Here is a 121896-nt window from a genome sequence, read left to right on the forward strand (position 1 = left end):
ATACATTACCCGCAACCCACTGTATAGAAATGGACGTGCTAGCTGATAAAGACCTCCTTTGTAATGAAGTGCATGTTTAAGCGATTGCTTCCACAGTCGTAAACTCTGCCTGGAGGACAAAGTTGAGCAAACCAATAGACTTTCCCCTTCTTATATGGACTGTCCAGCGATTATAAATTACTGCGCACTCCTGTGCTTCTGTTCATTTTCAAATCATCAATAAAAATGCCATCCAAGTCTGATTCCAAAGATATCAATGAGACATAGTTGACTGTGTTGAAATGAGCAAAATGACAGGACTGTAATGTGAATCTATGTTCATAGTCAGTATAAACATGTAATTGATGCCATAGGGTAACTGTTTCTGATTATGATGTCACTCTCGCAATAGTAGTCTCTCTCGGTATTAATGTACCTAATGGTGGAAAGCCCGACGGCACTTATAAGGCGGAAATTAATGTTGAACGATTTGAGCGATATCTCTCGAGCAAAAAGGGCCTCTGGCATTGTGAGCAGAGCAACTGCCATATGAGCTTCTGAGTTTGATTTCAAGCAGATATTCAGTATATTATGATTTTTCCTGCCATACTGCGATACCATATGTACAAAATTCTTCAAGGAACTACCTCAAGTTGGAAATGTTGTCAGCTGCATGGTGTGCGATACAACAGTGAGTTGTTCTTTGACTTGTTTGAAACGAAACTGCCAAGAAGGATTGTCGATTAATTACTCCTAAATTTCTTACGTGTGAGGCTATACTGACTAGAAAATCGAAACTCCTCAATGCTGGTATGTATCGCAGATGAAGCTCTTTATAAATTTCACTATAACTGCGGGTATAACCGGTTTTGATAGTTATAATTTGTGTCTATTTGTTCAGTTGATGAAAATATCTAAACGCATTGTGGCTTCCTTTATTATACCTTACAGTGTAATATCTCCGACAACAGTAATAAAATCACATGCATATGTTACCACTTTTGTGTTAGGAAATTTCGTTTCGTTCTGCAAATATAAATATATTATTCAGTCACTAGATTTCATGAGTCTGGATAGATAAATGGGCCTGGGGGCGAGCTCTGATGATTTTACGCTTTACTGTTGTCTGATCTACTATAGTAACTTGTATGCTGAGATAGAGAAGCTGAGATAGCTTAAGACACAATAACACGCCGAACAAATACGAATTCCGAAGTCAAACAACAAAAATCAGCGTTATATTTCAAATTTTCACAGGACTAGTTTCGATGGTTTTACCGAACCACCATCGTCAGCTGCAAAAGCGCAAATGAACGATATAGGATATAATGATCAGGTAAGATAAGAAAGCCTGGACAGAAAATAAGCTAGTGGCTCCATTTGTTGGTGAAACCAGAACTAAAAAACATTTCTTTAAAGGCCGAAGGCAAAGATGGATTGGAATTAGGATCGTCAACTAGAACAGAAAGATTTTTTTGAATGTGAAATGCCTCTAGAAAATCCAGTTCTCCAATGGAAGATGTTTTTTGAATAATTTTGGAAGCAAAAAAAAAATTGAACGTGTGATTTTCGGACCAACAATGTTGGGCAACAGAAGACTTCTGTGTTTCCTTTTTTCTAACATGTGCCTCATGTTCCTTGACTCGAAATTTTAAGGCTTTCTTAGTTTGGCCAATGTAAATTCTCCCAAAATGTTTATTCTCCCATCAATAAAATTCCGAGTTCCATACTCTAGGACCCCATTTCGGATATGAATTCCTGGGGTATTTATAGGATTCCTTGTCAGTGTGGTTTAATTTACATTGGCCAAACTAAGAGAGCCTTAAAATTTCGCGTCAAGGAACATGAGGTATATGTTAGAAAAAAGAAACACAGAAGTCTTCTGTTGCCTAACATTGTTGGTCCGAAAATCACACTTGCAATGTTTTTGCTGCCAAAATTATTCAAAAAACATCTTCCATTGGAGAACTGGATTTTGTAGAGGCATTTCACATTCAAAAAAATCTTTCTGTTCTAGTTAACGATCCTAATTCCAATCCATCTTTGCCTTCGGCCTTTAAAGAAATTATGTTTTAGTTCTGGTTTCACAAACAAATGGCTCCACGAACTTATTTTCTGTTCAGGCCTTCTTATCTTATCTGATCATTATATCCTATCTCGTTCATTTGCGCTTTTGCAGCTGACGATGGTGGTTCGGTAAAACCATCGAAACTAGACCTGTGAAAATTTAAAATATAACGCTGATTTTTGTTATTTGACTTCGGAATTAGCTGAGATAGCTTGTTACGATGTTGTATAGCGTTTTCAAGCAGAAGGTTTGTATTAGGTATCTAATGTCAAAAAGGAATAGTCTCAGAACGTTGAAACTTTGTATGTGGGATTTCTATAACATATAGATGTCTACCATCCGTTTTGGTTAAAATCGGCCCCACGAAAGTATATAAGTACATGTATATATATATATATATATATATGTGTGTGTGTGTGTGTGTGTGTGTGCATGTATTCGCAACAACAAAATAACATCTTCTTTTATTATTTCAAATTAAATTATGCTTAGTTTACTTTGGAATTATCATTTAAGTTATTAAATTATTCCATACATTGACTAAGTATAGGGTCCACAACAAATTAAATCAGTTTCTATGACTTCAGTGTCTTTTTGCCGAGTGAGACCAAAAGTAAATTTTCAGTTTTGCGCACCGAAAAATCTGTCTTCTTGCCCGCTGGCCGAATTGCTTGTTTTTGAAGAAACTGTAAGTTTAATTGCAAAAATTGTATTTTAAATTTTTTAACTATAGTTGGTTTTTTATGTTTTTCTATATCTTTAAATGTTTAATAAAGATATTTAAGTTTTTATTATATTTGCCTTGCCGTGAAGTGAGAACTGAATTAATTGAGTGAGAAATATATCTCTAACGAAATTCGATGAAATAAGTGTTTTATATTAACAGAAAATACTGTGGCCGATCTGTTTCGGACAGAGGAGAATGTTTGCGATTTAGACCGTGCGCATTACGTAAGCAGCGATGAATGGTCTGTGAAAAAGTATTTTTTATTTGTTTAATTTCTTTTATACATCTTTTTAGATTTAATATAGTATTTGAATAGAACATGTGAAAACGATAAAATAATTCTTCAGATGATATAACTTTTGTGTAATCTGAGTTATGAAATGAATGAGATGTAACGCTGTTAAGTGAACCTAGCGCCAGAGTATCGCTATGATTAAAATAAATGGGGAATTTTTAAAATCGCATTTATACTATTGAGTTTTTGCGCTATTAGCGAAGTAGATTTAATTAAATTCAGTAAGTTTAAATGAAATGCAGGAAAAAATGCGCATATTAAATATTCCGTACAAGAAAGCCATGTGCTGTACACATGAGATTTTTATTCTTATATGTTGGTAAATTATGCATTTTTTCTTTAAAAATGATTGTATTATGTTATTCTTATCTTGCGGTTAAGGTTTTTATGCCTTTAGTTAACTTCCACGCAATATTTGTAGAATTATCAACAATTTAAAAGTTGTTTAAAGGCGGCTAAGAACTTTTTTTACTATAGCAGCCATATTGGTTTACGTTTGAAACTTAACAGAAAAGTAGATTTGTTGGCAATTTAGAGAAACTAAATTCGCATCAACAAAGATAATGTCTTCTTTTAATATTGGGAATTTAATCAGGCTTAATCCATTGTGGAATTATCATTTAAGTTATTAAATTATCCCATATATTGACTCAGCATAGCGTTCATAACGAATTAAATCAGTTTCTATGCCTTTAGTGTCTTTTTGCCGAATGAGATCAAAAGTAAACTTTCAGCTTTTGTGCGCAAAAACATCTGCCTTAAATTGTTTTAACTGTATTTGTGTTTTATATTTTTCTGTATTTTTCAATATTTAACGAAGTTATTTTGAGATTTCATGCATTTTTGCCTTGTCGCGAAGTGAGAACTAAATTATTTGAATGAGAAATATATCGCTAATGAAATTCGAAGAAATAAGTTTAAACGAAATGCAGGAAAAAATGCGTATAATTTAATATTCCGTACAAAGAAGTCATGTGGTGTATACGTCAAATTTTTTATTGCCATAGTTCAGCTTTGAAATTGCGTAATGCATTTGCGTACATGCCAGTTTATGATTAATATTCAAGCAATTTCGATTTTTGAGTTCTTGTTTTATAGGAATTGTTTCTCGGAATTAGCGTTCAATAATAAAGCAACATGTTTTTCATTTATTTAAGGGGATGACGTTTTCCCGCGTGAATGTAACATACGCTGCTAAAAAGGAACTTAAAAAGAACAATTAGGGTTCTTCTTGCTGTTAACATTTTTGCCCCTTTTTGTCTCGACGTACAACAACAATACTTTGCTTAAGTTGATGTCAAAATTTTTAAGCATTACACGTACTTGCATAAAAGTGCTTTCGTTAGTTAAGCAATTTATTCCGGAAACACTAAATTTAGTTACACGTCCAATTGCGAGCTCCACTGATTAATATTTAAACTGTTCTGAAATTTGAGCACAATGAATCAACAGTGTTTAGCTAGAAATGATTATTTTCGCACATGAACAAGAATTCATTTAGTTAAAAGAATCTAAAAAGAATCTTTACTTTTTAATATTTTCTAATAACGCGAGGAAATATTTCCGCTACAAAGGGCATAATTAAATTCTATTTCTTCTCGTGAATATTTTTACTATGCCTTCAATAGACTTCTTTGCTGTCACTTCTTATAAATATTATGTTTCATTCGTTATTTACTTGGCCTATTTTTTTACATACTTACAGAAAAGGTAAATTCCCATTTGGAAAAGAAAAATTTATTTTAGTGGTTTTTGTATGTAACTATACAGTCAAAACTTTTATGTTATATTAGTTATTATTTCGCTATATAAATTGTCTCAGATTTATATCTTTTGCCACGTGGTTCTGGGAATAATTTGCTTATTAGTAACCAAAAAAAAATAAAGTACGCTCAAGATCTTCGAAGCATTCTCGCCTGTTTAAAATGCATTATATAGTCGTGATTAATCTGTTCTCTTTTCATTTTTCGAATTAAATTCACCTTTTTGTACTCATAGCTGTAAAGTGGAAGCAGTGATATCAGAATCAAATTAACCATTGCATATCTGGTAGTTGGTAATACCATACAAAATTCTTATCGTTAAAACAGTGCCGAGATCTTTTTTAAAAACATGCATATTATGTACTACAGACAGCAATTTTAAGAAAACATATTTCGCATTAGTAACTGTTTGTTGATCATTTTAACCATTCGATTTACAGAAAATCTTAGTTTTAAAGCAAAATTAAATATATGGAAATTGTTCATTGTTTCAAGTTATGCTTCATTTTTGATTAGAAAAACTAGAATTAGGATGATTACTAAATTATTTAGAGTCCGATACTGAAATCTGAAAGTCTCTTGAATTTTTTAATCTCGATTCTCCCGAATATTTCATATAAGAGGAAAAAGAAAGAAACTTAAAAGTTTTTATTTAAAATAAAATTTGATATTAGTGCTCAATGAATAACAAACATAAGAATAGAGTTTATGTGGGGATTTATATGCTAATGCATAAACACAATAGCTGTTATTGAGGCTAATTATATATTTCTCTTATCGTTGGCGCATGCAGCCACAAATAATTTGGCGCATGAATTTCCCCATTTCCTGAAGAGCTGCATCTTGACTTTTAGATTTTTTAATGTATTTGAAGAAAGAAGGAGTAATAGGCGACAAATGAGTTGACATCAAAGAAACCAGAAAGAGAATGCGACGGATTCCAGATCTAATCTCTGTTACTTATGATTTAGTCCGCTTTATTTTGATAGATTTTTTTTAAGTTTCAATTTCAAAATTTTAAATTATTATTAACTAAATCATAGTGTAAGTACCTTCATCATTAACTTAATGCGAGAATCATATAAATAACATCGGTTAGTTTTGAAATGGCGCAGTTTAGAGAGAAGTATTATAGGCAGTTTCTGTTTTTAGAATAGAAAAGATAAAAATCAAATTAGAATGAAAGTCAAGGGACTATTGTAAATTAAAGGTAGAATTTTGATGCACGTGCCATTTTTATCTTACATGTATATCAAATGTATACAGTTGATATTCATTAAACGAGGTTTATAATAAAAAATCTTGATTCCCGAGGTTCATCTCCTCAATACAAATTAACAAAAATATTTCTGTAGCAACTCAGAAATTTTGGCATCTTTTCAGAAGCATTTTAAATCAAAGCAAATGTAAGGAGGGTGATTCTTTCAAGCGTTAAGACAGGCAAATGCTAAAACAGAATGGTAATGTTATCCGAAATATTCACAACTTAATAGCGGGGCATTTAGAGCCTTACAATATATCAGTGATACATGTTTGAACAAATTTGTAACAATAACCTTTTCAATAAATGCTTGTTTTGGACTTTATGTAACGGTCTTCTTTCAAAAATTTTGAGTTATATTGTTTACCGGTTTTTTATAATATGACTCTTGAGATTCGTATGCTACAAAAGTGTGGAAAGATTCGAGTTTTCGAACCTTGTAACTTTTTCAAAATTCGAAGATTTTAAATGTTCAGTCCCTAAGAAAGATAGAAAATAATCCTTTACTTAAATGAAAATTAGTTTTGTATTTCGGTTCATGGGAATGAAATATTTCGTAGAAGTCTTTTATGTAATTAAAAATATTAAATGCTCTGAAACAAAGGAAATTTTACTTTAATTTGTCTTCCTAATTTTAATGCAATGAAGAAACAGATACTTTTTAAGCTGGATTGCTGCAAAAATTATATAAATAATATTCATCATTAATCAAAAACCCCTAAAGGATTAACTCAAAAATAATTGGTTTATTTCTTTTCATTACATATCTTTTTAATAAAAAAAAAGTACCTTTACTGTTTTATATTCTCCGAAAGCAAGTTTGGAATCTATTTTACTAACCCAAGAATCTTCTGTTCCATTCAGTTCACAGCACGAAATTCCCATTTCTCCTCTAGAAAGATGGAAGTCCCTGTCCTGCAAGTAAAGCAATAACATAGCAATTGCCACCAACTATTTAGATCCCAATATCGATTCATCCTACTAAGTCCTCTTCGACGAATCCTCGTTAATGGAACTTCCGAGAGATTTCACACCACTTGCTGCTCAACTGCGTGGCTCTTCCTACTGGGATTAAGAAACTTCGAATCCACCCAAATGATCCAACTTGGAGACGGTGCCTCACATGAGAACTAACGAAGATCCAAAAGGACTTATACATAGCAAAAGTGTGATGATATTATATACAAGGCTTACGAATAATGCATAATTTTTTTATGATTTTTCTTCTTTGTACAGTCTGGCTTTATCGCTTCTTTTAGTTGCTTTTACAGAATTTATTTGCCAAGCAAATCTTAGTAGTGATAACTTGGTACTTGACTTGCTAATGCATAACTTCTCTGAGCTATATGTATAAAATTTCATGAGATATTAACATCTGGCAAACATTTCCCAAAATTACTTTATTTTTACGGCAATTCATAAAATTTTAATCCACTTCCTACGTTTAAAAATTCATTTTGGAATTCAATTCTTATGATAATTCTACTATGAAATGAACACTACAAAGCTGTGTAGTGGGTTCAATTAGAACGGTACTCCCTCTTGAATATACAATAATTCAATAAAATGTTTAACAAGTGCCAATCACTTTACATTCCATTCTTACACATGAGCTTAATGGCAATAAATTTATGAAAGTGTATCAAAGCTAGTAGAGATAAGGCACTTTATCCTGCTCCCATCAAATAAGATTTAATAATACTTTGTTAACATAGGCGAAAATGCTTTGTATTTTGTAAAATTCATTACTTGACATATTTGATTCTTAACTAAGATATTTAATAATACCCAACATAGTCAAAACGCTTGCACGGAATGTACTTCATTAATATACTTTATTGTACCATAACTTACAAACTGTTTATAAATATATATGTTACCGTGAAAGACCGAAATTGGAGAATGTTAATATTCATCAAATATTGACGGTGAAAGATCGAATATTGCATCATATTCTTGTACATTCTGACACTCACCGGTGTATGTCGACAATCACAGATGTCCTCTGGTGTAAGGTCGAAAAAAGAAGGGGCGACGCTTAAGTTGTTGCAATAAATAAGATTTGAACACATAATTTAGTAAGTTTTTATTAGTATTATTTCACCTCCTCATTTAAAACATACTGTATAATTAAGTAAGTTTTTAACTTCTATTATTTTCCTTTCTCATTTTGACTGTACTGTGCGTTTTAAGTTCTTAAGTTCTTATTTTAAGTCTCAAGTGCGTTTTTTCGCGACTGAATTACGGAGAAGGAAATATAATATTCTTATATGTTTAACATCCACCATTATTACATGGTGAATGTCGACATTTACCGGTGTAAATCAGAAATAAGAGTATTTGGAAAATACTTCGGACATACGCCAAGCGACTATGTGAATGTTGACATTCACCGGCGAAAGTCGACATTCTCCAGATTTCGGTGTTTCACCTTAATATACACTCAAGAGGCAAAACATTATGGCCACCTGTCAATTACGAGTTTAGCCACCTTTGGCGCGCATCACAGCTTCAAACCGCCTTGACATGGATGCCACAAGTCCTTGATAGATGGCCGGAGACAGATTGTACCAGATGTTGTAGCAACGGTCACGCAAATCCAAGATATTGCGAATTGGTGGTCTTTGACCTCTGAGCTGCCGTCCCATGATATCCCAAATGTGTTCTATCGTATTGAAATCCGGTGAGTTAGGCGGCCAGGACATTAACTGGAAATCAGCATCATGTTCCTGAAACCACTCCAACACAAGTGTAGCCTTGTGACACGGGCCGTTGTCCTGTTAGAACATTCCATTTCCAGCTGGAAAATCAGAGTCCATGTAAGAGTGCAACTGGTCCGCAATGATGTTCAGATACCCTGTAGCATTCATGGTCTGCTCTACCCCAACCATGGATCCCAGAGACGCCCAAAAGAACGTCCCCCAGAGAATAATACCGCCACCACCGGCCTGCATATGACCTACTGTGCAGTGAGGGAGCAACTGTTCGCCTGAAAGCCGGCGTATCCTGACACGACCATCGGCGTTATGAATGACAAATCGTGATTCATCTGACCAGACAACTCTCTTCCACTGATCCATGGACCAGTCGCGATGTTCCCGGGCCCAGCGCAGGCGCTGTTGGCGATGATGCTTGGTCAGCAAAGGCACACGAGTGGGACGTTTGCTGCGTAGCCCCATATCCAACAATGTGCTCTGATACTTTTCTACTTGGCCCTGCGTTGTATTCGACTGTCAGCTGAGCCACTGCCGGCTCCGGTTTTGCTTTCCCATGCGAGACAGTCTCCGACGACCTTTTTCTTTGATAGCGTGTGGACGTCCAACACCATGTCGTCTACTGCTGGTTTCACCGTCATTCATCCACTTTTCATATGTACTAACAACTGCAAATCGCGAACAACCCACGAGTCGTGCAGTTTCGGAAATACTTGTTCTGAGCTTTCGAGCCATTACAATCTGCCTTCTCTCAAAGTCGCTTAGATCCGCAACATTTCCCATCACACACAGAAGTAAGTAAAAGCATGATTCTTCAAACTCTCCAGCCAGCAGTTAAATACCACTTCCACCTGATCCCGTGCCTTCCACGTCATCCAGGCGCGTTCATCGCAAAATGTAGGGCTGGTCATAATGTTTTGGCTCTTGAGTGTATATTGTTACCGTGAAAGATCGAGATTGGAGAATGTCAATGTTCACCAAATATGCCGGTGAAAGATCGAATCTTGCATTACATCCTTGTACATTCGTACCCTCACCGGTATATGTCGACAATCACAGATATCCTCTGGTGTAGGTCGAAAAGAGAAGAGTCGACAAAGAGGCAACGTTTAAGTTGTTGCAATAAATAAGATTTGAACCAAATAATTTAGTAAGTTTTTTTTATTACTATTATTTTATCTTCTATTTAGAACATACTGTATAATTAAGCCAATTTTTAACTTCTATTATTTTCCTTTCTCATTTTGAATGTACTGTGTGTTTTAAGTTCTTATATTCTTAAGTTTTTATTTTAAATCTCAAGTGCGTTTTTTCGCGACTGAATTACGGAGAAGAAAATATAATATTCTTATATATTCAACATTCACCTTAGTATATGGTGAATGTCGACATTTATCGGTCAGAATAAGTCAGAAATAAGAGTATTTTGAAAATATTTCGAACATACACCAACCGACTATATGTGAATGTTGACATTCACCGGCGAAAGTCGACATTCTCCAGATTTAGGTGTTTCACCGTAAAATATATATATAAACAGCATATTTATATATATATATATATATATATTGGTTCTAAATTTCTCTCTTTAAATATTTGCTATTCAATTTTCAGCGGCATAATGCGCGAAAATTCTTAAAAAGATTTTATATTTTTCCTTATAAAAAATTTTATGTGTGTGTATTGCGTGTGTATATATATATAATTATTATATTATATACATATATATTGTGTGTATGTATATATATATATGTGTACATATATTTTCGAAATTAAACTTCCTACGTATGGGTTCCCTCTTTTTGATACTTCTACTAAATTTATATTAGGAGATAATATAATCAATATTTCTTTAGTAAATAAATTATATATATGTATATATATATATATATATATATCCTTGTGATGTATCAGCTTTAGTCATCCAGAAGCTTTAGTCATCCAGAATAAATAGATCGTTGAAGAAATATAGATGTAGTCGTAGCTTAAATTATCAGACGATAAGTTTAAAAAACAGGTTCCATTTATTATTATTCAGGAGAAATAGTAGTTACCAAAGCAAATATCTGGAGTAAATAAAAAGAATTACTAATAACTTTTTGTATGAAGTTTACTGCATCGTTGCATTAAAGAAAAGCCCCACGATATTCCTTTGCGAGTCCTTTTATAGCCTCTGGAAAGGCAGAGCTTCCAAGAAATGACGTCAGCCTCGTCAGCCAATCCAGTTCGCTTTAAATATTTCTAGAACATTCTGTAACTGTACGTGTAGAAAAGGCGAGAAAAACAACTTAACTACGGGGCTGTGGATTTAATTCCACGTATATTCAAATAAGAGAACGTCGCCATTAAATAAAAAGAACGTACATTTAGAATTTTAAGTGTATTCTTGACTATGGAATTTTATTATTACAAATATATATATATATATATATTACAAATATATATATATACTGTCAATTATCGTAACTTACAAAACAAAAAGTTGCCAACAGCAGTTAGTTACGAGGGCTATCCAGAAAGTAGATTACGTTTTGGAATAAAAAAATAAACAAAGTATAGGAAACAAATTTTATTATATACAGATGAAAGCCACACTCAAATACTACTGTTCTACATAGTCACCATACAAATTAAGGCATTTATCGTAGCGATGTACGAGCTTGGAAATTCCTTCGTCGAAAAATTCGGCCGCCTGCGCCTTCAACCACTTCGTTACCTCTTCTTGCAGCTGTGCGTCGTCATCAAAACGCTGCATAGCCAGCCACTTCTTCATTGCTGGGAATAGGTGGAAGTCGCTCGGTGCCAGGTCGGGACTGTACGGCGGATGAGGAAACAACTCCCACTTAAAAGATTCAAGAACTTTACGAGTGACATTTGCCGTGTGGGGCCGGGCGTTGTCGTGAATCAACAAGATCTTAGAGCTCAACATTCCTCTGCGCTTGTTTTGAATTGCTCTTCTGAGTTTTTGGAGAGTTTGGCAATACCTTTGAGAGTTTATTGTAGTGCCTCTTTCCAGGAAGTCCACCAAAATTACACCTTTTCTGTCCCAAAAAACAGTCGCCATCATCTTCCTTGCCGACATTGTTTGCATGCATTTCTTGGGTTTTTGGGGAGAACTTGTGTGCCCCCACTGCATTGATTGCAATTTCGTTTCACAGTTCACATGTTTCACCCATGTTTCGTCACCAGTAACGATGCGATCGAGTAAAGAGTCACCATCCTTATGGTAAGCGTCCAAAAAGTTCAACGCTGCAGCCATTCGCTGATTTTTGTGGTCCTCTGTCAAGATTTTTGGAATCCATCTTGCACAAAACTTGTGGTAACCAAGCTTTTCGCTGATGATTTCGTGCAACAAACTTCGCGAAATTTGTGGAAAACTCAAAGAAAGTTCCGTTATTGTGAAATTTCGATTTTCACGGACTTTAGCATCGACTTTTTCGAGAAGTTCGGCGGTCACTATGCTGGGTCTCCCACTTCGATCTTCGTCGTGAACATTGGTTCGGCCATTTTGAAATCTTATGACCCACTGACGCACTCCACCTTCAGTGATAATGTTGTCCCCATACACTTCACGAAGCTGCCGATAGATTTCTATCGGTTTACAGTTTTTTGCAGTCAGAAACCTTATTACTGAGCGCACCTCGCAGCTCGCGGGATTTTCAATTAACGCAGACATTTCAAACCGTCACAGTATCTGAACGGAGCACAGCACGAACCTCTCACTAGCACGGCTAGATGCAGACTGAGCTGCGCAACGCTCTGACCCCAAGATGGCCGCGCTAGCCCCGCCCCTAGCGGACACAGACGGAAACGTAATCTACTTCCTGGATGGCCCTCGTATTTAAAATGCTGACATTAACGGAAAAAAATCAACGTACAATGACGTCACATGCAACCGCATGCTTTCTTCAACGTTAGAACATGACTTTATAATAATATATTTAATAATATATTTAATGTTTATAAATGCTATGTAAAACATAATTTTTTTAATTAACAAACTCTACAATTTGAAAGCGATCAACGGCAACACTTCGAAATAAAGCAGATTTTTATCTCCAGCATGAGTGATTCTTGTCACTCGGAAAACATGAGTGCGAAACTTGGCGTTTTCGGAGTTTTCAGTTAATATCTCGGCTGATTAAAGTCATACGAAGATGACGACGGTTGAACTGGCTTCCCACGAATTCTTGGAATCCGGGAGTACCTCTCTCGAAACTCAACTCGCCGCTGTTCCGGAGGAGATAATGCAACAGACAGATGTGCACAGATTTTACAGTGATGGCGAACCTATGGCACGCATTTTTAAATTATAAATTTAAAAACAGTTCATCTCGTACATGCATTGCAAATACATTAGAATATAAGCATATCGCATATTAATGTTATCTGCAATAAAAAAACTGTCTGGATGAAATGATGATAAAAACGTTTCTGATGGAAAAAGTTAATAAAATTTCTGAACTGAAAAAAAAAAAAAAATAGTTAAAAAAATTAAGTCTGATCTCTTACGAAATTTTTTCTTCCTTTTTGAAGCAAAACCTGTAGTTTGCAAAAAAAACGTCTGACTAGAAATTATACAAAAACTTAGCATAAACATGAAAAAGAAAACATTTCGAATTTTTGACAGCATTGAGTTAATCATTGCACTGTATTTGGCGTTCATATCTCTAAGCATTCCTATCACTTCTCGAAGGCTAAAACAAAATTAAATTTTTGGAATGCAGACATTTCTAAATCGGAGCATTTAAAATGACAAATCCAGAAATATCGCTTCAACAGAGATTGATTCTAATTTTGTTAAGTTTCTTCATTTGTACGTTATTCAACACACAATTTTTTTTCATTTTGAATATTTTGTGATAATTATTAGTGAAAAAATTCATCCATTGAGTTAATTAGAAGTAACAATTAGTATAACAATTTAGAAGAATTTAGAAGTCCTTTGGAAATAATAATTAATATTTTAAAGTGTGATTCATCATGAGTACTTAATTATTACAGATTTCAACTATAAAACGAACTACCAACAAACTAAGGCAAAATTTCTCAGTTAAAAAAAAAAAAGTAGGTAAAAGCTATACAGAGAAAATTAAACAATTATAGGTAAAAGTATGCCTAGCTCGTTATTGCAAAGATTTATTTGAAATGCACTACTTTTCTAGTTTTTTTAATTGAAGCCTGAGAGATATGAACTGTTTGCAATGCGATGATATTTTGTTACCAATTTTGCGGTATTCCATAATATCGAAATTCTATTATCTCTCATGCATGTCATCATTTTTCCATTGCCTCTTTTTATGATTATAATTACTAGAATACACTCTGAAATAAGCATTTATGTATTTTATATACAAATGATATTTTCTCACACGACTTCAGAAATTCATTAACCAATGCTACTTTCACAGTTTGATTCATATACTAGTGCATGCCGTCTAGACAGGTGAAGAAAATAACAACATAACTGAGTCACATTCGTTACGATTAGTTTCATGTATCAATGAAATCAGTTTATTATTAAGTTTTGCGCTTTTCAAGCTGTGTACTATTTTTATTTTAAAGATAATATATACGTAAATACTTAATATATAATTAAACCACGTAAAATATTTCCAAAAATACTTTAATATCAGCATAAAACATATTCCGTAGAATTAGATATTATTAATTTCCTAAATTAAAAGTCAAGATAAGTTTCACCGAAATATTAGTATTTATGTACTAATAATTTATACTAATAATCTATACTAATAATTTGTATAATATATTCAGAAAATGGGAAGTAATATAAAGGAAACATAATTGGATGATCAAAACTCGAATATGCCAACCGAATTCCATAAATTTATCTGCATGAAATCAATACTGCATCGCGTTCAAAATATCTTCATACTCTGTAATTATGTTATGAGTCTAGCTCTTATGTCATGATCTGAATGCTCCTACACAATATTTTAATTGAAATGTACTCATCGGTCTTATGCATTTGGCCTAAATACCAGGTAAGATTATTATAGGACGAAGGTTTGATTCATATCCAAAACCATCGATCGAAAAAAATCAAAGCAGCAAAGCTTATAGTGAGTAAAAACCCTGCAATAAGCTAGTTTTCACAAAAGGGGAATTGTGAATTTAAAGTTCGTTCCCTTGAGTCAGATAGATCTGTGTTTTGTTGCTTTTCTGCAGTTTTCTCGTTGCTTGGAAGGCTGATGAGTGCAAGAATCCATTGAAATATAATGTCATAAATTTCGTTAAAATCTATCCAGAGACTGACAGTATTTATCATTCAAGAGTTGGATCATAAATACTGAAGCATGACGGTACATATTGTTGCCGGAGAATTTACATAAAATTCTATTTTTGAGGTATTGTTTCGAGACTTTCGTCAAAAACCTCATACAGACAGCCTTGTAAATGAAGGGATGTAAATGATGTTCCATCTTAATTTCTGCATAGCCAAACGCATATTCTGAAGTGACAGTCTTCCTAAAAATTTCCACCTATAAAAATCTTGGTTGAATCTAGTTCCTCATCATTTTTGTTTCTACATCTAGAGACTTAAGGGCGTTCTCGTATATTATCATTTTTGGAACATGCAGTATTTGTGTTTTAGTAAATCGATGCTTATGTCAAGAACATGAGTACAAGAATAGAATTTTCTCAATATATTGTTACTTTTTTTTTTTCCTTCGCGTTCGTACGGGGTTCGTAGATTCGAAGTGAATAACGACGACACTTTATGAAGTATATCGAAACACACTTTATTTAGTCAATATTAATCAAGACAGCTCCAAAGTTACTTTTTACAGTCGTGGAAGATCTACTATAAACACGCTGGAACAATCAGCGACACAGCCTTCAGGCTATCACGGTGAAGACAGCTTCACTGCACAGCACTAGAGTACAGCTCCTGACTCACCTCCGTCCTTCTCGGAACTCTATGTGCTCTCGAGACTCTCCACGCTACTATTCGCGGTGCACTCGACGATACACGAGAGTACAGCTGTCGATTCGGTTCAGTCGTTCCCGGAGCTCAGCACAATCTAAGACAAAACTCGACAATGTACTAACTCGCGATACACTAAAGACTCTCTCGATGCACTCGACGACCAACTCGGCCCTAGACTTCGATACACTCGCTCAATAGCTGACTATCAGCTCGCTAGACGAGACACTTATTGACTCTTCTCGTACCAGCAGGGTTTATATAGCTTTTGGCTTGTGTTCGAGAGCATTCCGGGCTAAACGCGTAAGAATTCGTTCCAGGAGGTTCTTCATCCGTCCATGGCGTATCGCCAAACGTCGCCAAATTTGCGATTTCTCGTCAAATGTGGCAACTTGCCTTAGCTTGCCTTTTTATGGCAACCCTAAACCTGCTTTGCGGGGAAGCTATCTCACCGCGCCTAGACATTTCGTAACAATATTATAAGGTGTTTCTCCCGCCTTCTTAGCATGCCTTCGTGGTGTAATGGTAAGCACGCTCAGCGCGTACTCGAGAGGTCCGAGATTCGAGTCCCGGTCAAGGCAATGCTCATTTTTCATGTCTCCTGTTTCAAAATAATCCTAATGATTCTACAGTGGCACCTGAACTAAACAAAGGTGGTGGATGATGATTCTCCACCACCAAGATTTGGCGATTGGGTCCCCTAATCTCCAGGTGCCTTTTAAAAGGGAAAGTATATAAGGTATTTCTCATGCCTTCTTAGCATGCCTTCGTGGTGCAATGGTCAGCCCCTCGGAGCGTATTCGTGAGGTCCGATGTTTGAATCCCAGCGAGGGCATTGCTTATTTCTCGTGTCTCTTGCTTCGGAATAAATCGAATGTCTCTACAATATTAGAACGCTGCTTAGCAGTAGCGATGTAGAAAGATGGCAATATTAGTAGGAATTTTTTAATATCCTCAAATGTTCTATGCAGTTCGAGAGTATTAACTTCTTTTTTAATTACTTTTCTTTCTTAAGGTAGAGGTTAACTTTAGTTCGCATTGCGAGTTATTGCTGGATAGAAAATGATGACAGCACAATGAATTCGGAATGCAATTCATTTTTCAAGTTTTTTCTTCCAGGTTACTACCGCACAGATAGTGGAGATACAAATCTGTTTTCCAATCGATGCCAGAAAGGTTCTTTAATCATTTTGTTCCAAGCACAAGGAAAATGAAGTCCTGACATGTGCTTAAGGCTTAAGTGCGCTGAAAGCTTTTGTTGTGGTTACCCGGGTTTTTTTTTTTTTTTTTTTTTTTCCTATTAAGCTTAATATGAGAAAAAAAAATCCTATAAACACAGCTTTCTTGAAGTATCTAGATTCCGATAAAGTTTCAATACTTTATATACGAACAGAAAGTCGTTATTTCTGCATTTAAAAGAAAATTTAAATATAAGATAAAGAAACAAATTACCAATAACACATATATTCAACTATTAAAACTATTTGCATGCATTAAAGAAGTAGGAATCTTTAATGATACACAATCCAGTGCATAATATTAATACTAGCTGCGGGTTCGTGATGTATAAATAATCACTCAGCAGGAGGAAAATGCAGAAAGAAATTGACACTTTATGTTGTTGTTGTGACTTATCTCACTTGTCTGACACTAATATCAGAACAAATTTTGCATGTAGTTCATTTGAGTTATTCTCTTGGTTAAGAAATTCTAGATTCAGTCTGATAGTTTTCCAAAGGTTCGCAAGTAATTCAGCACACGAAGCTTTCGAAACAAACATGAAAACTGTAAATATTTATAAATATAAATATTTTTAATTTTAACTTTTTCGATATATCACGCTTTAGAGATTTTGGAGGCATCAATTCATCGGTTAGCGTTAAATTTTCGTATGATTTATGCTTCCCCTTTTTCTTTAAAGCAATATAGCTGGCATTTTTCAAGTATATTGCACACCTTTAGCGCAGTCCTTGATGGCAGGAAAAGTGCAATTATTTACAAATAAATTTAAAAAAAAAAAAACCTGATACCATATGACTTCTTCGTACGGCCAGTTAAGTTGAACTCAATTTTTGCTGCGACCAAGGTAAAATACATAAAGACTCAAAACATCTTCATAAAAAATTGCAAAATATAGAAAAACATAAAACCCCCAAATAATGTTAAAAGGGTTTAAATGTTTTTCTAAATTTAAATTAGAGTTTCTATACAAAAACAAGCAATTTGACCAGCAGGTAAGAAAGCAGATTTTGGAGTGCATAAAACTGAAAGTTTACTTTTTGTTTCACTCGGCAAAAAGGCACAGAAAGTGCAAAAACTGTTCAAATGTAAACAAATGGCTGCTTAGTAGCACTTAGCCAACTTTTAAGTTGTTGATAATTTTGCAACTATTGGATGCACGCTAACTAAAGGCATAAAAATCTTAACCGGAACATAAGAAGAACGTAATTCAATCACTTTTAAAGCAAAAAATGCATAATTTATTAACACTTAAGAATAAAATATACTTAGCTCACCGAGACCGGTAAAAATGTGTGTATATCTATATATACTTTTTGTGCTGCCGAATGCACCCAAAAACGGAAGTGCACAACTACATATTACAGCAATTCCATACACAAAATTTCATCGTTCTGAGGCTTCTCGTTTGAGTTGTGTGAGATACATACATACGTACGTACGTACAGACGTCACGTAAAAATGTCTTCTGAATCATTTTAAATGCATTTTTCAATCCATTTTGGGAAAAGAGTCCTTTATTCTGTCCGTACATACAGATGTCAGGTAAAAAAATCCTTTAGATCGATTAGAGGGAGGTCAAAATTGATATTTTCGTTGAACTATGATACCCGAAATTTTTCACTATTTCACTACTTCCTTTACTTCGTACAAGGAAGTAAAAATCATTTTGCGAAAGAAAATTAATTTTCAAATAAAATAATTTAAAATGAATAGCATTTAAATCATAACATTGTGATAATACATTTACATTTTTGTTGCTACTGTAGTGAAAATGCGAGGTAGCATGAAAAGTTCTTAATAACATTATTGATCCCATAATATACATATTAATTACATTTAAAATATAGTCTTTTTTTGTTGTTTTCTTGAATTTCGTTTTATATATTAGTTCTTTACATATTTACCGGTTTCATTCAAATCGTAACCACCTAACGTCGATTTGACTAGTAGGTGATTTGAGGCCACTGATTTAAACACCCAAATAAGTTTAACTTCAAGAAAATACGGAGAATCGGTTGTACACATTTCGCTCATTTTTACATTTATGAAATTTTCCGGGAAATACTATTTTATAGTGGAAATACTATTTTATAGTTTATAATTTCTCCAAACTGAAAACTGCATGAAATTATCTACGTGTGAGCGTTACGTATAACATACAGACTGTAAATAATGCTGCCATCTGCTGATCCGAAAATGAATTATTGTGTTTCATTATTTTCTAGACTGCAGATTTCAAATTCACCCAGTGATATTTGACTTACTTCATAAAGAATAAAGATGCTTTTATACAGGATAGCTTTACATGCGTGAAATTAATACGTTAAAATTGCTTTACAAAAAACAAGGCCTTTAACTTCCAAAGAAGTTCAACAAAGAAAAAAACTTCTTTACAATGAAGAAAAACTGTACGAATTTGCTCACCATGTAACAATGATAAACAAGGTGCTGATAGATTTAAGATGCCATAAATTAGAATAGCATCTAAAACAGACAATAAAAAAGCTAAATTACATTGACGACATTACTGAAACTACATTTTCATTATTTCGAAATATATTTTTCGCAATGTACAGTTTAAATTTTAGGGCAGCGCTTTCTGTATTCCCTATCTTTGTCGTCGTCTTGAAATTATGTGATGATACTTGCATAAACGATTTCAACAAGGACGAGAACAAAACCCTACGGGTCCAATCCTTTCATCTTTGACATGACAGAACTTTAAAAAAAAACCTCTGCATGGTCTTGCATTTGTGGGAACCCTTACAAGGGATAAACCCTTGCATCTAAAACATACAGGGACCGCATCCCTTGTGTGATAAGGTCGCATAAAGGAAGAAGAAACTGAAGATTAATATGGACAAGGACAAGATGAATATTATTATTATTTAACTTTTATACTTTTTCAATAGTTGTTAAGTTGAATGAATTGTTTCAAAAATAAAATTAATGTTGGCATTGTTTCAAACACAGGCTCCAGAGCCACGTATTGCTCTCGCACGTAATTTGTAGAAATATTGGAATGTTTTTGAAAGAAAAAAAATAGATTTTTCTCTTATTGATTGTATAGCCATTTTGGGGGGGGGGGGAGAGGTGTTCAATAAAATTTTTCTGCGGTGTTCCATCATTAGATTTCTCATTGGAGTTCAACACCACACCGTTGAAGCATTAACACTACACCACACTTGTAGCGGTTCTCAATTGGCCGATCCACGGCTTGGTGAAAATTGTTACCGGTTAAAATTATCTTTATCTTGAACACATCATCCTCTTAGGAGCACACAACTCCCACTTCCTTTTTTTCATAACAGAAAAGCAACCTTACGATAAATTGCAGGAAAATTTGGGGAATCCTAAAACATACGCTTAGGCCTTGTGTCCTAGGCAGTAATCAAGCTCTGGCTGTTGTGAAATTGCTTTGCATTTCTTACAATTTAAATAAAACAGTATTCAGTGAAGGGTATTCCTGATAATACCCTTCAAATTTATTCTTTTAATTTTATAGCTAGGAAATTCCAACTTTTTCCATTTTCCAAAGTCCATTAAATGAAGGCAATATAATGTTTCAAATATTATTTGTTCATCGTGTGCTATTTGTTTATAAAGCCATAAGGGATCAATTCATTTCTTATCACAAATTAGATCTTCAGCGAAATTAACCTAATTTTTGTTGTGAATTTTTCTTTTTATTAATTTAGTGACTTTAGAAAAGCTGAAGGTAAAATTTAATACGAAATCTCTCATAATATTTTGAACACAGTATGCTTAATTAAATTTAGCAATATTTTTAAGCTGAAAACACCAATAGGAGCTATTAAAATTGTCGAGAACCTCATAATCGTCAAAATTAAAGTGGTAAATTTACATCAAAATATGTTATTTCAATAAAAAAGATCATGTAAATACTAAATACCAAAACAGATAGATAAAAAAGATACATAAAATTATTTATATAAGTTCATATACTGTCTGAGAAAATTATGAGGTATATAATTATTATTTTAATATTCATAAATATTTATAGAAAACTATAAATTTAAAAATATAGGCAACTTCAATTTTCCATTGCTAAAATTACATGTTGTTGTTACAAATTCATTCGCACAATTTTAAGAAAGCCGTTGTGCATCCGTTGTGTCTTGCTTTGCTGCAGCATGACGTAAAAGACGTAATCAGAAGAATCGTTTCAAGACATAATTCAGAAGAATTTGTTCATCAAAATTCTTCACATAAAAATATATTAGTATGATAAATTCCATACAGTAACACAGTCTTCACAGGCCGGTCAGAGAAAAATATAATAAAAATTTACTTTAACTCTTTTCGGAACAGTCAAAAGCATACTTGAACTGGAAACTCATTATTAAAATAACAACACGTTGGCCAAAATGCAAAGCTGTTGGAACTAATTCATGGTATTTTAAAGCACTAGGTTTCTAAAAGTATTACACGTACAATAATTATTGGCACCCGAAAGATAACCAGAAACTCTCCAACTTTTCCTTAAGCCTTACGAATATTTTAAGTGCACCGTTGTATTATTGCGACTTGCATGTTTAACAGTAATATCAGAACAAGTTCACGAACTTTGGTGTACCTAGGAAGGCAAAATCGAATCTGTTTTTGGAATGGGCATTGAGCACTATATATGTAACAGTATGATTGTGTCTAGTTCTGCCCAGTTTTGAAGAAGAATCTCTGAGAAAGATTAGGAGAAGGTGAGTAAGAACCCTTTGTACCCGTTCCCTTGGGATTCTCCATTAAAATTTCATGACTGGTCATATAAGTACAGTCCAAATGCACTAACTGTGCAGCTCCACACCAGTTTTAATGGACAGCATTCCGGTGGACGGTCCGAGAATTCTTTAGAATCAACGGAATTAAAGCTTACTTCGACCATTTGGCTTGGTATCACATTTTTAATAAAGTTGATTTGAGCAAAGAAACTTGAGTAATTTTAGTCAGAAACAGACCCCTCTTATATTCCAATCATCTTATTCACATTTTGAACAAAGTTGATTTGAGTAAAGAAACTCGAGTAAATTTAGTCAGGAACAGACCTCTGTCATATTCCAACCATCTTATTTGCCATTATAATGTTTATTTCTCCCTTTCTTTGTTTCATCTTATGAAGAAGATTCTACGGGATCGAAGTTTTTGGTCAATTCAAGCTATCCAAGCCAATGCGATGGCCAGTCTATGAGACATATCAAAGAGGCATTTTCTTAGTTCTTCTAGGAATGAAAGTAGCAAGTGTATGATCTCCGATGGATGTTACTTCGAAGGGTAATAAATTTTACGCTTTGAGTAGAGTTGCCGTGCAATACTTTTCCATGAGTAATTTCAAGTTAGGAGTAAGAATAAAAAATTTATGAACGAAAAATTTTACAACAGGAAAAATGGGAAAAACCACAGTACAAAAAGTTTTTTGTTAATTTCCTCTGTTTAAAGCTTCAAAGCTTCAAACAGAATTTGTCAAGGGAAAAGTGTTTTGAAACCTCACTTTGTTTTTTCCTGTTGTAAAATTTTTCGTTTTAAAATTGTCTTATTCTTAAGTATTTCATTTTTACAACCTGTTTCTGGAAACAAGATAGGTTACCTTCAAATATTTGAGCGGCTTTTGTTAGTTTTAAATTCCTTACCTATTTGAATTAATTTTATGAAAATTTAGCAGCTCAAGGCGCTAATTTCAGTGTAATTTGTTTTTTCGGTTTTTTTTTTTTTTTTTTTTTTTTTTTTAAAGCACTTTTGACTACTTTATTATATATATATTAAATAAAACACTTAAGTCCATCTTACATTCAACTTGGAACAAACTATTAGAAATAAAATCAAGAAGTACAGTGACTAATTGCATAAAAAGATTTAAAAAAAAACAGTGTATACCAAAAAATATCAAAAATGAAAAGCACTAAATGAAAAGAGGCTATTTACATCCTTCGCTGCATCGTCGTCAGAGGGCGTTGGTGCAACGGAAGAAGCAAATGAATCAGTCTGTTTCTGAACAGATAATGATACAAATTATAAATTAGAATTTAATGCTTCAAAACAATAATCATAAAAATTTGTATCTTTAACATTCCAAAACCTACAGGCTTAAGTGGGCAGAGTAAAAATGCGAAAAGAACTAATATTGTAAAGAAACTGCGAAACAGCTTTAGTATAGCCCACCCAGAATTTTAACCAAAAAATATCGCCAAGAATGGCGATAAATGATATGTCGTGGCAACCCACATCAGATAGAAGCATGTGGTAACCCATACTATTCGGCTAACACAGTGAAAACAACCATAGATTTATGATTTCTGAAGAGGGTGGAATTACGGTTACGGCTAACGTGGTGGTCAATTACATTTATTCAATTTCAATACAAATTACCGAGATATCCATTTACTCAAAGTTAAATACACGTGTCGCTGTATTCTTACTTTTCCGGCATAACTTTCTCTTAAAATTTGTCTCGCGCGGCATTGCATGAGGAAATATAACACTTTTAATTAGAATTCTACTAAAATTAACTATTTAAACACAAAATTCGTAATACTATTTTCAGCGATTTTTTAACGCTCAGATATTGTGGAGATACTGTTTTGGAAATAAGATTTTTGCGTTATGGATTCCTCTAAACCTGTTGTTAGTGATGTTGTAATTAAGTATCAGATGATTTTAAAGGAAAATTTCAGGTGGGAGTTTGCAAACAAGCTCAAAAGTTTGGGAAAGCCATGTATTCCAAACAGGTATTTTATGTACGAATTAACAAGAGAGTTTGGTGAATCTTTACATTATAGTAACTTGGTGATTTTTGGCGAAAATTTGGCGACCAACGCTGCTACAGCAACTTGCTAGTTTTGTTTTGGACGCCATTTTGTTTTCACGAAGTAAAGGCATTTTTTTTTTTTTTTTATTCAACATTTTTTTCCAACAATCTGCTAGCCGAATTACGCTTATGCTAGAACTTTTATGGAACAAAAATGCTTAATCATGACGAAGATTAGGTGCGAAATTGGGAGAAAGTGCAGAATCGCAAACTGCTTGCCGTGTTTTTAAGAATTGCACATACACGGTATCCATGTACACGTCGACAAATTTTCACTTACAAAAACATCCCAAAATTGCACAAAAATGGCATTGCGCACACTCTTGATTTTATCTATGTACACATCGACCTATTTTCACTTAAAAAGTCAAAGAAAATTGACAAAAATCCAATTCTTCTTACTCTTGTAAAAAGCGCCAAACAAATAAGTGGGCAATTCTGCACTTTAGCAGCGAAATTGTTTCTAAGTGCTTATTAGCTAAAATCACGATCGGAATTTTCCGGAAAATGTCACATTACATGTCTCATGATCTCTCATTTCTCTGAGACAAAATAATCTGTGATTCAAACTGTGTACTCCTCAGATTATTGATAAAGTCCTAGCTAGTAACCTTTATCGCCTTACCAAAATGTCGCCAAACTACCTGTTACCATATTCTAAAGATTAGCCGAGAGTTTGAACATTTTAGACGATTTTTGATGGATTGTGGATTATCGAAGAATATTGTTTGTTGTGAGAAATGTAAGATACCATCCAAAGGTATCTTACATTTGGCAAAGCCAAGCAAAGGTGAGATTTTCCGGCATTGTTTATAAAATTACATTCTTTTAACCTTAATCATTTTCATTAATCATTCCTTAATATTTTTTTCTTTTAAAATCGTGTATAATAGTCGTAAATTTATTTCTATTATCCACAGTTTCTGGTGAAATCAAGATTGCCGCCATTTTTGAAAGACTGGGTTTCGTCGAATATCTCGATAGTAACCATTTTTGAAAACAACGTATTTCACGTACTTTGACGCCAAAAAGAGTTCGCCAAACTTTGAAGATGGGCCATACTGAAGCTGTTCCGAAACTGCCTCAAAAGCATAAATTTGCAAAAAAAATTAAGCAAACAAAATTAGATTTTTTTTTCTTTTTGTCAAGGAGACTAAGTATAAATAACAAATACATTTGCACGCAAATAAAATAACACATGAAATATATGGCGCAATAACATAAGGCACAATAAACATAGAAAAAGGGAATACTTAATACTGGAAACCATAACAATAGAGCAGCAGTTGTTTTGAAAACGAAAATTCTGAATACTACATAAATATAATTTTAAACAATATAAATTAATTTGATAAAACTAATAGGAAGTTCAGCAAAAAGTAAAATAGAATAAATCTGGTTTGCCGAAGCACGGGGAGGATTTGACCCTTAACATATGATTTGTTATAAAATCAGAATCAAATTGAACTGTTTAACAAAATAAAAGATTAAGAAAAAATTTAAAGCAATATTAAACGCTGTCTAGTATAAAAATGAAAAAACTGTCAAAGGAAAAATGAATTGTAAAAGAAAAAACTGCGAATTGCTTGCATTATATACTCCTCAAAAGTGAAATTGCAACACCGAGAAAGAATGCTAGTATTGTAATGCAAATTGCAGGATCTAGAGTTGTGATATGGATTTTCAAATGATTAAAAAAACATAAAATTATTATAAACCAATTTACTCAGTATCTAATGTGCCCACCTCAGGCAGCGATACAGGCCGCAATCCAGGGAGGCATGCTATCAATGAGTTCATTGATGGTTGCCTGAGGCAGCCTTTGCCAAGCCACATCCACTGATGCACGCTGATCATCCAGGGTTTGCGGCCGTGGTGCTCGGTTAATGTCAAGTCCAATGACATCCCACAGGTGTTCGATGGTATTCAGATCTGGAGAGGCTGCCGGCCAGAGTAGGATGTCATATCCGATCAGGCTGTTAAGAATACGCCGTGCGACATGCGGCTTGGCATTGTCTTGCTGGAATACCATGTTGGGTGCGCCCTGCAACTAGGCCAGAACAACAGGCTCCACAACTTGCGTGACGTAGCGGTCCGCTATCAAACTGCCGTTAATGTGTACCACGGGTACCTTGTGATCAAACATTATACCACCCCAAATCATAATGCCCGGTGCAGAACCGGTGTGACGCTCGGCGAAATGGGCTGTTTCGTAGCGTTCTCCGGGTCACCGCCGTATCCGTCGAAGGCCGTCATTCCTCCACAGGCAGAAACGAGATTCATTCGTGAACAAAACCCGATGCCATTCGATGGTCCACGCTCTATGACGCTGACACCACACCAGGCGTCTAGTCTTTTGTTCAGCAGTCAATGGGACCCCTGTGGCTGGTACCCGTAAACGTAAGTGTACTTCATGCAAACTATTGCGTATAGTTTGGGTGGACACAGATCCATTTGCTCCTGAAGGCAACCGACCTCGGATGTCCCGTAACGTGGAGAAAGGGTCTCCAATAGTTGACCACCCAGTACGCCGGTCTGTGCTCTCTAACGTACACCTGTGAGCACCACTTTTTCTTCGATGGGCACGTACACTTTTCTAGAATCTATCGTGTAGCACAATAGTGGATGGTATTCACGTTTTGCCCAACACGAGTAGCTATTGTGCGCAGCGACAAACTAAGTTCATGGAGTTCGATAATACGGTCACGTTCCCCGGTCGTTAACTGATGGTGTTGAGCCATTTGAGCTCGCCCCGACGTCTCTGAGGCATTTTCTATGCTTCTTCTAACGTCTCCAATGCTTCGTAAACCCTCGGATACTGTTTAGGAAAGTGACTGACCTTTATAGCCCGCAATCACGTGATCCAATGCGTGCGCAACTTTTACCATTTGCATATCCACTTCCCAACTCTCGCTCCTGCAATTTGCATGACGCTACGCGCATTCTTTCTTTGTGTTGCGATTTCACTTTTGAAGAGTGTATATAACCGTAAAAGTGTAACGATGCTTACAACGTGCATCCTGCCAAAAGATTAAACTGAAGTGGCACAACCGTTCGCTGAATTGCAGCGAACTTGTTACTTTTCAACTTTGTTTCCCTTCGTTCAACTTGTTACTTTCCAAAAATACATACACCAAATCTGGGACAAGCGTGAGGGAATTGAAGCACTTGCCTCACTCTTAATGGCTGGGAGAGACGTCAAATTAGTTGCGTAACCATAGATATTTATATACATTTAAAAAACAAATTATGATAGCTAACTTTCAATTCTGAAGCTTATTGCGAAGCACAGTTTTAAAATAAATAATCTAAATCAATAAAAAAAAGCGCTATACTTTTACACACTTGTGCAACTCGTGTGATTTTTCATTAATCAATTAACCAAATGAAATCCAATATTTAATTAATTATTAATTATTTATTATTTAAAATGGAACAAAAAGTAATTATCACTTATTTTGTATCATGTTCGACTAATTTTTTTACATTCATACAAAGTTAAAACTTATTTAAAGTATCGAACGATAAACCATCGCAATAGATTGAACTTAATAGCCTGTGTAAGTAAATCAGTTTAAAATTTTGCATATAGTTTTGTGGAATTTTACACTGCAGAGAAATAAAAGGTAGGTAAAGTCTGCAGTTAAAATCTTTAAATATGCATGCAGTTGCATGCCGCATCGAAGGATTAATGTCATATCGAATACCGGCGAATAGTTTGACTACCACGTGTGTCTTCGTTATTTTTTCCTGTTTCCCATAAAAAGTCGTCTACAGGCATCACTTTCATACTAATGTACGAGGGATCATTTTTGTACGTACACTTATAAGGTAATTCTCCCGCCTTCCTAACGTGCCTTCGTGGTGTAGTGGTTCTGCACGCTGGGCCGGTATTCCAGACGTCCGTGGTTCGATTTCCGGCGAAGGCGTTTGCTATTTATCATGTTTCCTGCTTTCAAAAAAATCTTAATGTCTCTACAGTGGCACCCGAACTAAAAGGGTTGTGGATGATGACCACACCCAGGATTGGCGATTGGGTTCCCTAAAAACCCCAGTCGCCCTTTAAAAGGGGGAGTATATAAGGTGTTTCTCCCGCTTTCCTAGCGCGCCTTCGTGGTGTAATGGTTCTGCACGCTGGGCCGGTATTCCAGGGTCCATGTGGTTCGATTTCCGGCGAAGGCGTTTGCTATTTTTCATGCTTATAGCTTTCAAAAAAAAAAAAAAAAAATACTAATGTCTACACACTTTCCTACTAACGTAGAGGTATCACTTTCCTACTAACGTACGAGAGCAAATAGTAATCATACGTTTTCCAAGTTGAATTAAACAAGCAAGCATAACAGAAAGATTATCTCTTTACGGAAAATATTATTGAGAAATGTGAAAGTTTAGCTTTAAAGATGAATATAATATATCAACAAAATATAACGAGAAATTAAAAATTTAAATCAGACTGTCAAGCATCAATTGATAAAAGAACAGTCCTTTAGAAAAATGTTTTTTTTTTTTTTTTTTTCATTATAGAAATGAAAAAATTATACATATTTTAATCTCGCAACTAAAATACTAAAATAAGGGTGTAGGGTTTATATTTATTTTAACTAACATTTATTTTAAGCTATCTTTCCTGTCAAGCCTTACTTTCCCCTGGAATTGCCAATGCCAGAATATGTAAATTTTAGTAGAACGCGCAAAGTATTCAAATTTTTAGCAGAAGGTAATTTTGAGTTAAATAGAAGGGAAACGAGTTTGTAGGTGTGCTTTCTTGATTCACGAGCGTGAAGGTTGCTAGGGAAAAATTTAAGAACCGCGCGTTTCGGCCTGTGTGCTTGCTTCGGCAGTTAGTTGAATCTTTCAACTTTTTATTCAGAAAGTTTGCTGAAATCTCAGCTGTATCTTAGAACGCGGTTAAGTTAGTTACGTTTAGAGAGCCTCGTAGGTAGTGACTTGTTATTATTCATTTTTAGTTGTACTTCCTTATTTTTATTTAACCGCGGGGTCGGCGTAGTTTGTGAGCGTCAAGTGAACGCATCTGTAACTTCTAAAGTGGAATAAAAAGGGAGTTAAACCCTTCTTAAGAGTTTGTGTACTTTCCAGTTCATAGCAGTCACTACTATTGTTGCGGGCAAGTTGGGGCCACGCAACACCACAAGGGTATCAAAAATGATACAAGTTAGCCTCCGATTTCCACTTTCTATAATAGGGAAAAATTAATTATTAATTACTCTCATTTTTTAGTATTTAATGATTATTGTTGCATTTTAATACTAATTAACTTTTATTTCTCTTTTGTTTTTGCTTCAATTGCTTTTAATTTTTTACTTCTTAATAGATAGTTTGTCCAATTGTTTGATATTCTATATATTGTTACAAATTTGGTATTTAAATAGCTAATGTTATTTGAATTGTAAATTCAATGGTTTTATTTCCCGCGCAGTGCAGCGCGTGACGAATATTAAAAGAAAGCTAAGCCAGAAAATTGAAAATGCGAGTACAAGAGCTCGTGCGTGTAACATTTAATAAATATCTCTTTTTGATTTCGAGAAAGTACTAGAAAATTCTCGCGCGCGATTTTAAAATCTTATAAAAGGAGGAAAACCTCTCAGTTCGTTGTAATTACTTAGTTTGTTGTTCTTTTAAGAGTTTGTTTAGAAACTGCTCTTGTTGACTGTAGCGAATTCGCGGATTAGCTTTCTCTAGCTGTTTTGAGTTAAGTTCTCTTGAACGTTTGAGTAGTTAAAAGATAATTACTGTGAGATATTGTAATACTGCACGAATATTTGAGGAAATTTAAGCATATTTGTTATGATAATAATAAATTTTTGTTCATTTTTCATAGGACTTGTGCATTCATTTCGTAACGAACCCGTACGCACGCAACAATTTTTGGTGTCAGAAGTGGGATTTAAATGCCAATTACAAGAGCAATGGAAGAACAGATGAGGCAGTTGATGACTGCATTTGCTGCATTCTAAGCAGAGATGAAATTGGGCCAAGAATCCGTTAAGGAAGATATAAAATCGAGATGAAAGCAATTCAAGACAAGATTGAAGCAGGTCAAGAGGAAATGAAAAGAGATATTACTTGCATAATAGAAAACAAATTTGAGGCTACTGAAGGCAGAATTGACACTGTTGAAACTAAAGTTGGACAAATAGAAGAAAGAGTTTCTTTTGTCAAAGATCAAATAAAAGATAGAGTTTCTGTTGTAAAACAACGAATCGAAGGAAGGGTTTTTGCCGTCCAACACCAAATCGAACAACAAATTGATGACAGGGTTTCAGCAATTGCGAAAGAAGTCGATACTTTAAAGAAGTTCGTAGCGACGGCAGGGAGCAATTCTGATAGTTTCAAATTTTTACCTATGCCTCCTCGTCCCTCTCTGAAGCTATCCACTTATGATGGGAACACCTCCTGGCAAGTGTATAAAACACAATTTTCTATAGTGGCGGATGCGAATGGATGGGATTCCCAAACTAAGGCCTGTCATCTCGCCGCTTCTCTGAGAGCAGACGCAGCGGATATCCTGCAGACGCTTTCCGAAAACCAAAGACTTGACTTCGAAGCTCTATCCGGCGCACTGGAGCTGCGCTTTGGCGAGAAATGTTTTAAAGACTACAGCAGGCTTCAATTAAAATCCCGTCAACAGAAGCCCACCGAATCACTCCAGGAACTCGCCACGGATGTTGAAAGGCTGTCCCACCTCGCCTTTACGGAGTGCCCAAGAGAAACAAGGGAAATTCTGTCCCTGCAATACTTCATCGATGGCATCCGGGACCCTGAAATACAGAAAGCTCTACGAATAGCGGATGTTAAAGATATAAAAAGCGCTCTCTTGTACGCCGTAAAATTCGAGGCAGCTCAACAAGCAACTCGTAGAGATCGCTACCCAGTCAGAGCTGCGCGAGGCCACGAGCCAGTAGATCAACTGATGGCTCGTTTAGATTATTTAGCCAGAGAAGTAAATGCTTTGATACGGAGTAGGAGTGAGAACAAAGTGGCTCTAAGGTGTTGGAAATGTGGTATTGGAGGGCACATAAGACGGCATTGCAGAACACCCCAGAGCACGGATAGTAAAATGGTTGATTTGACGAGACCAGTGAATGCCTTGAGACGGAATACTGGTGAGAAGAAACCAACCCTAAAGTGTTGGAACTGCGGTGTTGAGGACACATACGAAGGAACTGCAGAACACCCCAGAGCACGGAAAATAAGAGAGGCGGGTTAAACAGACAATTAAATGCCATGGGACGGAAAAGGATTAACAAGAAACTAAAGTGCTGGAACTGTGGAGCTGAAGGCCACGTACAAAGGAATACCAGAACACCCCAGGGTACGAAAATTGAGACCATTTCCCAGCAACGACGCAGAAAACAAATTAATGGCCATATCGAGGAACGGATGTTGCCAGATAATGAAAAACTCTGTTTTAAAGCGCTTAAGATTTCCACAGTGAGTGGCAACAGTAACGGACTGTCCATCAATGGGAATATCGATGAAGTTCCTTGCAATTTGATCATTGACACAGGAGCTAATGTTACCATCATTAGGAAAGATTTAGCCGAATAGTTTAAAGATGAGCTTATTTGGACGCCATCCTGTGTTACCCTTCAGACTGCATCTGGTGATAAGATCTACATATCTGGGAAGATAAACGTGAGCATCACGTTTGGAAGTGCCGCCTACCATCACACGGCTTATGTTGCGGATATTACAGATCCATGCATACTCGGATTGGACTTTTTAAGGAAATACAATTTTTCCTTAGACTTCAAAAACAACAAACTGCTTTCAGCATCTGATGACATGACTATCCATCCTCAGAAGGGATCCTCACCTGGAAATGCCGACGCCTTGTCCGAAAGACCCAGCTCGGGAAGCTGCCGAAATCACACTAGGGTCGAGAAGAAACGTAAGACTACCAGCTATTCTCCATCCCAGATGCTCTTCGGTCTTGACCTTCGTATGTCTTGTGATCAATTGTTTGGTCGCCCTCCGGATGCTCCTTCATCGTCTGAGGAATATATTCAAGATCTCCAGGCCCGGTTTTAAGTGATGCACAACTTTGCACGAGAGCGAGTCAACTTGGCGACGGAGAAGATGAAGACCCGCTACGACACAAGAGCTACTGAACATCAATTCCACGAAGGAGACAAGGTGTGGTTGTGGAATCCGACTCGACGGAAAGGACTTTGTCCGAAATTACAGTCACCTTGTGATGGCCCGTACACAGTCCTAAACAGGCTGAATGACGTCATAGTTCGGATTCGTAAGTCTTCGAACTCTAAACCTAAAGTCGTTCATTACGACAGGTTAGCTCATTACTATGGCCATAGTACGTAATGTAAATAATTGCAAATAGTGTAAGACCATGGTTCTTTTTGTTTCTTCTTCTATTTATGTGTATTTAGTATTTGATTTGTATTTGATAGCATTTGATTTGTTTTATTCGTTGCATTTATTGTTCATGCTGTTTATTATCGTAATGTAATGCTTATTATTGTATTTATGCCACTGTTGCAAGTTTGGCTTCCTGTCCAGAGATTGTACTGCCCGGGACGTGCAGTCCTTGGGAAGGGGCCAGTGTTACGAATTTGGTATTTAAATAGCTAATGTTATTTGAATTGTAAATTAAATGGTTTTATTTCCCGCGCAGTGCAGCGCGTGACGAATATTAAAAGAAAGCTAAGCCGGAAAATTGAAAATATAAGAGCGCGTGCATGTAACATTTAATAAATATCTCTTTTTGATTTCGAGAAAGTACTAGAAAATTCTCGCGCGCGATTTTAAAATCTTATAAAAGGAGGAAAACCTCTCAGTTCGTTGTAGTTACTTAAAACTGCTCTTGTTGACTGTAGCGAATTCGCGGATTAGCATTATCTAGCTGTTTTGAGTTAAGTTCTCTTGACCGTTTGAGTAGTTAAAAGATAACTACTGTGAGATATTGTAATACTGCACGAATATTTTATTAAATTTAAACATATTTGTTGTGATAATAATAAAATTTTGTTTATTTTCTTCGGACTTGTGCATTCATTTCGTAACAAACCCGTAGGCACGCAACAATATTTTTTCTCTTCCTTATTGTTACGTTAATACCCAGTTGCGTTAGCATAGCTTCCTTGAAACGGGATTAGGGCTGCCAGAAAGTGGTAAAGAAAGGCAGGTTGCCAGAATTGGCGGAGATCGCCCATTTGGCAACAAAATTCGCGGTATGCCATAGGCAGAGCAAGAACATTCTAGAACGAATTCTTACCGATTTTCCCAAGAATGTTCCAAAAGATGTATATACATTGCCTATACGCGGAGAAGCAGAATATCTTGAGTACGTTGAATTCAGTAATAGTGTCTTGAGTTCAGAGATTAGCTAGAGAGCGATCGACCAAGTCGGGAGCTGTACTTTAGTATTTTGCCGTGAAGTTATCCTCACCGTTATAGCCTGACGGCCTGAAGGCTGTGTTGCTGATTGTTTCAGCTTGTTTGTCGTAGTTTTTCGACAACTGTATCGTGTCTTTGTGACTGTAAACTGTCCTGTGTAATACTGACGAATAAATTGTGTTTTGAGTCTTCATCAACTGTCGTAAAGAGATTTAATTTTTTTTTCCTCGTCAGATAAAAACCATTTTGCCTATTTTCTCTCCTTATGTATATAATATAATGTTTAGGCAGTTAAATATCTTCTGTAAAGAAACGCATGTCTCATATTTCTAGTTTTAAAAATAAGAAAATGTCAGTAAATGTTTGAGCATTATTTTTTTTAAATTTCTTTTTTTCCCAAAGTTCACCAAAATTTCTTTTTAAAGTTTCGTTTTTCTTTTAAAATGCTAATGTTTATTTTCACCATCCTTCTCTCCTTTTGAATCATTTAGTTTACTTTTAAAAAACTTATATAGTCCCCTCTAAACGACGTACGTCGTTTAAAATTTACGTATAACTTTATATAAAAATAAAATTAGATAACAGCGAGGTGAAAAGCAAATTAATATTCAGCCTCCTCGATATTTTAACCTTAATGTCAGTTTAAAAAGGTTTGTTTTGTCACGTTCATTAGTTATTAAATTTTTTGACAATAAAACCTGAGGTACTACATAATTTCGATTTTATTCTGCTTATAGTTGAACATTCACAGGTTATTACATCTTCTGTTTTACTTTTACACATTCTTTCGAAATAAAACAAGAAAAAAAATTATCTTCGCTTTCTTTTGACTGATATCCTGAACTTTCGTAATTACAAATTTTTGTCTGGAAAATATTGGACGTCATGAAATGTCGAGGGCCTAATACCCGCAATATGTTAAGGGATAGCGAAGGAAAATTGCAACAGGTGTTGCCTCAAAGCACAATTATGAGGAAGTTAGGAGTTTTGAAAATAGTTTGCCGAAGTTAGATAATCGGAAAATGAACTATGTGACTACACTTTTTGAAAATACCACATTCAGTGAAAAGGTAACGAAGTAACAAAAATGCAACAGTTTGCGTGTATTAAGTACGCTTCACATGGATTGATATCTTAAATAAAAATTGTAACTTTTGAATAAAGCAGAAAATTCAGTTTTGTGGCTTTATGGCCTTGATTAACCAAACGTGATCATAAAACGTAACAAAAATTAAAACACAATCCGTAAAATTAAAAATGCAGTTCAGAAGAAAATTCATAACCCGCACTTTCTGTAAAGATAAATTCGAATTTTGAATACTTGAAAACTCTTGTTACTTCACAAAAAATGTTATCAAATAGTCAAAGTTCTCTAAAAAATCATAGCTTTGGTTACTGAAATGAAATAGCAACGAAACTTTAAAATGCTAATGAAAAAGCAAATGTAAATAAACTAAAAAATAAATTATGCTGATTCATTGAAATTATTTTAAAAGTGTTGAAAGCGAATAATGGTATTTTATGCGTTAACTGCTGCAGTTATGCATTTGGATGGTGACATATAAATATATCGAGCAGCCTTTGATAAAAGGGCTTTCCTCTTTGAGCGGATCATATAATATGAATATGTTAAATAAGGCTTGCATATAACGCTATAAACGCTGCGTGTTTGGACTTCACTGATTCTATGTTAAAGTTTAAATGTCATAGTGGTTTCAGTGAGCAAAACACGGGAAAAGAAAATATTTATTATTTAAGGTTCACCTCGTAATATTCAAGTTTCAGATACCCCTAGGTAGATTCTGCACACACACACACAAAAGGACATTTCCATATCTCCCATTCTACTAGACCGATTGACGAAATTTAATTTGCATCTGTCATGTCTCAAAAGTGCAATTTAGGATATATATTAGATTTATATACAGCATTGTTCTAACTTAAATATTTTAACACAAAATCATATACTTTTCTTGATATGACATACTGATTTTTTCCATATTTCGTTATCATGACCGGATTAACAGATGTATGCATGCATGCATGTACGTACTTACATATGTGTATGTCACACACACACACACACATATATATATATATATATAACAAAAGCACAATCTTGGAAGCACCGAGATGTAGACATGTAGAAATACTGATTGCAAAGATACTTATTGCTTAGAGCATCCATTCATTTTCAAGAAGAGGCAGTTGACCCAGATTAAATTCCATATTTATTTAAATTCACATTTGTGGGCACAATTCACTTTGCACACCAATCGTACCTATTTCCAGAACAATTCTGATACTATTGCAATAAAAGCGAACATAGATGATTGCAGCAACGTCTTAACAGGATGAAAGCTTAAGCGAGAAGAGAGAGAGTGTCGCAGTAGTAATGCAGAGGAAGAAAGAAGAAAGTCAAAAGGTTTTGGTTTACAATTACTTTGACTGGGCAAGAGATATATGCCTTAAGGATTAAGTAAGATCGCATGATTAATTTGAATGATGTAGTTTATTTATGTAGTTATAATTTGAATGATGTAGTTTATTTAGCTATTTCTAAGACAGGGAGAGAAAGTCCCCAAATTAAATAAAAAATGAAAGAGGTTATATAGTCAATTAAAATTAGAAGTTTGCCTTCATATTTTTTATCCTACACACATACATATATGTATACACAATGGTGTGCAAAACTTAAACAACAGGGTTCTTTTTGCCATAACTCCATAAAAAATCCTCTGAGAGACATGAAATCCAGAAAGGAGAGACAGCATTTTGTATTTAAACGATGACGAAAGCATAGTTGCCAAAAATGAATACAATGCATACAGTATGGAATCAAACAAAAAAAAAGGCTTTAATGAACTCCTAGCATCGTTACACATGATTGTCCGTACAAAATTTGTGTACGGGCAATCACGGGTACAGGCAATCAATTGTATGGGCAATCACAATAAAGAACAACAAGCAGATGCTCCTTAGTACGGGATACGCCCTCCCTTTACAGCAATGGTGCAAAGCAACCATTGCTGTAAAGGGAGCAATGGTGTATTGTACCAGTACTCCATACTCAGTACCAGATTGTCCAACAGATCATGAGGTAAGAGTGCCCATTCCTCAATCAGCATCTGTTTCAGCTGTCGGATGTTCCCCGAAGGATGTAATCATGCCGCAAGGCGTCTCCCCAAAGCATCCTACGCATGTTCTATGGGATTTAAATCAGGGGAGTACGCTGGCTAATCCATTCGAGTGATATCTTCACTTTCCAACAGTTTCTGAACAGCAGGAGTTCGGCGTGGCGGTGCATTGTCCTCCATAAAAAACGAAGTCTGCTCTAATGGCACCTCGGAACAGACGCACATGGGGAAGGATCACGTCCTGACAACAGCAATCTCTAGTTACAGAAACTCTGTCAAAAATGGGGAGCTCTGTCCACCCGTGCAACATAATACCTCTCCAGAAGAGAACTGGAGTTAACTGTAACGGTTTCTTTCCGTGATGTTACTGGGATGAAACCGTGTCCCAAACTCTCTCCAAATCAACTGGTGTTGAGAATCTCTTGTGGCATTAAAACGACCTTCATCCGTAAAGAGGACACTACCGCATTGATGAGATGTCCAGGTTTATGCTCCTTGCACCAGTCTAAATGGTGGCGCCGATGGCCAACTTTCAAATGGATGCAGCGTTCAAGACAGCAGGCAAACAGGCCACCTTTGTGAAGGTGTCTGGACACAATAAACCATGACATTTGTCACCCTGTTGCTGTACACAGTTGTTGAGCTATGGTGCTTGCTGACTGGTTTCGGGCTCTTTTCGCCTGAAGGACGATATATCGGTCATCCACTCCAGTTGTTTTCCAGGGGCGGCCACAACCAGCCTTTCTAACAGCTGTACCTATTGGTTTGTAAGGCTTTCCAAGCGTGCAAAACAACACTTTTGTTGATTCCGAACTCTTCAGCTACACTGGTCACAGTACACCCTTCCGATCATTCTTCCAGGTGATTTCTTCCAGCCATATTTCACGAAAGAACTCACTTGTACTTGCATCGAATGTCTTTAATTACGTCTCCGTCCTTCCTTTTATTGTAGTCTTGAGTTGAGGGCGCCGACTGCACGCGTTTTGCTTACTCTCACGTCGCCTGTGACGTTTTGTTCTTGACATTTGCATATGCATGACCTTCTACTGAATTGTATGCTGTACTAATCGCAAGAACCCCTTTTGTGCAATTTCATGGCTATTTGATTAAAATTAACATTGTTCCTTAAGTTTTGCACACCAGTGTATATATATATATATATATATACACATTTCTGAATCCGCTCTCGATAACAGAAAAGTACCGTAAAATTCCCAAAGATTTAAAAGTACCGTAAAATTCCCAAAGATTTAATGTATACCTTAATCGGAAAAAAAAAGTATTTCCAGTTGTATTTAGCTGTTTGAATTTGGTTAAGTTGTATTTAGCAGTCTGAATTTGATTTAGCTGTTGAATCCAGTTGTATTTAGCTGTTCGAATTTGGTTCCAGTTGTACTTGGCTGTTTGAATTTGGCCTCAGATATTTAAACGTGCATCAAAGTTCAGAACAATATTGCAAAATATAGAGCAACGGTTCTTAACTTTTTTAGTCTCTGCACTTCTTTCACCATTGCAAGATCATTTCCCCTCCTTTTCCCAAACTGGAAAAATAAATTTATAGTTATTTCAATTTAGACTATTTTTTAACGTTTTCATAAACTAAACAACAAAAAGGTATAGAAAATGTACCAAAATTTGAATAAAAATAGGTTTTTACCTTTATTTTTATTTACTTATTTATTTATTAATTATTATTATTATTATTTTATGTTCATAAACTAAATACTTAACAGCTAAATAAAAGACTGACTGCATTCCAACCCCAGTTGAGAGCCTTAATATCCACTTGAGATGAAATAAAGAGACTGAAATAAATTATTCTTAAATGTCAGGCCCATTCGTAATATCTTTAATTCCTTGTATATGATGAAAATAATTTTATTTGAGTTAGACATATGATTATTTATTTTAATTAAATTTCTTAGCTTCAGCACATCATTTAATTCCCCCTTTTATATTTCACTATAAAGTCTGATTATGCAGAAGTTCTGAATAAAGGTAAAAATAAATATATTCAAATGATTCAAGATCATAAATGTAATTTTAGTATATCATTAATCAATTAATAATTTTTTCATTCATTAAAATAATATTAATATAAAAATTATATCCTTAAAATAATATATATATATATATATATTTTAATGTTCATAAACTAAATACTTAACAGCTAAATAAAAGACTGACTGCATTCCAACCCTGGTTGAGAACCTTAATATCCACTCAAGGTGAAATAAGGAGACTGAAATAAATTATTCTTAAATGTCAGGCCCATTCGTAATATTTTTAATTCCTTGTATATGATGAAAATATTTTTATTTGAGTTAGACATATGATTATTTATTTTAATTAACTTTCTTAGCTTCAGCACATCATTTAATTCCCCCCCTTTTATATTTCACTATAAAGTCTGATTAGGTAGAAGTTCTGAATAAAGGTAAAAATAAATATAAGCAAATGATTCAAGATCATAAATGTAATTTTAATATATCATTAATCAATTAATAATTTTTCATTCATTAAAATAATATCCAAATTTTACAAAAATAAGCAAAAATTTTGAAATTGAATTTGAATGACAATAACATTAAAACTGGCATGAAACAAAAGAAATTATATAATTGTTGAAGTTGTAAAAGCATTACTTACAATAACAGCCTAGATATTTTTTTCACCTTAGGCAAACAGGTAAATGCGACCCTTAAATGCTATCAAATTAACTTATCTGTGTACGTCTGTATTCAACAAAGGTAACAAACATAAAATCATAACTCTTACAATTCAAAGGCTGTTCACACATTTTTTAAAATGATTTTGCTTTGCTATAAAAAAATCGTCTGAATGAAAAAGCATTCTAAATGCAATTATATTTTTGAAAATATAAATTGTAGTTTTCTAATTGACAGTTTTGTTTACATGCAAAATGGCACATTTCAAGAAAAGCTTTTTTTAAAAAAAAATTCCTACTATTAGCTTACACTTTCCCTATATCTTGTTCAAATTTTCAGTCCTTAATAAAATACTTTTTTATTCATTCATTAAGTCCAGATACTTTTTTTTTAACTTGTAGTGGAATTCTCACATGCTGTAAAAATTAATTTTGTAACAACTTATAAATAATAGTACATGACTGTGATAAATTTGATTGTAATATTTAACAAAAATAAGTTGCAACAGTAAGACATAGTTCTAAAGATTTTTAAAGTGTATGGAATTAAAGAATTGTAATTTTATAAAGTTGGATGAGGCGGATGTACAATGTCCCATTATGTAGCGAAAACTCTCCCCATATTTCTATGTTGAGGTGATAACAATATATGTTTAAAATATAACCCTTTAAAAGGTCTCTTGCTTCACAAATGAAGAATGCAAAAAGAAACTACAACACAACGAAAGCGATAATTAAAAAAAGAAAACCTTCCTCCGAAAACTCTTCGCAGCAGGTAAAGCATATGTCGCGTTGAGTCGTGTGAAATCATTAGATGGAATATTAATTGAAGAACTGGACTGTTCAAAACTTACTGGAAAGGTTCTTTGCAATAATAAAGCATTACAAGAGATAGATTGTTCAATGTGATGGAAATAAAACTTGATTCCCACCCCTCTTTTTAACGTATATATATGTACATATTAAAATATGTCAAAGAAATTACGGCAATATATCAAAAGAAAACAAATCTAGGTATGAAATACCAGGAGAGTTTTTACATCAAAATAAAAAATTTTAAAAAAATAGTTTGTCCTCATAGTAGTTTTGGAAAATCTGTGCTTTCTTAACAAAAACCCAGGCCGCTCAGAGGGTTAAGAGTACTAAAACTTGGAAATTATTCAAAAAGCATTTGAAAAATTGAGAGAAGATACAGAAGTATTACCACTTGTTTGTTTAATAAATGAAACCAAACACAATTTAAATACTTTTATTTCTGACAGAGTAAATGTTCAGTTTTTAATCAGATCACGGCACATTTCCAATACAAGACATTGTTATCTTTGCACATTACATATAAAAACTGGTATTATATCAAAGACAGGTAAAGATTGTCACATTTTTAAACAATTATCATTTTCAAAGTTGTTATAAATAGTACTGTAAATGAAATTATGTACATATTTACAGATATTTACAAAAATACAGGAAATACAACCTTTATATTTCCCACTGGAAATTATGCAACTTTAGGGCAGTTAAATGCATATTTTGTTACTATTTTTTAAAGAAACATATGAATGCATTTAAGAAAGAAAATATCTAAAAAACTGACAATATTATGGAGCCTAGAAACTGAATTTTTGATTCTGAACAATCAGTTACAATGTGTGTTTATTTTCAAGTACATTATCAAGCTTTTATTGGGGGGGGGGTCTTTTTAACAATATTTCATTCTCAATTACTATAAATATAAGTCAAAAACAAAACTAAGAAGCAGATTCTTAGAATCTAAATATTCTGCAACAAGCAGATTATCAAACATCTATACACAATTTTGTATATAATCTTCTTAGTTTCAAGATAATTTATCAGTAAAATTTTTAAATATTTTGATATTTTTAACTACCCAGTTTCTTAGAAATATTAGAAAAACACAAAAGTCAATTAATTAATTCAGCAACTAATGCATGTCAAGAAAACTAGCATTAAGTTAATAAAAGTAAACAATAAAAGTAATTATAATTCCTCAACCAGTTCATCCACATTTTAAGGGAAAATATAAACTATAATTAAAGTCATAAAATATAATAAAAAATCAACTGCTTGAATTTTTATTTAATGTCTAAATATTTACTCGAATTCCATTAAAAACAATAAGAATGCATAACAATCCCATGTTTTTTAATGTCATTGAAATTACTGGGGAGGGGGAGTGCGAGAAATTCTACCATTTATCAAAAGCTTATGCAATGAGTAAATCTTACTAACAAAACAAATGAATACGCAAAATTAAATTACTGCTTAAAATGATGAATACTTTAAAATTTTATTGTAAAAGTTTTAGTTACATATCATGAATGTTGATGCCTGCATGATGTTGGTTAAATTAAATAGCTTTCTCTTTTCTTACTTAAATTTTAGTAATGCTGGTAGATTTAAAACATATTTACCACTTCAAATTGGAAATAAAATGTATACTAAAAAATTAATTTGATTTTAATGTACTGCATAAAGCAGGAATTTCATTGAATCACACATTCTGACTGCAGACATACTGAACTCATATTAAATGGAGTTTGCCATTACAAAATAAAGTTTCAAATACTGAAATATTTTTTTTCAGACAGCATTTTGTGTTTCTTATTTCCTTAACTATAGAGGTACTGACTCAACAGTTACTAAGCAAAACAGTTTACAAAAGCTGGAAACTCATTTAAAATTTATAATAAAAAAAGTAAAATATCAAATCCATTCAGTACAGCAAATACCAAAGACCAAGAATGTGCTCATTTTGAGTCATTAAATTTTAGCCCTCAAAAATTAGCAAGAGGCATATTCAAAAAAAATTTTTAACGAATGGCAAATTTCAACTTTTTTAGAAATAATTTCAACAACTAACAGTTCACTGTTCTTCAAAGAGAGCATGAAAGTTCTCATCAGCTGAAGTAAAAATTTTTCTGAGCACTATGCAGTTTGCATAAAATGACACAAGTAGCAACTCTGAACCAGAAAAAAGGCCTAAGATACAAATATTTTTAAAAAAGGATAAGAAAGTTTGGAAACAGAGTATGGAATTTCCAAGAAAATAAACTCAATTGAGGAACATTTTTGAAAGATTTTTAAAAAGAGTGGGGAAAATTGAAGAACTACTAAAAAAATCAACAATATTATTAAATTAGTTTTATGATATCTACTCCTATTCTCATTTAAACTTTGTTTTCTTAAATATGAAATTTTATAGCTTGATGTTTACATAATAAGCCACAATATCATAATTTATTTCAATTTCCCCAATGATTTAAATCAGATCAAGGTGCTTCAAGGAACAATGTGATTTATTTCTGGTGAAAGGAAAATTTTTTAAAAACTTGATCAATAATAATAGCAATGAAATTTCTGTCAAAAACAACACTAATTAAAATACTACATTGTTCCAAATATATACTGATGTCCAAATTAGAGAATAAACTTTTTTTTATAAAAAATACAAAATTGAAATAGGAACATACATGGGAAAATAGTAATGCAACAGCAATGTGTCAAATATGTAATTAGTGATGGTCTTATCCGAAGATTACCTGAAAGCCATTTTTCAAATACTAAATTACCGTTTTTTAAGTACAGTCAAATATCGAAAATCCGCCGAATGCTCCAAATGCTTAAAAAAAAAATGGGAGAGAGACAAACGGAAAAAGATTTCCGATATTATGTATAACTGAAACTACATTATACGAGGGTTGGAACTTTAACAGTGGCAACACAGCTGAAAAAACGCTACGCAACAAAACCAAAGAATATCGCGTATACCACACGTAAACTACATACCTACCTTACCTCTCAGCAAAAAGACTCGTCCTGCCTACGTCACACGCATGCGGAGTGGCGCGAAGAACGGATCCTTGTATTAGCTCGCGGTCTAAAGTAAGTGTTGTCAGGGTGTTTTCAAAACAAGAACAACGATGTTGGATAAAAATTGAATGTGCCAGAGGTCGTACAGCACGACAGTGTCATCAAGGGCTTCAAGAGGCTTGCGGGAAATCTGCATTGCCTTACAGAACCGTAGCAAGATGGGTGAAAGCATTCAATGAAGGACGCCAAAACGTGGCAGACATGCTGCGGCCAGGTCGTCCGAGTGTCAGCGATGCAGACGTGCAAGCTGTTGCAGCTCTAATGGACAGTGATCGCCGCCAAACGATTCCTCAGCTGGCCGGACAAACAGGATTAGCACATACGACTTTGCTGCACATTCTGAAGGAACGCCTGTCCATGAGAAAAATTGCTTCACGATGGGTTCCACATCAATTGACGGAAATGCAGAAATGGCTACGATACGATGCTGCCCAAACCCACCTGAAGCGCTATGAGCGCGAAGAAGATTCTTTTTTACGCCATATCATTACGCTGGATGAGACTTGGGCCCGATCGTACCAGCCAGAACTGAAACGCCAATCAAACTAATGGCGTCATCACGGGTCACCACGACGTTCGAAATTTCGTCAGAACCCCAGCAATGTGAAAGTTATGGTGATTCTCGTGTACGACTGTGATGGTGTCATCCTAACGCATACCGTTTCCCCACAGCAGACCGTCACTGTGCAGTATTACTGCTCATTTTTGGAGCACAATCTCCGACCAGCTTTGAGAAAAAAACTTCAACACTTTCTGCAGAACGCTCCTCTTATTTTGCATGACAATGCTCGGCCGCATGCAGCGCAAGCTGTGACTGATTTGTTCAAGCGATGGGGCTGGGAAGTGCTTTACCATCCACCATACTCCCCAGATCTAAGCCCTTGTGACTATGACTTAATTCCTAAGATGAAGGGACCACTTCGTGGCACTCGCTTCCAAACTGTTCCTGAGATTCTTGCGGCAGTAGACTGGTCCATTCAAACTATCAACAAAACAGGAGCTGCTACAGGTATTCTGCGACTTCCACATCCTTGGAAACGGGTTGTACACAATGCTGGCAACTATATTGAAGGACTGTAAAACATGGTGGCATGAATCACTTTTGTATTCCTTGTAAATAAATAGTTGCCACTATTAAAGTTCCAACCCTCGTATGTAAAGGATCTACAAAGCAAAAGTATGTTTCGAAGTCCATTAAACAAAAAGTGGAATGGCTGCAAAAAATGGATAAAGGCATATCCTTTGTTTGTATTAGTCTTAAAGTTAAAATTTCTTTCTAATTCTCAATTCAATTATAAAATAAGTTTTGTTAGACAGATCAGAATCCTGGAAGTTAATAAAGATAATAGAAAATTTCTCCATTCTAAACAAAATGTTTCTACACATTTCTGCAAATTTTCTGGCTGCACATTACTTCAAATGCTACATTGTATGCAAAAACCAAACCAAAATCTACAGTAGAAGAAATTAAATATAGTAAATAAAATTGGATAAGACTTATACTCAGAAAGTCAGCCACAGAATATTCAAAAAAATGGCTTTGACTTGGGTCTGCAATGGGAGTAAATCAAAAAGCTGATTGAGAAGAACAGAACAGTAAAAAAGCTGAAATGAATAACATGCATAGAGGAATGACAGTAACAAGAAAATGACAATGGACTGCATGAACAGGAAGAAACAAAGAGAAAGACTAAAATTATCAGGAAAACAGAAGAAAGAACAACCTGGATGACTTGGATGGAGATAAGCAATAGAAGTAGCATTGGATCACAAAGGATGAACAGCAAGACTAAAAATCTTTGCACCGGCTTGAGATTTATTATAGAAACAAATATCTTCATCTCACTATATACAAAATGGAAGTTTAAAATGAATCAAATATTAACATTAATAAAGGGTTAAAATTTGCCATTTAATAAGTATTACTTTGCTGTGAAATAAGAGTTATTGTAATGGAGGAAGAAAATATTTTTTAAATATATCACAAAACTATAGCCAAATCTGCCAAAAAGAAAGGTTTTATCTGTAACAGATAACAGTTCTTTACTTTTCTGGAAAACATTTCACAGAAGAAAATATTTATTTGAAAACTGAAAAGAAACCAATTTCAGTCTTTCATATCACTGGTATCAAGTCTTTTCTTTAAAGGGGGTTCACAGCTATCTTCACTCAGTTCATCTTGTTTCACCATTATTGAGCCATCTATAAAATTAAAATTTAACTGAAACTCATAAGATAACGCAGAACTAAACAATAATTTAAGATTAAAGTTAAATACTGTAAAAGCAAAATACAATATGGAACATAAATGAATATCTAAGAGTTTTAAATTCTTTATGATTTCCAAATATTAAAGGAATTTATTATCAAAAACTCATTTTCCCCCTCTTCTTTTACCAACGTAAGAATTTTAAAAGCATAAAATAATTCTAAAACACCATTTAATTATATTAATGTCATTAGTCAAACAGTCAAACCCACATAAAATTTTATTTCGGAATGAGCTATAGCCAAGCAGAAACTAAGTGCTGGCTAGTGAATGCATAAAAAGCCCCATTTCAATCAGAAATTCTTATTTTTCTTTGTATATCACAAGCACTGACCAGAGGACAAAAAACCACTATACTCTGGTAGTTCAATCCGGGTTTAAATCCTAGTAAATGGGTTGGTTGCATAGATGTTTTAATTATCCTTACCATGTGTAATAAGGATATGACCCAATTTTCCACTACCCTTAAGCACAAGGCCACAGTATGCTTTTCATAATCAATTTAATAGTGATTGGACATAAAATGACAAAATATTAAGTTCTAATGCATTGCATTCACAACAAATGTCATTCAGTTAACTGCAAATCATTTTCAGAAAAAGCACAATCATCAGCACAACAGTAAGAAAAATTTTCTTTTCTGAAAGGTTTTCAGATTTTAAATTACGTTCAAAGGGGCTTTTTTTAACATTTTATGTGTTACATTTATTTATTAAATATCACGATCTTCGGACTTAAACCATAAAATTCAGTTCAACAGCAATATCGCAAAATAGTTTTAAAATGAGCATATCTTTAGAATTTCCAATACAGAGACTCGCGCACTGAAGATAATTTTTTTTTCCTGTACAATGTTGCCATTGCTTGTTTTGAAATCTTTGAGTTTGTTAATCAAAAATTCATTAAAGTTTTACAAAATATGAAATCAAGAATAAAACAAATTCCAAATTTCAAATTTGGGCTTCCACATGCCTAAATAGAAAATCAACACATCAAAAATTCCAGTAAATACAAAGTATGTATCAGTATATCAAAGTATGCATCAAAAATTTCAGTATGTATTCAAAAAAGGGGGGAGGTAAATGGCCAAAAAAGAAACTTTTAACACAGCCAAATGCTAAGTAAAAACATCATAATTTGCACAATCTGGAATTAATTAAACTATCATCAATGTTTAATTATTATTTGTAGCTACTTACGAAAAAGATGTATACATATAAGGCAGGGAAAATATTACTTACTCTAAGCATGTTATCTATAAAATGTCCATCGAAAAATGAGGACAGAAAATGGTTCTCAGAAGAAATATTAAGCAGAGTTACTATTGGCTACTTTTAATCTCGTCAAGTAATACAGACAAAAGAAGTTTCTAACACTAAAAAAAACTGTAAAATATCAAATTGTTAACTAAATAAATAAATTCTGGCAAAAAGCTAGGAAAACTGAAATAAGAAAACTAAAACAAAGTAACAAACACTTTTTTAGCTGCAAAATCGACTTTTAAAAATAAAATGACCAATTAGTCAAAGTAAGAGCCAGAATGAGAGAAAATTGATACATTACATTACATTAATACAGTACATTGCAAAATTTTCAAATTTTTACATGCTATAAATCGTACCCTCCTGCCTCATCTCTCCTGTTAAGTTTAAAAATGGGCTTCATTATGTAATAAAACATTCATAGTTCATTGAAGACTCCACTTTTTTTTTAAGCTGTTTTTTAAAACTGACTTAGGAACTTGATCAGTAGTCAAAGTCTGTGAAAGAAATCAATGGTTTGTTGCAGTTGCTCAACTTCTGAGCAAATATTTTTTATACAAACTAATTGATTATAAAATTATAAAATAGTATTTCTCATCACATTTTTGCAAATGCTAGTGAGCCAATTAATAAGCTTAACAGAAGGAAAGCTGAAACTTCTTCTCTTGTCAAAGTCTTACTTCATGGAGATTGAAAATGTTAAAATCAAAATAATCAACAGTCATTTGATCTGAGTTGGTTTTATTATGCCTACAACATGAAAGGTAGATATTGTCAAATTCAATGAGACTAAAATTGTTGAAAGTGATACCATCTATACATCTGTAGCTGAAAGAAAATTTCTGCAGGTCATCATAAAAAACGAAAAAAGAAACTTGTAATTTTTTGCAAATACGTAGATTTGTAAAGAATAATTAATTCCCATAAGGGATACCATTTATTTGAAGATAAATAGTACTCTGAAACTTGATGTAATTATGAACAAAGAGCATTTAAGATATTCTTTTCAACTAAAAGTATCTAAATCAATAAGCATCTATGGAAATAATTTAGGTAGTTCTAACAGACTGCTATAGATTTCTTTAAATAGCAGTGATGTGTAAAAAGATTCTCATGATTTCAGTGATACGTATAGTCACAGCAACTGATATCAAGCACACTGATTTCTTTAACTGCTTTAAAAACAGAAAGTTACTATTACTGATCCAATTAAGTGGTAGTGTTTATCTGCTTTTTCAAAAATTAGTTTACAAATTTTTTTTTTTTTTTTTTTTTTTTTTTTTTTTTTTTTTTATAGTTTAGTTTAAGAGAGAAATTGTAGTCAAAACCTTTTTTGTGGTTTTTAGTGTCATTAGCTATAAATCTGAACTTGATCAGGTTCATTGTTATAATTTAACTAATGTAATTAATTATTTTATGTCAGTCTTAGCAGCAACTGCACAGGATTCTAGATTGGAAAGTCTTCTTTTCAATTATTTTTTTTTTCCAATACACACAGTCGAACATCAATAAAAACATGTTATAGACCCACCAGGCTGGCTGTCTGGAAATTGAGCATCACTGCTGTTCTCCATGCTCAAATTGGTAGCATCATCACTAGCTGCTCTTGAATCTTGACTCAAATCAGCAAAACCTGAATAATAATGAGCTGCTTGTAAATGAGAGCTCAAAGCATTGATTAAATCAGCAAGACACAATACAGAAAAGAAAAAGAAAATACAAAATACACGGAAGAAAATAAAAATTAAAAATAAACAAAAAGCATTAAGAAGACTTCATTATTCCACAGGTAAACTACTTCAAAACTAATATTTTATTAAAATGACATTAAACTCGATATAATAACACTCAAATTCAATTAAAAAGGGATATATAATTTAATTTAATCCCGTTTTTATAAAACACAAAGTTTAAGATCCAGTCTCGTCAGGACTCCAGCAATTCCAGATTTGGGATTTCTCCCAATATAAAATCATAAAATTAAAAATATGAAACAGTGATTCATGAAACATTGAAGCATTTGAATTTTTAAGAAAATTGAAATTTGCAAGAAAAGCTTAATATTTGTTTGGTTTTTTAAATATTTCTTTTAATATAAGTTGTTCCCCCCCCCTAATACATTCTCTTTAATTTTAGAGATAATCATAATTTCTTATTCTGCTACAAAGTTCCATTACTCAATTTCTATAATTGTCATGCCAAGAATTTACACTAAATTGTCAATCAAAATTTTTTTTATTCCCAACAACCTCTCTTCACTTTGTTCACTACTGGTTATGATATTTTTTGGATTTAGAACCTTACTATAGATTCTGCTATCCATTAACTGATTGATGATTGGGCATTTTCATTGCAATGAAAAACCTCTCCTGTATCATCTTCATTTATTGCCATTTCTCCACAGACTCTATTAATGGAGAAATTTCTCTTTTGTTTGTGGTATCTGAAAATTTTCAAATTTTTGGCTACATCATAAAGCTTAACTAACGTCTGTTGTACACCATTAGCAATGTATCATGAGCTTGGCTACTAAAAACATATTGTTCCGATTGGAAAAAGGCAGCTATGGATGAAAATTGTTCAACAGATTTATGCTAATAAATGATTGTTTCTTCGATATGGAGATATTTTATTACGTGCCACAAAGTGAAATTGAGAATCAACATTCTTCACATGTTTTTTGTGAAAAAATTATCAAATGCACAAGTGTAAAGCGTACAAGAAAATTTCTAAAAAAAAAGTTGCTAGTAATTTGGAAGTTCATTTCAACTCACTCTGGATACTAGACACCCAGATTTCAGACTCTGTACTGTAATAAAGAAAATTACACTAAAAAATACAAAAGTTAAACATTGCAAGGTTTAAGAAAAAAAAAAATTCCACAACAAATTTTTAAAAAAGAGGGGAGGAAGAAAGCTTTCAGATTTTATATTACCCCCAAAAGGGCTTCTTCTAACGTTTTGTGTGTTACATTTATTTATTAAATTAGCGTCAGGGATATATTATTCGATAGGTTAAAATTAATCTTGGTTTAATGTAGAATGTTTTGTTTTCAGACATGTGTCAAGGAAAAAGGCAGCTATGGATGAAAATTGTTCAACAGATTTATGCTAATAAATGATTGTTTCTTCGATATGGAGATATTTTATTACGTGCCACAAAGTGAAATTGAGAATCAACATTCTCCACATGTTTTTTGTGAAAAAATTATCAAATGCACAAGTGTAAAGCGTACAAGAAAATTTCTAAAAAAAAAGTTGCTAGTAATTTGGAAGTTCATTTCAACTCACTCTGGATACTAGACACCCAGATTTCAGACTCTGTACTGTAATAAAGAAAATTACACTAAAAAATACAAAAGTTAAACATTGCAAGGTTTAAGAAAAAAAAAAAATTCCACAACAAATTTTTAAAAAAGAGGGGAGGAAGAAAGCTTTCAGATTTTATATTACCCCCAAAAGGGCTTCTTCTAACGTTTTGTGTGTTACATTTATTTATTAAATATAAAGTTCTTCCCACTTAAGCCACATAACATTCAATTCAACAGCAATATTACAAAATATTTAAAAACAGCATATCTTTAGAATTTCCGATACACAGTCTCGTGAGCTGGAAATACAAATGTTTTTTTCATACAGTGTCACCATTGTCAAGTTTGTTAACCAAAAATTCGTTAGTTTTATCAAATTTGAAACAGATAATAAAACAAATTCGAAATTCGGGCTTTCAAGTGTTGATGTTCATTCGGAGAGTACGTTATTCAAAATTTGATGGCTCTAGCTACCACTGCTTTTTCACAACTCAAGAAACATTCATGCAGATTCTTCATTATTTAGTTTCTTTAACATGGCGATAATCTTTGGTGGCAACAGTTTGTAAAGTGAACCAATACAGAGAGCGAAATTATGCAAAATGCCATTTTGAGACTAATAGCCCAACGTCCCTTTGGGCTAAAAAAAGCATGCTGAAATGTGGCATTTTTATTTAACTAATCTTTCAATCTAAAAGGTAAAAAAATGTGAAAATATGCAAGACATGTGTAAATGTGTGATACAGTCAAAAGACTTTAATCTGGACTCGTCGGGACTTCGGCAATTCCGAAAAATCGGATTATCGATTTTTCCACATTATAGCTCATCAGTTTAAATCTGTAAGATGGCATGCAGAAATTATAAAATTAAAAATATGAAACCGTAATTTATGAAATAAAGAACAATTATAATCTAAAGCATATCAAAAAGTTAACAAAAAAAAATAAAGCTTAATATTTATTTGTTTACTTTATTAAAAATTTCTTTTAATGTAAGTTGTTTAAGTTGCTTCATTTTATGTGATAATGCTTTCTCTTTAATTCTAAAAACAGACATAATTTCTTGTTCAGGTACAAAATTCCGCTGTTCAAGTCCTATAATTGCTGTGTCGAGAATACCGACTAATTTATCAATCGAAATTTTTTCGTTTTCAATAACCTCTGTGTCACTTTCTTCACTATCGGAAGCGAATTATAATGACTAGGCAGTGGCGTAACTAGAACTTTTGGGCCCCTATGCAAAAAATTTTCCTGGGCCCCTTTCCCAATAAATTTAATGTGCTTTAAAAAAAAAAAAAATCAAGGATTCCAGGAGGCAATGTTTTCATGATGATTTTTATCGCATCTGGATTAATTGTTAAAAAATAAAAGCACGTTCTTAGAGGGAACCAGTTGAAAGGTATGTAACATGAAGAAAGAATAAAAAGGAAAATAATTTCCCTTGACCAACTGGTGAAATAAAAATTTGCTTTAGTCTGGGTATTTGACGTCAGATGATTTTAATTCAGTTACTTAACGCTTTTTGTGTGAGTGCGAGAGACAGATTTTTCTCTCCTTTCACTGAGATGCATACTGATAATAAATGAATAAGTCTATATAAAAAAAGGAACATGTCGATGTATAGCATTAAAAAAAGGAAGAAAGCCTAGATTTGCAGAGATTTTTATATAAAATCCAAGAAGTTTTACATACTAATGTTTTAAATTTTTATATAAAATCTGCGCCTACCTAAGTTTTTTCATTTAAGTTAGCAAACTTATAAATAATTAGTTATATTATAAACTGACAGACATTTGTTAAATATAAAACATATTTATCATAAACTTCATAAAGAAAGCTATTTGAACATACAATTTTTGTAGAAAATATGTATGGTAAAGTTTATTTCCGTCTTTTTAAAAAACCTCTTGTAAAACTAAACTACATGAACACATGATTTTTATAAAAAATATGAATGCTAAAGTTTTTTACTGTTTCCTTTTAATTTTCCTCAGTCCGTACAGCTCTTCTTCTCTAATTTTTTACTCCCTCAATAAGTGTAATGATAACATTGGTGGCCAAAATTCATCATAAAGAAAAAAAAAATCCTTCTTTTAAAATTTGCGTCTCCTAACCTTCATTTCCGCAAATTATTTATCAATACTTGGACGTCCATATTCTCAGCCATCTCAGCTTCAACGCTCAATAGTAAAAGGTTTGACAACCGATCTTATGTCATACTGTTACTTAAATATGTTTTTATTAGTTACAATATTGAAAATGACCTCTCACTCGTGGCTGTGGTTACAGGTAATGATAAATATAATGTAAGTGAATTGCACACTCCCGAATAACTGCTTGTCATGTCATAATATTTTACCATTGCTAATTTAGCTAAATCCTTAAAGGATTTCAAATTTTGGATTTCTGTTCTGAAAGTATTTATAAATAATAAAAGTTGTACTTTCAGTGCAAGTCTTCTTTATATGTTTTCTGTATTTTGAAACATTATTAATAATTTCCATATTTGTTAACAATGACAGTGTTTTGGGTTCTTTATTTCTTTTTTATTTTCCAAATTTAGTTTCTCTGCCCCATTTATTTGCAGTAAACTCAGCTTCTTTCATAATGCCTTAAAACTTGTTTCTCATATCTTGCATATTAATAGAAACGCTTTTTAGATGTTGATGTGCTCCATTCAAGTCGATTAATTTTCGATTGTCAAGCCGATTGTTTGGTTGATCGATCCTGCACTATAGCGCAGGATGTGTTTAAAAAATTTTGTTTTTAATTTTGGCCTGTTATGATGTTTCTTAATGTATGGAAACATAGATCATATTTATATTTCATATTTATCATAAAAATATTTAATTAAATTAATATTAGACATTTGCATTGTTAATGGTGATAATTTTGGATTTTTCAGATAAATGGATTAAAAGTTCAGCTGAATTGAATTTTTAGCTAATTTTAAATTATAAGAATTTAGTTTATGATTGATTTAGACATTACAAATCAATAACTTACCTTTATAATTAAGAATTATATTTGAGATCACTTTGAAATTTAATTTTAAAGAAAAACTTCTGTTTGTTCTCTCCATAGACTAGAGAAATGGCATTAGAATAACAGCATGTTTAATTTCAGTTTACTGTTCTGAGTCATCAGCCAATTTACAAGTATACTTCAGGGGTAGCATTTCACACTTCAATGCAGATGTTTAAGGAGGAAAGGACCCCGCCTCCACTATAAATTTCCAGTGTCTTCCCAAGTTGAGTCACAGTAAAACTTTCATCCAAGACTTTACTGTAAAGATGTCCATTTCCCTTTTAAAATGCTGAAACATCTGTTGTTTTCTTTTTCCCTTCAGTCAAATTGTACTATTATTATTGCCATATTCCAATGATACACAATACATCACCTGCAATATCTTTCTACATTTCCTCTGTACTATAAATGCATTTCAGTTAATCTATATTTATTAAATATTTTGACAGTAAAAATTATGGATATTCGAATATTTTTAGGAAATTCTTCACAAGCTTACGATGAAATCATAAACAGGTAGAAACAAATTTTATTGATATGTATCCAAACAGCTTTGAAAATGATTGTGTAATATGAAATGGAAATTTTAAAATTAAGCACAAAATACTTATGGTATGAAGATTTATCTAAAATTAAATACCCACTATAGCAAAATATGACAATTCCCTTCTAAGTTTTAAGATCAAAGAAATGTTTAATAATTTAGAGTTAAGCTTATTGACACTAACATATATTTGAAGATGAGTACTCACACTCTGTCGCATGGATTCTAAAAGTAGTACACATAAATACTTGTTTAGGAAACCAGTATAAAGTATCTTCATAATTAGTAGAAATAAAATTGTATAAAACAAGTTTTGCGTACTTCGTAGAGAAATGCGCAAAACTTCATTTAATGAAAATAGGTTTGTTGTACTCCAGGTGGATCAGAAAGCAAAAATTAGTTAGGAAAATTAGTTAGGAATATTTTAGGAGCATTAATAATTATGATTATTGTTATCTGTTTTATTTGTGTCTTAGAAAGCTATTTACGTCTCAGAAATTAATGACCTCAGATTTCCAGTTTTTACATTGCTTATAAATTAAGTAGTATCAATTTTTTTATCTTAATCATTAATTTATTAATGACAAAAATATAAAAAATAAATATAATGTATGAGAACATATATTAACGGAAGCTATTTATGTCTTAGAAAAGTTACGCAGTTATGCCGAAATGAAAGAGAATAATGTACAAAGGGATTTTATGAGTGAAAATCGCATCTTTACTATTAAAACGTGTTAATTAATTTTTTTAATTTGCAAAAATTATTGAAATATTGCAATAACGGGGCAGTATTCTTTTCTGAAATATTCCATTCGTTTGTGTAGTGAAAATAGCAATGTAATTCACGTTCTTTCAGATGTTGAAATGCAACTTAAAACTATTAGGGCAACGCTGCCATTGATATGTTTAATATTTTCAGTGATTAATTTATCAAAATTTACGAAGTAGTATATACTTTTAATTGTGCGATGCCATTTTTATTATCATTATTATACTATTATTGATGATTTCACGTACTGAATGCTGTGGAAAGTAAATTAAAAGCAAAAGTAAAGTAAATTGTAAAATTTCATTTCAAATAACGATTAGAAAGTACTCCACGAAGGCGTTCTTCCTCTTAGGCAAATAGTCCTCGAGTGCTTTATTATTATCTAATAATTCATTTCAATGCCGTTTAAATAATGTACAAATTATTGCGCATTACTCAATTATACGCTTAAATGTTTCACGTTGTTAAAATAAATTGTAATTTATTATATTTTTTTCAAACGAAGATTTTCATATGAAGAGAGATTAATATATTACTTTCAAAACAAATTTAATGTCTTCGGAATTATCTTTTACAGATAAGTGTGAATTTTTGGTAGATGGGTAATTTACAGGTTAAGAAACACTACAGCTCTTCTCTTTTCTAAAGCAAATCAAGTAAATCCTCAAACGAGTTCTGTGCTTTCAGATTTAATTCTCGATTAGGGATTTTAAAGAATTCCTAACCTGCATTTTATCTGCAATGTGAGAATATTTTGAAAATTTTGATATAAAAAATTGGATAAATATTTATTTACTCATTATTTCAAGTAAAAATATTCATCCATTCCATTTCCTACCCCCATGAGTGAAAAAGTAATGAATTTCAATAAATTTAATGAAAAAAATTTCATTAAATTTATGCCGGAAATTAACTGAAATATTTGGCCGCTTAATGTTTGAGCATCTGTGTATTCGTAGCCTGTCGTAAAACTCCCCACCTCTTTTTTTGAAACTTTGAATTCATTCAAAGATCCCTAAGCCGAACGGGAAATCTCTCCTTTCCAAATATGGTGCCATAAATTCTTTGCGTTTCCTGGACTAGAACGGCATTTCGACATGGGGTTGGGGCAAAGTCCTTTCATGCCACAACTGCTCAACTTACATCAATGATTTTGTGTCCTTAAGAAAGAAAAGCATGTATTCTGGAGTTAGCAATTAATACTTACGAATGATTGCCCCATTCAGCTTATTAGTGTAAAAACAGAGAAAAAAAAATCAATCTGCCTTTAACTTTGCCATTTTGTAATGTCAATCCTGCTTCTAAATCCAAAATGTTTCTGTCCTTTACCTTGCCTCTTGGTGCAACTGCACAGGTTGAAGTACCATCGTTTTTTACATTGTGAAAACTATACATTCAAACATGCAGATTCTTCCTTATTTAATTTCTTTCAAAATAATACAGGGTGAAATTATTTGGTGGCAACAATTTGAAAAGTGATACGCCGTTTATAGCGAACCAACAAAATACATGTTATATTAAATTCTAAGAAACATTCACATTAATAAATCCAATTTCAAATTGAATATTAGGACTGATTTTTGGACTTGCGTTTGATGGAAAAGCTAGTAAGAGATTCAATATATAAAAAAAATTAAATGCTACGGGATAACATATTATGAAAATTACTAAATGCAAATAATATACCTCGATTTCTCTTAACTTGCAAAGTTCATTCCAAAGTACCAGAATCCTGCCTAGTTACTTCTTTGATTTATACTTAGAAAATATGTCTACTGATTATTCGATCACAATGCGAATTATACAAAAACAAATTAATATATAAAATAAGTACTTTATAATAAATAGTTACAATTAATTTCCATTTCCACCGCTTTTTCATTTGGGATTGCAAAAGGAGAAACCTTTCCTTTAGGGGGGGGATCGCCTTTAATAATTTTCAGGTTTGAGACTAAGGAATACAAAGGAACTTTTCTATTTTCCGCTCACTGCTATCCCTAAACTGGGGTAGGTCATGAAGTTATTATTTCATAGCCGAATGCTGGAATTTTAACTTTTGTAAACACTTGAACTTAGCTGTTTCAGGTGCTTCCAAGGGCCTCCCTCCTATCTGTGTCATACAGAGCATCCTATCTGTGTCATGCATCATTGCACCATATAGGTAGAGGGACCCTTAATAACTTAAAAGAAAATTAATTCCATTATCTACATATACTTAAAGATTCTAAAGTTAAAAGTAAATTGGAATCAAATCAAGGCTATTCCTCAACTATATTAAAATTAACAATCGTATAAAAGGGGTTTAACACAAAATCAAAACATATCAAAATTAAAATAAGAATTTATAGTAGTACAAATTCTAAAAATAAAAATGAAAAGCAAAAGGAAAAAAATTACAAGATAAAAAATATAAAAAGAATAATTAATCTTCTTTTATAGAAATTCTAATTCCGAACTCATCAAGGGAAAAGGAATTAAAGCTTCTATATATATGTAATGGAATCCGTCTTAAAGTTTAAACACGTAAATGTAGTTCAGCAGGACATTGAAAGGGCCCCCTAAGCTTTCGGGCCCCTATGCGACGGCATTCCTTGCATACCCTTATTTACGCCACTGTGACTAGGAATTTGATTTAAATCATATCGTAGATGGAGTACATCGAGATGAAATACTACATTTAGTAAGGAATTATAAGCCAAATAAAATAAAAACATCTGCCCTGAAGATAAGGATAGTGCTGAGACATCAACTTTCACTTCATTGCGCGCAGCGACGTTTTCCCACCCCCACCCCCGTAGAGCAGCGTGAAATTGATAAACAGATTTCGGAATGGGTAGAAAAACAAAGGCATATCCATTTCTTGCAGCAATTCCACTTTTTGTTTGATCGACATCGAAACATGCCATCACTTAGTAGATCATTTGGCAGCTCCAGCATCGGAAATTCTTTTTGACATAATATCGAAAGTTCAAGCTTACTTTTATAAAATTGCTCTAACAGTCTGCAAAAAATAATAAGCTGGATCCAATTCAAAGATTAAGGAACAACGCAATCTGCAACATTAACTGAATTAGATAATTTTAGCTTAGCTTATACCATCCGTTATACATTAAACACGCATGCGTAAATGCATATGCGCATGCGTGAACGCATTATGCATTGACACATGCGCAGAAAGTTTGTAGCTTTTAGGTCCGGATTATAGATCATTCTGGATTATGGGTGCCCGGATTAACGACTTTTGACTGTATATGTAAACAATTTTTAAAAATAAGAAAGAAGCATATTATGATGTAAATAACTATAATGTATACTTATGTGTATATTTATTTCAACCAAAAATTATACTGGATTATTAATTTTTTTAAGTTAGTAACTCCGTAACTTTTTCTTCCCTTTAAAACAAGTAAAAAAATGAAACTTTTTTTTTTTTTTCATGTAGAAAGGGTATGGGCAGTACAGTTACAGCAAAAATGTTATGAATACTAAATATGCACATACATATTTTAGAATATGACGAAAATATCAAAAATTACTTCTTTTTTTAATCCTTACCAAGACTTGACTCTTCCATTACACTAGATATAGAACTAGATTCTCGGGTACACATGTGCTTGCTTTCACTGCCAATTGGAGATGCTGATAAAGAGAAAAAAGAAAGTTTAAATCAGAAATATAAAATAATAGTCTAATAGTAGCTAAAACTACACATCATAACAATATCATAAAAATTTTTAACTTACAATATTACAAAAATAAGATTTAACACAAGCATCTTTTACAGATGTTATACAGTAGGAAAATTTTCTGATCTAAAATTATAAAAGCAGTCACCTAATTTATTATGAATTTGAACATCAAAAGCCTACATTTAGAATAAAAATTTTTTAAATGCATTTCAGTCATAAAAGCTGAGATATTCCATAGGTCTGATTATAATTATGAAATTCTGACTAACATGAAAGTTGGGGAGATGTCACCATTTATTCTGGCAGAAGTTTAAATGAAAATATTCTTCTTTATTTCAGTTAAAGAGCATCCAAATTATGAATATAGCATATAAAAACTTCAGTTACTCATCATAATTTTTCCCATTTACATCACCATTTTTTATCCATTTTCAAAGTTGCGTATCATGGCCTTTTTTAATCCTAGATCCTGTAATTTTAAGAATACTTCATGCCACCCCAAATATGAAACAGTTTTCAAAATGCATTGGAAAATACAAATTATATCATTCTATACAAAATTAAACCATCTTATTCAGAAGTCAAACAACAAATTAAACCATCTTATTAAGAATCAATTGAATTTACACTAAACTAAAACAAACTTCTTATGACACTGTTGAGACACTATGCTTATTCATTACTAGCACTAAATCACACTACATATGTTTGGCAACAATGTATGCATGTTAATAGTATAAGCCCTATAACAGCATTAGAAATCCCTCATTTACTATGTCTTTCAGATTTTTTTTTTTTTCCTAAAATTCTAAAATATTTTAGTTACTTAAGCTTTCCAGTTAGTTGAATGCCAGATAATCAGGTCTTTACTGTGTTGATAAGTGATTACACACATACTGATCCACGATATGATTATGACCACACCTACACTGTGTGAGCATGCTTGCTGGAATGATATAGATGGCACATAAGGTGAGAATTTTATTTTAATGGCTGTAGGGATACTGAAGCATCTTTTTGCTGATTGTGATATTGAAAAGTCTGATTTCAGTGACTTTCATAAAGAACAAATTGTGATAGCCAAAGTCTAAGAATGATTACCTCTGAAATAGCACTACTTTTTTGGTTGGTTATGAGCTGTCACTGTCAGTTCATGACCACCTACTAGGAGATCCAAGTTATTGAACTCTATGCCTGGCAAACAAATGACACATTTGTTTCACTTGAACATAAAGAGGCAGCTACTGATGGCTCAACTGGCAGCTTAATATAATACACGTCTAAGTACAACAGTATATGGGCCTACAGGTCATCGAACTCTATTGGATACAGACTGCAGACTCCCCTCTCATACAAGGTGCGCCAAAAGGTTGTTTACAAACTTTGCGTATCGGTCTGCCAGATCATGAGAAATAAGTTTTAAATAGGAATTTGTGTCCAAAAAACAGTGTGCTACAGCAACATGACTGACATGCAAAGAAAGGAGGTCGGGAGCAGTATTAACATAACTTTATTAAAAAACTTAACACTACAGAGGAAAAAAATAATTATGGTTACAGAAAATGACCAAAATTCCTTCCAACCATCTCATACATAAAACAACATCCAAACCATCTCATACATACAACCATCTCAAACCATCTCATACATACAACCATCTCAAACCATCTCATACATACAGCCATCTCAAACCATCTCATACACACTGCCTAAAATCTCAATACATGCTTCACGATGTTCATGCATGATTCACAGACTTGTTCAATTGGTCAGGTGAGTTATGGACACATGCCACTGCTTCCATGATCCTGTAGATGAAGCTGAAGTCAGATGTTACAGGTGTTCCATATAATAGAAACATCATGTATCCCCATATGAAATCCTTGGGGGTAATGTGAAGGAATCATGTTCCCTCAATTTTCCACAGCAGAGCTTCCTCTAGCAAGTTTCAGTATAGTATGTTGCTAACTGATGAGGCTGCTTACTCAGCAAGTACAAGCCTCACTTAATCTGTATTGTAATTATCCAAACAACAGATGCTTTAGCAGATGTTTGACTGAGAAGAGCTATCATGACATGTGCCTCATAGCTTGTCCATTTACATCCACAGACCATTAAATATAATGCATATCAACCAATTCCTCATTACTGAATCGATGCATACTTCTCCAGCAACATCCTTGCCCGAAATGATTTCTCTTTCCACTTCCCTGCCTCTAGTAGCAGCTAGAGGGTTTCACACTTCCATTGTAAAACTTGTTCATCCTGGACAGACAGACTAGTTAGTCAAGCACCGTAAACAACCTTTTGAGACCCCTTGTGTACCTCTATTAATCCAGTATCATCAATGTTTCAGACTATAGTGAGCCTGCATGATTGAACCACATAGGACCCTTGTAGAATTGGACCCTTGTCAATGGCTGTGTCAGGGTGAATCATCTTCCAAGCAAATAGTTGACTATACATGTAGTACAACACATAAACAGGCCAGTGATGGAAATATTACACTTCAAATTATGTTCTCATGTCTATCTCTGGGACTGGTGTTTGTTACTGAGCACACCATCACAGTTTTAAACTATGCTAATATCACAGCTGGCTGAATCTTTTAACTGGATTTTGTCTTCACAATTGGAAATAGACTCTTTCAGTGGGATAACACACCTTGTCACCAGGCCAGAATGTGGCTACAATAGTTTGAGGAACATGTTGATGAACTCCAGTTGATGTCCAGGCTTTTACACTCACCAAATAATAATCCTACTGAGCACATCTGGAATGTCATGGAGTGCCAGTTCAGAACTTACCACTTCCTCATAATAACTGTACCTCTGCTTATAAATCTAGTAAAATCTTCCTCCAGACACTTGCCAAAGACTCTTATAATTTATACAATAAACAGTTGCAGCAGTTTTGTGTGTCAAATGTGGAGTAACACAGCATTATAAAAGTGATCACAGTATTTTGGATGATCAGTGTTTAATAAGGAAGTAACTGAACTTTACAGTTTTACCCAACAAAAATGTTATTCTAAACATTCATAAATATATATATATATATTACCATATAAATGCAAACAAATTATCATATAACACTCCTCCATTACATGTCCCTCTCCCCTCCCCCCAAAAAAGTAAGAAATCTTCTTTCCAAAAACTTCGACAGCCTGGCAGAAATACATAACACCATGAAAAGCTGCCTAAAATGATATCTTAATTTATATGGTTTATATATTAATAAATTAATATTTTGTGACCATTAATAATTGTTACTGCTCATGTCTTGTAGTTGCAAGCATTGAACGTCACTGATCTTTCAAGTCACAAATCCTGAATTGCATTCAAAGCAGATGGTCTGCTGAATCTACAGTAAGTGTTACTCATACAGTAAGTGTTATGATCTAAAACTGCCTCGTTAATAAAAATCATTAACTTAAACTACCACAATAAGTAACTAAATATGTATAATAAAATATACTTCAATATTTCTAAGTGAAATTTACAAAAAAATAAATCCATGCATAAATAAGACATTTACAAAAATAAACAATCCATTATCTTGTGGTGTAAAAAGTATTCGTATACATAATGTTGAATATTTTCATAAATATATTTAAATTAATACCTTGTAGGATATCCTAGCATGAATAATAGTTTCAAGTCTCTTTGCCAATGATTCAATTAAATTTGTTGTTATTTGAGATAGATATGGACTCCCATTCTTGTTTAAGAGCAGTTATTAAGTCATTTTTATTAGAAATGTTCCTGGATCTAATATTTTTGTGAAGAATTTTCCATAAATTCTCAATAAGATTGAAGTCAGGCGATTGAGGAGGAAATTTCATGAACTTTGGGGTGTTATGTCAGAGCCAGGTATTCAGGGCTGTATGCTTGGGGTCATTACCATGCATGAAAACATATTCACTATCCAAACCTATTTCTGTCAAACTAAACAGTAAATTATATTTCAAAATATCAATGTTCGGCAAATGTTTCATAATGCCATTAATGATGACTAAATTAGTAACCCCGAAAGCACTCATATAGCCCCAAAACAACACTCCTCTATCTCCATGTTTTGTTGTTTGTAGTAAATTCCTTGGATGCATTTCTGTATTCCATTTACTCCACACCATCTGCCTGCTGTCCGATCCAAAAATATTGAATTTACTTTCATTTGAAAAAATAATGTTCGCCCAGAACTCTGGGCTTTCATTCACATATTTTTTTCCAAAGGATAATCATAACTTCCAACTTCTCTTACTCACAAAGAATTTTTGTCTCAAATTGTTTTCTGCACACATTTCAAATTGTACTTATGGATACTGCTCTTCATATGTCTCTCAATTCTGCTGTATGATTCGGAGCACTTACTCTGAGATCTTTCTTTAATGAACATACCAGAAATCATCTTTCAATAGATGTAAGTAGATAGGGTCATCCTGAACAAGCACTATTTTTACTGTTCTAGAAGTAATAAGCTTTCGAATAATCGACTTCACAGTTAGTCTACTGACTAAAACTGACAATTTACTGCCTTTACAAAGCTTTAAGATTAATTCTTGTTTGGAAGTACTTGTTTCTTAACCTTTACAACCAACATTAAAATTTTACATTTATTATCACATTTGAAGTTACACCAGTCATTTTATACAACCTGCAAGATAAATGATGTCAATTATCGAAAAAAAAAAAAAAAGACTAAACCAATTAGAAACTGCTACTTAAATTTTGCATTTGTTTGAATGTACAAATACTTTTTTACGCACCAATAAATTCCAATTTTTAGTTTCTAAAAAGAATTAATTCTTAAAAACTGCATTTATTGCTTTTAAATCCCATAGTTTCTTATACTACAAAGACATATTACATTTGAAGGTAAATACTGTACAGTTTAATGAATGGCAGCATGCTGGCACATTGATACTAAAAGTATTTACTTCAGGCAGTGGCAACACACTGGCTTTTAAACAGATGTGTTTGTTGATTAAAACTGAAAGACTAATACCTTACATTGTGCCAAATGGCAACAGTCTTGCACATTTGAGATAAAAAGGATTAATTTTCAACACTGTTGCCATTGCCTGCTTTCAGATTGCTGAGTTTATTAATCAGAAGTTCATTAAATTCATACAAAATTTGAAATTCTGGCTTCAAGTGCACATGTTCGGGGGGGAAGACTATGTATATTCAAAATCTGGTGGTTCTATCTATGTGCTGCTGTTTTTGCACAATAAAAGAATATACAAACATACATACAAATAGATTCTTAATAATTCAGAAACAGAGGTTGTCAATGTACAGGTGTTCACATTTATAACATATGAAATCTACTCGAAAGTTCTGTCCGATAATGTTATTTCAAGTGCCAACATGGATACAAATGTTCATTTTAAGATGCAGGAGATATTTTGAAAAATTTGAAACAATTGATTTCGACCTTAATGATAAGCCATGCCCTCAGCAGTCATCTTTGATCAAAGACAGTACTGTCAAGACCATGAAAGAGCAAGATACTTTTTTTGATAACATCAGAGATTGTGAAAAAAATTAATTCAGATCAACAAATCATTTTAGACCATATTCAGAAACTTGGACTGATCAATAAATATTCTAGATGGGCCTCATGAATTAAGTGAAAAAAAAATTTGCATGATTGAGACATCACATGCACATCTCTGCTTGTTTATAACATAAATGAAGCTTTTTTTGACTCGATAATAACTGTGGATGAAAGGTGAATTAACTACAAAAACTTAGTTAAGAAAAGAGCATAATGCGAGCTCAGACAATCCCCCCCAACTATAAACTGAGTTTGAGCCTGAATGAGAAAACTCTGTTGTATTGGTAAGGAACAGTACATTATGAGCTTTTGAAACCTAAAGAAAAGCTCAGTTTGGAGAGAAACTATCAGCAATTGGATGGCTTAAACAAAGCGGTCAAAGAAAAGAAGCCATTGATGTTCAGTAGGTTCAGCATACTGCATTATGATAATCCAAGACCACATGCTATGCACAAGAGCTAGAATGGAAAAATTATGCTGCATCCACCATACTCTCCAGACCTCTCACCCTCCGAATTACAGGGTCTGTCCGGAAAGTAAAGAGACTGATTCCATAAAATTCATTTATTTGAAGATAATTTTACAAATACTTAATATTCTACAAAATAGCCTCCCTCCTGCATTAATACACCGTTGCCAGTTACTCTGCCATCCACTGATGCCTTCAACTGGAATGCTCTTCAGAACGCGTGTTACGTTTTTCTGCAAGTTATCCAAATTGTTAAAACGATGTCCTTTTAAGTTGGATTTTAGCCAAGGAAATAGAAAAAAGTCCAATAATGACTGATTGTGGCTGTATGATGATGGAAGCAGACAGATAGAAACAAGTGCAGGGGGCACCAAAGCATTGCCATGGGCAAAAGTGGTATCACTCCACTGCACTAACCCCTTCGCGCCGACTGTCACGTCCACATGCCAGCAACGAACACACTCACTTCCCGGCCGACACACAGGCGTGCCACCAGAGCATTTTCCCATTCAACCCCGACTGTCACGTATTTGTGCCAGTGTCCTGGAACGTTTTAAAAACTACAATTTCTGCCACAAGATGGCACTGTATGTCCATATGGTTTCAGATACATGTACATTAGACCTTCTACTCGAAATGAGAGAAACATGACTCACATACACATGTTTTTGATTATATAAACAAAAGGGGAAATAAATCTTTCCGAATGGCGTGCTTTATGGCGTCTCTTTAAATTTGCACGTGGTAGTTGCTTATTGTATGTAGAGAAGTTTTATTTTTGCTAAAACGTTGGGTATTTCGTTTTGCAGTTCAGTATTTAGAAAATAATTAGATCTTGTTAGACGTGAATTCTTTCTGTTTTTACCGCTGCAATGTCGAAGCGTTGAAAATGTTTAACAGAGTATGAAATAGCAGAAATGATGCAAAATATTTCAGATATTGATTCTGAAACAGATTCTGATAGTAGTGATAGTCATACTATGTAACGTAGTATCACTAGGATACTATGTTACATAGTATCACTATCACATTTTCCAAAACTTTGTTCAGAAGAGACTGATAAGAAAATGAGACGATGATGCTTCGTTTTTTCACATTCCTGGAAAAATCCTTCAAAACGGCAAATGAGTTATTAAGAGTGCAAGGAATATAACGTAGGACTGTGTAAAGATCCCTCTTTTCAAATTTTTCATACGAAAAGAGAATTTTAAGATTTAGTTTTCAGATGTATAATGTTAAAAGTCATAAATTGGTGAGTAATGAAAATAAAATGTGTAACATATGCATTTAAACAAGAAATAAGGTAATTAAAGTATATATATAAAAATATCTATAAAGCATAAGCCGTTTAAATACTCTATAGAGCATTATTAAACAATGTGTTGATACTTCGGAAATTTCATGGATTTAGGCTTAATAGCAAAAAAGCCCCTGGCCCTGGACAGACGCTCGCGTACGACACTGCCGGCCTCTGCGGTAGGCACGGGTTTGCGCTATCTGGCGCGAAGAGGCTAAACATCGGAAAAACACCCTCATGGGGGCACACTAACGCAATGCTCGGGCATTTGTTTACATTACAGTATTCATAATAGTTATATATTAATGGTGCATAATTTGCATTACAGACAAAATTGACATAAGGTATACTTTATAAGGGTTCTTTGCAGTGCATGAATAAATACAATAAGTTATTTACAGGTGTATATACATATTTCTTTTGTGTTTCGGTTTGGAGCTTTGTTGATGGGGTGGAAATAGTAAATGGTTCATTGTTTATTTTCCTGCTACATGGTGCACAGTATAAGTTCATTCATAGTACAGTTCAAAGTTCAGGACACAATTTATGAACTCATTTCACGGTACATAGTGTTGAGCACATAGTACTGGTATATCTGTCATTACACAGTATGAAATTAGTTTATACAGTCAAAAGTTGTTAATCCGGACGTCTATAATCCGGAATGATCTATAATCCGGACCTCAAAGCTACAAATTCTCTGTGCATACATAAACGCATAATGCATTTACGCATGCGCGTTTAATATATAACGGACGTTATAAGCTAAGCTAAAATTATCTAATTCAGTTAATGTTGCAGATTGCGTTGTTCCTTAATCTTCAAATTGGATCCGGCTTATTATTTTTTGCAGACTGTTAGAGCAATTTTATAAAAACTTTTATAAATAATTAAATTAATAATAATTATAATAATTATAAGCTTATTATAATAATTATAAGCTTGAACTTTCGATATTATTTCAAAAAGAATTTCCGATGCTAGAGCTGCCAAAGGATCTACAAAGCGAAAGCATGTTTTGATGTCCATCAAACAAAAAGTGGAATTGCTGCAAAAAATGGATATGCCTTTGTTTTTCTACCCATTCCAAAATCTGTTTATCAATTTCACATTGCTCTGCGGGGGGTGGGGGGAGAACGCCACGGCGCGCAATGAACTGGAAGTTGATCTGTTAGCACTATCCTTATTTTCAGGGCAGATGTTTTTATTTTATTTGGCTTATAATTCCTTACTAAATGTAGTATTTCATCTCGATGTACTGAGTCTTTGATATGATTTAAATCAAATTCTTCATCATTATAAATATTACGAATACACATCAAATAGTTTTTGTTGCGCGCATTGGAAGAAATGTTAAATAAAATAAACAATTTATTATTATTATTATTATTATTATTATTTTTTTTTTGTAAATTTTGATACCGTTTAGATCATAATTGCTTTTTATTTCATAAATTACGGTTTCATATTTTTAATTTTATAATTTCTGCATGCCATCTTGCCAGATTTAAATTAATGATCTATAATCCGGAAAAATCGATAATCCGGAATCGCTGAAGTCCCGACGAGTCCGGATTAAAGACTTTTGACTGTAGTTTGAGTAGGTATGAAAAAAGTCACAGTTGTCTTAATAAATAGATATATTTATGTGTGCCTTCTAAAGGCACTCCTTCATAATATGAGGGTGGAGAGTGGATACTTTTATTGTTGCATTTTCTGAACTTGGAGAATAATTTTGAGTTACATGCTATAGATGACACAGGTCCAGTCACTGGCGGTGTAGGAAATCAATAATATTTTTTATGTTTTGGAAGACTTTACAGTGCTTAATGATGAATCTTCTGAATTCTATTCCAGTATCGGTGGGATGGCGAAGGTGATGGGCTGACGTTAGTGAACACTGAAACATGCAACGTTCAGAATCTAAGCTTTCCCCACATATGCATCTATCTGACATAGCCATATTGCAATCATAAAAATACTTGAGGAAGATATCTCAAGATGTCTGGGTAGATTGGATTGGATTGGATTATTCAATTACATCAAGCATTGTTTGCAGTGTGTTGGTGGAGGTTGTTGAGAATGATCAGTAATATTGATCAAGAAGGGTCTTTGAATTGAGTTAACATTCTGAGCAGCCCAGGTTTTTGGAACTGTCATGAAAACCTGTATTTAAAGAGGCTTTTTTTAGTCTCTATTTTCATAAACTTACTTTCATCAAGATGGTATTTATATTATTAATGGAAGTAAGAAAGCAAAATATCTTAAATTATAAGCTAATATATAACAAAATACAAAAAATCTCATGTCCGGATAAAGCCGGTCATGGCAAATTTTTCTCGTTGTCATGGGAAAAGATCAGATAGCAGTTCTGTAGGTGATTATTTTATTAACTACTGTGTTTAACAAAATTTTCATAATGCTACAATTAAGGCATCAGGAATATCCTTTCAACTCTCTTAATGCTTTTGCAATTTTGGTAGTGGTTAGCTTCTTGTCCTGCAATGCGGTATCCAACTGAATTTCTGGTCTATGGTGAGTCCTATGTTCTTCACACATTTTATTTTATTGTTTCCAATTCGCAGCATGGGGATTCTGGAGATTGCTTGTCCTGGCTTGTGTATTATGTGTATGTGCAATTTTATGTGTGCTATTTGGAATTTCATTCTATGACAGAGGGCATTGAATATATTAAGTGTGGTGTTACAGTTTTCCTCTAGTTGTCTTCGTGTAGATCCTTGGATTATGAAGGCAACAATCAGTGTGCATTTTGGCCACTTATGATCGATAATATTATAAAAGGTGATGTTCCAGAGGTCTGCACTCGTACTTGACCCTTAGGGACATCCTCTAGTTTGTTTCCTGGTAATTATGGTATTGTCGTAGATTACTATGCTTTGACTGGCCTTGAGATAGTCCGTAATGATACAGTACAGGTTTCTTGGGCATTGCATCTCCCTGAGTGCCTACTTGACAGCTGGCCACCAGAGAGTTAGCAGTAGAAGCAGCAGTACACCGAGTTCACACTGGTCTGTTGGGACAAAAAGCGGCAAGGCGGTGAAAAAACTCTTTTCCCGTACGTCAGTTCACACCAGCGAGGCAACTTTCGCTTTAAAAATTGTCATATGCTCGCACTAGATGGCTCTTCATATCGGAAACTTGAAGAAAAACGTGAAACTTTTGCCTGGTATTTTGACTTTTTAAGATTACACTTTTTAATTAAAATTTATTTAATTTCTGCTCGATTAAAACTTATTTTACTTCTTGCTTTGTGTAAGAGAAACAGAATGCAGTGGTTTGTATTAATATGTGAGAGATGATTGCAACAAGGAGATGCAAATAATTTAATTGAAGAAATGCGTTTGAACAAAATGAAATTTCTTTTAATTACTTCTGCATGACACCTCATGAATTCGATGAATTTCTAGCCCTCATTGAACTATTTATTCAAAAGGAGAACACTAATTTTTTATCAGAATATTGCAGAAAATAATAGTATGGAAGATAGGAATAGGATATCCAAAAAATGGATTGCTGTATATATCTAATTTGATTTATTTATGAATTTTGTTGAATGATAATTAAAAATCCTAATTGCATGATTCTAATTTGGAGAGTAAATTTTTCATGGGGTAGAGTACCATAAATGTTTTTGCATGATGTATGAACTTCCCTTAAATAAACTTCCCTTAATTGGTTTAAATAATGCAATAAAAATGTATACTTTGTTTAAATATATGTAAGATTTACAGCATTACTAAATTAAATATCGCATTTAAAAAAAGCAGTTATTTTTAAGATAATAAACAACAGAATTTTTTTTAAATGTTTCAGTTTCTGCCTTATGTATATATTTTTTTACCTTAAATGTAACAGTTATTAAATTACTTCAATTAGTCAATCATATATTAATGAACAGCCACTATCTAAAGGTTTATTTTATAAGGTCACTTTTATGTAAAACTCAGTGAAGTAACTTCATTTTATATAATACTTCTTTTTCTGCGTTAAAAATTGAATTCCACTGTTAGCAAACTTGCTAATGCTCATGCAAAAGTTTTCTTCTTTAAATTAATGAAAATTTATCATTAAGATTAAAACTCTGGTAAAGTTGATATACAATTTGTTCGAAAAGTGGTCACGCATGTTAAGAAAAACAAACACGAAGCCATTAAAATGCATAGAAGTATTCCATAAATCAGCTACATACTAGTGAGCTCCTTTTCTGTATAAATAACAGTTTTCTTATTTTTTTTTTTTTTTAACAAATGGTTTACTCGTTACCACTCGTTTAAAATTCAGAAGTCACTAAATTTTTTAATTAGATGAAACAGCAAAGTTATACTAATACCAGTATCACTTCTGCTAGTCTGGTGTCAGTCGAAATAGAATCAGATCATCTTATGAATTATACCAAAGGCTCGTTGTCAGAAGAAGGATAATAGCACACAATGCCGAGCAAAAATTAGGTTTATATGAATGATGAATGAAATAAAATGAAAAATAAATGCAAGCTTCTTACGTCTTCCCCAAAAGTTGTGGTAGATTTTTGATGCTAAAGCAAAGTTTAAAGTTTAAAGAAATTAAACATTTAGCAGTGGTAGCAATGATAGCTCCCTGAGTTATGTTGTGCAGACATTGAAGACAATAAAAGATTTTGAACTTAACAAATTTATTAACAATATAATAAAAAATAAAAACACATAAAATAAATGTCAACAATATTAGAGTATTAGGAAAAACACAACATAATCATCATTCATCAAATATTTTTACCTGTACTCCAAAACACTGGCATTCTATACAAAAAAAAAAAAAAAAAATGAAGATGTCCTAAATAGTGACTATGCAGCCTAAAAATAAAGCCGGCTACCCATTCTATAAGTCCATAAACAATGGTCAAGAAAACACCTGAAAAATTTAAATGTGAAACCACTTAAAACCGGCCTAACTTCGTTTGCACAAGGAGTCGTCGCCGCTCACGTATTTTTAATTCCGCCCTCATTGAAGAACCATGGACTCCACCCACGGCATTTACTCACAGGACAGCCTCGAAGAATTTTAATCTGGAACCATCAAACCGGAATCAAGGCATTCTTTCACCGGACTGCATGCATCCTTTGAAGGGGCTAGAAACCGCTCACTCACCAGCCGGGAAACCAGGAACTAGAAGGGTTGAGCCAGAGCGACGCGAGATACTTATAGCAGAAGTAGGAATGACGTCATCTCACGGCAACCAATCAGCTATCGGCACGAATCGGCTTTTCAGATGACGTAAATCATGTTTCGTTTTTGCATCTCAATTAGGTTGAAACAGTCCGTTTTCAATGCAAACAGTGGCAGCAAGAAAAAGAAGTAGAAGTAACTACTATATTATATTAAAATAAGGACTAAACTAAATAAACATTTCAAGGAGGAGAGATGATGCAGTAAAAGGTTTAAAAATAAGCTATATTTTCCAACAATTTTTAAAAAAATTGGTATATACGTTCGATCATCAAAAGTAGAAAAAAGCAAGGCCCGAACTCGCAATACCAGTTGAATTTTCTACTCGAGGTGTTACCTACACGCTAAGATTATAAGGTATTTCTCCCGCTTTCCTAGCGTGCCTTCATGGTGTAGTGGTTCTGCACGCTGAGCCGGTATTCTAGAGGTCCGTTGTTAAATCCCGGCGAAGGCATTTGGTAATTTTTCATCTCTCCGGTTTACAAAATTAACCGGGAATGGTTAGAGAAACAAAGGATATGCCTTTATCCATTTTTTGCAGCAATTCCATTTTTTGTTTGATGGACATCGAAACATACTTTTGCTTTGTAGATCCTTTACATATTAGTAAATATATATCGGAAATTCTATTTCACATAATCGAAAGTTCAAGCTTACTTTTATAAAATTGCTCTAACAGTCTGCAAAAAATAATAAGCCGGATCTAATTTGGATATTAAGGAACAACGCAATCTGCAACATTTACTGAATTAGATAATTTTAGCTTAGCTTATACCGTCCATTATACATTAAACGTGTATGCGTAAACGTATTATGCGCATGCGCAGACGCATATACGCAGCCGTAAAGGTCGTACGCGCACGCTTAAATGCCTATGCGCATGCGTCACTGCAACACATGCGCAGAAAGTTTGTAGCTTTGTGGTCCGGATTATGGGTGTCCGAATTAACGACTTTTGACTGCATATATTTCAATATTTCAATTTTTGTTTCTGCAAGGATAGCATTGTTATGTTTCTTAATTTTCTCATGTTTATTTCAATTACTTTAAGTCCTATTTCAAAATTCCAATTAAGATTACTACTGTTTATTTTTATACAAATAGTCTTAAATTAACATGCATAAAAGTGAAGATGTCAAGAACATTTACTCAAGTATTTTGTAAATTTTACTACATAAATTGCTTTTCACTCAAAATTTATAAAGAATCTTATATTAGCAAAAATGCTTCATTCAGAATGAGTTCTTTGGTACTCTACTTTGGTTATAATAAATCCCATCACTTCACAAAGCTACAGTTTTGGCCTAACTTAATTTGCCAGTTTGGCATCATCATTCTTACTTGAGTAAAACACGAAACACCTTCGCATTTATTAATTATTGTTCATTGAACAGGATTTGGTTTGTTCCTCTTGAAAAGTCAAATTATTTCCGATCAATAGCGATAATTACTTGTTTTTAATTTTAATTTCTTTCTCAAAGTTTGAAATTTTGTTATTCATGATTTAGATTCAAGTCCCCATAAAACTTTTTTTTCATAATTTACATTCAAGTTACTTTGAAACACAATTTTTGGAATTAAACTTCCTACATATGGGTTCCCTCTTTTTTTTATACTTCTACTAAATTTATATGAGATGATATAATCAATATTTCTTCAGTGAATAAATTATTATTATTATTATTATATACAGTCAAAAGTCGTTAATCCGGACTCTTCGGGACTTTGGCGATTCCGGATTATCGATTTTTCCAGATTATAGATCATCAGTTTAAATCTGGTAAGATGGCATGTAGAAATTATAAAATTTAAAATATGAAACTGTAATTTGTGAAATAAAGAACAATTATGATCTAAAGGGTATCAAAATTTACTAAAAAAAAGCTTAATATTTATTTGTTTCCTTTATTAAAATATATATCGGAAATTCTATTTGACATAATCGAAAGTTCAAGCTTACTTTTATAAAATTGCTCTAACAGTCTGCAAAAAATAATAAGCCGGATCCAATTCGAAGATTAAGGAACAACCCAATCTGCAACATTTACTGAATTAGATAATTTTAGCTTAGCTTATACCGTCCGTTATACATTAAACGCGCATGCGTAAACGTATTATGTGCATTCGCAGACACATATTCGCAGCCGTAAAGATCTTACGCGCATGCTTCAACGCGACGCATGCGCAGAAAGTTTGTAGCTTTGAGGTCTGGATTATGGGTGTTTGAATTAACGACTTTTGACTGTATATATATAAGATAAAAATCTGAAACGTTTTGAATTTTAAATTATGTCCAAAGAGGCTTTTTTTTTTTTACATTTTCTCTGTTACCGTTATTTATTAAATATATTCTTCACACTTAAACCATAAAATTCACTTCAATAGCAATGTTGCAAAATAATTTTAAAATGAGGTTATCTTTAGAATTTCCGATACACAGTTCCGCGCACTGGAAATAATAAGGCTTTTTTTCCCCGTACAGTGTTGCCATTGCCCACTTTTAAATTGCTGAGTTTGTTAATCAAAAATTTGTTAAAGTTTTACAAAATAGGAAATCGATAACAAAACAAATTCCAAATTTCAAATTTGGTCTTCCACATGCCCATATTCGTAGGAGGATTACGTCATTCAAAATTCGATGGCTCTATGGACCGTTATTTTATCACAATGCAAGAAATATACATACATTCATGCAGATTTTTTATTATTTAATTTCTTCAAATATAATGAAGGACTCTATCATTTGGTGGCAACAGTTTGAAAAGTGAAACGGACATTTATAGTGAACCAATGCAAAATCGCAAAACAAAAACAATAGTCCTTCAGGGATAAAGCCTCTTTGGACTAAAAAAAAATTCCACATAAAAAAACTTCAATGTGTTCTTACAAGAGTTTGTTATTTTCTCTAAATAATTCTGTATAGTTGATACATTTTTCTCCCCAGCACTTTTCTCACACTCAATGACATTATTTCCTTTGCACATCAATTTATTTTAAAACGCACCTTTGCAGCCAATAAACTAAATTAGATGCAAAACAGTAGTTAATGCCATATTAAATATGAGGTGTATTCTGAAAATAAGTACCGTTTTGAAAAAAAAAATAGTAAAACAATTTTTTCGAATCCAATTTTATTTTTACATGAAAATACATGTCTTAAACTATTTTTCAACATAGTTTCCGCCAATGATCAAACACTTGTCATAGCGGGTGAAAAGTTTTTTTATACCATCGTCAAAGAAACTTCCCGCCAGTTTCGATAACCACGACTCCACAGCATTTTTCATGTCATCGTCAGATCGAAAGCGCTTGCCACCAAGCTCGCACTTCATGTGCAGGAACAAGTGATAGTCGGACGGCGCCAAGTCCGGGCTGTACGTCGGGTGATTGAACTGCTCCCAATGAAATTGTTGAATTAACAATTGAGTGACACCAGCAGTATGGGGCCAAGCATTGTCATGGAGCAACACAATTCCTTTACTGAGCATTCCTCTTCGTTTGTTTTGAATGGCACGCCTTAGTTTTGTTAGTTAAAGTCTCACAATATTGCGCCGCATTAATGGTTTCACCTCTGGGAAGAAATTCAGTAAGCAAATGCCTTTCCTATCCCAGAAGACAGTGCACATGATTTTTTGTGATGACATTGTCACTTTGAACTTTTGTTTTTTCGGAGAATGAGTGTGTCTCCACTCCATCGATTGTTGTTTCAATTCTGGTGTGAAATGACACACCCAAGTTTCATCACCTGTCACAATTTGCTTTAAAAAGTTTTCTTCCTCATCACTGTACAGCGTGAGAAATGTCAGGGCACTACTAAGTCGCTTTGTTTTGTGAACATCAGTGAGCATTTTTGGAACCCATCGGGAACACAGTTTGCGATAATTCAAGCGGTCAGATACAATTTCGAACAAAACAGTACATGAAATTTGTGGAAATGCCTCTGAAAAAGTTGTCAATGTGAAACATTTGTTCTCATGAATTGCTTCATCAACTTTCCTTACCAAATCATCAGTGACAACAGAAGGCAGACCACTCCGAGCCTCGGCGTGGACATTTGTTCGACCTGCATTAAACATTCTTACCCATTTTCTCACCATTCCATCACTTATCACGTATTCACCGTAAACTTCTCTCACTTGACGATAAATTTCGGTCGGTTTAACATTCCTCGCATTCAAAAATTTAATCACGACACGAATCTCACAGTCAGCGGGAGAACTAATTGTCTTAAACATTTTGAATGTGCACAGCAAACTGAAAACACAACATAGAGCAACCAAAATGGCGACAATTGAAAGTCAGTGAACAAGAAAGACTAGTGCGTATGCACGGGACACCTACCACAGCGCTGCGATGGCACTAGAATGAAACGGTACTTAGTTTCTGAATACGCTACATATAAGAATTAAAAAGGGGAATTCTCTAACCTGCATAGTTCTTGACCCCTATTATACTGTAATGTATATTGTTAATATGCAATAAACAAAACATAAGAATTTAAAATTAGATTATGGATATGAAGTATGGCACTGTTTTGAAAAAGTGCTCATGCCTTCTTTTTTTAATGCATGCAGTGCATGTTATCAATGTTAAAATAATTTTACTGTTGCTTATCAAAACACATATGAAGATATTTTAATTCTGATTACTTTTGAAGAACCTGATTACTTTTGAAGAACCAGACTACTAATACTGATTTTTGGAAACATAAATATAAGTAAGTATATGGCATAACATCCAGCGGTTTTCGAATACCCAAAAATCTGTCAGCCCATTCACTGACATTTCTGCTGTAATATGATGATGCTATTCATTAATTTCATTTAGCAATAGTTGGATCCTATTGCTAAATTGAATTAATGGATTGGCAGTTGTTTTGTATCTTTTTGTTATTTCTAGTTAGTTTTTCATTCAAAAGTTCACATTTATATATTGCTTGCTTTCTTTTTTTAATTTAGCTAAAATGTTTCAAAACTTGAGAAAAACAATGATAACAGAATAAAACAGAAACTAATGAAGCTGAAAATATAAATTTCAATCTATGGATCAGAGAATTATTCCAAACTTCAAATGACAAAATATGAATTCATTTGTGCAAAATTTATCAAATTCTGATTGCAGAATCAAGACTTCAAAGCACAGTTCAATATAAAATATGTAATTTTAATGTTGTGCTGCTGTTCAGAAACATTTTAACAGCAAAATCTCGGCAAAAAATTGTGACTAAATGCTATTTATATTCAATTGAAGAAAGAAAAAGTATTAAAAAGTTCATCAAAATTGCTAAAAATCTTCTTTAAAACTATACATTAATTGCACTTTCAGCAAATGAAATTATTAAATGGACTAATAGTGATTAAAATGAACAAATTATGAAAGTGTTAGATGATAATGTCATAATGCATCAATGATGTGTTTGTAGATAACAAAAGAAATGGAGAATGACAACAAAGAGATGATTCAACCTAGATCACTGCATGTGTGACAGGTGAGGCATTAAATGCATCTGTGAAATTCACAAATAAGTATAAAATAAAAATAATAGAGAAAAATTAATATTTTTATTCTATGGAATGATTGGTTTCAATGCATTCAACCTCTATTTGGAAAGATTTATGTACTGACAATATTGCTGACTTCAAAACAAAAGCTGACATTTAATAAATCACGAAAAAATGTTATTTACCAAGTTGTATGTATAAATGTGTAGAATTAACATAAGCAATCTTCTCCATTTCTCAAATACATTAAATAATATGAAAAAAATCATTTTTACACATTTTTAGCCCAATAGTTCAGCATATTTGATAATCTGGTATCACTAAAGTGCTAAATTTACCAGATTATCAGACTTAATTAAACATCTGATTTGTAAACAAAATTGTATTTAGATGTTAATAATTAAACCAGGTAAAAGTAAAAAGGCCCATGTAGTTTTGTTTGCTTTTCTAGTTAACAATTATATTGAAAACATGATTAGATGATAAAAGTGCTTTCTTAGAATTATAGTCAAGGACCAGATTCAGAAAACATATACATTCCCCCACCCCCAATTTTTTAGTTCTTCCTTTTATAACGCCTCTTTTTTTTTTTTTTTTTTTTTTTTTTTTTTTTGTGGTTGTTTGTTTGTTTGTTTTAGAGCATTCTAGAGGCTTTTTAGGACATTTTCTAGGCATTTCAGAAGATTTTCAGGCATATTCTAATAATCAACTAAAAAATAAGGTTACTATTAAATAGCATTAAATAACAATAAGAAATTGCTGATAAGGAGTACAAAGATGTCATAGGAAGAAGCATTGAAAAGGTCTATTAACAAATTCCAATATGAAAAGTGAAGGGAGACAGGAAATTTGGGAAGAGAAAGAAGGGGTGAAATAGGTCACATCCCATTCACCTCAGGACATCTGTAAAAGCTCCAATAAAATTATATTAATTAATTATATAATTAATCATGCAGTTTTAATCTTCATTACTTGATACAATTTAAAATACTGTTGACCATCAAAAATGGTACATGACTGCTACCAGAAAGCAAAATCATTAATTTTACATATCTATTATAGTAAAAACAGAAGCTGATTAAATTTTCAGGTCATTTAGAGGTTGAGACCATGCAAGAATCAATAATTCAATCATGCATCTTCAACAATAACAGCAGCTGTTATATGGCTGGGTGTAGAACCAAACAGATTTGACAGAACAGAATGGCACTTATAATTATTGCAATTCATGCATTTTCAATTTTATGCCATAACTGACCTGCCATACTGGCAGGCAAGTACTGTTGTGCTAGTCTGTCTGCAACCACTTACAAGATGTTTTCAGTTGGTAAGAGATCTGGAGAACATGTCAGTGAAGGCAGAAGCTGAACATCCTGTGTACTGAAATGTGCCACCTAGCCGGTATAATGCTTAACCCTCTAAGTGGCAAGGCCGTATATATACGGCTTAGAATATTTATTGTGATATTTGTAAGAACGTATATATATGTGTATTTTAAAATATGTCAACAAAATTAAGACAATATATCAAAAGAAAACAAATCCAGGTATAAAATACCAGGAGAGTTTTTACATTAAAATCAAAAAAATAATTTGTTCACATAGTAGTTTTGGGAAATTTGTGCTTTCTTAGCAAAAATCCTGGCCGCCCAGAGGGTTAATGACACTGACTGATGCACAGATGGGCCCGGGTTTGAATCCCGGAGGAGGTGGATGTTGGTGCCATATAGTGTTCATGCAGCATGAAGGCACTCAAAATACATGATGAGCCAAAAGTTCTCTCGAGAGGTTGTGGTAGGGGAAGAAGAGTGGGAGAACCTCAAATTATCCTTGGAAAGCAGCTTTAACAGTTAGCTAGGTTCAACGATACCTCAATCACCTGTGGTATTACACAGGTGCTGGCCTAACTTCTTGTTAGAAAAATTATTCTCTATTTTACACAATGAAACTGGGAAGCAGAAGTTGAATGTGTGTCAAGCTAGATACTGGCGAGAGAGGGTTCACCCTTGCCTTGTACCTGAACTAGAATGCCAGTCTTTCTCCCCCCCATTTCAGCAATTTTACCTTCTGTCTTGGAATATACTCCAGCAGTTACACCTAACAGGTAGGCGTGAAGATATTTATGACTGATGAACGAGTTTATGTAAGTTTCTTTTTCCCATATTTCAATTTTAAATGTCTGTGAAAATTCTTAATTTTTGTTCTACTTCAGTTGGTATCTGCATATGTTAAAAAAACGATTTTGGTGAAAAAATTCGATTTTTTTTATTGCCCAATTTTGAAATCCTACAAGGTCACTTTTGTAGTCACTTTTTGATTTCAAAAATGGTTCATTTTTACATTTATGATAATTAGAAGAGAAGATATAGCCAGTTAACTGCACCAGAAGTGAAAGCAGAAAGGCCAGAAGTGCCATTTAAAAGGCTTAACTTAAAGGTAAACAACGGTGTTATCTGTGCCACACCTTGTTCTTCGTTTCCTGCATGCATATTCGTGCTTTATTTTTGTTAATTTTATATTTATCTTTTTGCTTCTTTCATTTATTTTCTTTTGAACATTTGTTGCATTATTTTAAGTATTCTAAGATGCCAAAAGTGAGATCTAAGAAAAGTAAAAAGCAATTTTTTTTACAGTAATCGTTATACAACTGGAACTCGAACTGTTTGTGATAATGATGTGACAACCACAATCGAATCAAAATTAAAAACTTTTGAATTTAAATATGTTATGACTGCAAAAAATGGTCAAGACTTAAAAGGAAATAGAATATTTGATATTGTAAAACTAGCTTCTGTCTTTTCTATTCTCTGCTGTCCAGTGTGTTTCAAAACTGGCTTTGGACTTTGCTCAAACTTTAGCTTGAAATGCAAATGTGGATTTATAAAAGCATTTTCTTCATCTCCCAAAAATGGAAATAAGAATATTTTAAATTCTTTCTTGGTGCTTGGATTAAGACTCATTGGAAAAGATTACACATCTGGTAAAAAGTTGTTTACTTTGAATTTGCCATTCATATCAAAAACAGCATTTAGGCAGCATGAAAGCAAATTGTTAGAAGCTGTAAAATATGTATCTGATCAGAACATGAAAGAAGCTGCTAAAGAAATTAGAAATTTAAAGAAAAGTACAACTTGTGGTGTTTCTATAGATGGTACTTGGCAGCATCGTGGCCATACATCCCTGAATGGTTGTGTATCTGTTATTTTTATTGACACAGGTAAAATTTTAGACTTGGAAGTAATGTCTCAGTATTGCAGAATTTGTAATAGCAATTACACAAAAAGTGATCATGTATGCTCGAATCATGAGGGTTCAGCTGGAAATATGGAAGTCGTCGGAGCATACCGAATATCTGAAAGATCGACAAAAAGTCGAGAATTGCAGTATATTGAGTATTTTGGAGATGGAGATTCCAAAGCGTATATGGAAGTAAAAGACATTTATGGAAAAGACTCAGTTAAAAAACTAGAGTGTATCAGTCATGTCCAAAAAAGAGTTGGTACCGTTTGCGAAAATTGAAAAAGACCAAAAAAGGGTTAGGTGGAAAGGGCAAATTAACGGATAAATTTATTGATAAATTACAGAATTATTACGGAATTGCTATCCGAAGCAACATAGGAAATTTAAAAGTATGCAGTCAGCAGTTATTGCTGCATTTTTCCATTGTTGGTCTAGCAAGAAAAAAGAAATACATGGACAGTGCCCAGAAGGAGCAGACAGCTGGTGCAGGTATCAAAGAGCACTACATAACGGATTGAAAATTTCAGAAAAAAATACAGGTCTTACAGAATCTGTTTTCAACATTATCAAGCCTACATACATGAGTCTATGTGATAAAGGTTTACTCTCAAAATGTTTGCATGGAATGACTCAAAATTGCAACGAAAGCTTTAATAATGTATTATGGACAATTTTTCCGAAAGAAACATCTGTAGGTATAAAGACTATGTTGCTGGGTGCATATATAGCAGTTTTTAAGATCAAATAGGAAATCAAAGTTACTAAGTATGAAGATATGGAGGGTGTGATGTACAAAAGTGGAGAATTTTAAGTGTGTAAACAACAGAACAGTTTTTCTGTTAATGTGAAATCTTTAAATGTGTTTTCTGGAAAACTAATTTTTGTAGTGTTTTTACATACAAGAAATGTAATTATTCAAAATGTTCTAAAGGTATCTCTATGAAATTTCACTATAGTGTTTTCTATATTTACTAGGTTTTAAGCTAAAATTTAAGTTTTATTTATTAATTTGATTGTTTCATAAGCATTTCTATATAAAACGATAAGAAATATTTTACGAAAAACTGTTTTTTTTTTATGTAATTACATTTTAGTAAAATTTAAAAATATCATAAACATTTTAGTTCATAACACTGATGAGTGTTGTAGTAGTATACAGTATAAATAAAATTGAAATATATGCAGTGGAGGGAAATATACAACATTTAACATAAGTGTTAAATTCTCCTAAAAATTTGCAGAAAATTGCATATATTTAAAAACATTTATGAAAATATTTCTAAAAATTTACCTATTTTCATGATTTGACATCATATTTTGACTAAAATACAGTCAAAAGTCTTTAATCCGGACTCGTCGGGACTTCAGCTAATCTGGATTATCGATTTTTCCAGATTATAAATCATCAGTTTAAATCTGGTAAGATGGCAAGCAGAAATTATAAAATTAAAAATATGAAACCGTAATTTATGAAATAAAGAGCAATTATGATCTAAAGGGTATCAAAATTTACCAAAAAAAAAGCTTAATATTTATTTGTTTACTTTATTAAACATTTCTTTCAATGTGCGCATGCGTAAAGCATACATTACGCATAGTCAAAATTAGAAAATTGCAACCAGAAAACTATTTGATGCGTATTCATGATATTTATTATGACGAGGAAATTAATTTAAATTATATCGGAGTACATCGAGATGAAACACTACATTTAGTGAGGAATTATAAGCTGAATAAAATAAAAACATCTGCCCTGAAGATGAGGATAGGGCTGACAGATCAACTTCCACTTCATTGCGTGTCGCGACTCCCCCACCCCCCACCCCCCCGCGCAGAGCAGCGTGAAATTGATAAACAGATTTCGGAATGGTTAGATAAACAAAGGATATGCCTTTATCTATTTTTTGCAGCAATTCCACTTTTTGTTTGATGAACATCGAAACATGCTTTCTCTTTGTTGATCCTTTGACAGCTCCAGCATCGGAAATTCTATTTGACATAATCAAAAGTTCCAACTTACTTTTATAAAATTGCTCTAACTGCAAAAAAATAATAAGCTGGATCCAATTCAAAGATTACGGAACAACGCAATCTGCAACAATAACTGAAATAGATAATTAGATAATTATAGCTTAGCTTATACCGTCCGTTATATATTAAACGCGCATGAGTAAACGTATGATGCACATGCGTACATGCATATTTGCATGCGCAGAACGTTTGTAACTATGAGGTCCGAGTTATAGATCATTCCGGATTATGGATGTCCAGATTAACGACTTTTGACTGTATATATTTAATCAAAATTCTATGTTTTTAAAAAAAAGTGCTCCGAACGTAGGCAGATACCTTGCAAAACTCTCTTACTTGTTAAATAAAGATCTCATATATGTTTTGACTTATCATTCCTTAATTAAAACACAATAACACGCCAAATAAGTACTAATTCAGAAGTCAAACAGCAAAAATCAGCGTTAATTTTTCAAAATTTTCGCAGGACTAGTTTCGATGGTTTTACTGCACCACCATCCTCAGCTGCAAAACCGCAAATGAACAAGATGGGAAACAATGATTAGATAAGATAAGAAAGCTTGGACAAGAATAAGCAAGTGGCGCCATCTGTTGGTGAAACCAGAACTAAAACATAATTTCTTTAAAGGCCGAAGGCAAAGATGGATTGGAATTAGGATCGTCAACTAGAACAGAAAGATTTTTTTGAATGTGAAATGCCTCTAGAAAATCCAGTTCTCCAATGGAAGATGTTTTTTGAATAATTTTGGCAGCAGAAAAATTGAAAGTGTGATTTTCGGACCAACAATGTTGAGCAACAGAAGACTTCTGTGTTTCCTTTTTCTGAACATATGCCTCATGTTCCTTGACGCGAAATTTTAAGGCTCTCTTAGTTTGGCCAATGTAAATTAAACCACACTGCCAAGGAATCCTATAAATACCCCAAGAATTCATATCCGGAATGAGGTCCTTCTTGCCTTTGGCCTTTAAAGAAATTATGTTTTAGTTCTGGTTTCACCAACAGATGGCGTCACTTGCTTATTCTTGTCCAGGCTTTCTTATCTTATCTAATCATTATTTCCTATATTGTTCATTTGTGGTTTTGCAGCTGAGGATGGTGGTTCGGTAAAACCATCGAAACTAGTCCTGCAAAAATTTTGAAAATTAATGCTGATTTTTGCTGTTTGACTTCTGAATTAGTTATAATTCCTTGTTAAACTGCTAAATAGAGGATAGCGAACTCAAAACGTCTTAGCTGGGTTAATGCTTAACACATCATTGATTATGAGACTGAAGAAGTTAAGCTAAATTGCCTTTTGAAAATGTTTCTAAAAATCAAAATTCTAAAACTGAAATGCTATATTGTAGGATTACAGAAGCATGAACTATTAAAACCTTTTCTTATTGCCATAAAAAAGTTAACAGATGAAAATTATTCAGTTTAGAAATTTAAAATAGAACACTTTTGAATAAAAAAAAAGGTTTAGATACCATAGTGTTCATAGAAAATCAGAAACTGATTGTGATACTTGGTTAAAAAGCAAGAGAAAAACTAAACTTTTAATATGAGGTAGGATTCAAAAGTTCCCAGACTGTGTCTATAATGTAAAAAATATTATGAATTAAATTGCGAAACGCATCCTTCTTTGAAATAAGACCCTTGTGCAACAACACACTTTTGCCAGCACCTGTAAAATTCATCGAAGCATGTCTGGAATCCATTTTTGGCCATGTCCTTTAATTCAGCTTGCAATGCACATTTAACTCCATATTGAAATTGACGACCCTGCAAGCATCTTGCCATATTAGGAAATGGGAAAAACTGCAGGGTGCAAGATCAGGTGAGTAAGCAGGATGAGGCCAAACAGTTGTTTTCGTTTTCGCAAGAAATTTATTGACGAGTAGGGATGGGTAAGCAGAAGTGTTGTCATGCAACAACACCCATGACTGCTCAGCCCACATTTTTGGTCTCTTCTTCTGGATCAACTCAAGCAAATGACGCAGGATTTTGATGTAGAATTCTTTGTTCATAGTGCGTCTTTCAGGGATAAATTCCAGATGCACAAGGCCCTGGATATCGAAGAATACCTCTAGCATTACCCTTTCCTTTAGAGCGACATTGGAGGAGTTTCTGCTTCTGTGGAAATTGTGGTGATTCCCACGGTACCGATGCTCTCTTGGTTTGCAGGTTGTACAAAAAACACCCTTTCTTGTCACCAGTAACAATTCTGCCAAGTAGGGAAGGATATTTGTCTACAGCTGAGATAAAGTCTCCCGTCATTTCCATTCGAATTCCCGTTCGGTTTACATTTAACATGCAGGAAACGATGTGTTGGACACACCCTATGCATGTTAATATCCTTAGTCAGTATCTGCTGACATGCAGCCTCTGATATCCCAACTGGTTCTGCTATTTGGCAAATTGTTTACTGCCTGTTTGCACATACTGCTACATACACCTTTTTGATCTATTCACTGGTGCACAAAGTCACGGGACGGACACAGCTTTTGTCGTCTTCGGCACTTTCACTGCCTTCTCTGAAACAACAATGCCACTCAAAAGCTTGCGTTCTCGATAGTGTTTCACTTCTGTACACATGCTTCAACATTTTGAAAGTCTTCATAGCACTTTTTCCAAGTGAACACAAAATATGATATTAATTCTCTGCTCAATGACGCCATTTCTTTATACTGCCGGTTACTAAATGCAACTGCCTACAAAAAAAAAAACACTGTCAGCGCAAGCTTTCGACCACATGATTTGGGACAAACCACTTTTAGAAAAGGAGAGAACGTAGTAACACAAAAACATTCTCGTAGTCACACTACTGCAAAAAAAAAATTTATGTTATAGACTCAGTCCGGGAACTTTTGAATCCTTGTACCTTGGATTTTAAAATTATTCAAGTTTTACACAGTAAATCTACTAAAGAAGTACGACAGAAGTCAAAAACTGTTCTCGAATGTGCAAATCCAGCAAATAAAATGTTTCTTCTTAGAAAATTACATTTTATTACATATAATAAAAGTTCTAAAATGCAAGAATACATCATGGGAGTGTTAAAACTGGCTGAAAAGCTGAGAAGTATAGGTGAAGAAATTAAGGAAAATAATAGCAATTTTACAGTGTTCTTTAATAAACTCATGTAACTCGTTAATAACTGCAATAGACAGTAAATCAGAAACTGAATTGTCACTAGAATTTGTAAAAAACAAATTAATAGATGAGTACTGCAGATGTGTGAAAACTAAATTCAAAGTTCAAAAATATGATTTGGTTGCCTTAAAAGATAAAAGCAAAGATAAATCAAAAGTATAATGTTACATGATATTGTAATTGATGAATTACATATAACCACGTAAGAAGCGACTATGTTCATTTAAAACATAATACAAGAACTTCCCTGAAAACAGATACAGTCAAAAGTCGTTAATTCGGACACCCATAATCCGGACCTCAAAGCTACAAACTTTCTGCGCATGCGTCGCGTTCACGCATGCGCACAGGCGTTTACGAGAGCGCGTAAGACTCTTACGGCTGCGAATATGTTTGTCAGCATGCGCGTTTAAATTGTAACGGAGTTATACGCTAAGCTAAAGTTATCTAATTCAGTTAATGTTGCCGATTGCGTTGTTCCTTAATCTTCGAATTGGATCCGGCTTATTATTTTTTGCAGACTGTTAGAGCAATTTTATAAAAGTAAGCTTGAACTTTCGATTATGTCAAATAGAATTTCCGATATATATTTACTACAAAGCGAAAGTATGTTTTGAAATCCGAAATCTGTTTATCAATTTCACGCTGCTCTGCGGCAGAGAGGGGGCAGAAACGTCATTATTAGATTATGATAGATTAGAAAGATTATGTCAACTAGAATTTCCGATATATATTTACTAATATGTAATTTGTATCTACAAAGCGAAAGTATGTTTTGAGATCCGAAATCTGTTTATCAATTTCACGGGGCGGATTGGAAGTTGATCTGTCAGCACTATCCTTATCTTCAGGGCAGATGTTTTTATTTTATTTTGTTTATAATTCCATACTAAGTGTAGTATTTCATTCTGTCTTTGATATGATTTAAATCAAGTTCCTCGTCATTATAATTCGCTTCCGATAGTGAAGAAAGTGACCCAGAGGTTAGTGAAAACGAAAACATTTCGATTGACAAATTAGTCGGTATTCTCAACACAGCAATTATAGGACTTGAACAGCGGAACTTTGTAACTAAACAAGAAATTATGTCTGTTTAATAGAATTAAAGAGAAAGTATTATCACATGAAACGAAGGAACTTACATTGAAGGAAATGTTTAATAAAGTAAACAAATAAATATTAAGCTTTTTCTTTTTGTAAATTTTGATACCCTTTAGATCATAATTGTTCTTTATTTCATAAATTACGGTTTCATATTTTTAATTTTGTAATTTCTGTATGCCATCTTACCAGATTTAAACTGATGATCTATAATCCGGAAAAATCGATATTCCGGAATCGCCGAAGTCCCGACGAGTCCGGATTAACGACTTTTGACTGTATAAATAACAGCACAGCAAGAAAATATTCTCAAAATCATATAAGTTATGATGTCAAATGGCAAACATGCAAAATGTAGAAAACATAAAAATAAAACAATGTCTTAAAAAAAGTATCAAAACCGAGAATTTGAAAGTCCAGTTCAATCCAATTCTAAAAAAGAACAATGAACAATAGTCAAAACCAAAAGAATGGGCTATCAACACAGGAGTCTCCACTCGCATGAGAAGTTACATGAGCTTTTTTACCTCAATTAAATGATTCAAATTAGCAAATAGTAACTGTAGTAAATGGTGCTGAATTAAATTTTTATGGATTTTGTGAGGCTATTTCAGTATTCAAAATTTAAATGGTAAGATTATCCAAATATAGTTAGAAAATATACTACATGTACCAGATATTTAGATAATAACTTGCTTTCTAATCAATCAGGTACAAATAAATATTGTATTGTTACATTTGATAGTGATAAGCTTGTAATGTTCTAACTAAAATAAAGTTCTTTATCTGCTAGAATCTAGTAGAACTGTGTGGCAACTATTCGCTAAGTTCTTGTATGTGCAAACAACTCCAAAGAAGGGTTAAAATACCCTATTATTTGACTAGCGAAATTAAATTAAAGTTAAGCAGAATAAACAGCTTACACTGCATTGTTTACCATGTAGTTAGCTCTTATCTAAAAATCACCGGTGTAGACTAACAAGCACGTAATAAGCACTGCCATAAACTAGTAATCTTTTAACTCCTACAACAACATGGCCGAAAGGCAAAATACAAGAGCGTATCCTAAACCTCAGACCTCAGCTTAAATAGTAGTTTTTTCTCTTTTGCATAAAGCACAAAACAGAAAACTCATTCTGGCAGGAAAGCATAGGTAGGAAAATAGAACATATAAGGAAAGGCTATCTTGAAATAAAAATAACTATTAGAAAATGAAATAAAAATAACTATTAGAAAAGTAAAATAAAACCCCTACAAGCTTACCATAAAAGCGCATGATATTTTATGTTCTAACAATAATTCTCTACTAAAATTACATGAATAGTTATGTTACATTCATGTTAGATGTGAAAAAAAACACTAGAGAAAAATGATCTGGCAGACAGCATTAAATTCAGCAAATGTAATCATATTGTCAGGGTTGCCACTTAAATAGAACGAAATTCCCTGACTTTTCCAGGTATGTTTTAAGAGAATTCCAGTCTATCCGCATAGTGTGCATTGGCTGTTCTGAGACGTAAGTTAATTATGGTACCACTTGAAAACACAAAAATTTGCCAATTTTTGCCAATTACATAAGACTTACAAATATATATATATATATATATGTGTGTGTGTAAACTTAGAAGACTTCCACATTATAATTTTTTCATGTCATTATTTTTTTTATATAAATGGGGTACAGTTGATTTTTTTTTAATAAATAAAATGTATAGTGCAGTTTTAAAAAGACAGTTGCCTTTAAACAAGGAATGAAGGCCTTTACAAGCAACTGAATAAGCAGCTCTTAACCAGTGGTGATATGCATCAGTCAGTTTTACGAAGATTTACCTAACAGATGAAAATAATTGTATTACAGAAAGTTGTGGGGGTCTTCTAGTTTTCTGTAAAATAAGAAAGTTAGAAATCTATAACAGTAAAAATCATAATTTTAGTAATACTATTAATAAAATTTATGATGTTAAAATATAAGTTAAAATAATGAAAATTAATTATGTTTTAAACATTTTGAAATTAGTTGTGATTATTCAAACTTGTACATCCAAAGTACTTTGAAGGTCAACAACCCTTATCAGTGAAATGTGAAGTATAAATTAGTGTTTTGTGCTCGTTTGCATTTTCAGTGCTCTTCTCATTCAAAGAATGGAATATCATCAGAAGTTATGTTGAAATTCTATTAAGTTACAAAGCCAATGGTTTTTCATCAAGCAAATTAAGTTTTAAAATAACTTTACATAAGTTTTATGATTTATTGATAGTAATACTTTATTTAAATCATTTAAGATGAAAGTTAATAATTTAAAAATTTTACTATTTATTCATAATAATGTAGTTTCATATATCTGAGTTAAAAAATACTGAATTTGATTAAAATTAAGTAAAGAATTTTTAAGATTTTTCTTACGGAAGGTTCCTAATACGATTAATATTTTTGTATTATTGTTTAAATGTCCCCGAATTTATATTTTTGAATTTTTGCAACAATTTTGCAACAATTAAAGAAGCTGTTGCTGCAGTTTTGAAACAGGAACACCCAGATGACAATTTACATCCAATTGCTTTTCATTCTAGAAAACTAAGGTTTCATTAGCAAAACTATGCAATTACTGAATTAGATTGTTTAGCCATTATTGAGGCTACAGAAAAATTTTATTATTATTTATATGGCAATCATTTTACTGTGCATACTGATCATGCAGATTTAGTTTGGCTTAAGAACATTAAACATCCTACAAGTAGGTTATTTAGATGGTCTTTATAATTACCTATGTATGATTTTGATATAAAATACAAAAAAGATTCTATTAATGTTGAAGCTGATATGTTAACTAGAAATTATATTTGTCAACATTTGAGTTTGAAAGTTAATTTATTATCATTAGAAGAAATTTAAAAGCATCAAAATTTAGATAATGTATGCTGAACGGGATAGATTATCCTATAAAGCAGAAGATGAAGGATCTGCACTAAGTGTAAGAAAATTAATTTATGCTGCTAACTTAATCTTTTACATATTATTTATTTTTCTTACATTCCCTAAAGCATTACTATTGTAACTATAACAGGAGTTGTTTTCTCCATTGAAGGTTGAGAATAGAATCTGCCCAATCTGAATTTAAAAAATCTTTTTTGCAGATATTTTGCAGCTAAATGAAAGAAAGAAATCTATTTAATGATATTTTTAAATAAATTCAGGTATTTTATATTTATTTAAAAAATATGTGCATTGCATTTTGTGATAGTATGTCATCATACTGCTAGAATTAATTTCAGGATTAATTCTAGCAGTATGCCAGAGAAAAATTGCTTGAAATTTGAAAGTGCTGTTAACTAATAATAAATAAATTTAGAGGGAGGAAGCCACATCAAATGGTATGAATAATAAAGTTAATTACTTAAAAACTGAATTACAATAATCAACGATATTTTGGCGAATATAGTTATATTAAACCGTTAGCCTAGATGACTGATTACTATTTTTTTTATTTTACTACAAAATAATAAATAAGGCATTTATTAAAAAGGAAAGGAAAAGGGTTAAAAGATTCTGTGGCACAATTTTGAAAACTGTTGCCAACACCAAAATGACCTGTTTACTGCTCATCATGATGTCGCCAAATCCTGTGTGTACTGTATGATAGGATTAAACCGATTTTGTTTCATACGCGAATGGGAAAATATTTTCTTTAGTTCAACATGCACTGCATATGAGCATCTCTTGATTCTCGAAGTTACTGGAAACCAAAGTTGCTGGGAACTTGTTTTGCCTGTCTAAAAGACAATTTGATTGGAGTTGCAAAAATGAGAAAAATTGGCTCTAGGCCAGCTGCCGATATGATGCTCACGTGATACATAATTCGCCAGGAAAGTTATTGCTTGCAAAGTTTCCCTCAAAATTCATTTTTTATGGGATCGCCATATGAAATTTCCTGACATTTTGGTAAATTTTTGTCAAATTCTCCGATTTTTTCCAGTTTTCTAGATTTTTTAGGTAGGGTGGCAACTTTGTAGTGCTGAATGTTCAACTTGTTAAAAAGCAACACTAACAGAAGAACCTTATCCAAAAACGGGTTTAAAGGTATGAATTCAATAGATTTAGTGCCCACAGACATGTGGGCCAACTGAAGTTAAAACTTAAAAGGGAAAAGGTATTTCTAACTTTCAATGATGACTATTCGCATTATACTCAAATTTATTTTATTGCTTCAAAGGATAAAGTATCACACCGACAACAAATAAATTAAGAAAGAAAATAAAGGTTCTCAGATCTGAAAATAGAGAATACTGTAATAAAATTTCTAAAAATTACTAATAGAACTTGGTACTTCTCACCAAACTTTAGTTCCTTATCGTCCAGCACAGAACTTTGTAGCAGTTACCGAAAAGTTTCTGGACTGAAACAGCAACTACTGTCACATATCTTTAAAACAGATTACCAACTAAAGCCATGGATAAAACACAGTATGAATTACAGAATGAAAGGAAACTAAACTAAATTCAAGTCACTTACAAGTATTTGACTGTAAAGCAGACCTTTTGTGAACAAACAAAAGAGGTGAAAATTTTAAAACAAAGCACACGAAGGAATATTCATAGAATATGATTTAGAAAGTAAAAGATGCAGTATTTATGTAGGTGGAATTGTTAAATTTTTTGAAAACAAGCTAGCATGCTTACATCTGACAAACATGTACAAAATAATACTGAAAATTCAGAATGAATTTATTTAGATATCTTACAAAATGATGAAAAAACATCTCTTCGTGATTCAAAGGGATCTGAAGAAAGAATTATATGTAAAGAGGAAAAGGTAGAAAGAAGAGTTTCTAGTAGAACAACTGTGTCCCACTGGACAGATTATTCTCCTATAAAGCAGAAGATGAAGGATCTGCATGATCTCTAACACAGATTCAGAAAGCTTTGAAGAAATTTCAGGCTTACCAAAACCCAATAAGAAGTTGGATAATAATATTAGAAGAGGAAATAAGCTCTCTAAAAGAGAATAAAACTCATCAACTTACAGATTTACAGCCAGGTAAACAAGCAGTAGACATCAGATGGGTGTTTAAAATCAAATATGATGAAACTTGTAAGAAAATAAAATACAAAGCAACATTAAAAGACAAAAGATTACTCAAAAATATGGCAATGATTATGATGCATCATTTCCATCAGTGATAAAACACACTACAGTCACAGTTTTTTTTTTAGCAAGGCAGCATATAATAGTGCAAATGTTTAATTATATATTAAAACAGCATTTCTATATGACTATACGTGGAACAACCAGACGAATTTGTAGTTTTGGAAGAGAGAAATAAAGTTTAATTAAAGAAGTTAATTTACCATCTCAAACAAGCAGCTAGCTGCTGGAATCCAAAAATTGAAAATACACAGAAGAATACTGGGTTCTATCAAAGCAAAGTGGATCCGTATATTTTCACAAAAAGAGAATCATGATAAAAGAATTAATGTGATTGTTTATATCAATGATATTAAGTTCTAAAGAAGAAGGACTATTCTTCAAGTAATTAATGATTTAAAGAAATGCTATCAAATAGCACATTTTGGTGCAGCTAAATATTTCTTAGGCATGAAAATTAATCAAAAGAAAGATGGAAGTTATCTCTTATCACAGAAAACGATACGATAAACCCACTTGTCAAGCAGTTTCAACTTGAAGAAGCAAAAGTTACCAATATGAAATGAAAGAGAAAAATTATTATAATCTAAATAAGGAAGAAAATCTTCTACCCTGAAATGATAAATTACATCAAGCTATTGGAAATCCTTTGTATATATCATCTATCATAAGATACAACTTGCATACTTAGCAGAAGATGAAATAACCCATGTTAAAAGGACTGAAATGGTGTAAAAAGAATCATTAGATACTTTAATACAACAAAACATCCCTCTCTACATATTTCATTCAGTGAAGAACCTTATCTGACAGTTTATTCAGATGCTGACTGGAGACAAAATATAGAAGATAGAAAATTCACATCAGGAAGCATAATTTTATTAGGCAACAGTTGTATTTTGCTATTAACATGTTCTCTTTATCCTCAACAGAAGCTGAATATGCTACACTTTCGCAAGCTACACAGGAATTAGTGTGGCTGTTAAAACTAACAGAAGATTTTTAAATCTACCCCAAACTCTACCAATAAAAGTTTTTGAAGATAATCAATCAACAATCAAACTTGTAGAATCTGAAAAGTGCAGTTCACATACAAAGCACATTGACACAAAATTTCAACATATATGAGACTTTCATAACAAAAGCATTGTAAAACTGTTTATCTTTCAAGAGAGCAAATGGTTGCAGATATGATTTAACAATTCTTAAATCTAAACTTATATTTTACAGAATCAATTACAGTTGGTATGAGATTCATTAGCAAAGCAGAGGTAATGTTGGAGTAAATTAGTGCCTCCTTTGCATAATGAAACTAGGAAATAGGAATCAAATGTGCACGAAGCTACAAAGAGCATATGAGAGAGGATTCAATATGTGCCTTGTACCTGAGCCAGAATCTCAGACCTTCATTTTTATTTTCTTTCAGCTATTCAGCTCCTGCAATTATCACCCGACATGTAAGCCTGAATATATACTTGTGACTGATGAATGAATGGGTCTACTTAAGTTTCTTTTTGCACATTTCAATTTTAAATGTTGGTGAAGATTTTTGTTCTACTTAAGTTAACCAAAACTTGTTACTACTTGTTAAATAAAGATTTCACGTTTGTTTTGTCATAGATTCTTTGCTGAAACTATGCTAAATACAGCATAGTGAACTCAATTCACCTTAGCTGTGTTAATGCACAACACATCACCTCTAACCTTCTTCAACTGTACCTGTGTATTGAAATGTAGGACTGCGTGGACAATACATGGTTCTTGCATTTTCCAGATTGAAAAATGGGGCAATAGAAGCCCCAATACTATGGCACAGCCACAGGAGTTAAAATTTCAGTAAGGTAATGGTGGCTGGTCCAAGTACCAAATAGGTGGGCTAGAAATGAATAGGATGGATACCTATGATATCCCAAATCAATCCAGGAACTGGGCTAGTATGACAATAAAAAAATGCATGCTTCCACATTCACTATCCTATATGACTCAGCACATGGATAAAATCATCATGATGCTGTAAGCAGAAGAAGGATTTGTCAGAATAGATGACATCACAGTGCAAATGCACCCATGTGCATTGCTGAATGTACAACATCACAGTGCAAATGCACCCATGTGCATTGCTGAATGTATGACATCACAGTGCAAATGCACCCATGTGCATTGCTGAATGTACCACAGTAAGCACCAGCTGTAGCATAATGAGAAGCAAAGGCCATGATTCCGCTGTGGATAATTTGTGGCATTGCAGACATCATCACACTATGTAAGCAAATAATTTACTTGGTGTTGCACAACTCACCCAATTTAGTGACCTAAAGTATCTGGCATGACTCTATAATTCCTAATAAAAATATGGAAAATTATCAATCATCATAGTCTCCATGATAATAAAAAGGGCTGTTCAGATCTCATATCTTTTTCCATGTGGTTCGCCTGCAAATTCCTGTAACAGTCTTTGGATCCTAATACAAATAGTAGTTATGCATTGCGATAATCTGCACTCCCAATGGAATATGATTCTCTAGAGATCAAATTCCAAATACATATACAAGAATGTTTTACATTTTATACAATCTCAGGTTTGCTGTGCACTTAATACAAAATCGCAATTTTAATAATAAGTAATACAGTTAATTCCATCTTTTTGCTTTCCAGATAATAGCATTTTTTTTAAATACCTGCCACTGTTCCCCCCCCCAAATTATTGATGTAATGGGCTAGATCCCAGTATGAAAAATCACACATCTACCTGGTTTCGATAATGTGAGAGTTACGTTATGATGTCGAAAGGAGGAATGCTGAAAATTACTAGTAAGATTTTAATTAATCCAGTTATTATATTATTTTGGCTTTAATATACCTTCTACTTCCACCAGAATGCAAATAAGTTTAACGTATACATGAGCTTTGAATTGTTAGCTTTTTACAGAATGTTTGGCATCATAGACTGATTGTCACTCTGCTTTGTTCTAATTTAGCTTTTCAGCACCAGTTTCAGCTAGCTGTGATTACATTGTGAGTGCTTAACTATGAATGAACTAAGGTTGAGTTGTTAATTTTGCACTCTGCATCTACTTCACTTTGAGCATATGTGCTGTTTACCCAGAAGTCAGTTTCTGTTAATCCTTCTGTCTGGGTAACCATCCAATTGATATATCAATAAAGATGTTTTATTTTAAAATTTTAGTTAGCTGTCAGATGTACAGTAAAGTCACCTGGCAGTATATTACAGTTATGATTTGGTAGTTTATAATTATTAGAGTAATTATATTTGCCAAAAAACTGTAAAAGTGCAAAGAAGGAGAAAAGCTAGTTATTCAAAGATGACAGCTCAAGCAAGACTTAAAGTGAAAAAAAAAAGCTTTTTTCCTTCAATAACAAATGGCATAAAGCAAAAATTTTAGGACACAAGTAGGTAACTTGTCATGGCAAAGCACTTAAAAAATTGTCAGTCTCATATGGAATACCTCTGTTATGGGCATCTCAACAGATGCCGCTTTGCTTCCATTACACACAGAGGGATCCAAAAAAAAAATTCAGGTTTCATTTATCGGTTCATTAATGGCAGAGCACTTGAGGACTATCTGCCTAAGAAAGGGATGCCTTTGTGGAGGACTTTCTAAGGGAAATGGTTCGGATACACTTTACACATGAGCAAAACCATGAAAATGTTCATACAGCCAGTACAGAAAAATTTCAGGAAATCAACCCATTCAGGCTTGTAAAATTACCAGTACTCAATCACCTTACCTATTTGACAAATGCTGAGCTCCCAAAAGATAAAAATGTTAACTGAAAATTCTTCACCTGGCAATAGCATTAATACTAAATTTTATTATCAACAGTTCTTACTTGTTAGCACATTTGAAGCCCAACTAGTACTTCATTTTCTTTTCTTTTAAGATAATTGGTATTCAAAATGCAATAAATTTACAAGTTTATGAACCATTTCTATGTTTGAAGATGGGATTTAAATATTTAACACTTAAAAGAAATTAGCTATTTTTTCTGATGATTTTTGAATAATTTCCTGATTACCTGAACACCTCTCTGAAAAGTCTCCAACTTAGTGACTAATTTTCCACCTAGCTAATACATGAAAGGCAACAGCCATTTTAAAAATGCCACTACACTAAGAGTTCCATAAAAGAGCAATGAATCGATAAAATTTTTTAAAAACACGAAAAGTGTATAATAAAATGCTTACTTTTTTCAAAAAAATTTTAAGGAATTTCTTTTTTGCAATGTACTTAGCAATACATTTTTATTTAGAATTAATATCAAAAAATAGCACAAATTTGGCATTACATAGGTTGTTGTTATCCCTATGTATGCAGTTTTCACTTAAAAAAACGTCTAGGAATTGCCCAAATTTGACACTGTGTATAAACTTCAATTCCATACTATTCAACCATTTAAGAAATACAACTTCATGAAATGAATTTTTGCATTCTCTACTGTTAGATAAAACACCTCATTTGTGAACAAAGAGAAAGTTTCATCAGCCAGCAAACTCCACAGTCCCATTACGATTCCTTACAAGAAAAGAAACAGGTTCTTCTTCAAAAGCACAACAGCCACTTACAGGCCTTGGCAGCTTCAATTATGTCTTTTATCTGCAGCGACTCCTCTCCAATTTTTAAGTCTTTTTCAATGTAATCTAAGTGATCTTCCTTTAGCTTGGTATCCCTCAGGTTTTTTTTTTTTTTTTTTTTTTTTTTTTTTTAATGTTAAGATCTCATTGGGATTATCTTCTGGGCTTCTCCAAGCATAAAATGTACTCAATACAAACACATGCACATTCTAAGGTGGTACCCCCCCCCAAAAAAAGGGAATAAATTCACAAAGAAACACTAATCATAAAAATGACATTCAAATCTGAGGGTGGAACTATTCACTTGTCTGCTGTGCACGCATGTATTCTTAGGTGTTACACAAATACATTTTTGCAACATCGTGAGTCGCCTATTTTTTCAACGTATTATGTTGTCTCGTAAATATGTTTCAGGAGGCCATGGATAATCAGAAAGAACCAGAAATTATTTTAAAGAACACTGATGTGCCAAAATTTAGAGTTTTATGCAAAAATACTTTGAAACTATATGAAATGTTACTATAGGATGGTAAACAATTAGTATAATGATTTCAATAGTAAATAACTTTTGGGGGGGCTATAAACCAATACCTGGAGATTTTATGACAGCAAAGTTTCATCCCCAAATAAAGAACAAAAATGGCTCAATTTTGCTTTGGAAATCAATCCCATTATTTTAAGGTAATGAGAATACTGCAACTTTTTTATGTTCAGATTGCACTTGGTGTTCTTGCAATTTGCCAACGGTTCAACATTTTCAGCTGTGAATAATGACACTCTTAGGAAAATTTGTGGTTGCTGCATATAATTTCTCTATTTTCAAATTTTAACTGGTCATTGCAACTGTCAGATTTAATGGCCACAATCTTTTTTTTCTTTTTTTTCTCGGGAGTACTTAAAAGGAAACGTGCAAGCAAACAAGCCACAAATGATAAAGTAGCTTAAAACCAATATCTGATGAGCAATTCAATAATTCTGATCTAAAACCATAACAAAAGTAACACATAATTCCCAAGAGAGCACAGAACAAGCGCAAAGTTATAAATTGCTGTCAACTGCCAAATAGTATTTTTAAAACATAATGCAAATATATTTCCATAAATTGTGTTTAATGCTAAGAATGAGCAAAAAATGAATGATATTGGAAGAAAAAAGTGTCATTTATTATTTAAATTATGTTAAAGATGTGTCACCCTATACGAGCTGAAGTCAGATGATCCATCATTGGAATGACACAATTTCAGTTATTTTTTAATAAAATGCATATTTTTTATACCTTTACCATTAGATGTTTTGCCTTCATGCTGCAAGCCCTTTTCCATATTTTCTTTATTTCTACTACTAGCAGATCCTTTTCCTTTCGCACGTGTCTGTGAAGTATAATAATATAATTTGTTACAGCCTTTAATGCTCAGCTAAAAATTTGTTAATTAAGTAAAAATTACATTAAAATTTAATACCATGAGAAGCTAACTTCAAGTGTACTTTACGTACCTGAGCATCTAGACTTGGAACTGAAACAAAAAAAATTATAAAAATTAATGAAAAATGAAAAAGCATAAAAAATGAAAACGCAATAAAATAATGAATAACACAAAATAAAATTAATAAGAAATTCAACTAAAAACACCTTGAAGTAGAAATAATTTTAGTATTTTGAAGGTTCCATACTTCATTCATAAAATGATAAATATGTTACGGTCAATCATTTTTCAAGGAGGGCTGTAGATAATACAGATCATATTGAAGGCCTTGTTATGGATTCTTCATATTTTTATGATTTATGACAAATTATAATAAATTAAATTTAAGAACAACAATAAAAAAATCTGGTAAAATTAATTCTGTATTTAAAATAACTGTTTGGCTTTCACCTTTAGTTTGGCAAGTGTTCAGAAATCTTTCTTAATTGAATTCAATAAAATCCTCAAATCTTATTTTCAATGAGTATTTGTTAACATTCAGTACCTTTTTTTGTGGGGTTGAGGCTTGAGTATGCATACCTCTACACATTTTATAAATCTAATGGAAGTAAAAATTTTTAAATGTTGGAATTCCTGTTAATGAGTCCCAAACTTATAGATATTTAGGTCATACATTGAATTTTATATAGCATGTATTAATAGCAAAGGTGTTTACTTATATTTAAACTAGCTAAAAGTGCAGTTTCTTTTACAAAAACGGAGTATTTTTAAACATCAAACATACCATTAAAATCATTGGTATAATTATGATTAATTGGGAAGACAGATAAATACAAATAAATCATCTCTAAATTGGAGTACTGGTAGATGGAATCTACCATGCAATGACTGATTCGACAATGTTATCCCCTGACAGCCACAATAAATCTATATATTTGTGTATGTTTTATTTAAGGCAGGGGTTCTCAACCGGTGGTACATAACAGAAAAATAGTTGGTACGCAAAGAAGCAAAGTATTCTTAACTATTAAATTCAAAAATTAAAACCCCAACATCCTAATAGAGTTTTTACTCTAACACTCATAAATTTATGTGATCTGAGCTTTGTTCAAGAGTGGTGGTGGTAGTAGTACTTTGTAATGGTGGTGCTAAAGGTTTTCTGTTTTTATTTAGATGGTTAGATGGATGGTCAAAAGGTTGAGAACTGCTGATCTAAGGGATGCGAAGAGTTTGCAAGAACAGAAACATTTTAGTTATGCATGTAAGTCACTACAGAAACATGACTGGCAATATTAGTACCCATAATTCTCATAACTGAGTTTTCAGATGATCATTTACTTTCTTGGCATTTTTAAGCATTGAATTTTTAAAATGCTATTGTGTCTCCCTGAAGCAAGTGGCAATATTTCAGTATGAGCAGGAAAATTACAAATATTTTAAATCAACACACCAAGAAAGAACTGTAAAGTGAAAGCTAAGTTTGTAAAAATAAATAAATAAATGCAACAACATTGTTGTGTGACATAGCATCTACTGTAGACCATGTTGAGAGTGAGCATGCAGTCCCATCCAATGTAACAATATTGTTGTGTGATATAGCATTCACTGTTGACCATGTGAAGAATGAGCACACATTCCCATCTTTTGAGCATTGTCCTAAATGCTTGAATTGTAATAAGAAAAATTAATTCTGTACTAAATATAACTAGTTAGCAGTTAAATTTTAAAAACTTGGCTCATAGTTAGCAAAGAAATTAGTGCTTTGATTGCATACCCTGAAATGCAAGCCACAAACGTATCTCAACAATGGACTTCAGGATTAATTAATATTATGGATGAGGATAAATAGAATACATGCTTTCTCTCTAAGAGAAAATTTTCACACCCAAAGAAAGTTCACCTGATCAAGCAGCTCTTTTAATACTAGAAAAGGCAAAAACTAAATTTCTGGAAAATGAATAAACCAAAACTTTTGAAAATGTAAAGAAAATAATTCAGAATAGTGTTGTGGCTTGAACTTATACAGAAACTTTCAATATTGATTAATATCGTTTTATTTGTTTTTGGAATGGCAACAAAAAGATTATTCAATTTTTGTTGTTCTTGGAATGGCAACAAAAGATTATTAATGATATTGTTCTAAAGAGTTGTTTACATTTGCTAAAAACGAAACAAAGATTATTTCTGATTTAAAATGTTGATTGACATTTTTTGATGAACCGGAGTTGTAAAAATAAAGATTAATTTGGAGTCAGAGCCAATAACTGGTGACTTGGACTTTCGGGTTTAAAGTAAATATGTCTGAAGACTATAAAACTGTCACAGATCCTGCACACGAACTGTGTAAGGTAAGTGTCAAAATTCCTCCATTTTGGTTGGATCGCCCAGAATTTTTTTTTTTTTTTTTTTTTTTTTTTTTTTTTCAAGTTGAGGCTCAGTTTAAGATAAATGGAATTATTTCGGAAGAAACAAAATTTAACTATTTAGTATCACAGTTAGAACCCAAATATGTTGAAAACATCTGGGATATCATAGCAAGTAATTCGATTACTAAATATACAGAATCCAAAACAAGGCTTCTGGATTTATTTAAGGAAAGCGAAAGTACTAGAATTAAAAAACTTCTTACAGGGATCGATTTAGGTAACTTGAAAACCAGTCAATTATTACAAAAATTAAAATCTTTTGCAACATCGGATGTGTCTGAAAATTCAATTAAAACGTTATGGTTAGAGAAATTGCCGAATTCTATGCGTAATATAATACTTGTTAGTGACGAAGAATTACCCAAGTTGGAGATCATGGCTGATAAAATTTCTGATATGATACCTTCTAAAGAGATTTGTGGTGTATCAACTGCTAGTAATTGCTCGAATACAGAACTGTTAATGAAAATTCAATCCCTTGAAAAACAAATTGCCGAAATGACTGTTCATCATATATCGAGACCACGATTTAGAAACAACTCTCCGTCCTGCAGATGATATCGCAGTACTTTTAGGAAAAGATTTAATCCTAAAGGAAATTATTGTTTTTATCATTTCCGTTTTGGTAACAAATGTCATCCGGATAAATGTACTCAGCCGTGCAGTTGGTCAACTGATAGATCATCCAATCAGAGAAACGACAATGCGCAGTAGAAAAGGCCACAATCTCTACTGCAGATAATGTTAAGGAATGTCACCAATTTCGCCTATTTATCAGAGATAAAAAAACAAAAGTGTGTTTCTTAGTGGATAGCGGTGCAGATGTTAGCATTTTACCTGCATCAGCACAAGACAAACAATCTGCGGATTTCAAGTTGTATGCAGTGAATGGTACCGAAATCAAAACATATGGTATAAAAATGTTAACACTTGATTTAGGACTTAGGCGTGATTTCCCATTTCCGTTTATAGTGACCAAAATTAATAAAGGAATTTTAGAAGCTGATTTCCTTAACAAATTTTAATTAATAATTGATTTGTATTGCAAAAAACTGATTGATGGAGTAACTCAACTAAAGATAACTGGTGAAGTTGCTTCCATCAGTGAAAATAGTGATACCGTTATAGTAACCCATTCAACAAAATTTAATACTCTTCTAAAACTATACCCAGACTTATGCAAACCAATACCCAATATCTTATTCTTATCAGGTTTAAAATGCAATGTTCAACATCATATCATAACACATGGCCAATCTGTGCATTCTAAAACAAGACAGTTGGATCCTTGAAAGCTTGCAGTAGTTAAGCAAGAGTTCCAATTCATGTTGGACAATAACATAATAAGACCCTCGAGTTCTCAAGGGGCAAGTCCTCTGCATGTGGTGCTAAAAAAGGATGGTGCTCTTCGCCCATGTGGGGATTATAGACAGCTAAACCATAGAACAGTTCCTGATAGATATCCTATTCCTAAGATAAAGGACTTCCATCATATTTTAAAAGGTACGAATATTTATTCCAAAATAGATTAATTTAAAGTTTACTACAGTCAAAAGTCTTTAATCCGGACTCGTCAGGACTTCGGCGATTCCGGATTATCGGTTTTTCCGGATTATAGATCATCAATTTAAATCTGATAAGATGGCATGCAGAAATTATAAAATTAAAAATATGAAACCGTAATTTATGAAATAAAGAGCAATTATGATCTAAAGGGTATCAAAATTTACAAAAAAAAAAAGCTTAATATTTATTTGTTTACTTTATTCAACATTTCTTTCAACGTGCGCATACGTAAAGCATACATTACGCATAGTCAAAATTAGAAAATTGCAACCAGAAAACTATTTGATGCGTATTTGTGATATTTATAATGATGAGGAAATTGATTTAAATTATATCGGAGTACATCGAGATGAAACACTACATTTAGTGAGGAATTATAAGCCGAATAAAATAAAAATATCTGCCCTGAAGATGAGGATCATGCTGACAGATCAACTTCCAGTTCATTCCATGCCGCGACGTCCCCTCCCCCCCGCGCAGAGCAGCGTGAAATTGATAAACAGATTTCGGAATGATTAGAGAAAAAAAGGAGCCTTTATCTATTTTTTGCAGCAATTCCACAGTTTGTTTGATGGACATCGAAATATGCTTTCGCTTTGTAGATAGATCCTTTGGCAGCTCCAGAATCGGAAATTCTGTTTGACATAGTCGAAAGTTCAAGCTTACTTTTATAAAATTGCTCTAACATTCTTCAAAAAATAATAAGCTGGATCCAATTTGAAGATTAAGGAACAACGCAATCTGCAACATTAACTGAAATAGATAATTAGATAATTTTAGCTTAGCCTATACCGTCCGTTATACATTAAACACGCATGAGTAAATGTATTATGCGCGTGTGCACACGCATATGCGCAAGCATAAAGGTATTACGCGCATGCGTGAATGCACTATGCATTGACGCATGTGCAGAAAGTTTGTAGCTTTGAGGTCCGGATTAACGACTTTTGACTGTATCAAGTGTCCATTGCCGAAAAAGATAGATGTAAAACTGCTATTATTACTCCTTTTGGATTATATGAATTTAATGTTCTGAGTTTTGGTTTGAAGAATGCACCAGCAACATTCCAAAGATTTATACATACAGTTTTTTCTGGTCTAAATTTTGCTTTTCCATACTTAGATGACATTCTGATACCATCTGCTAGTGAAGAACTACACAAAATTCATTTGAAGCTTGTGTTTAAGAGATTAAATGCCTATGGACTCCACATTAATGTTTCTAAATCATCACGCACACAAGAAATAAAATTCTTGGGTTATTTAATTACTCCTCAAGGATCACGACCTTTACCTGAGAAAGTCAAAACTATTGTTAATTACAAGCTTCCAACAACCATTTACGAACTCAGAACATTCTTAGGCCTTATTAATTTTTAATCGACGATATTTAAAAAATGCATCAAAAAACCAATCTCTCCTACAGGACTACCTTAAAGGAGCCCGAAAAAAGATAAACATAAAATTCAGTGGACTGATGAAGCTAAGGAACAATTTCAGTGATGCAAAGATGATTTAGTCAATACAACACTCTTATCATTCCCGAATCATGAACTACCTCTGTCATTATATACAGACACTTCAGACTCGGCGATTGGAGTGGTGCTTCAACAATTTGAAGATAACAGATGGACACCTGTTGCATTTTATTCCAAAAAACTAAACGAAGCACAAAAGCATTACAGTACTCATGATAGAGAGTTACTAGGAATTTACCTCTCCATCAAACACTTTAAATTTTTACTGGAAGGAAGAACATTTACAATATTCACAGACCATAAACCCATAATCTTTGCATTTAAACAAAAGCCAGAAAAAGCATCACCTCATCAACTTAGGTATTTACAATACATCTCTCAATTTTCAACTGATATACAGCACATAGAAGGCCAAGACAACATCGTTGCAAATACTTTATCAAGAATTAAAGAAATTTCTTTGATCGACTTTGACAAAATTGCAGATGAACAAATTATGGATAAAGAATTGCAAAATTTGAAGACATCAGCAATTTCCCTGTACTTCAAGCCGTATCCGCTACCTTCTGGGAAGTCTTTGTGGTGAGAAACTTCAACGAATAATATCAGACCATATATTCCAGACAGTTATCCCAAGAAAATATTTTATCAAATGCATAACGTAGCCCATCCTGGCATTAAGTCATCTGTAAAGCTCTTATCATCTAAATTTATTTGGCCAAGTATCCATAAAGAAGTACAGCTTTGGACTAGATCTTGCATAGCTTGCCAAAGAAGTAAAATTAATCGACACACAAAATCAAGTTTTGGTGATTTTCAACTGCCTTCAGAAAGATTTTGTGACGTGCATATTGACCTCATTGAACCCCTACCACCATCAAATGGGAATATTTACTGTCTCACTTGCAACTGACAGGTACTCTAACTCGATGAAAGTGATTTCACTTAACAACATTTCAGCAGACAGAATTGCTAAAGCATTTTATTCTAATTGGATTTCAAGATTTGGAATGCCATGTCGCCTAGTCACAGATCGTGGGCTGCAGTTTAGATCAGAGTTGTTCAACAACCTATCAAAAATGTGTGGAATAAAACTGCAACATACAATGGCTTAGACACAATAACACGCCGAATAAATACTAATTCAGAAGTCAAACAACAAAAATCAGCGTTATACCTACAAAAATTTTTCACAGGACTAGTTTCGATGGTTTTACCGAACCATCATCTTCAGCTGCAAAACCGCAAATGAACAAGATAGGAAATAATGATTAGATAAGATAAGAAAGCCTGGACAAGAATAAGCAAGTGGCGCCATCTGTTGGCGAAACCAGAACTAAAACATAATTTCTCTAAAAGCCGAAGGCAAATTTGGATTGGAATTAGGATCGTTAACTAGAACAGAAAGATTTTTATGAATGTGAAATGCCTCTAGAAAATCCAGTTCTCCAATGGAAGTTGTTTTTTGAATAATTTTGGCAGCAGAAAAATTGAAAGTGTGATTTTCGGACCAACAATGTTGAGCAACAGAAGACTTCTGTGTTTCCTTTTTTCTAACATATGCCTCATGTTCTTTGACGCGAAATTTTAAGGCTCTCTTAGTTTGGCCAATGTAAATTAAACCACACTGGCAAGGAATCCTATAAATACCCCAGGAATTCATATCCGGAATGGGGTCCTTGAGTATAGAAGTTGGAATTTTATTGATGGGAGAATAAACAACCCGAAAGTTAAATTTCTGCAAAATATGTGCAACTTTATAGCTAATTGATGGAAAGAAGGGAATGACAACAGAATTTTTATAATCTCCTAAAATAAGAGTGTGGCTTTTAGTGTGTTGAGATGAGAATTTTTTAACTGCTTGATTAATAATGTTAGGTGAAAAGCCCCTGTCAATAGCTATTGCTTTTAAATAATTTAGTTCTTCATCAAGGGCTAGTTTGGAGGAGCAAACTTGAAGAGCACGGAAAACATAGGAATAAAATGAAGCTAAATTTTGTTTAGTCGGATGACATGATTTAAAGTGTGGTGGAAGGCAAACCGATGAAGGTTTACGGTAAACTGTAGTACTGAAGTTGGATGTGTTACGTGTGACCAGAATGTCGAGAAACGGAAGAGAATTGCAAGTCTCAAGTTCAAAAGTGAACTGAATAGCAGGATCAATAGAATTCATTGTTGAAAGAACTTTATTTAAATCATCTTTATTACCTTCAAACAGGGTAAAAGTATCATCTACGTAGCGAAACCATGCCGGGAAGTTTAAAGTTTCAAACAATTTTGATTCATAATAATGCATGTAGATATCAGCCAGGATGGGACTGAGGGGGCTTCCCATGGCTAATCCCTCAGTTTGCTTGTAATATTTATTTTGGAAAACAAAATGTGTTTGTTTCGAACAGAGTTGAGTGAGAGAAATTAGCTCATCAATTTCGATGCAAGAGAAATGAAATTCGCGAAGTCTGGTTTCTAGACATCTTAATGCACCCTCCACTGGGACAGTGGTGAATAATGATTTTACATCAAAAGAAACCATGAGTAAATTACTAGGAGAAATGTTTTTAACCTTTTTTACAAACTCTATTGAATTTTTTATGGTGTAAATGTTATTGTCTAATAGAGTGGAAAATCTAGAAACTAAATATTTAGCTAAAGGATACGAGGCAGTACCTAAATTTGATACAATAGGGCGGAAAGGAATACCACTTTTATGAATTTTGGGAAGAGCATATAATCTGGCACAATTCGCAACAGATGGGATAAGCGAATGTTTTAAGTTGCTTGAAATGATTTGCGAAGATTTGATCGCAGTTTTTATTTTGGATAAGTCCGAAGGTGAAGGATCTTTAGGGATCGGATTATATGGTCCTTCGTTTAAGAGTTTAGTGACACCATCGATGTAAGTGTTCTTATCCATGACGACTATCTGGCCACCTTTGTCGGCCTTTGAAATGATAATATCCGGGTTAGAATGAATTTCGCGCATTGTAGCTCTTTCTCTCGCAGTTAGATTTGGTTTCAAAGGTTTATTATTGAATTTCACATTATGAGCGATAAGATGCCTAATCATTTCTTTCTGTGAATCTGAAACTTTACTAAACTTGAAAACTTTTTCGATACGAGCCAAAATCTTTGGAATCGAGGGTTTACAGGTTTGTCAGAAGTTAAAATTATATTTTAGAATTCTCTCTTGTTCTTCTGAAAGACTAACATTAGAAATATTAACTATTGGCTTGATGTTTACAATGGGAAGATTTTTTGAACTACTTGAACTGGAAGACTGTAAAAGAAGTTTTTCGAATTTAACTGCAAGGGTGTTTTTATGACGGTTAACTGCATTCTCCGTTCTAGACCAAGACATTTGTTCAAGGGCAGTGAATTTTGGATATGATTTAGCGAGTTCCAGATGAAGCTTATAGAGTTCATGTTCAATTTTGGACAATTGTTGACGTGTATCCCTTATCACGGACCGAAGTAAGGCAAGCTTGCAATTTAACAGAATTCTTGAAACGCGACTCGAAGGTTTTTGATTAGATTTGATTTGAATAAAATTGGGGATCAATTTTTTACATTTACATCTAAGTAAAAAGTCAAGATGATTCAGGAATTTTTGCCGTTTCAGGCGTAATTTAGTGAAACGATTAACGGATGAAGGCATGATAAACAATGCAGAAAATCAAACTAAATTAACAAAGCAATAATAAAGTACACACAAAACAGCAGAAAAATCCCTCACTGAAATGAATAGAAAACAAAAAGTTTGTAAGCAAAATGCATGAAATCAGACAAGCAAAGCACAATATCCAAATGTACAAAACATAAACATAACTTGAAAATTGCAAAAATGTACTCACCGAAACTCCCACAATCACAAAATGGCGGCCACACCACGTGCAAAAAAGAAAGCAAAATGTAAGCCTGTTTGGGGCTTCTATAATTAGACACAATAACACGCCGAATAAATACTAATTCAGAAGTCAAACAACAAAAATCAGCGTTATACCTATAAAAATTTTTCACAGGACTAGTTTCGATGGTTTTACCGAACCATCATCTTCAGCTGCAAAACCGCAAATGAACAAGATAGGAAATAATGATTAGATAAGATAAGAAAGCCTGGACAAGAATAAGCAAGTGGCGCCATCTGTTGGCGAAACCAGAACTAAAACATAATTTCTCTAAAAGCCAAAGGCAAATTTGGATTGGAATTAGGATCGTTAACTAGAACAGAAAGATTTTTATGAATGTGAAATGCCTCTAGAAAATCCAGTTCTCCAATGGAAGTTGTTTTTTGAATAATTTTGGCAGCAGAAAAATTGAAAGTGTGATTTCTTCGCGTCAAAGAACATGAGGCATATGTTAGAAAAAAGGAAACACAGAAGTCTTCTGTTGCTCAACATTGTTGGTCCGAAAATCACACTTTCAATTTTTCTGCTGCCAAAATTATTTAAAAAACAACTTCCATTGGAGAACTGGATTTTCTAGAGGCATTTCACATTCATAAAAATCTTTCTGTTCTAGTTAACGATCCTAATTCCAATCCAAATTTGCCTTCGGCTTTTAGAGAAATTATGTTTTAGTTCTGGTTTCGCCAACAGATGGCGCCACTTGCTTATTCTTGTCCAGGCTTTCTTATCTTATCTAATCATTGTTTCCTATCTTGTTCATTTGCGGTTTTGCAGCTGAGGATGGTGGTGCAGTAAAACCATCGAAACTAGTCCTGCGAAAATTTTGAAAAATTAACGCTGATTTTTGCTGTTTGACTTCTGAATTAGTACTTATTTGGCGTGTTATTGTGTTTTAATTAAGGAATGATAAGTCAAAACATATATGAGATCTTTATTTAACAAGTAAGAGAGTTTTGCAAGGTATCTGCCTACGTTCGGAGCACTTTTTTTTAAAAACATAGAATTTTGATTAAATATATACAGTCAAAAGTCGTTAATCTGGACATCCATAATCCGGAATGATCTATAACTCGGACCTCATAGTTACAAACGTTCTGCGCATGCAAATATGCATGCAAATATGGTGGTGCAGTAAAACCATCGAAACTAGTCCTGTGAAAAATTTTTGTAGGTATAACGCTGATTTTTGTTGTTTGACTTCTGAATTAATACAATGGCCTACCACCCCCAAGCAAATGGAAAGGTAGAGTGCCTCCATAGATCTCTCAAGACCGCACTTATGGCACACAATAGCCTGGCCTGGACTGAAACCCTTCCAACTGTTCTTCTTGGCTTACATACAGCTGTGCAAGAAGACTGTGCATATACCATTGCTCAAATGGTTTATGGACAAAATATATGATTACCTGGAGAATTTTTCCACGATAGCACAACTCCTACACCACCAGATATTTTTGTCAAGCAGCTAAAAGAAACTATGGAAAAAATTGGTCCGATAAATATATCCAAAAAATATTCATCCCTAAAGACTTGAAAACAACATTGCATGTGTTTATTCGCAAAGACAGTTAAAAAGCAATTAGAACTCCCTTATGATGTTCCTTTTCAAGTGGTTGACAGAAAAGAAAAATATTTTACAGTAAAAATTAATCACAAAGATGTTACAGTGTTTATTGATAGATTAAAGCCTGCATATTTCTTGCAAACACCAGACATTACTACGAAACAACCAACAACGTCAATAAGACAAGCTGTCAAACCTCCAACAGACTAACCACCTAAAAGTAACAAGTTTCCTGCAAAACAGTCACATGTAGGGCGGACAATAAAATCCCCTGTGCGATTTCGGGATTAGCATTTAGATGTATCAATAATTTTTATTTTATTTTATTTATTTATTTTTCTAAATAGTGTGTTTTAAAGGTAATATTAGTAACTTAGTAATCTAGTTACTGGGATTACTGGAATGGAGTACTGTTGTGGCTTGAACTTATACAGAAACTTTAAATACTGATTAATATCATTTTACTTTTTTTTTTTTTTTTTTTTCCAGAATGGCAACAAAATAATTATTCATGGAATGGCAACAAAAGATCATTAATGAGTTTAAGAGTTGTTTACATTTGCTAAAAAACAAAATAAAGATTATTTTTGATTTAAAACGTGGATTGACGTTATTTGATGAAACGGAGTTGTAAAAATAAAGATTAATTTGGAGTCAGAGCCTATAATAGTATATAAACTACTTAATCATGCATTTCACGAATGTGAGCCAGAAACTGATATGCTAAATCCAAACATAATGAATAGGAGTCACACTTTAACAACTGACCAATGCATACATTAATTCTGTCAAACACACTGTAGTGGAAATGAAAAACATTGCCATTAAAAGAACATAATAGGATAATAAAATCTTCTTCCTTATAAAAGATACTATAAGCATAACAACAAGTAACTTATCCTCACTCATTTATATAAGAACCACATTCTTAGACATAAATGAGTTTATGAACCTGTTCCTTGCTTAATAGAAGACATGACAGCTGATGGAATACTCAGGTTGCTGATGGTCTGTTTAAGGGACTTCTGATCAGTTTTCACAATAATTTTTTGAAAGAAAATCTCTTGGCAATTGCAACTGATGGGGCTGCAGTAATATTTGACTCCAACAGAGGTGCAGTGACACTACTTAAAAATTTTTCCCAAAATTTTACTCTGGCAATGTGCTAATTACAGATTAGAATTTTCTGTGCCTGATATAATGAACAAAGATTTTCATTCACAAGTAAATAACTTAAAATCATTTACTGATAAGCTATACACACCAGTCCCTCTAAAAATGTAATTATTTTAAATGCAAATTAGCTTCAGTGAAATTTTAATAACTGAGGAGACTTTGGATATCAGATCGGTGTTCATAGTTTCTGTTGTTGGCAAGATTCTGAGGCTTTAGTTACCCATTTAAAAAATATTAAAATGGAGAATAGAGATAGAACTTAACAAAAACTGTATTGTGAATTATAAAAAAAAATCAGCAGCAGATCTTACCTTGATGAGTAATATTTTTCAAAATTAACAGAACTTAGTACAGAATTGCATGCACATTACAGTTCACTATGCTCCAAGAACAATAATTAATCAACAATGGGTGAGAATGCTAGATTATACAACTTAGATATATAATTCTGGACTTCTTGATAAATAAATCTAAAAGAATTTCGAAAGTATATTTCAGAAAAAAAGCTTATGGTATTATGTATTATGCCACTTCTCAATGCAGTCGAGAATGCTCCAATCTCAGCAAGTAAATATAAATTTGGCTGCTCAAATATCAATTGAATAGAGCTTCCAACAAAAACTTATCACTGATTCTAACAAGAGCTAAATATTAGTACAAAATTTATATTTATAAAACTGGTATGCCTTCTTTTGAGTTTACTTGAGCATTTAGAATATGTACATTCGTGCTTTTTAAAAAGACAAAACTTGGTAACGGACATCAAAAGCAAATACAGGGATTAGGAAGATGATAGAGAATACAACTCCATGCCAGTTTAGAAGTTATTTTGAATTATGTAGTATAAGGCATAATGCATTGCTTTGGTTTTAAAAAAAAAATTGTCTATTGTCTGTATTTATTTTTTAAAATTTAATTTGAATTATAAAAATGATAACTTTCTATAGTCAAATCGAAAGTATCCTTGAACATTTTTTTCCCCCTCCAGGAAATAAAAAAGCACTGATTACACTACTAACGAAAGTTCAATTCGACATCATTGCTTCATAAGATATTGTTAATAATTAATCTATAAAGTAACTTAATGGTTCATGGTTAACTTGATACTAGCAAAATGCCCCAGAGAGAATTATTGTTCAGTTTATCAAATAGCAAATTTATAATTATTAGAGTACTTGTCTCGTAATTATTCTACTGAATACAGCGATTTTAAACTTTTAATATGAAGTGAAATGGATAAGTAAATAAAGGGATGATTAGTACTTTTATGCTATAGCGAGCTTAGTGAGTATGTTAATTTGTTGTGTTTCTACATTGGTGAGAAATAAAAAGATTACCAAATTGTTTACATGCAAGAAACAAATAGTTACTGATATGTGCAGAGAGCATTAATCTGTTTCTTATAACTCTATTGTGTCCATATAGTGGTATTTCAATGTAAAATACTTATTATGCTTATTATTTTCAGTCTTCCATTAGCAGAAAAAGAAGCTAACAATATAGCATCTCTTTCAACAACAACAGTTGCTAAACTGTAGTCTGAAAAAATTAATTTTCTGATATGTTTTACATGTTTTTGTTTTTTAATAATTCCTAACAAAACTGTATTAAATAAAAGAATAAAAAAATTTTATGGCATGTTTAATAATAAAATAGAATTTTCGACATGTTTATATGCATTGTCATATAAAATAAATTACTTATATAATTGCATTAATGCAATAATTAATGTATATGTTACTGTGAAAGACCAAAATTAGAGAAAGTCCACATTCATTGGTGAATGTCAACACATACCAAATACGTCGGTAAAAGACAATATTTGGTTGTATTCTTGTACATTCGGACCATCACCGGTGGATGTCAACAATCACAGATATACTGTGGTGGAGGTTGAAAAGAGAAGTCGAGTTCAACAGAGGGACGATTGACTGTCGCCAAATCCTTTGCTCTGATGTGATTGAAATTATGTACCATGTATTTTTTATACTCTGGAACACTGTCAGTCTTATGCTAAGTTTGATGATATGCGCAACGTTTTGTCAAATTTTGTTTCTTCTTATCCGATACCTTAACTTATGTTGAATGGATACTGCAGTGAATCATGAACGTTTCCTTGAATATTAAATACATTCATTGCGAGTAAACGAGAAGACAATTGTTTTTATTTTTCAAAACCATCTCTCCTCACCGGGATTGATTACTCCTTATGAAGCAATGTTTGGCATTAAACCATGAAGAGGCATAGCATCGTCTTTTTTGCCTGGCGAACAAATCACAAATACTGAAACCAAAGAATAACTCTTAAGAAATTTCTAATACTTTTGAAGCCAAAGAACAGCTTGAAGAAACTGTTAATACTTTTAAAGAAAATTTAAGCAGTGGCCATACCGAAAACCATATTCCAAAGAAAAATATTGAAGAGGATCTGCAGCCTACCACATCTTCATATCAAGCCTAGACTGAACAACACGAGTTAATTTCTATAAAAAGATCAACCGCAAAAGAGAATCTTTCACTGTAAACAACGAAAATGTTATGAACCTTTAAAAAAAAATTCTTTTTGCTAAAATTGGTGATTCTGTACGAATACAAGTGCCTGTTGTCAACCGTGATCGTACAGACGGCCGAAATGTCTTGGAATCAATGTGTTGGACGGCCGAAATGTGTTGGAATAAAAGACTCCGACTTTTATAAACTAGCAAATAAAAACGCCACCTTCAAGCAGCTTTATACCTGTAATCAGTTTGTAATTTTTAAAGAACTATATAATAAATATATAAATAAATTAAAATATAATAATAATCTCATTTATTCCATAAATGAGATTTTTTCTCAAGAAATGTCTCTGAGAGAAGCAGCTGCAGCTAATTCGAGAAGTAGAGGGTAAGGCTAGACACGCTGTCACTGCAAAAGGAAGTGTTCCACAACTAAATGCAGACGTAAAAGCAAGGGACTCTTGTGCAATTCAAAATATCACAAAAGTTTGTATTGTTACAATAAATAAGATTTCAATCACATAATTAAGTTTTTTTTGTATTATTTTCTTTTCTCATTTAAAATGTATTGTTTAAATTCAAAAGTTTATTTACATGTGCTGTTACTTACGCTTTTTCATATTTTGACATATATGGTATAAATGCAAAAGTAAAAAAAAAAGTTCTTTATTGACTAAATTTAAAACTAAATACTTATTTATCCAAGCACAACTGCTGTCATTATTAAGAAGTCAAGTAATATTGAGTAGCTCTTCTCGAGTTAGAATCAAAAGCTACATGTCACGCAGTGAAAACGCCTCTATAAAGTTACGAACAACTCTTCTCGCCAGGGATTAGTTAGTCCTCTCAGCAAGACAGGCGAAAACGTTGAAGTTTTATGGTGCCTGAAATACGGAGAACAAAATGCAAATCTCCGACGTATTCAACATTCATTATTAGTGCATGGTGAATGTTGACATTTACCGATGTACGTTAGAAATAAGGATATTTGGGAAATATTTTGGACACGCACCAAGCGATTACGTGAATGCTGACATTCACCGGTGAATGTCGACATTCTCCAAATCTCGGTCTTTCACAGTAACATATACATTTAAATAAGTTGCGTTGAATTAAGCTGTTATTTTAAATAAACTGTTGACAAAGTTAAATAAAATACTATCATAAATACATTTGTATATATTAAATAACATACATTGATATATATGATGAATTACTGTTTATTGTAGTTAACTTCATTGTCATGCATAGTTTGGCAACAAACTTTTGGCAACAAATTGTACTTTCTTAACCTGAATAGCCAACAATGTTTTCTCTCATCAAGGCAACTACAGAAGACAACTATTTGTTATTTAGTATTTAGTGTTTTAGGATTATTTGTTATTTAACATTTTTCATACTTTTCTCATAATAGGACAAGAATTGAAAACTGAGCACCAAAGTGTCAAATGTAATGAATTATTAAATTAACTTCATCAATACCTATGCAATCGATCTAGTAATTTTCTCTCCCAGATTTGTAGTTAACTTTTTTTTCTTTCTAAGAATTAATGCAAATTACATTATTTGACAGTTGCTGAATTACAAACAGTTGTAGTTAAATTCTTCAAAAAGAGTCCATATTGAAAGACAATGTTTGAAAAATTACAAAATGCAACTGCATTTTTATTGCTATCCAAGCGTCAAAATGGTACTGCAATAAAACTCTGCCAAGAAAGTAAAGGTTTACAGAGTAAATGTCAGTTCAAAGGTTAGTTCTTTCTTTCTGAACAAACAGAAAGCAAAATATTCATTACTGATTTTGAATAAAATATTTTAAAGGACAAGATGATCCATTCTAAAAACCCATTATCTTATATTTGTGTATAAAAGAAACAAAAAATACTTCCTTTAAGGTTTTCAAGATTATCATAAATATACATATATTTTCAAAAATATTCTGTAACTTCACAGAAAAATCACATTTTTCTACAAAATTTCAGTCCAGCTCACAGATTCTCTTTGATTTTTCCCCACTCTTTTTTGTATTTTATAAATTAAATAAGAATTTGTTTAAAAGCAAATGCATTTTAAACATGCAAAAAGAATGAAGTTTTACAAAGTAAAATAACAAATTCATGACAAAATTTTTCAGCTCCCATCCCAAGTGCTTCACAATTAATGCATATTTACATAGTCCCTTTACCTATATACAGTCCTCTATAAAGACATTTCTCCTATGACTCGGAGTGCTAAGCCATAACAAACAACCTAACTTTATATAACAAAAATAATATTTCATGAAAAAAAAAAATGAAGGCTTGCGATAGGATATCAAACATAAATTTAGCAAAAAATAGCATTATAAAAGACAACATAAGCTTAAATGTGAAGCAAGTCATAAACAAAATTAACAGTTCATTTAGTTATGAATGATGGGAAAGAGATTCATCATTAACCACAGCAAGTACCCCAGCTGAATTCCTTCTTACAAAAATGCTAAAAAATTTTAGATTACAAATAGAAGTTTCTGATTTGGTATTCCTTAATGATAAAAAGGATACAATCTCAAAAGCATTAAAAATTATTTTGGGTAACAGTACAGTATTTCCCAGCAAGTTAGAAAATATCGCAGCAATATAAAAACACTATGAAAATCAAAAAAGGGAGATTACATACCTTATGTAGGAGAAAAAAATAGCAGAAGTAACAAAATGAAATTTCAGTTTAACCCTCTGAGCATCATGGCCAGCTTTATCCAGTCATGAGACTTTTTGTCACTTGTTATATATTAGCTTATAATTTACGATACTTTGCTTTCTTACTTTCTTTAATAATATAAATATCCTCTTAATAAATGTAAGTTTATGAAAATAGAGCCCAAAGTAAGTGAATATACAAATTTAGCTAATAAAGTGCCTTTGAATACAAGTCTTCATGATAGATTCAAAAACCTGTGCCGCTCCGAGGGTTAAGTTGATTTCAGGATGAAAATGTAAAATACAAAATTTGTAAAATGTTACATATTTTAAAGCTTAATGTTCATTTTAAAGCTATCAAAGTTATCAAGGGTATTTCATAAACAGTAATCTTCTTACTAATACAAAAACAGTAAATAATCAATTTCAGTTCAATAATTTGTCATTTTAAACATCTCAATACTTTAGAATACCTCAAACCCAGCCTGAAGCAGAAATCATGTATATGGCACACCAGCACGGAGCACGCCGGCATGCAGAAAAAGCATGGTGCTTGCCTGTCATGTTAATTCCCACCGGTTTCCATAGTAGTGTTGGTGACGATAGCTGCGAAGAATATTTCACTTGATGGTTGGTTGGGGATTATGTTGAGTCAAACAAAAGGTTGTGTATTTCCAAAACTTAAAAATAAGCGGTACTTTTCCGTTTCGCCGGCGCAAATCTCGCCAAGCAGACTTAGTTGGCGACAACATACAGTATACACATACAAAATGTTAACGAATGTTAGGTCTAAGAATTTTTTATTTTGAAGACATAAACATTTTAATATGGTTAAAAATTTTGTAAAATGCTAATAAATAACGACAATAAATTTATAAAAAGACATTAATTTAAGAATTTAGTATGCTTTCATGGTTTAACATCCTGATTCGCCGGTTCGTATCACGTAACCCCAAGTGATCTATCTCATCTCACGTAAACTATGTTAGAAAAATCTAATTCTCTCAGTAATTATCTACATTAATTTCGAGTTAAATTTTAATTTGGAATACAAATTTAAATGCAAGAATTATTTCAATTCGTACGACTAGCTTACTCAGAAATTATGTAAAACTGTAGTGCACTTCGCTAGTGCATTCTCATTAGAATGGATGAATTTAACTCTTGATTTTGCCTTTTCTACTCGTATATTTTTGCGTTTGTGTGGGCGGTATGATTTAATTCTAATTGACTTAATTACCGGAATAGTCTTAGGGCATAAAATGTAGCTAGTCTTGTAAAAATTCTATGTAATTGTATGCCAGTATTGAAAGAAACAATAAATGTGATTAGAAATGGTTGCCACTTGTTTTGAAAATGAGGCCTAAAAGGTTACCATCGAAGATATTCCGTTTGGCGTCAGTTGTACCATTATTGGCGACTTTATCGTTTGCGCTGGCAAAACGGAAAAGTACCAAATAAGCATAAGAACACATGCACCATTCAGTGCATATTCACAAATGGAAACTTAAGACAATGTTACGTATAGATATAAAACAGCAAAGTGTGTGATAAAACCTGTGATAAAATCAAACACATAAAATTCTTTTACGAAGAACTTAGGATATGAAAACCATAAAATACAGATAGAAAACTCTATAGTCAAAGGACACATTTTGATATGACTATAATTCGATCCCAGTTAGATCTTCTGAGCATTCAAATAACATTCAAATAAATTTTGTAGCTTTTAAAATGTTAAAAATGTTAGTCTTTGCTGAAATCTCCCAAGTATTAAAATAAAAATTTCAAACGGGATTTATATTTTGACATTCAATTAAAATGTGTTTAATGGTTAAAATAGTACGATGCAGTTTCACCCATCAGTAGGTATCTGTGTGTCAGCCTTGTGTGATCGATTCTTAGTCGGGCTAGAAGGACCTCCTCCTTTTGGTTTAGGGCACATTTCCAATGTTCTATTTCAGGTTTTATATTTCATAATTTATTGGTTAACTGTGCATCCTAAAGCTTCTGCCATTTCATCAGAATTTTCCTCCTAATCAGAATGTTAACATCGGAATAGGGGACGGGTCGGCTGGATGTCCCACAGACGTATTTTGCAGCGATATCTGCCAGTTTGTATCCTTTTATACCAACATGACTTGGTACCCAGCAATAAAGGATCTGGTAAACTTTGGCCTTGAGGCTAATACTGAGTTTCAACACTACGATTAATGGATTTGCGTTATTGGCATATGATTCAAGAGCTTTTAACAGAGTTTAGATAATGAAATTTTTCCTATGTTGTTTGCTTATCAAAGATAGAGCTAATAGCAAAGCAATGATCTCCGCAGTAAAGTCTGTACAAGCAAGATGAAGTTTTATTCCCTCAATAGTATTCTCGCACACGAAAGCTGAATTGGCATGATCCTGGGACTTAAGATACATCTGTATACACTGCACCATAGTCATTGAAAGCCTGCCTAGGTTCATAGAAAATGTGCTCGTACATGTCATCACTGGTGTTATTTTTAGCTAAGTTGGAAAGTGTGTTGAGAAGCTCAATGTGAGCATCTTTCCAAGGAGGTATTTCCAAATAATGGATACTAAGTAAACCTTCATTTACACACCAGTCAATTAATGCTTGTTTCCCTTTCGTTCCAAATCTTACAGAAACTTCAAATTAATCTTACCACATTCAGCCAATTTACCGTGGAAACCACAAAATAACAACGTACTAATCCATCACACATACTTTCCAAATTTTTTCCCATGATTCAAATTCACTGCAACCAATTATGTCATAATAGGGTTCCCATAGCATTCAACTACTCAGATTGTCAAAAATGAGACAATAACTTGGCGATAAATGAAACAATTTCACGATAATACAAGAGGTACCCTAAAGTCAACTCTAACCCTCCAACTTTATTTTCAGCATCATCTATTCTGCCCTCCATATCCTCAAATTTGTTTTTTATTATGCAGGTAATTTTTCTCTTCATTTTCTCTTGACCTGTTTTCAATTCTTCTTTAGCAACCTTTATTTCTTCTTTAACAGAATCTTGACCAGCTGGCCTCTTTTCTTGAACTGCTTTCACAACCTCTAACAGATTCTTGGCATGCTTTCATCTCTTCTTTAAATGTAGCAAAGGCTGCCACCAGCTGTCTTAACTGCTCTTTAATTATTCTTGTCACTGGCATTCATACCTACTTCCGACATCAAAAAGTGTTACATCTGCACAGGTTCATAATAGATTGAATCCACAAGTCTGATAAAAGGTTAATAGAATTTATTTTTATAAAAAGAAATATTACAGAATGCTGGAATTTTCCTCAGAGATATTGGTAGAAATGTTCAAAATATTATGCAATATAATCAGTAATTATACTTTAAACTACTAAAAACATTAAAATACAACACAGTGCAAAGCGTTATCTAAAGAGAAAGCTAACTCCGATTCATCTCAGTTCACGCAGAACTACAACTCACAATAACAGTAACTCAGCAACTCAAGTGAATAATCACTGCTAATCCTCAAAGTAATCACCATCAACATCCAGTTCTTTTTGCTAATGAGTGGCTAGTTGTGCAATGCAATCGCAGTAAAACTCAGGAGTCTTGGACGCAAAGAAATCTGCGAGGCCTTTTCGAGGTCTGGATGGTTGTTGAAGGATTTTCCACAAATACTGTTGTCCCAGGAATGGAAAAGGTGGTAGTCTGTTGGCGCGAGGTTCGGGGAGTATGGTAGATGGGGTATTGTCTCCCAGACCAGTCATTGAATGGTGTCCCTGGCCTCCTGAGCCACATGCTGCTTCGCATTGTCATGGAGGAGGAGACTTACGGCTGACCAATGCTGGCTTTTTATACATCAGTGCCTGATGCACACGTTCCAACTGCTGAGAGTACAGGCCTGCCGTGAAGGTTTGACCCACTGGCAGGAGCTCATAGTGCACCAGATATAGAGCATGATCTTGTACGAGTGGATTTTGGTGCCAAAAATTGCCACTACGCAGGCCAAAATAACAAGTCAATTAATTGCACAAATTCGGTATCCTTGTACCGCCAAAAATCACAAAGTTTCACCAAGGGGGACCCTAAAATATACTTTTACCTGATATGCATAGTCTAAGTCATGCTTTCAACTCATCAAAACTGCAAGATGAATTTCAACATCTTGAATGAAAGAGATACAAGTGTTGCTTTTTTTTGGGGGGGGGGCTTTGTGTACATCTAGCTTATCATAGCATCAGACTGACTGAGAAAGAGATGCATATCTGCATATGATCATGAATTAGAAGATGTGGTACAAACGGAAATTAGATGCTTTGAAGGCTCAAGATGGAGAACATTAGTTATGGCATATATTAGCCATCTCCCTAAGAGAATTCTATAAAAGTTTGCAGATACTTTTAAAGGAAAAGTAGTTTACTTTTACACAGCATGAAAAAAGCATAATATTTGGTACTCTTCTGTCATCAGGAGTGGATTCAGAATGTATGCGTGTATATGTGTGTATGTATGCATGTATGTGTGTATGTGTGTATATGTGTATATATATGTGTGTATGCATGTATATGTGCATACGTATAAACATCCATACATATGCATGTACATATAGATATATATGCATACATGAACACATAGCTCCATATATACAAGCATATATGCATACATTTCGGAATCTGATCTTGATAACAGAAAAGTACCAAATATTCATGCAAACATCCCAATTTATAACACCACAATTCATATTCATCATAAATTCATACCCTTTCTTCAAAAATTGAATTTAAGATGTTACTATGAGCATTCTGTAGTTTTTTCTCCCCCTCCCACAAAAAAAAAAATAAGACTTTGGTTAGTGAAATAGATGAATACAATTTTATTAACAAAAAGCTGAACTGCCCCCAAAACATAATGGCATGAAAAAAGCATGAAACACAGCATGAAAAAAGCATTTTAGCAAAAAAAAAAAATAAGACTTTGGTTAGTGAAATAGATGAATACAATTTTATTAACAAAAAGCTGAACTGCCCCCAAAACATAATGGCATGAAAAAAGCAAATTACACAGCATGAAAAAAGCATAATATTTGGTACTCTTCTGTCATCAGGAGTGGATTCAGAATGTATGTGTGTATATGTGTGTATGTATGCATGTATGTGTGTATGTGTGTATATGTGTGTATGTATGCATGTATGTATGCATGTATGTGTGTATGTATGTGTGTATGCATATGTGTATGTATATGTGTGTATGCATGTATATGTGCATACGTATAAACATCCATACATATGCATGTACATATAGATATATATGCATACATGAACACATAGCTCCATATATACAAGCATATATGCATACATTTCGGAATCTGATCTTGATAACAGAAAAGTACCAAATATTCATGCAAACATCCCAATTTATAACACCACAATTCATATTCATCATAAATTCATACTCTTTCTTCAAAAATTGAATTTAAGATGTTACTATGAGCATTCTGTAGTTTTTTCTCCCCCTCCCACAAAAAAAAAAATAAGACTTTGGTTAGTGAAATAGATGAATACAATTTTATTAACAAAAAGCTGAACTGCCCCCAAAACATAATGGAAAATGTCTGGTAGAAAGGTTAATATCCGAGATTAAATATGTTCTTCATCCAAGAATGTCAGGCTAGCTGTCGCCCCATCTGTGTAAATTAATTACAAAGTTTTAAGAAAGTTTATGTGAACCTTTTTATGAAATTCGTCAACTTCAGAACTGCACAGCTTATGTGAACAACTTAAAACTCTGCCAATTGCAGATATTAGATAACGGAAAGTTGAATTCACAAATTAAATTTTTTTGTAACAAGATAACTACAAAATTATATAGATTTATATAAAGTATTGGTTACTTTAACTCGCACAAAAAATAACATTTTGGTCACTGGATAATTATATGAGTAGAAAACTCAGACTAGTAAAACGCTGCTAAAGTATTGCATACTTAATGAGGTTTTCCTCCAAATTTTGGACACAATATTCAGATATTTTATACTATACAACAAATCTTGGCTAATCTTTGGAATATGGTAACAGGTAGTTTGGCGACATTTTGGTAAGGCGACAAAGGTTACTAGCTAGGACTTTAGCAGTGTACATGAATAAAGTCAAGAGTGTGCACAATGCCATTTTTGTGCAATTCTGGGATGTTTTTTTTAAGTGAAAATAAGTCGACGTGTACATGGATGATACCGCATACGTGCAATTCTTAAAAACACAGCAAGCAGTGGGCAAATCTGCACTTTCTCCCAATTTCGCACCTAATCTTCGTCATGATTAAGCATTTTTGTTGCCGTAATTCGACTAGCAGATTGTTGGAAAAAATTTTGTGTAAAAAAAAAAAAAAAAAAAAAAAATGCCTTTACTTCCTAAAAACAAAATGCCATCCAAAACAAAACTAGCAGGTTGCTGTAGCAGGGTTGGTCACCAAATTTTCGCCAAGTTACCATAATCCAAAGATTAACCCAAATCTCAAAAATTCAAAAATATATTATTAGATTAGAAATCAACTAGGGAATCCAATCGTTGCGAATTAAAAATACACATAACCACAATTTCTGCATTTCATAACTTCGCTAAATTTATATGCTCATTATGCTTTTTATAAAAGAATAAAAAATCAAATTGCATTACCTTATTTTATGTTGAAAATAATATAGATTAACATGTAATGCAAAACAATCTAAGTTAAACGTGCATATTAACGAATAAAATATAAATAAAACGTTATTTTAAATAACTGCTTTTTATGATGATAATAATAGAGATTAACATGTAAAGTAAAACAATCCAAGTTAAACATGCATTATTAACAAATAAAATATGATTTTAAATACCTGGCACCCATTTGTAAATCTTCATTGTGGTGTCACCAATAGTTACCCATTTCTTCTCCCTAAAAATAATATGTTAAAAATTAGATCTTCCAAAAAATGAAAGCGAAATAATTAAAATATTCAGAAAGTCCATGATCACATTTGATTTCAAAAAACAGTGTAAATAAAGCCATCTACGACCAAACGTCAGACAATTAATTTAAATTATGGGCTAAACTATATAATTTAATTTTCATCTTAACGCATAATCCCAATATAAGAATATTCAGACATAAACAAACCCAAGTTCGTTTAAAAGGCTTCATACCATTTTCTGACTTTGTCAATGGCTTGCATAACACGCTTAATATCATCTTTTGCTCTACTCCGTGTTTCTGCACGAATCGATCTGGACATCATATTGAGAATTTTTTAAAATAAGATGGACCAATACCCACAGGTAACTTAGAGACTTAAAGTTAAGCGCCGGACAGTTTAATCACCAGCAAGAAAGTCAACAATAAAAAAAGGAAGTGTAGTTGAAGTTACAGTATGTAAGAAAAACAAGAATAAAAAAAAAAAAGAGAAAAAATTAATATATTGTGGATTCACAACAGATAGCATATTTTTTCTCCTAGTCCTGATGATATCTTGACGTCATAGCAATACTGCTGTCATAATACATTCTGTTAATTCCTTAACATTGAAAATTTCTCTTTCTATCTCTGATGGCCTCAGTTTGAGAGAAAAATCTTTTAATTCCTATTCATAATTTATTGATTTTTATAATGTAAAATAAATAATTACCTTCAGCACTTCCTCTAGTCGTCAATAGCATAAACATGCAAAATTTTAAACTATTCTACAAAAATCAAACGTAAAAAAAAAAACTTAATTAGCTTCTAGCAGCAAAAACTAGCATTTCGGATAACATAACTATTATTACCACCTGTAGGTTGCTGTAAAATAAGATCAGTATCATTTCTTCTAAATCCAGTTCAACTTCCTAAATATAACAATATGCATATCTTCTCTTTCAACAAAGTCTTTGATGCTTCTGAGTCTAAAAACTAGATTACTGACCCTTTTCTAAAAATTTTTTTTAATCGTATTTACGTCATTTACACACACACACAGATCGTATTTCATTCTCGAGTGTCAAGATGTAGAAATATCTTTTTACTCGACTTCTGATAAGGATCGGGTAGGAGGAGAAAGAGTAGGGTGGAAGGAAGTGTGGGACGCCGAAAAAAAAAAAAACAAAAAAAAAAGAGT

At 33.1% G+C, this 121896-nt stretch overlaps 1 protein-coding gene across 3 annotated transcripts; it reads right to left on the reverse strand.

Moving 5' to 3' along the window:
* Nucleotides 1–40231: 40231 nt before the first annotated feature.
* Nucleotides 40232–121161, reverse strand: BCL7-like (chromatin remodeling complex subunit BCL7B-like protein). 3 transcript variants are annotated; one of them, XM_035362960.2, is made up of 7 exons: nucleotides 120950–121161; nucleotides 120643–120701; nucleotides 96556–96575; nucleotides 96344–96431; nucleotides 57629–57712; nucleotides 47952–48053; nucleotides 40232–45091 (listed from the first exon to the last, which is right to left on the reverse strand). In XM_035362960.2, exons 1-7 carry the CDS (start codon nucleotides 121039–121041, stop codon nucleotides 44997–44999), a joined length of 540 nt encoding a protein of 179 aa, XP_035218851.1. In that variant the 5' UTR covers nucleotides 121042–121161; the 3' UTR covers nucleotides 40232–44996. The 3 variants fall into 3 exon arrangements, with proteins under 3 accessions (XP_035218851.1, XP_035218852.1, XP_035218850.1); XM_035362961.2 differs by having other exon boundaries at nucleotides 40232–45067; nucleotides 96338–96431; XM_035362959.2 differs by having other exon boundaries at nucleotides 96338–96431; nucleotides 120950–121159.
* Nucleotides 121162–121896: the final 735 nt, after the last annotated feature.

This window comes from Stegodyphus dumicola, chromosome 3, assembly GCF_044657685.1.
Source record: "Stegodyphus dumicola isolate Sdum_Otavi_A_Nest chromosome 3, ASM4465768v1".
Classification (NCBI taxonomy): Eukaryota; Metazoa; Arthropoda; class Arachnida; order Araneae; family Eresidae; genus Stegodyphus; species Stegodyphus dumicola.

What these genes read in the sequence shown, in the direction of transcription:
- BCL7-like (XM_035362959.2), bottom strand. Translation starts at nt 121,041, where the DNA reads ATGATGTCCAGATCGATTCGTGCAGAAACACGGAGTAGAGCAAAAGAT. An exon ending in TTCCAAGTCTAGATGCTCAG is followed by an intron (nt 96,432 to 96,555) that starts GTACGTAAAGTA and finishes TATACTTCACAG; the next exon opens with ACACGTGCGAAAGGAAAAGG. An exon ending in CAAAACATCTAATGGTAAAG is followed by an intron (nt 57,713 to 96,337) that starts GTATAAAAAATA and finishes TCTCTTTATCAG; the next exon opens with CATCTCCAATTGGCAGTGAA.